The 138315-nt window shown below is 40.6% G+C and overlaps 22 protein-coding genes and 1 long non-coding RNA gene across 55 annotated transcripts in view; 12 read left to right on the forward strand and 11 right to left on the reverse strand.

The window, feature by feature from the left end:
- Positions 1-7641: 7641 nt before the first annotated feature.
- Sirt2 (NAD-dependent protein deacylase sirtuin-2) lies at positions 7642-9313 on the reverse strand. Its single transcript, XM_020958108.2, has 4 exons — positions 9066-9313; positions 8898-8995; positions 8741-8837; positions 7642-8678 (listed from the first exon to the last, which is right to left on the reverse strand). Exons 1-4 carry the CDS (start codon positions 9151-9153, stop codon positions 7792-7794), a joined length of 1170 nt encoding a protein of 389 aa, XP_020813767.2. The 5' UTR covers positions 9154-9313; the 3' UTR covers positions 7642-7791.
- A 265-nt stretch (positions 9314-9578) lies between these two features.
- Positions 9579-13655, forward strand: LOC110188564 (uncharacterized). Of its 2 annotated transcripts, none has more exons than XM_020958322.2 (3): positions 9579-10785; positions 10863-11363; positions 11537-13655. In XM_020958322.2, exons 1-3 carry the CDS (start codon positions 10107-10109, stop codon positions 12082-12084), a joined length of 1728 nt encoding a protein of 575 aa, XP_020813981.2. In that variant the 5' UTR covers positions 9579-10106; the 3' UTR covers positions 12085-13655. The 2 variants fall into 2 exon arrangements, with proteins under 2 accessions (XP_020813981.2, XP_020813982.2); XM_020958323.2 differs by having other exon boundaries at positions 9587-10785; positions 11451-13655.
- Positions 13656-13978: 323 nt separating this feature from the next.
- Orp8 (Oxysterol-binding protein-related protein 8) lies at positions 13979-32141 on the reverse strand. Of its 13 annotated transcripts, none has more exons than XM_086829198.1 (11): positions 31803-32137; positions 30729-31490; positions 22937-23038; positions 19050-19099; positions 18410-18556; positions 18113-18344; positions 17814-18050; positions 16798-16958; positions 16503-16681; positions 15254-16438; positions 13979-15011 (listed from the first exon to the last, which is right to left on the reverse strand). In XM_086829198.1, exons 2-11 carry the CDS (start codon positions 31162-31164, stop codon positions 14777-14779), a joined length of 2964 nt encoding a protein of 987 aa, XP_086685324.1. In that variant the 5' UTR covers positions 31165-31490; positions 31803-32137; the 3' UTR covers positions 13979-14776. The 13 variants fall into 13 exon arrangements, with proteins under 13 accessions (XP_086685324.1, XP_086685316.1, XP_086685317.1 ...); XM_086829190.1 differs by having other exon boundaries at positions 17388-18050; XM_086829191.1 differs by having other exon boundaries at positions 17388-18050; positions 31765-32111.
- Positions 32142-32354: 213 nt separating this feature from the next.
- Positions 32355-33656, reverse strand: LOC110188459 (uncharacterized). Its single transcript, XM_020958189.2, has one exon. It carries the CDS (start codon positions 33384-33386, stop codon positions 32574-32576), a length of 813 nt encoding a protein of 270 aa, XP_020813848.2. The 5' UTR covers positions 33387-33656; the 3' UTR covers positions 32355-32573.
- A 500-nt stretch (positions 33657-34156) lies between these two features.
- On the reverse strand, positions 34157-36149 carry LOC110188333 (phosducin-like protein 3). Its single transcript, XM_020958041.2, has 3 exons — positions 35845-36149; positions 35378-35640; positions 34157-35299 (listed from the first exon to the last, which is right to left on the reverse strand). The coding sequence occupies exons 2-3, from the start codon at positions 35552-35554 to the stop codon at positions 34826-34828; spliced, it is 651 nt and encodes a 216-aa protein (XP_020813700.1). The 5' UTR covers positions 35555-35640; positions 35845-36149; the 3' UTR covers positions 34157-34825.
- Positions 36150-36360: 211 nt separating this feature from the next.
- On the forward strand, positions 36361-41267 carry kuk (kugelkern). Its single transcript, XM_020957851.2, has 2 exons — positions 36361-36503; positions 39019-41267. Exon 2 carries the CDS (start codon positions 39057-39059, stop codon positions 40701-40703), a length of 1647 nt encoding a protein of 548 aa, XP_020813510.2. The 5' UTR covers positions 36361-36503; positions 39019-39056; the 3' UTR covers positions 40704-41267.
- A 1130-nt stretch (positions 41268-42397) lies between these two features.
- On the forward strand, positions 42398-45173 carry GckIII (Germinal centre kinase III). Its single transcript, XM_020957850.2, has one exon. It carries the CDS (start codon positions 42867-42869, stop codon positions 44889-44891), a length of 2025 nt encoding a protein of 674 aa, XP_020813509.2. The 5' UTR covers positions 42398-42866; the 3' UTR covers positions 44892-45173.
- A 171-nt stretch (positions 45174-45344) lies between these two features.
- cal1 (chromosome alignment defect 1) lies at positions 45345-49064 on the forward strand. Its single transcript, XM_020957849.2, has 2 exons — positions 45345-45585; positions 45648-49064. The coding sequence occupies exons 1-2, from the start codon at positions 45430-45432 to the stop codon at positions 48669-48671; spliced, it is 3180 nt and encodes a 1059-aa protein (XP_020813508.2). The 5' UTR covers positions 45345-45429; the 3' UTR covers positions 48672-49064.
- Positions 48767-92646, reverse strand: cher (filamin A protein cher). Of its 12 annotated transcripts, none has more exons than XM_086829202.1 (18): positions 92112-92646; positions 82012-82623; positions 79819-80176; positions 72639-72783; positions 72235-72570; positions 71589-71603; positions 70117-70208; positions 68763-70055; positions 68302-68688; positions 67617-68183; positions 66333-67137; positions 65474-65926; positions 65222-65357; positions 61611-61691; positions 60898-60988; positions 51890-52030; positions 49627-51828; positions 48767-49559 (listed from the first exon to the last, which is right to left on the reverse strand). In XM_086829202.1, exons 2-18 carry the CDS (start codon positions 82426-82428, stop codon positions 49375-49377), a joined length of 7704 nt encoding a protein of 2567 aa, XP_086685328.1. In that variant the 5' UTR covers positions 82429-82623; positions 92112-92646; the 3' UTR covers positions 48767-49374. The 12 variants fall into 12 exon arrangements, with proteins under 12 accessions (XP_086685328.1, XP_086685327.1, XP_020813499.2 ...); XM_086829201.1 differs by having other exon boundaries at positions 92327-92549; XM_020957840.2 differs by lacking the exon at positions 71589-71603 and having other exon boundaries at positions 92327-92549.
- On the forward strand, positions 66242-67268 carry LOC147644308 (uncharacterized). The gene is made up of 2 exons (XR_015270808.1): positions 66242-66371; positions 66446-67268. It is a non-coding gene; the product is annotated as an uncharacterized LOC147644308 (long non-coding RNA).
- Positions 92647-93315: 669 nt separating the features above from the next.
- Positions 93316-94184, reverse strand: LOC110188493 (chymotrypsin-2). Its single transcript, XM_020958223.2, has one exon. The coding sequence runs from the start codon at positions 94171-94173 to the stop codon at positions 93376-93378; it is 798 nt and encodes a 265-aa protein (XP_020813882.2). The 5' UTR covers positions 94174-94184; the 3' UTR covers positions 93316-93375.
- A 183-nt stretch (positions 94185-94367) lies between these two features.
- On the forward strand, positions 94368-95672 carry LOC110188568 (chymotrypsin-2). Of its 2 annotated transcripts, none has more exons than XM_086829188.1 (2): positions 94368-95114; positions 95428-95672. In XM_086829188.1, the coding sequence occupies exons 1-2, from the start codon at positions 94383-94385 to the stop codon at positions 95545-95547; spliced, it is 852 nt and encodes a 283-aa protein (XP_086685314.1). In that variant the 5' UTR covers positions 94368-94382; the 3' UTR covers positions 95548-95672. The 2 variants fall into 2 exon arrangements, with proteins under 2 accessions (XP_086685314.1, XP_020813987.2); XM_020958328.2 differs by having other exon boundaries at positions 95452-95672.
- Positions 95637-96618, forward strand: LOC110188331 (chymotrypsin-2). The gene has a single exon (XM_020958039.2). The coding sequence runs from the start codon at positions 95637-95639 to the stop codon at positions 96510-96512; it is 876 nt and encodes a 291-aa protein (XP_020813698.2). The 3' UTR covers positions 96513-96618.
- A 595-nt stretch (positions 96619-97213) lies between these two features.
- LOC110188330 (chymotrypsin-2) lies at positions 97214-98280 on the reverse strand. Its single transcript, XM_020958038.2, has one exon. The coding sequence runs from the start codon at positions 98226-98228 to the stop codon at positions 97362-97364; it is 867 nt and encodes a 288-aa protein (XP_020813697.2). The 5' UTR covers positions 98229-98280; the 3' UTR covers positions 97214-97361.
- A 768-nt stretch (positions 98281-99048) lies between these two features.
- On the reverse strand, positions 99049-100586 carry LOC110188535 (chymotrypsin-2). The gene is made up of 2 exons (XM_020958282.2): positions 99389-100586; positions 99049-99328 (listed from the first exon to the last, which is right to left on the reverse strand). The coding sequence occupies exons 1-2, from the start codon at positions 100162-100164 to the stop codon at positions 99256-99258; spliced, it is 849 nt and encodes a 282-aa protein (XP_020813941.2). The 5' UTR covers positions 100165-100586; the 3' UTR covers positions 99049-99255.
- A 99-nt stretch (positions 100587-100685) lies between these two features.
- Positions 100686-101749, forward strand: LOC110188536 (chymotrypsin-2). Its single transcript, XM_020958283.2, has 2 exons — positions 100686-101474; positions 101546-101749. The coding sequence occupies exons 1-2, from the start codon at positions 100686-100688 to the stop codon at positions 101615-101617; spliced, it is 861 nt and encodes a 286-aa protein (XP_020813942.2). The 3' UTR covers positions 101618-101749.
- A 964-nt stretch (positions 101750-102713) lies between these two features.
- On the forward strand, positions 102714-103724 carry LOC110188538 (chymotrypsin-2). Its single transcript, XM_020958285.2, has 2 exons — positions 102714-102948; positions 103074-103724. The coding sequence occupies exons 1-2, from the start codon at positions 102734-102736 to the stop codon at positions 103699-103701; spliced, it is 843 nt and encodes a 280-aa protein (XP_020813944.1). The 5' UTR covers positions 102714-102733; the 3' UTR covers positions 103702-103724.
- Positions 103725-104551: 827 nt separating this feature from the next.
- Positions 104552-105664, forward strand: LOC110188465 (chymotrypsin-1). Its single transcript, XM_020958194.2, has one exon. It carries the CDS (start codon positions 104662-104664, stop codon positions 105481-105483), a length of 822 nt encoding a protein of 273 aa, XP_020813853.1. The 5' UTR covers positions 104552-104661; the 3' UTR covers positions 105484-105664.
- Positions 105665-106902: 1238 nt separating this feature from the next.
- Positions 106903-107787, forward strand: LOC110188656 (chymotrypsin-2). Its single transcript, XM_020958434.2, has 2 exons — positions 106903-107611; positions 107675-107787. The coding sequence occupies exons 1-2, from the start codon at positions 106903-106905 to the stop codon at positions 107785-107787; spliced, it is 822 nt and encodes a 273-aa protein (XP_020814093.2).
- A 293-nt stretch (positions 107788-108080) lies between these two features.
- Positions 108081-109212, reverse strand: TwdlW (TweedleW). The gene is made up of 2 exons (XM_020958511.2): positions 109198-109212; positions 108081-109010 (listed from the first exon to the last, which is right to left on the reverse strand). The coding sequence occupies exons 1-2, from the start codon at positions 109210-109212 to the stop codon at positions 108081-108083; spliced, it is 945 nt and encodes a 314-aa protein (XP_020814170.2).
- A 5963-nt stretch (positions 109213-115175) lies between these two features.
- Positions 115176-116817, reverse strand: LOC110188452 (uncharacterized). Its single transcript, XM_020958181.2, has 4 exons — positions 116658-116817; positions 116205-116252; positions 115989-116147; positions 115176-115934 (listed from the first exon to the last, which is right to left on the reverse strand). The coding sequence occupies exons 1-4, from the start codon at positions 116680-116682 to the stop codon at positions 115291-115293; spliced, it is 876 nt and encodes a 291-aa protein (XP_020813840.2). The 5' UTR covers positions 116683-116817; the 3' UTR covers positions 115176-115290.
- Positions 116818-118167: 1350 nt separating this feature from the next.
- LOC110188355 (Carbonic anhydrase 7) lies at positions 118168-125959 on the reverse strand. The gene is made up of 4 exons (XM_020958063.2): positions 125162-125959; positions 120027-120098; positions 119137-119295; positions 118168-119071 (listed from the first exon to the last, which is right to left on the reverse strand). The coding sequence occupies exons 1-4, from the start codon at positions 125187-125189 to the stop codon at positions 118416-118418; spliced, it is 915 nt and encodes a 304-aa protein (XP_020813722.2). The 5' UTR covers positions 125190-125959; the 3' UTR covers positions 118168-118415.
- A 3109-nt stretch (positions 125960-129068) lies between these two features.
- Fmr1 (synaptic functional regulator FMR1) overlaps positions 129069-138315 on the forward strand; it is a 10465-nt gene continuing 1218 nt past the window's right edge. Inside the window, exons 1-12 of one of the 8 annotated variants that reach the window (XM_086829207.1) lie at positions 129069-129259; positions 130055-130192; positions 130248-130472; positions 132301-132350; positions 134625-134948; positions 135019-135184; positions 135246-135313; positions 135380-135689; positions 135739-135870; positions 135940-136465; positions 137086-137160; positions 137228-138315. The exon at positions 137228-138315 is cut by the window's right edge and continues 1218 nt beyond it. In XM_086829207.1, coding sequence (XP_086685333.1) covers positions 130422-130472; positions 132301-132350; positions 134625-134948; positions 135019-135184; positions 135246-135313; positions 135380-135689; positions 135739-135870; positions 135940-136465; positions 137086-137160; positions 137228-137685 — 2160 coding nt within the window. In that variant the 5' untranslated portion in view covers positions 129069-129259; positions 130055-130192; positions 130248-130421 and the 3' untranslated portion in view covers positions 137686-138315. Of the gene's footprint in view, positions 129260-129354; positions 129489-129595; positions 129938-130054; positions 130193-130247; positions 130473-132300; positions 132351-134624; positions 134949-135018; positions 135185-135245; positions 135314-135379; positions 135690-135738; positions 135871-135939; positions 136466-136535; positions 136704-137085; positions 137161-137227 lie in introns of those variants that run through there. The other 7 variants (XM_086829209.1, XM_086829208.1, XM_086829211.1 and 4 more) reach the window with 7 other exon arrangements.

Consider the following 138315-nt stretch of genomic DNA (forward strand, 5'->3'; position numbering starts at 1 on the left):
TTTCACTTGTTTCATTTTCTGCGAGAAATGCACAACAATGTAATGGCTATAGCCCTTATTGTTGTAATTGTTGTGATCAATATTTACTATTGAACCAAAAGCAATTCAAGAGAAATTTAAAGGCCACAGCTAAGCTAAAACTTAAATATGTCTAAAAATTAATAAAGTGGCAATAGTTTGGAATAGTTTGGTTAGACAAATAAAAGTGTAAATATTTTTTAGAGATTACGATTTATGCATTTATTTTCACTTTTCATTTAATCTAAAGACAATGCTGCGTATACTTAATATTGATTGATCAATTTGCAATTTATAAACAAAACATAATGTATAATTTAAATTCAGTGTTTATTGATAAATTCCTAAGGTTTTCATTTAATAGATTGAGAATAAGTTTCTTTTAAAAATAAATATATATACATTTTTTTTTTTTCTTAAAAGTAAAAGATATACAAGGAAACATTTATTATTTTTGTATAAACGAATATAATTAGTTTATAACTCAGGAAAGAAAAATATAAAATAAAGACTTAGATTTAAGCATTTGTACACATAATTTTCTCACTACTCATTTAATTTTAATCCTACGCTGCGCATACTTAATATTAGTTACCTTAAGTAAATAGGATAGAAAACTAAGTTGTTTGCAAAATAACAAATATTTTTATGTTTATTTTTATTAAAAGAAAAGTTTATTCAACGGCAAACATATTTATTTTGTGTAAATAAGGTGTTACAACATAAATTCTGCACTACACTTTACCATGTATAATATAATATTGCTAACTTTAAGAGAAATTAATTATTAAATAAATTAATAATTAAATATCGTACCCCAACTTGTATAATTATATCATTATATACATAAACAATCACCACCAAGAAACACTTCCCTGTTAAATGTAACCAGTAAATTTATTTAATTAGATTCCTACCAGTTTTGATTAACCCCAAATTATTCCCTTGGAAAATGATACAAACACAATCCAGAATCTGTCACCTGGCGAGAAGGAGTTGGAGGAGTAGGAGAAGTAGGATTGTCTGTCATTGGAAGAGTCAGAAACAATTATGCACAGCTCATCAACTGCCCGGCACACATTGCGTATGCTTGATAACACTTTGTGACATCTGACGGTATCTGACAAGCACCCGAGAAGCTCAGCAGGATTCCACTGTCAATGCATGGCAATGTGTGTAAATATTTGCATGGTAATTAGCAAAAGGACAGCCCCTAACAGCAACTTTATTAGTCATTGTCCTTGAAATTCTTGCTCATGTTGTTGTTTGCAAAATAACAAATATTTTTATGTTTATTTTTATTAAAAGAAAAGTTTATTCAACGGCAAACATATTTATTTTGTGTAAATAAGGTGTTACAACATAAATTCTGCACTACACTTTACCATGTATAATATAATATTGCTAACTTTAAGAGAAATTAATTATTAAATAAATTAATAATTAAATATCGTACCCCAACTTGTATAATTATATCATTATATACATAAACAATCACCACCAAGAAACACTTCCCTGTTAAATGTAACCAGTAAATTTATTTAATTAGATTCCTACCAGTTTTGATTAACCCCAAATTATTCCCTTGGAAAATGATACAAACACAATCCAGAATCTGTCACCTGGCGAGAAGGAGTTGGAGGAGTAGGAGAAGTAGGATTGTCTGTCATTGGAAGAGTCAGAAACAATTATGCACAGCTCATCAACTGCCCGGCACACATTGCGTATGCTTGATAACACTTTGTGACATCTGACGGTATCTGACAAGCACCCGAGAAGCTCAGCAGGATTCCACTGTCAATGCATGGCAATGTGTGTAAATATTTGCATGGTAATTAGCAAAAGGACAGCCCCTAACAGCAACTTTATTAGTCATTGTCCTTGAAATTCTTGCTCATTTGAGTGCCCAAACTGGTGGTGGTGGTAGGTGGAAACAACATTTGGTTGACTGCCACAATTATGCAGATTGCCACTGCAACGTTGAGTGGCGTGGCGACTCTTGAAAGTTTGTGCAAATATTTACCATTTTGTGGACCTTATTTCACTCCTGTTTGCTTCTCTCATATTTGTGTTTTCCCATTTTTTTGCGGACACATTGAAAATTGCAATTTTTCCATGATTTGTAAATAAACTGAAGAGATGGCCTGCCTGTACGATTCCTGGAAGTTTTCCGGCAAACACTTGAGCGTGTACCACACACACACATATACGGGCGGGGAGGAAAAAAATCAAGTTTGAGAAACTAAAATAGAAACACATTTCATTTCCGTAAGATCTGGCAGAGTGGAAAAGGAAACTGGAGAGTAGGAAGCAGGATGTTTTGGGGGGTGGGGCAAACAACAAGCAAGTGGAAATAAACTTGGCGATAAACCAACGAAATCGATTGGAAATATTTTAACGAAATTGCAGCTTAAAGTGTCAAGGCAGCATGTCGGTTTGCTGCCAGAAAAGTAAGCAGCAAGAAGGGAGTGGAAATGGTGGCATTTCCTATTGTTGCAATCATTTCCACTGACGTTAAGATGAGTGCTCGTTGCCGATGATTCGGCTGTCGATGATTATGAGGCTGCAGCTGCAAAATGTAGCTCTTGGGTATTTAGATAATACCGCCCATCCACTTGCCACTTCCCAATGGCAAACTACAGTGGAACATCTATACAGAAGACCCCCCAAAAATGATACTTAAATATGGGAATAATTGAAAAAGTTAATATATCTATACTTTGTACAAGAAATATGCTGGTTTTTCGTAACTTTTCCTATTCCAGTTACACATAATCCATCTTTAAGGAAGCTCTCCTGTATCCGTATCTCTCGAGTGTGCAGTTCAAGTGAAGCGCAGCGGCAAAGAAACAGTTTAAATGCTAACAATGCAACGGTTTCGGGTCAAGTATTTCCATTTTTCCTCCTCGTCCTCTCTGTTTTCCATCTCCTCCCCCACCCCCCTCGTTTTCCCGGCAAACGGAAACGAAGTGTAATGAAAGCGTGTAAAGTGCAAATCGAAAAGGCAATACAAGTAACGAGTACAAAATACTTGTACCCTCTGTTCCGCCTTCCCATTCTTGGCACCCAGAATTTTCTCTAAATTACCAATGTCGGAGCCGGGGGTGCCAGGACGATAAGGCTAAGGTGGCCAGGAGGCACATCCTGCCAGGTGAAACAAGGTGAAACGAAAGGAAATGCAAGTTTCTTCCACGTTCTAAATGGGTTTCCCTTTTTTTTTATTTTGCTGTTTGCGTTATTTGTGCCCACTTTGTTGTGTGAAAATTATAACTTTAATTAAACGTATTTAATTTGGCAGCCGGCAGATAGGCATCCCTCTAATGCCTTGGACTTGGCCCAGAACGAGAATGGTTTTTATTTACTTTAAGCCTAAACAGATTTCCATATTTCATTAGCATTTGGTGACCACAAAAACCGCCAACGAATTAAATATTGATAATTGTTTTTCCAAATCGATTCCGCGCCCAGTTTTATCTTCTATATAAATTTAAATATATGCGAGAGTATATGTATATATAGCAATTACATAATCCAGTGACAGAAAAAGAGTTTAGTTATTGTGTTTTTTTTTTCGAAATTTATTGCATATTTGGTTTGGCACAGGCTGTGAACTCGCCCGGGAATTGCCCGGGGGCTTAGAACTAACAATTCAAAATGCATTTAAAGCCGTCGAGGCGGCGCGCCAAAAACGAGACAAATGAAAAATTTCAATTAACCACAAAAACCGATGGCCAAACCAAATCGAAACTGGCCGAGAACAGCACAACGAGATGCAAAAATTGGTAAAAAAAAAGAGAAAAGAGCAGGCTTTGAACACAAAAACTGCCAACCATTTTGGCTAAATCATTTTCCTCTCTCGCTGTCACGGTTTCCCCCCTCTCTCTCTCTCTTTCTCCCTCTTTGAGAAGTTTTTCCGGCTTGCATTCTGTCCGTAGGAAAATCCTTTTGTCGTAACTATGCGTACCCTGGGCTAGAGCCACAATTAAATGCATTCGACAATGCATTCACCTGACCGACGAACCACCATCAGGTCGACATCCGTTCATTTATTCATCGAAGATTGGCTTTGGCCAATCAATTGGCCATGGAGGTGCCCGGTTCATTTCGGTGAGGTTTTTCTGGCCATGGCCAAATCAATGCAACCTGCGGTACCCAAATACAACAAAAAAAAACCATCGAAAGCAATGCGAATTATTTGGTTTTCCAATTCGTTACACTTTGTTAATGACAATCCCTAAACACTTTTTGTTTTTTTGGTAAGATTTTTTGAAAATTAAATAATTTTATTTTGGCAACCACCCACACTCTCACCGTCTGCCTTTTATTGTTCATCATATCGACATCAATCCCGGGCATGCCGGAGACCGCAGCGGAAATTTATTTTATAACATACAGGCGAGCAACACCGCAGCTCATTTGGTGCCACGAAAACCGCCAATTTGGCTCCGTGTGGCAAGCAGCATTTCAAATCGCACTTTAATTTTGCATATAGAGTGGGTGTGTGTGTGTGGGTGTGTAGGAGTGTGGCAGTTGGGGGCGTGGCATGGCCCACTCAATCGTTTTCGGAGCATTGTGTGTTGACAAAGACGTGAATAAAAATTTATGCGCACAGAAGTATGCTATACAACATGCACATAAAATGATTATGACGATTATGCTTCGGGAGCAAGGATGCTGGGATCCTATATTTGAACAAGAACATGAACAGCCATCATTTACAGATGCGGTCATATTACATAATAATTTCTTAAATTTTTTCTATTTGTTTAATTTTCCTTTTCTATAGAAATTTACTGGAAAAACAATTTTAGTTTTTTGAAATGTAATCTTAGGAATTGTGGTTCATCGTTATTAGAAGTATGTTTTAGTAATTTAAATTAAATAAAATTTGTTTAATAATATAAAATATTACTTAATAATTAATAATACTTAATTAATTACTTAATAATTACTCAAAAAGGTTAAATTGTATATTTTTAGGAATTCTGTTTCCTACAATAAAATCTACTAAGTTCTAGTACCACAAAGTAAATAAATATTTTAAACTATTCATTTAAAGTTACTAAATAAGGTATAATCTTATTAACTGATTTGAATGATTTTAATAACTGATTTTCACAAATATTGTTTCAAGGTTTTATTAAATGAAGGTTAATTAATTTTATTCGTTGTTCATTTATGGTTGCTTTTAATATTAATTAATTTTGATGACTTAAAGAATTATGGTTTCTGTATTTATCATAACTAAATTAACTACTTAAATTAAAATTAAATTAAATAAATTATATTATGTTAGAAAAAGAGGCCAATCTTTAGCCTGAAACGATTAATTTATTATTTTTATAAATGTTAAGATAGTATATTTCATTCACTTATGTCAATGTATATATTTCTCTAATTTACAATGTTCTTCAAGAGTACTATTTCTCTGACCTTTGCTGTATGTAATCTCCACACTCACTGCCTCACACGGTCCCCACATTTATTGACACAAATTGCGTTTTGAGAACGGCATTTGGCCGCCGTTGTTCCGTTGAGGTCCCTCTGCTTCTCTGCTTTTTATTAAGGCAATAATAAAATATTCATAAAGATTCAGTTTATGCTGCGATAACAACGAATATATTTTAGAATAAACGTCCATTAAATAGGTTTCTTGTGGCTGCAGCCTACACAATCGATGGCTAAGTGGATGGTCACGAAGAGATCCATGCTTTATTAGCCCCCCGCCTGAGTTATTTTGTGGTCGGGACTAATACTTGCCTTAAAACTGTGTTTGTGTTTTTTGGGGGCTCAATCAATTCCAGGACAAGCTGTGCGCCACACAATCATGTCAAGAATTCAATATCAAAGCGCGAGAGCAGCTGTCACTGATGACATCGGGGGAATGTCCACGATTTCATCAGTACCCCACTCATTCGCCTCATCCGCCATGGCCTTTCTTTCAATGCCATTGATGAACAGGCTTAGAGTGCTTGGCGGTTGCTGTTGATGAATGGTGGGTGGTGGGGAAGCATCGCATTTTGATTACAAATATGAAACATGTTCACACAAATATGACGACCTGCCGCCCCTTGGAACCCCGAGCCATCGGTTTCCACAGCTTCCTCAATGGCGTGTGTATGGAGTGCACTTAATGGCGTTCCATATCGGTCGGAGGAGGAGGACGAGGAGGGACGAAGGATGCGAAAGTCAAGTTAATATTGAGTCAACTTGAGTCAATTTTGAGTGAGTGGCGCCCAAAGACACTGACACAAAGTGGGGATAATCAGTTAAGAGTTAACTTAAATCAACAGGAGGAACATTTCGAACCTCAACATTAAGATTATTAGTTTTTATTAATTATATTTCTTTTATTTTTATAATAAAGTGATTGAGCAATATCATAGCATCATAAAATCTTGAATAATCCAATCCTGAGCACTAAGTCAACAGCCTCCAACAGCTTAATAATAATTCCATCCAACATTATTTAATATCTTAAATTCATTGTTTTAAATAAAGCTATTATGTAGGTTATATAAGTATCCTTTTTTTTACTTTGTCGCATGTTTCCAACCTTTTCTTTGACATTTTATAAGACAAATAAGAGTAGACCCTTGTTTCTTTTACTTTCTATAAGAATAAAAAACAGTTATTTAGCAATGCTAAGAAACTAATAAAAACTCATCACATTTCGCAGAAATATCATTTAATTAAACCTGATTTTTTAACAGTGCAGGCAACCTCCTCGCTGAGATGGCAACACCCGGGGAAAATTGCAAATAGACAAGATCTTAGGCCATTAGGTTTAATTGCCAAAGTTCTGGTGCAACAGCCAGTGAAATTGCAACTGCAACTGCAACAAATAGCGTGGCTATCAATATTTCCGTGGCTGCATTTGATTTCCTAATGCATCCGCACCGAAGGATGGAGTTAAGTTGACAGGCAGAGAGGGAGTAACGGCCTTCATCCGCCACCCATCCGACCCAACCCTCAACATCATCCTTGTCAACGATTAACAATATCCGCTTCTCTGCTCCGGCAGTAGGTCGTCCTGGTCGCTGCTGGCCTGGTTCGGGGCTTGGTTTTAATTAGTGCAGCCCCGAACGTATTTTCTATTGGCCAATTCACCGCAGAAGCTTCATTACCGACTCTGCCGTGTGTGTATCATTCGCTCTGGGGTCGTGTGTTTGTGTGCCGGACAGATTGTGAGTCATTAAGTTGATGCAGCAGCAACTACAACAGGCAGCAACATCTGCGGAAGCCACACAAACAGGCAGTTAGGATTGCCACATGCCACGCCCACAACGGCGGTTGATGATTTCCTGGAGGGAGCTCGGGTTCAACTGTAACAGAATCGGTATCCGAGAGCCGGTATCATCACCCAGTATCATCAGAGCCCGGATCAGAGCGTACACAGAAACCGAACTGGAAACAGAAACATGTCGAGAGAGTTAACCTTTGTTGGCGGTTACTGCTTTTTGTACGCCGGAAACGGCAGAGCAACTCAATCAGTTTTTGCGGTTTACGGTGGTTGGTGGCCTCGGCCAAAGAGGAAACGCTAATGGCTCACAAATGGCACTTGAATAATTGAAAGCCGGAAGCGGAGCAGAGCAAAAACGGAGGCGAAATGAAGCGAACGGATTTAGCCAGCATTGCAGCCTGCACATGTCATTGTCCATTGTCCATTGTCAGGTTTTTTTTATATACACGTTATAGCCATGTACACAAATTGCACTCTTCAACTACAAATTAACTACGAATTGTACTAACTAATCCCAGGAGGGGGGAGGTCTAGAGCGAGGCATCCTTCTTGCTTGCCTGACTGCCGGAAGCCGCATGATCTGGGTCCGAATGCGGTTTCTCTTTGTCCTGCGGCTGCTCCTTCTTCGCGTTCAGTTTTTTCTTCTCATTCGTAATTAGCTCCTCCAGCTCATCCTCCCAACCGAGAGCTTTGGCCAGAGCTAGGACCCCTGCATCGCAGTCGCCCAGAAAGGCCACATCCCTCGTGTTGTTGGGCTTGTTGTAGAGCAGCGATTGCTCATGCGGATCCATCCAGGGCACAAAGCTGGCCCGACCCACGGCATCGCGATTGATCAGAAGCCGCACGCATCGTGGTCCCGGCCGTTGGACAAGCGAAGCAAATGGATGCACCTCTAGGGAAGTGCCCATGATAATCAGAAGATCACAATCCTTGAAATCCTCATCCGGACACGTGTAAAACCTGGGCGGTAGATTCTCGCCAAAGAAGACAATATCCGGCTTGACCACGCCCTTGCAATTCTTTTCTCTGCAAGTGGGCAAGCGATCTGCAAAGATCTCCGCCTTCATCCAGGCCATGTCGTACTCTTTTTGGCACTTGAGGCAATGGTTAGTGTGGAAGCTGCCATGCGCCTCTATGATCTTCTCATCGGGCAGACCCGTCAGCCTGTCCAAAGTGTCGATGTTCTGTGTATAGTGACGTTTTAGCAGACCCTTGTCGTGCAGCAAACGGACAAAGTAGTGAGCCGGCGTGGGTATAAACGAACCTGGGTACAGTTCCTTGGCCAAGGCAAAAAACGGTGTGGGGTTCTCCTCAAAATAGTCTAGATCGAAGATGGCCGTGGGATGTGGCAACTTGTACTTCTTCAGGTTGCTGTATAGCCCAGAGCCTGGTGACCGAAAGTCCGGAATGCCAGCGGCTAAAAAGAAAGAGACGAGTCATTCTGGGATAGTCTAAGGATAACTATTTAGTCGAACCCACAGGTGGAAATGCCAGCTCCCACCATAGTCACTATATTCCGGAAACCATGTTCTCGCCAATGGCTAGCTAAGCCCTCAAACGACAGGTCGGGTATTACCTAGAAACCATCAAAGTTCTCTAATTAGTATAATTTATATTAAATACGATGAACGCTCACCTTCTCCAGTTTGGGACCTGCTTTTGTGTCTGTTGTGGAGCCTCCAAGATTTAGGGTGTGAGAGAAAAAGCGACGAATCATATCCATGGTGGCGCCGTCTGGAAAACGAGGTAAAATAATGGTTAGTTAGTGACAGTAAACGCTGTGTTTTTTGTTTTTGTAACGCACCTTGCCCGTCCTCTTCTTCGTCACTGGACGAGGCATTCGCTGCCGCTGGTTTCTCCTTCTCCTCCTTCGTTTTTCCACTATCACTCATGATTGGAATAATCCCTGCCCTCGGATAATACAGATATTTGAAGCTGCGTATTATTTTAATAGCTCCCCCCGTTGTTTTGGTTATTTGTTTTCGTTCCACGAAAAAACGATAGTTTTGAGAATCAGTGCTATCGATAACAGCCAATTGGACTTCAGCCTTTAGCTATAAAATAGCTGGATTTTGATTTATTTTTTTGTATGAATTTGTATGTGAGAAAAATAAAATATATTATTATTTTGCTTATTTTAATACGATATATTTTTATACTATATTTTATTAAGACAAGCAAATTCACAAGAACATGCATTCCATTCCACAATGCAACTTGTAGCCAGCTTCTGACCACCACTGAGTGCAACGATTATTCGATAGCTATTATCGGCGCACCCTCCGATATGCACTGCGAGAGGCAGCCCTGGCCTGCCACTCTTGCCCCGATTACTCGATTTTCGAAAGGTTTTGCAGCTCTGCCGTTCGCCCAGCCCTGGAAAACCACGCCAGTCATTTTTGTTTTGATAAGGATACGGATACAAAAAGAGCGTGGCCTGGAAAAAGTGCAGATATAGGCAAGAAATCACTGCAATTTACGGATAAATCGGTGAAAACAGTGCGGTGGAAGGTGCGCGAAATAGTGGGCGCGTATTCGAGCATTCCCGGGGCTACATACGTGGAAGGCAGCGTGTGGTGGCGGAGCAGAGGCGCAGAAGAAGAAGAAGAAGAGGCGGAGGCAGCAGCAGTGGTACACAGAAGAAGAAGGCGAAGCACGGCGCAGACAGCTAAAATAACAAACCAGGGAAGAGCCCGCGGAGAGAGTGAAGAGTGGTGCGGTGCGGTGCGGAGCGGAGTGGAGTGGCGGGGAATGGCTGTGGGCCTGGCGTGGCTGCCATTGTATAACGCTGATGGGCAGACAATAGTGCCGCGCTAAGACTTAATCTCGAATACCTCGCAGCACCATGCATCTGAACCATGCGACTGCCGCCACAGCAGCCATGGCCAACTACCAGCACTACCAGCTGCCCGCCTCCCACGGTGGTGGCGGTGGCGGCGGTGCAGGAGGAGGCGGTGGCGGAGGAGGGGGCGGCGGCGGTGGTGGTGGTGGTGGCGGTGGAGCTGGTCTGCAACAGCCCACGACACTGGCCAGCCTGCAGCAGAGCCCGTTTGCCCTACATCAACTGACCGCTGTGCAGGCCATTCAACATCCCACCCACCAGGCAATGCTCCATCCACAGCACCCGCTGGTCCATTTGCTGGACATCTCCACGACCACGGCGAATAGTGGGGGCGGAGGCAACGGAGGTGCCGGCAATCATACGCCCATTTCACCCATGAAACAGGAAGTGCAGAGCGTGATCAGCGAGGAAGAGGTGGTGGTGGACGATCCGCGCAAGAAGAAGCAGTGCCACGTGTGCAAGAACAAGTTCCGGCAACTGACCACGTTACGCAACCACATGAAGATCCACACGGACGAGCGGCCCTACAAGTGCAAGCACTGTGACAAGGCCTTCCGCCAGATCTCGACGCTGACCAACCACGTGAAGATCCACACCGGCGAGAAGCCGTTCACCTGCAACATTTGCGCCAAGGACTTTCGCCAGCAGAGTACGCTGATTAACCACATCAAGACGCACAAGGGTGAGTGTGTGGCATCTCGCTAAAGATGTTGTGATTCCCAACTTGACTCCCTCTCGTTTCTTTTTTTTCTTGAGCAGCGGCAGAGTCCAGCACGCCCACGTCCCTGCTGAACTATCAGCCGCAGCCGGGCAGCGGCAAGCATCGAAAGTCGCAGATGCAGGTCTACCAGCAGCAGCATCAGCGTGTCCAAATCTCAAAGACCCTGTACTCCGGCAGCTATAGCTCACCGGCGGCCGAGGAGCTGGTAAAGCCGTATCAGTGCAGCGTCTGCAAGCGCCGCTTCCCGCAGCTGACCACGCTGCACAACCATGAGCGGACCCACATCGATCCCAAGCCCTACAAGTGCGAGACGTGCGACAAGTCCTTCAGCCAGCTGGCGACACTGGCCAACCACAAGAAGATCCACACGGGCGACAAGCCGTACACGTGTTCCTACTGCCACATGCAGTTCCGCCAGCAGAGCACCCTCACCAACCACCTCAAGACGCATTCGCATCAGATAGCCGGCGGTGGAGCAGGAGCTGGAGGACCCGGAGGATCATCAGGAGGTGGCGGAGGAGGCGCCGTAACAGCCACAGGTGAGCCGCTTGTGTGTTCGCCCTACCAATGAGCCGCTTTCTGTTATCACTGTGTGCATTGATTATTAACGCTCTTCCCTAACGAAGCTTTTATTTAAATCTTGTGTACGCATGCTAATTCCATCAAATCATCCAATCCAACACGAACCAACCAACCAACCAACCACCTGCAGTGGATCACTCAATGCCCACAACTCTGGCGGCCGGGACGCAGCAGCTGACGACTGGACTGTTGCCGAACAACCTGCACGGCAATACACCGAACATCATCCAGCTGGACCATCATCCGCTACTGCATTTCCTCGATGGCAGCACCACGGTCAGTTCGGTGGTGGCAACGGCGGCGGCCGTTACAAAAGTTGAGCACTTCCAGCCCGGGGGAAGCGGAGCAGGAGGTGGCGGAGGATCACCGCCGGGACGCATGACTATTGTGGGTAACATCAATATGCTGAAGGGTGACAATCCGGATAGGCCATTCGGCTGCAGCGTTTGCCAGCGGTTCTTCTCGCAGCAGAGCACCCTGGTAAATCACATCAAGACGCACACGGGCGAAAAGCCGTACAAGTGCAAGATCTGCGAGGTGAACTTCCGGCAGGTGGCCACGCTGAACAACCACATGAAGATCCATACTGGCGAAAAGCCCTACAACTGTTCCTACTGCCCCAAGCAGTTCCGGCAGAAGAGTACGCTGCAGAATCACCTCAGGGTGCACACCTGCTAGACCTGCCAGACTCCAGATCGCCAGGCAGCCAGCTAGCCAGCCAGTTAAGCAGCCATTGAGGAGGAATAGTGCAATATGCATGCCACATAGCACATACACAGTTATAGATCGCATATACGGCATACGAATACGATGATTACATGAATACTATATTTAAATATATATACTCGAAAGTGTTATTTACCTGCTGTGCAGAGCGCAATTGTATGTAACTATATATCGCGTAGAGAGCCGATCCACATGCGTGTCCAATTGTAAATTAAGGCTAAAACCATATTCGCATAAGCCACGAATGATTACGATAACGATGATGATGATGATGATACAGGGTGTGTGTGTTTAAGCCTAAACTCTACAGCTATCCTAGTGTAGGATCGATGCTCGAGGAGCGTAACCTTTAGACCATTCTAAGCCATTTTAATCTAAGGTTAATTTTTATCTTACCATCAGCTCGGATTTCTAATGAAACTCGTTAACAAATTATACACATTTTCCTTGTAAATTATACAAGTTATTTAGGCTCTTATTTTCTAGTTCTGATAAATAAAAATCGTTTACACTTTACACATGACTTAGGTCACCTTAAAAGAGTTGAACTTCTTTAGAGAAATACTTTTTAATTATTATTATGATTACTATATTTTATTTTTACTTTTCACTACTATTTTCACTGTATATTCCCTTTATAAAAATACACTGAGGTGTTTTAACTAGGAATATGTATTCCAAGCTCATTGGAAACTGATTCTGGACAGACTTTGATATTTGTTCTTAATGAAAAACAAAGCACTCGTTATTCTCATATAATTTAGTAATTGTTAAAATTTCTAAAAAAAAAAAAAAAAAACAACAACAAAATGGTTTGGAATTGCCTAAAGTTTACTCCCCGTCTCCGATCGATTTCGATCCGATCCCTTAAGCTATATCCCCCCATCTGCCACTGTTGTCGATCCCCAAAAGCCCCAGTCCCAGCCTATTAGTTCCGAGTATCGGCTTCTATTCAGCTTTTCTCGTCGTGTTAAATGTTAAGCCCGCCAGCAAAGTAAAGTAAATTAATTAAAAAGTAAAACTAGTTATTGCTATACTACAACAACAACTGTGTGTAATCCCCGCCCCGCCCCCCGCTCTAAACTTACGAAGGAAATCGAAAAACAAGCAACTATTTATATAAGTGTACTCTTAGCGCATATTTAGCAGCATCTTCTACTCACATGACTACAAGCGGAGCAAAGGCGCGATCGCACATAAATAATAATCAATAATACATTTAATGAACGAAGGAATACGAGAAAAAAAAAGAAAAAAATAAAACCGGGTTGCTTATAGAACAAAAAATAATACTTAGAAAACGGAGAGACAAGAGGTAGTCCCTATATTAAGTGAGGCGATGATCAAGGAGAGAAAATAAAAACGAGTAAAACCAGCTACTATAATTGAATTGACCGAGATCGTAAATGTTGTAGAGAATATATAGTATATATACAAAAAAATATATATATAAACTACTTGTAAATGTAAGCGAAGCGAAGAGCTAAAACAACAATAAAACATGCAAAAACAAAACAATTAAATACGAATAATATTATGATTTAAAAATGGAATAGTTTTCTTTTAAGAATATGTTTAATTTGTTAAGAACCACACTTTTTTTGAATCAATTTAAAAGTAAACAAATCAGAATTTATAGAAGCTCAGGGGAAATTTTCCTAATAGAGTTAATAGGGTCTTATCAGCATTACAACAATTACAATAGTACAACATTACATCAATGAACAACCCATATATTAATTTATTTGTATTGTGTATAGTTAATAATTTATTTTCATATTCAGTATATAGTTTTCTACTTCATTTTATAAAGCAGAACCCCCAGCACTATGAAAACGCACTTAAATTTGATTTGAAAAAGGGGAATTTATTAAAAGTTCTTTTTAAGGACAGCGTGGCATATCAAGTTTGCAGGTTTTGAAAGGGAAAAGGGACAAAAAGGGGGGACTGTGTGTGGCTGTGTGTGTCTATAAGAGATACTAAAAGTAAATTACTATAAGCACTTTATTGCATTTAATCTCTAGGGGTATGTTGCACTGCGTGTTTATTTTTTTTGTTTTTCGTTTTGTTTTGGGGATGGCAGAGAGCCTCTCGAGCATTGTTCATTTATTTATTAACTATAAATCGTGTCAGTTAATGGTAGTTACATGCCTAAAGTAGGAAACGGAAAGGTGAACTAGCTAAAAAAGTCATAGCATCTTGGTTAAATTGGAATTTTTTACGAAATCTGGTGCTGCAGCATCTAGGCGAACGTGTGTGTGTATTTGTATATTTATATATATATTAATTCAATCGTCATCCTAACCTACCCAGGGTGAGGATTATACATGGAAAAGATACTTGCACTTGGACGTTGTCTGCCTGGGAGAGACTTGGATTGTTCGGGATCTTACGCACGACAAACACTTATATTCCTATGTACATGGAGTTCGTTATTTTATAGATGGATCTTCTGGCCACGCTTCTCGCTCAAGATCAAGATCTCTCACTTTATGTGGCAGAAAATTTACAATACAGCAAAAAGACAAAAAACATTCTCTTTACTCTAGGTCGTGTATATATGTATGTCTTCTATAGGTTGACCAAATAGTATAGCTTAAGCCTAATACCAACTGACTCCATCACTCCACACTCCACCACAGCTCTATTTCAGTAGCCAGCGCAGCAACAGACTAACTAGCAGTCCAATCAAGGCATAAATCACCGACTTCACCACCGCCGACTGCGAGACACCGCCGCCGAGCATGTTATGCGAATGAACACTTGGGTGACCATGCGGCGGTGCAAACTGCATGCGTTCCAGACGCTGGCTTATGTCGTTCAATTGCCGCGAATGGATCTCCAGTACTCGATTCACCTGGTCCACGGCCAAGGTGAGTCTGAAAAGTAGATACAAGAATCAATTAATAATTGTCCATAAATCGATTTAAATTAACAATTTATATCAAGAATATATAGTATATAGCAAAAAGAATAATGATTTATCCCATAACGTCGATATATCACAATGTTAAAAACATCGACTTATGCATAATATCAGACATCGTTTTAAATATCGACACAGTACAGATAAATCGTTATTTTCTTATATCCCCATTGTGATTAACAACTTTCTACTCACTGTTTTATGGCACTGGATGAGCTGCGCTTTACTACTCCCTGTGGCGACTGACTGGAATCCGAATTGGTGTCACGAGGTGCCAGTACTAAGCTCTTGTTCTTAGCCTTGGGCGCTATAGAGCCTCCTGCCTGTACATTAACAGATTGTCTTTGACTTCGCGATAACTTTTCGACTGGGCCACGAGGGGGATGGATCCCATCGGTACCATGGACAATGGGCACCGATTTATGCTTCGTCTGTGTGAGCACCTTAAATTGGCACTCATATTGACGCACATCGTTGCGCGGATCCCAGGGCCGAAGATCGGCGTATTTGTACATCCACTGGCCGTAGTTGTCCAATTCAAATAAATCGGGCATATGTGTGGACTCGGTACTGGCTCGCTCCTTGGCACTGGCTCGCTGGTGTTCCTCCAATTTGGTCTTCTCCTCGGTGGCGGCCACCTGATCCTCACGTGCAATCGCATCGGAGACGTGCTGCCACAGAAACTGCGACTCGTTGGGCTCCTGTGAATCGATCGGCACCATGTGCCGTGTTAAGCGCTTGGAACGCATCTCGGCATCTGCTCTAAACAGCAACGTTTCCTCTCCCGTCTTGGTGTCCTTTATCCGACACTCCTTATCCCAGTGACCATTGATGGTGGCCAAGGTCTCTTTGCCCATCTTAATCTTGCCGACAACAACATTGGTTGCATCGGCACCGCCAAGGAATGGCTTCAGCTTGAACTCCAGCTCCGTCCTGTAACCGGTGTTCTCGCACTCGATGTTTATCTTTCCGCCTAGCTCCATAGAAAGCGTGCCCATCAGAATGCCCTTGCAGTGGGCATACGGCGTGGTCGCCGTATAGCACTCACCGCGCGGCAGCAACGTCATCGTGGCAGCGCCCTCAAGCACTGCCGAGGTGCTGTTGCCGTAGAACTTCGATTTCGCCAGGATGGAGCAGGTGATGCTGAAGCCGTCCTCACGATTCGTCACATAGAAAGCAGATACGGGCGGATGGTGGGAGACCTGTTCCGCAATGTAAAAGGTGCGGCTGCCACTGGGATGCTGCCAGTAGCATCGGAATCGTTCGCCCAAAATTGGATTATAGGGCTTCTTTAAGCCCTTGGGCTTCTTGTAGAAACTGGACAGGTACCATTGCACGACTAGCTTCATGCGCGTAAACGCATCGTCCTCCTGCACGGCTCTGCGATTGGAAGAAGATTGGAATTACTAATATATTCCAAGCGATAGATGAAGAGAAAACCCACTTGGAGAGCAAGTCCGCATGATAGTACGAATCTGATAGCTTATCCAGAAACGAGCGCGGCTCCAGGATGAATGTGGGTAAGACCACCTTGCTCAGATCCATACCCGGTCGCACCTGCTTGACAATGCACCAAATTAGGCTCTTGTTCTCCTCAGCCAACTCCTCTACCTGCTCCCCTTGCTGGAAATACAGAAGAAGTGAAGAACGATAAGTCCAATATGTTTAGGCAATTCTTGATACAGGATCAAAAGAACAATCTGCCATCCCTTGTAAAGGATTAACTCCGATTTACGTACCTCGCCAAACTCCTCTTCGGCAAAGGGCACATAGGTTGTCTCCTCACAATCGTGGTCCATGTTGTCTTCCTGCACCGGATCTGCCGGATCTGATTCTGATTCTGACTCCAGGCCAGACAAAACCGCATTTGGCGCCTCATTCTGGCTATCAGCGTCTAGATCTGCAAAGGGAAACACACCTATGAGATAAGAAAGTTCAAAACAGCGTCAAAAGCAGTTCACGGACGTTTTTTTTTTTTTTCTGGCAGCCTGACTACGCCATTAGGGGATCAAGATCCACCTCACGGTTGTCATAGGGCGACTACTGCAGCACAAAAAGTTAACCATACGTAAGGAGCGAATTGTGAAAGAGAAGCTTAGGGAGCCCCCTATTGCTAAAACGATATTATTACTAGAATTTTGAACAATAAGTTCCAAAGCTACTCAGATGTCTGATGAAGATATTGATGATGATATCTAGCTTCAACTTAAAAGTGGAGAAACCAACAGAGATATATCAATGATACTCAATGTGGATTTCCCATTACTGATGATTGCATCGACAAACTAAAACGACAACCAAAACAAAAGGGGAGGGGCGTCATTTTCACCCTTGACATTGAGACGAAATCGCGGCATCACCAGACAATCGGGCGGAGCGCTAACGGGCCGCAAATTTCTCTGGCTCTGACCGTAGTCGCCGTCATCGTCGTCGTCATCCTCTTCACTGGAGCTGCTGTGGCACAGAGCGGCGCCCAGGGAGATCGACTTGCTCATGGGGCTGAGATGACGACGCTTTCGCTGGCGCCTTACCAGACCGTGCTCCGCACTGGAGGCATCGCTGTACGAGGTCTTTCGCTGCTGAGATAGCTGCCCAAAACGCGGTAGTCGCTTGGTCCGCTCCCAGTTGCTAACGGCGCTGCTGTAGAGCTGCTGCAGCAGAGGAGTTGGTGCCCGCTGGCCGGTGGACAGACAGGTGTCGGAGCGTGAGAGCTCCACATCGGCCGACGGCAGGGTCAGGAACTGTGCCCACTTACCCTGATCGTTGAAGTGCTTCTCGTAGTCCGCCTCCGACCATTGCGTCTCATGCGACACCGGCAACGGTTCACCCACATAGCTGGCCGAGGGAGCTGTCCCTGTGCTGCTGTTGGAACGCAGCAGGAGAGCCGAACATCTTAGGGATAGCTCTAGGGCATCCATCCAGCATTTGCCAGCTGCCTGACTGGGAGCCCGGAAGATCAGGTAAGCGGTTGGCAAAGGCTGTACAACGGCACCTTGGAATATAAAATATTTTTATTAACTTAGTTATATTGTTTTTGTCAAATATAATGTATACCGATGGTTTCCTTATCGGGTCCTCGTGGTGCCCAAATCGATTGCTCCAGGGGATGGAAGAGCTTAAAGCAGAAGCCATCCTTTTTGCTGGGACGTTCGATCACCTGGCAGGAGGTGAGCATTACCGTGCCCACCCAGTGATTGCTCTTGGTCTTTTGACTTTTGTAAATGAGCAGCAGGCCAGGCTTTAGCACACACCAGAGTTTTGTCCAGGACTTGAGAGTACCTCGAACCTAAAGTTGGAGTAATTCAATTAAATAAAAGATATATTTGGGTGAATCTAGCAGTTCTTTCTTACCTTTAGCCAATCGGCTAGGACTATAACCGCTGGATCCTGCAGGGAATTCATCAGCTCACTGGCCACACGCTTCTTCTCACGCCTGTAGTTCTTCCTTTGGGCCTTGTATGACTCCTTTCTATTAAGCTTGGCGGCATCGGCAGCAGACTATTTGGATGTATAGGAAAATATATATAGAATAAGTTAAAGTAGTTTTAAAGAACCTAAAAACTAGGACCTTTCTCCCATTGCAGCATTTGAAAATATTTATATACTTGAAATACATTTGCTGTAAGTATTTCGTAATAAGTTCTAGTTTTTCGTTATTGGCCCAGCGATTGCGCCAAATGTTCAGCGACAATTGTGCCCATTTTGGAGTAAGCTTTTTTAAAGGCGAAATCCGAGACGCATTGTTAATCTAATTAGCATTTATAATTTGCTTAGTGAAATATTTGTCACTTCCTATGGCCTGAATATCATATCATATCATATCATTGCACGTGGCACCGAGAGGTCTATATATGTATGTATATTTACTATTATTTATCACAGAAAGTCGGCACATCGATTATAACTAAATTAGACAACGGACCGGAGCTCTGTTCTTATCGCACAACCAGAATTTATTTCCACAAATTTTAAGTATTATATTTTCACTTGCCTTATCTGCCAGATTGCCATCCCGACTATCCGAGGCCCAATTTGCGATTCCTGCAATATGGAAAATCATAGTTTATGTATGGTGTTTCAGGGCTATAATGAATATTGAGTGAGATGATGTTGTGTTTATATATAGTAGACATGATGATTTTAATTCCACGAAGTAGTATCTAATCGATCTCTAGACGTTTTTACGATCCAGAAACGAGACCAAACAACGGGAAAAGCGCGAAAAATCCAAAATACATAAAAAGAAGAAGACTAAAAACAAGAGATATGTAAATAAAATAAAAAGCACACGCCAACAAGGTGCGAGGTTACTCTTGAGGGTAGGCAAGGGGGGCAGCATCGAGGGCAGCGATTTATTTATTTTACGAATATGTTTTATTTTATTTCACAACGATATACACAGAGAGAGGGAGAGAAGATTCTCTCTTGGGTCTTTTTGGGGTCTCAAAGATCTTCGACTTTTTCTCGCATTGTCAAGTGCCTCGCACTTGCACTTTAAGCATCGCCGCTGCCCTCGTGTGTCTTTTCACATTCTTATTAATTATTTTTTATTGCTCAGCTAAAAATAAAGGCCGACCAAAAACCGCCACAAGCAATATTTGAATATGCACAGCACACAACCACACACACATGAAACAACACAAAATGTGGTGAATTAATTAATTCCCTTGGGATATAATGGTTTAATAATTGTCACTTGCTTTGTAGGAGATTCATGACCACTAAACTGCGACTCTCCAAAATATTTATTATTATTTATTTTTGCATATTTTGTTGTGTTTTGCTCATTCACGTTTTTTTCTCTTTTGTTTCATTTGTTTTCTTGCAGGGCGGTACTACATGGCGTATGCGTGATGCGAGAACCGATTTCGAGACGAAGCCGACGTAGGTTTATTTAATTTTTTGCAGTTTCCTTTTCTTTTCTAATTTTTTGTTGTTTTCGAGTGTGTGTTTTTTTGTATTCTTTTTAATTTTCTGCCTGCCGCTCGTCCGCTGGCCGCTCGCCGACTGATTGAGATATATTATTGAGTCTGCCTGAAACGCGCGCACGAAGCGCAAAAACACAACAAAAAGCACCAAGCAGCCGCGGCAAATGACAAAAGCACTAAAGCAGCGACGCTAGCAGCTCTGTCGCTGCGCAGTTGCAGCGCAGTAGCTGAGGAATACTCTAAAAAAAACTATTATCTCTCTCGTCATATATTTTTGAAAGATAAAAACTAAGCAAAAAATACTAGCCAAGCCAAAATATATTACAAATGAGAGGAGGATCATCTCTGTAGCGGTCACTATGTCTCTGTCTCAGTTGCTGCCAGTAAGTACGAAAGTACAGTGGAAACTCCTTATAACGAACTATATACATCAAATACTACTTGTAAAATTTTAACTTGAAAAACTAAAAAAATAGGAAAGATCTTTGCCTTATTAAGACTGTCTTCTATGGATACATATTTCCCTATATAATAAATGGTTTGTCTAGAAATTATGCTTTATTGACTTTAGGATTGAGTAACCACCATAAATAGTATTATTATTATATATATTTTAAAGAGAAATACTAAAAAATTAATAAAAATCTTCATGGGTCTCTTTCACGAAGCTATATCTCTGTTATAAAAAGTTAATGGAAGAATTAATCAAAGCCTTAGAAACGTTTGTTTTGGAGTTACCTAGTGCTTTGTCTTAGTTAAAAGTTCACCTGAAACTTAACAAATATATAGGTTTTTATCTGCTTAAAAAAAATAAATATTAATATAATGCCCTCCGTACCTTGTCCTATTTCTCAACACTTAATCACTTACACCATAATCAATTAATTAAAAGTACATTGCAATGCAATCTACCTTGCTTTCTTTATAATTTCACTATATCGATTGTGCCCAGTACTAGGTTGTACATACATGGACACTTTGTGTACTTTTTTTTCCACCCAGATAATGATATCAGTGCTGTCTTTTCTCTCCAACACAAACCCAGCCAAGAGAGAGAGAGAGAGAGAGAAACTCTCGCAACGATATCTACATGGGGTTATTAGCAAGTCCCACTGATATATGACCTCATCCTCCTAATGTTTGGTAGCAAGCAAAAAAAAAAAGCTTAAAATTGTTTCCTCAGGCGATAAAGATCATCTTAACCTATCCCAAGATGAAAAAAATGCAAATAGTATTTAGAAAGTCTCTAAAAATAAAGGAAAGAAATGATTCTTTAGAAAGTTATTTACTTTATAATTAATAGAATGATACATTGCAGGTCTATTAACTAATAGTTGTGTCATACAAATATGTGAGTCAAAGTCCATGATATCGCAGTAAGTCCCTCCCCCTAGCAACTTCCATAAATAGATAAAATGTATCTCACACCTGTTGATGTTATGTAGGCCATGCATGATATGAGGAGGATCCACCAGAAACTAACAGGTGTGCAGCAGAATTGATATCTAGATTTTGAGCATTACTCATCGCTGAAATCAGAACGAACCCTATCAGCAGATAAAAGAAAATGTTTTGCCGGCTGATGATTTGTCACAAAACATGACTTCCCATAAATCCAACACAACCTGAATGAGTCAATCGTTGGGCTACTCAATAGCCCCTCTTGGGGAATCCTTGACTCGTTTACACTATCAACGAAACCGATTAGTATTGTGTGGCCAAATTAGCTCTTATCGAGGTGCAAAACTTTCTGGCTGTAAAACTCTAATGAATGTCATAACTAGTCGCTGATAAGATATGATTAGCATGGCAGGCATTTTATCCAGGGTCCTCGGCCACAGCACAAGTTGAGTGGCAGGGCACTTTAAGTATTATTAATAATACTCTCGCACCGAACAATCGCAAAAATCGTTTTGATAATAATGCGGACAAAAACAATACCACTGCGCCCACAAAAACCAAAAAAACTGAAAAAAAGCGCAGCAACAAAAGCTTTCTAAACAAAAAATAATAATAAAAGGCCAAATGCGTCACACCGAAATTGGAACGCATGGCTGGTCTGGGTCTGGTCTGAATCTAGGGAGGAGCGGGTGATGCCTCTATGGGAAATGCATACAAATAGCTCCGTTTCAGCCAGGTTATATATTTTATTTTTTGGTTTGCGGATCAGGTGATAATCATGAACATTACGAACGTGCTGATCATGTAAATGAAAGCCAAAAAAAATATATACTCTAACCTTATGATGGGTAAATGATGATTATTTTTAGGATCGTGCCGATCGCTCAAGTTTAAATAGTGTACTTTATATGAGATGATGGATGGAGAAGTGCCACGGATGTTGTATAACCGATAATTGATGGAATGTGAGGATATATATTATTCTATAAGGCAATGAAGTAATGTATATCAAAAAGGCTTTTAATGGGATGTACTTATGGAAGCATTAATTATTCTAAACAAGTGATCATGGAAAATGTTAAGGAAAGATCTATAATCTATGATCTATGATCTATGATCTATGATCTATGATCTATGATCTATGATCTATGATCTATGATACATGATCTATGATCTATGATCTATGATCTATGATCTATGATCTATGATCTATGATCTATGATCTATGATCTATGATCTATGATCTATGATCTTTGATCTATTATCTATGATCTATGATCTATGATCTATGATCTATGATCTATGATCTATGATCTATGATCTATGATCTATGATCTGTAAATAAAAGCAATGATCTATTTAAAATACTTTCTAATAATACATTTTCATAGATACTTTCTCAATGATAAGTTATAACTAGATGATTATGAATATGAAATAAAAATGATAAAGTGATCAAATGCAATGGGATCTACACTTGTTCTAACTGTGCTTAAATTTTCATTTGATTTTTACTTTTCATAAATTTTCTTTTTGTTTGGAACTTCACCTGGCGATGATGGCGCTGGACTGTTGCTCAAACTATCCGTGGACGGAAGTTTGGTCATGAGAACTTTTAGCGAAGGTCGCCGTTTGAATTTGAAATCGAATACTGAGGAGCAGAGTTAGCAGCACACACACATATATACGGGGAGGGAGAAAGAGAAAGCGAGCAATATGTATATAGATATATATATATTATATATAGGATTATAGGCTTATAGATCTTAGGTCACTGGTACAGACAGCTTTACGAATATTACGTATACGACACTTAGACACTGACACATTGTACACGGGAATCTTAAGGATAGTCACACGCAGACACACAAGTTAATATAAGGACATACATCTACTACTAAGTTGGAGACAGTTATCTACACTGAGGACAATCAGGGTATGTATTGATAACATAAAAATTACATTTTAAAGAGGAAAGCAACTAACACCAATATATACATGGTTTAAAATCTGATATCAGTTTTGATATGTGTTTATATAATTTACAAATAATTTGGAGTTCAGCAAACAAAAACTTGTTGAATTTAATGAAAATTAAAATCCCAAACTAAAATAAATATACATAACTTAACTTTAATTTTATCAATGAAATTCGAGTCCCCTTCTCCCTATTTTATATTTTTTAAATAAAGCTCAACAAAGCTGATATAATTTACTCTTCCAAGTTTCAACTTATCACAGTTTATACTGAGTAAATCCTTGACAAGGCTAAGCTCTAATACACTTGATCCAATCGGGTGGCGTGAGGAGGACATGGCTCGAGACAACGCCTTCGACGGGCGCACATCCATTACCATTACGGCCTTAATTATGGCCGCTCATCAATTGTCTGGCTATCGGACATGGGAGCTCAGCACGCAGCTTTCGTTCGCTGTGCCAAGGAGCGTTGAGGAGCGCCATGGAGGCGCCCGCCCGGCTGGCGGTAATTAAGATTGCTATGGCCGATGGCGATGCAGATGCCTCATGTTGATAGGATGCCCGGATTGCCCTGATTGATTTTAAATAAAGCGCCATCGCCTAGCAGGCAATCAATTTACGCAATTAGAGCACGCCTCCGTTCTTTCGGATAGTTCAAAGTTCAGCCTCAATTTCCGCTGCCCACAACATTTGCCATGTATCGAAAGAAATGTTATCAGACATTTGGGAAATTGTGTAAAGATGAGCTTTAAGGGATGAGGGATGCTTGACATTTATTATTGTTGTTGATATCACTGCACAAAGAATACAAGAAAAATCTACAGTCTTTAATTTTATTTTTTATAACCTTAAAGCGATGTTTTAACCCCACTGTTTAAGTGCCTGTTAGCTAGCTAACCGGATTATAAAATCCCTAGATAAAGTTATCGTAAAGAAAATCGATTACCAATACTCTGTTAAATTAAAATCTGAATTATTTGTCTTTGTCAACTTTTCTCTTGCTTAATCGAAAAAGATTTGACAGGAAGTCTGGCTTTCTAACAGGGACTTTATCTGATCATAAAATCAACTCTTTTTAACTTAAAAATTCTTATTTAATAGTACGATTTACATTTTATTTGTAACCATAAGCTTTTTCTACATTCCTTTAAATAATTATATAAAATTGGTAAATGAAAAGTGTTGTTTCATATATACTAATATTACTATCTATTTTTCTCTCAATGTCTTAACATTCCAGCACAAAATAGTGGCCAGGCTCCAGCGAAGGATAGCTGGAGGACATTCCTTTGCGTGTGGCAGTTCAGTAAATTCGCGGCCAAAGGATGCCAGCTGATGCAAGGCATTGCAACACAGCGCCATGCGAGTGCAATTTCAGTTTGCCTGCCGCTGGGCTTGGCCAAGACTGACGTCACATTTTGGGTCGCTGACATGGCGCCACTCTAAATGACCCCCCTTAACAGCACAAACCCCTTTTGACCCCGCCTCAAAAACTATATTTTGTTGCTTTTTTTACGTAATCCAATTACAATTTAGTTGCCTCGCATCGTGTGTGTGTGTTTGTGTGTGTGTGACCTTATGGTGTCGACGGTTAGGCTATTGGTCACTATATTTTATGGACTCCCCACATAACGACCTCAACTGGAAACTTCACTCAACTAAACTCAATAGGTGGGCATGATATCAATTCCAGGGGAGTTACACAAAATCCCACTCAACTTCCACTCCTTTTATTACTAGCTAGTTTAACCACTTTTCCCCCTAATGTTTTATTTATTGGGCGGTAATTTGCCCAAAAGCATGCTATAAAATATTCATCGAATCACACACACACACACCTGCATAGGGGGTGGTGGGGATGAAAGACCACACACAATCATGAGATTCGTTCAGTATGCAAATGCAGATGTAAATCGCATTAGCCAGGCTGATTCTCTTCTTTACAGAGAGAGAAAATTAAATATATATATAGGAAAGAACTATAAACTATAAACTATGATTTATGCAATTATAAAACTGTTTCTATCCTTCATTTCTAATGTCTAAATTCAAGAATACTTTCTAAATCTAAGTAAACAGATTTTCCTGCTATTTAAAGGTATAATTTCTAGTCTATATTAATCGTAAAAATAATATTCTACCAAAGAAATACTAAGTTGGTGGGAAAATTTATGCTCTATTCTATTTATTATTAATTTTTTTCCTACATTGCAACAATATTTTCAAAGTTCAATTAAGATTATCTTGATTGTTCAGCTATATGAGGCTCAAAAAAAGTTGTGGTGATTTTATGTCGTTTAAAACCGACAACATAAACACAATTTTTCCAGCATAACTTATCCAACATAAACAAAATGAATTTCATTGCAAAATTATGACATTTATAAAATTTCCAAGTTTGTGTCTTCAAACAAAAGTCATCACCCCTTTTTAAACTGTACAAAAAAGACCCCCAAAAAAGCTCACTGCACTTCTCTGTTTCAATCTCCATCTCACTTTTGACCTTTTTGGAGAAGGGAAAGAATTTTCAGCGAAAACAAAAATAGAATTCAGCATGCTGGAAGGGGTGGATGAGAACAAAGAATGGGTCCAACAACTGACCCCCTTCGCAGCCAGTTTGCCTTCACCTCTTTCATGAGGGCTCACTTAAGGGCCGAAGTGCTGCGAAATGAATGAAAGTGCAGTGCAGAGATTTGCTGAAAGCTTTTTTCACTTTCTTTATTTATAAATAAATAAATAAATAATAAATTCTTTTCTGTGCTAAGAACTTATAAAGCGATTTATAGGAAATTTCTGTCAACAAGCTTATAGATTTCCTGGATATATTTAAACTCTCTTAACTAAATAAATTCATTTTTGTACTAAAAGAATTTAACTAGAATTGAATAGAATTGAAAACCGTGAAAATCATTCGTTCAAAGCCAGAGTTAGCCCAGAATTGGAGGAGGCATCACACAAAATGCAGTCAAGCATCGATTTTTGCGGTATTTATTTTATACGCAATTTCCCTTTCACCGCAGAGAGAGAAGCAATGGAAAAGCTTCTATATATATATATATATATATATATGTGTGTGTGTATGTTTACACCTTTGTATTGGTTGCAGGTGCAGCATTTTCGAATATTTATGCCAATGCAGTTTTTCGCACAGTTCTCCATGCGGGTGCTATTTGTTCGCACCCACTGTGCCACCCATACCACCCACCTTCCAGGGGCCATAAAAATAAACAGCAAAAGAAGTAGGGGGCTACAATGGCAATTATAAAGTCGCATACAGTTGAAAAAGTGAGTGCTTGTGCAGCTAATTGCGTATATATAAGATATACATAGATGCCAGTGGTCCCTGTATCAAGTTATTAGGTAGGATAATAAGATATTTTGTTAAAAAAATAAAGTAAGAAAACTTTAAAGCTAAAAAATTACAAGGTTACAATTTAATAACCAACATAACCCTATTAAATAGGAACTTTTCTTTCCTGATCATCAAAATCATAGAGATATTTTAAATCGGATTAAGGTTAGGAGAGCAAGCCGGCCAATCCAAAACATTTATTTTATTGTCATTAAGGAACCGTTGCGTCTCTTTGCATTCGCATTATCCTGCATAAAAACATAATTTTGGTCCTTATTTTGATCCGAAAATGACAGAGGACGATCTTGTAACACATTTTTGTAGTCTGGACTTTTCATTTCTGAGCTTGTAAAGCACTGTTCAAGCGTACCAGACGCATGAAAGGCTCCCCAAGCCATAACTGATCCACCTCCAAAATTGCATGTTAGGAACATAAGGGGATCCTTACCCAAATCAAGCCAATTAGGACGAAACCCATCTGGGCCATCAAGATTACATTTTTTCTCATCAGAAAAAATTATCTAAAATGTGAAATATTGACAAAACCCTTTATAACCAAAATTGAGTTAAAATTCCATATCGAGGTAAAGTTTGTTTCGAAATTGTTTTCGGCAAACTGAAGTCGTGCTCTTTTGGGCTGCGGTTTTAATATCGGAATTTTTTTAAAAACTACTCTTACAATATTTTCGGAGCTTAGCAATGTTCGTCAGATAGTCCTACGGGACACAGGACGACTGCAACACGCAGAAAGTGAGGCACAGGATGAAAAAGAATTGCTTGCATTGTTAAATACTCGACGTTTGTCGCGATCAGATAGCTCCGGCTTTCTTCCAGAGCTACGCCTGACACCGTACCCATCCACATTTTTCAAAAATTTGGTAATAATACAGCGTTTTCGACCCATCAGCCGGCATATTTGGCTAACATTAAAGTCAGACTCGTTATACGCCTTAATTTTTCCCTTCTCTCCTTCGCTTAAAAAGCTACCATGCGGCATTTTATTAAAAAATGAATAAAATATTTAACAAAATTATAAAAAAAACAATAAACACTAAACCTTCTTCTTTAGCCGCAATAATTGAAATGTGTCGTATCATTATGAAACAAATTCAGGGTAGCCTAAATCAAGGCGTGTGTGCTCTTTTTACCGCTAATTATAAACCCCATTAAAGGCCCACCCTAATTTACACCTTCCTATATATATGTAGATAGGGTTTATGCCAGCCGTTATGGATATATATATCTATCTGAGCTATAAAGTAATACAGCATGCGAGTATAAATTTAATGACAGTTGCAAACCATAAAGCAAACAATAAACAACAGCTACAAAAACCACGAATGACATCGAAACAAATGGTGCGTGTGCAAAAGTCCCGTAAACACACAACGAGGGTTCCCTGGAAACCACCTGGAAACCCCTATCCACCGCACACCACCCCCCTTCTCATATGCATATATTCCCAGGTCAACAAAAAGCAAAAGTTATCTGCAAATCGATAAAGCGCTTAAAATATGAAAAAGTTGGGGAAAACAAAACAACAAAATGAATGTTAACTGTCTTATTGTTGTTAATATGTAAAGACAGTTCAATGAATTTTTACTTATATTCAGATAGGCTTAAATCACTCGTCTGTAATGTATTTTTCCCATTGATTTTGCATATGAATATTGTATTCAAATAGTAATTGAAGTTGAATTTTATGTGACAGCTATCAGACGGTCAGAAAATTGCATCTCGACAACAATAATTGATGCCAAATCGGCTTTAAATATTCGTTTCATAGGGGAAAACTTTGCTACATGTAGGAAAATCTATTATCAAATATAAAACCTTGAATTCAATATAATAGAAAATCAAAATATACAACCAACTATGTTACTATATATGAATGTACAAATAGAACTGCAGTTAAATTCATCAGATACTCTATGTTAGCTAGCGAAATGTGATCTCATCTTTTCTGTGTGTGACTTAATTCAATTAAACCAAATCGGCTTTAAATATTCGTTGCATAGGGGAAAACTTAGCTACATGTAGGAAAATTTATTATCAAATATAAAACCATGAATTCAATATAATAGAAAATCAAAATATACAACCATGTTTCTATATATGAATGTACAAATAGAACTGCAGTTTAATTCATCAGATACTCTATGTTAGCTAGCGAAATGTGATATCATCTTTTCTGTGTGTGACTTAATTCAATTTAAATGAGTAAAAAAAGCCTTTTGTATAGACAACTAGACGAACGTCACATATGGCGTTCTTCTGATTTATTAAAATGTATACCAAATGTATGTAATATGTACACAAAAATAAAAATAAAACGTCGAAGAAAAATGTTTTGATTGAAACTCAATTTTCAGATAAATATAGGCCAAGGAAATATGATCTCATCACTCTACAAAGATTAGATAATACAAATGTAAGAAACATAAGTTAATTTGATAAATGAAACTAGAAAGCAAATAAAATAAACCGTTTTCCCTATAGGATATGGTACTTCTTGGATTACCATTTGAATGCAAATGAATGCGGGTTAACTCAATTACTGAAATAATCTGCATAAGTAACTTAATTACTCCATTAAACTGATGAGAATGGGCCGGGAAATGGCCTGCCTGCGGGAATCGGTTGCCTAGGAAACAGCTGTAAACACAAAAGCAAATCGAATACGCACAGGTGTAAAATGGCAAACGAGCCAGTTAACCCCACGAAACACCCAAAAATTTGTCGACTACCGAGTAGCCTAGCAACCGGACCTGCCTGACAGACAGCCAGACAGACAGCCAGACAGACAGACTGACAGCGACGACTACTGGTATGTATGTAAATCAATTAACACCAACACATCTCGCATGGATGAATGAGCCCGCAGAGCGGAAGCGCGCTAAATGCCAAACAAAAGCCCAGTGTTAAGCGATAACGTGGCCCCCGGGATGGGAGGTTTTGGGTGGATCGGATTAAAGAGACGAGGGGTGGGGGTGTGGCGGAACTAGCCGGCTAAAGCGGGCAGATGATGAGTGAGCTGGAAATGTGAGGAGCAGAGCCAACACGCTCAACGCTCAATCAAAACAAACAAACCCCGGGAGCACCATTCGGAAATGAAAATCAAAACTGATAACTATACGGTAAAGCAAATCTAGAATGTACAAATACGGTCAAAGCAAGAGCTCAGATAACTATCTGGATTACAGAACTATTTTCAATTAGTTAATTCATTAATTACTATAATGTATCTCATTCAAGAGTTTAAAGTGGTAAATTTGTTCTTGATTTATGACCGGAAATTGAGTTGTTATCAAATGATCCATTTTATTAGTTTTGAATTTCCAATTTGCTAATTATAAGCACGTTCGGTGCATTAAAATACCTTTAAGCCTTTACTATAGTCGGAGAAAATGTATATTTTTAATAAAAAAGCAATAATATATCAACTTTAAATAAAATAAATTAAAGAAGAGGGTAACTAACTTCGGTAACTTCATAACTAACCCAAAAATCTAGTAGTTTCAATTCGGAAATCTTGTACTTATTTTAGTTAGGTTAAAATTTTAAATAGATTTAAAAAAATACAAAGAACAAAAGATTAAATTTAAATGGTCATATTGAAAAAGAAACCCGGTTCCGAAAACTAATCTTCAACAAAATCTAAAAATAAACTCCATTAAAAGTTTAAACGTTTGACTGGTGTCAGTTTTCAACACATTCCATTATGTTCGTTTGGTTCTGTTCTGGGTGCTAGCAGCTTGACCGCTATTGTGTTGGCAACTTTGTGTGATTGTGATAATCGTTTGCATTAGATTCGAGTGCGAGTGTTCGAATCAAAAACAGTGAGGAGGGGGAGCGGGACAGAGTGATAGAACGTGTGTGTATGTGTGAGTGACATTGGCTGAAAGAGAGGGAGAACACGAAATGGAACGCAAACGACATCGAAACAAAAGGGGTGGGGGGAGGGGGGTAAAATGGGGGATACTTTTCTAGGCAGAATGAACGGACGACTCACCTGTCGACTGACGCAGTCCGGCACTGTTGGGCGGCGTAATGCTGATCCCGCTGACACTGCTGGCGGCGCCAACACTGACGCCCAGCGATTGATTCGATGCGCCCATGGACACTGCAGTGGGGGTAACAGCACCGCCACCGCCCGCTGTGGGAATGGGCGCCTGGAGCTGAAGGTGACTGCCCGTGGGAACGCTGCTCGATTGTTGCTGTTGTTGCGGCGTCCCAGGCATTGAATGCGAATGCGAGTGCGTGGCAGAGGTGGAGCTACTGGGGGCCAATGAGTCACCACCGGCCGCCTGCTGCTGTTTGGCACTGTTTATCCGGATGGGGGTGCTGCTGCCGGTACCCGCCACTGGCGAGGCATTAGCGGGGTTAGCAGGCAAATTAACCGTTGCCGGGATACTGTTGACGGGGGTACTGGACATTGCCGACTGCATGGCTGGGGAATTCTCTTGTTTATTGCACAAAATTTGATCTCTTTGCTAGTTTTGTGTTGCTGCTCCTTTTGCTGCTTCTGCTTCTTCTCGTTTATTCGCCTTCCCTTTTTGCCCTTTCTATCAATGAGGCATTGCTCCAGTTGTCGTTTTCACAAATACACATACATTCATACTCCCCACACACTCACACACACACACTGCACGGCCGGACGCAGGCCAATTATTGATTTTGTTTTACCCGCTCAAGAGTTTTTCCCTCCTTTGCCTTAATTTTTTTTTGTTTTGCACTGCAATTTTGTATGTTCTTTATCCCGTGGCTACGTTGACTTTTTATGTTATGGCCATAAGAGAACGAGAATTGGAAAAATAAGAATTAAATCGAAGCCGTGGGAGCGCGTGTGTGTGAGTGTGTGATTAGAAGCGTTTTCTTCGGCTCAGCTGGTCAGCATGTGAAATGGATCGAAACAAACGGCGGCCACGTAACACCGTTTATTCTCATTTCTTTTTTGTATTTTATGTATTTTTTTTTTTGGTACCAATTAGTGGCAGAGTTAAAGAAAAGTGCTGCTGCTAGCACCAGTACGATTCTCTCACACTCACACACAAACACGTTCACTAGCGCACGTTTTGTCACACACTTTTTCGTTTTTCGTTTTTGGTCGCGGTTTTCGGCTATCGCTCTCCCTCTCCCACTCGTGCACGCTTTCACGGTCCGGCGTCGTTGGCGTTTCGCGTCCAACTGAAGCTGCAGTCGTCGTCCGTATTCCAAAAAGCTAAACTTGTTTCTTTTCGCTTTCGTATGAGCTCATCCACCACCACAGCGAACCCCCACAACCGCAAGCACCGCGCCCCTCACACCACCCAGTGACCGGACGAACAGGCGGCGGGCCAAGACGCTGGAAGTGCAAAAGCGAAACAAGCTTTTCATGTTTTTTTTTTGTTTTGTTGTTTTTGGGGAGGATTACAAGGGCCGCGTCAGCTGTCCCAAGTGTGCAGCCCTGGTTGGCCAGGGCGGCAGGCCAGCTCAGTGCTAGTAACAGAATCTGTTAACTGCGATGTTAAAAAAAATTAACATTACAGTCGGTTCCCGAAAATGGAACCCTGTGAGATCTAGTTGTAGCAAAACAAAAATACATATAATAAATTTAAGGTTTTATGACCTTTGAAATAATGTAAAAGGTACAATTGGCAATGGGTTGTGTTTTTAAACTTTATTTATATATTTGCTACACTTTACTGAAGGTTCATAACCGAAGAATTTCATATTTTTAGGAAAATTGAAAGCAACATAATTATGTTATTGCTGTTGTCATGGAATGCACAATGTACAATTTATCTACAACAACAATTGAAAATGATGGATTAAATCTAAACATTTTGAAGAAAACAGTCTCGGCACCACTCATCTATCAGATCTCCGTCAGATCCCCGCCGCTGTGGATGACGGACATCACACGCCATGTCATGGACTCGTAGAGCAGCTCGATCTTGTCCACCATCTCCTGATCGCTGTGCCACACGTCGTACAGCACGGAATGAAACTCCTGGACGTTGTTGGGAGCCTGTTTCTGGATCCTTGGCTGGATGATGGCCATAAGCTGCTCCAGGAGATTAAGGTCACTGCAATCGGTGCCTCCGGGTCCCATCAACGTGTCCAGAAAGATCTCTTTCGGTGGTGATCCATCCACGAACTTTAGGTCGTCCATGTTAAAGATGTTGCGCCAATCGCGCACTGTCCAATCCTGATGGGCAGTTGCCCAGGCTACCCTTTTGTTTCTTGTTTCTACGCTGAGACTAGGAGGTGATCCTTGAGCCTTGGTGGGCAACCGACTCTCCTGAAACTGCTTGGCGCGAATCTCACTGATCCGGCGCTGCAGTGTGCGGCGGCTCACTTCGATGCCATGGCGTGCCAGCAGCTCCCGCTGCACATCGATAGAGGTGTAGTAGGGGTGATCGATGAGCATCTTTTCCACAATCTGTCTGTTCTCCAGGATCTTAGGTCTGCCCACCTCACGTTTCTTCTCCTCCTCCTGAGTGGGCTGCGGCGTCTTTGGTTTTTGCGGTAGCCTCAGCGTGGCTGTCTTGCCCTCCAGGAGCTCGCACTCCCGAATGCAGCTGACCACACTCTCCACATCACACTCCAGGATCTGGGCAATCTCCTGGCAGCTATTGGAGTTCTTCAGAGCCTTCACAAGAGTACGCACCTCAGCACCTAGGACCATTTTTACAGCTTGAACGTCACAAATCGAATGTTGGCTTTGGCAATCCCACGGAGGGTTTATATGCACAAATATGAGTGTGTGCCGATCAGGTAGGACAGGGTAAAGTTTCGGTCCCGATTTTGTCGTTGTCTGCCTGTGGATTGGCAGGATTTTATGGCGAGCAAGCTGCAGCTGAATTTCCCGGGATTACGGCGTCAGGTAAATATCGCTTCTAATGGCGCCGTCCCTTTCTGTTGCGTCCCTCTGTTATTCGCAATCGGCAGGGCTGCCAACCCCTACTGAAGATCCTGTAGTGAATGTCATTAAATTAACCCTTAAATTATTTAACAAAAAAAGTACCGTGATTGCAAAATCTCCAAGGGAATTTAGGTGTAAGTCCTCTAATGCTTTCTTATATATTCTAACATTAGACTCTTTAATTTAAATGATATGATAATTATGATAAAAGAAAATAAAATTCAATGTTTTTTAAATAATAATATAAAAAAATATTATTTTCTGAAAAATATTTATTGCTTAAAAGCAGCTGCACTTCATGAATTTAGTGGCGTATGAAAAATAAAGATAACGTCACCCGTCACCCATGACATCTTATATTTCTGCTAATGCTATATCTAATTTAATTATTAATCATATTTCCAATTATATTAGCAAAAATCCTGTGCAATTTTTATTTTATCAAAAGCTCAACCAAGAACTGCAATCTGAAAATATAAAGAATGCTGCGGGAAACCAAATACCAAGTCATTTGAAATTAAGTCCAAGTTGCCTTGTTTTAAACATGCAATTTAATAGTTGATTTCATTTTTGATGCTTTTGTAGAATTACAAAAATAAATATAAAAAACTTGTACATATGTGTGTTAGTTATCTCTCTCTACAGTAGGAAAATGCAGTACACCGTTGTTATACTGTTAAAAATATATATGCCAGATGCTTTTGTTTGTCTTTTATGCTGTGTTAGTTTGATCCTTTTCACTTGTTTCACCTTCAACATTGCGAAACCATCAACTGAACATGTATATTTTCATAGTGCACAATGATTTGGAATTACAGAATACCATAAAGATCAAATTTTGAGTAATATTAGCTTAAGCTCGCTAGGGTGGCTCAGCCGTCGAGGCAGCTGATTGAACTGATAGACAGATATTAAAGCACATAATCGGGGGGCAGGGGGGTAAAAGGCAACCGAATAAGCCACTTATTCTATGTGGGGATGTGGGGATGCGGGAGCCGCCGTAGCATACCGATCAGAATCGTATAATTAAATAAATAACGCTAAAGTACGCCTAATTGGTTTAGATCCATGTGCTAGGTTTTGATTTGTGTATCTGTTTTGTTTTGCCCATCGCTTTTGAGTGTTTCTTTGTGTGGGTGGAGTGTGGGGCTGGAGCTGGGGGAGCTGGTATCGACGAAAGTGTGGGATCAGGCTGCCCGTAGTTAGTCATCCAGATCGATATCGGAGTCATCCGAGTCGTAGCCGCCGCGTATTGTCTTCTGTGGGCGGTTCATGAACGGCTTTCGCTTCACATCTGGCGGCTGCATCAGATCCCCCTTGTAATCAATAGCCCCCGAGTGAGCGATGCGCCACTCCAGCATCTCTGTTGCAAAGTCATCGCAGTTCCCGAGGTCGGTGAAGCCGACAATGAAGTCCTTGGTCTTGCTATCCTTCACCAGGGCAATGGTAGGTATCACCTTGATGCGCAGCCTCTGCGTAAGGAATGGTGTCTTCTCCGCATTCACCTTGCAGAACTTGGCCTCCACGTGCTTGGCGGCAAGGATCTTCAGGTGCATGTCCACGATCTTGCAGCGTTCGGTGCTATCGCGATAGAAGTGACACACAATGTTTGGTGATTTTTTCGACATCTCGAAGAACTCCTTTTCGTCGGCAAGTTCCGAGTAGGTGCCGTGACCCTAAATGAAAGATTTACCACATAAGTTCATGATAGTTATCGAGGAGATAATGTCACTTATTGGCAATGGACCACATACGTTTCTCAGCCACTCCTGCTTCTTGTTGTTGAGCTCTTTCATCTCGCGAAGCCGCTGCTCTCTCAAGGCCTTCAGGTCATCCGAGTCTAAGTTGTCCAATCGGTCCAACTGCTGGTCCAGCTGCTGCTCAATAGTCTTGGCCGCAGTGAACAGTTGATTCTCCAGAAGGTTCGCCATGTCTGAAATGTCCACTTGCTTCTGCTAAGCTCTGCTCCTCACTTGTTTTCTTTACTCTATTTTTCCGACTCTCGCCTGTTTGCACTCTGCGTGTGGTACCAAAAGAGTGTGTTGGAGCCAAGGTGCGTGTGTATGTGGGTTCCGGCACAAATGGAAAGGCGTAGCCATGGAGCCGAGCCGCAGATGCGTCATGTTTTGGGGAAAATTCAGTTAAGTAAGCATTGGAACCACGAGTTTGGGGCGCGGATTGGTCGAAGCGGTCATAAATCGATTATTTGAATAATACTCACGTTTGTGTTTCACTTATCTCATTGATTTTACTGAATTTAAGTTTATTTATACGTAGGGTTGTTGTTGACTAGGGTTGTAGAGCTGCACAAATTTATTTCACTTTCGATACTATCGACGTTCGAAAAGACAACTAGATTTATCGCCTTGTCTCCAGCTGAATGTACACAAATAAATCGAGCAAATGTTCTTTAATTAAACATATAATACTTTTGATTGTTTTTTATTTTAAAACTTGATAAATTCTTCAAATCCAGCGTGACCGGCTGCCGCAGAGACAGTGCTTCCGCTGGTGTTTTTTGATTACGTACTCATGGTCACACTGTAGAGCTTATTGTTTGAAAAAATTAACTATTCTCTAGAATTATTATACCTTAATTATTTATTTTTTATTAAATTAACTTAGTTCTGATAGAAATGTTTTTAAATGCAAGACAAGCGCAAGAATTCTAATTAGCAACACCTATATTGGATATCGATGTTTCGCCCCTTCAAAATACCGATAGTATCGATAGTGAAATCGATGTTCTATCATCGCTCTATCATCTCTAAGACTTTTGATTGTTTGTATCGGCGTCGGTTCGAAAATTTTTCTGCAATTAACTGTCGTGTGTGTGGAACAATTGTCAATTGCTGTTGTCTTTGTTGAACAAATTAAAAGGTTGGTGTGATTCCCTTAATAATACTAGTATTGCGATAACAAACAGTTTTGTAAACCGGCAAGGATGCGCGAGGGTCCTTTGTTGCGGTAGGATGTGAAAGCTGGTGTAGATAATTTTTTTTGCGCGTATGAAACGAAAACCGGGCGCCTTCGAAATGGCGAAAAGTGTACAAACTCAAAGCAGATAAGTGTGGCTGCTGGGTGCATTCTTAAAGGCCCCCTTGCAGGGTTTCTGTAGCTTACCCAAGTTCTATGAGTTTTATTGTTATCTCCAGCTGCATTACAGCTAATTGCTGCGACTGCAGCAGCCGTGCCGCCATTTTAAAAAACGAACGCGGTATCTGAGCCTCAGACAATTGCCTGGTACAGTGGTGGCAAAGCATAAAGGTCAGGGTCGGCAGCTACACTAACACAGGAAAAGATTTCTAGTTTACAATTATAATGGGAAGGTTTTAAATTCCAAAACAGAATAGGATTCATGCTTATTATTTTATGACATGTAAAATAATATCTAATGTGGCTTGTCTGTGATATGGCCATGTGCAATGTTTTGGCGCGCACTGTAAGCCGCCTTTTCATACCCACACTCACACAAGCAGCCAGACGCTCTTGTGCACATGTGTGAGTTGAGTATTCTGCTTTTTTATTTTCGAAAAAGGAAGGGCCGCGCTGTCTTGTGTTTATGTTATGGTTTATTTTTCTGCTGATTCGATCGCGACTCGTTGAAATTGATTAACTAGTGTTGGGGCATTAAGCACTCGAGCATATAAACGGGCATTTATGCTCGTGGGTTTAATCAACTCCGGGAAGCGAAGAATGCCAAAACAAACGACGAAAAAGAGAATTACAATCAAAGAGGGCTTGCCGCATAACTGCATTTTACTGCCTATAAATACATGAACGTGCATGAACGTTTGTGTCGCTGTTGTGTGTGTTCGTGCAATTGCATTTATTATTTTTTTGTTTTATTTTCCCAGCTGCATTTATTTTTTGATTTTTCTGTTGGTTTTGCAGCATCGTTCGTTGTCTGCGATTTTTCGCATTCGCATTTCCACTTTCTAAAAAGAAAACTCAAGACCTCTGGGTAGGCGCTGCTTGCGGCAATTTCTTTCTAAACGTCGACCTCTTCCCTTTGCCTCCCTCCCATCCCGCCACTTAAATAAATGCACCTGGGTGCAACTAGTTTTGATACCCTTACTGTGGGGTATGTCATTAATTTCTTCTAATCAACTAGTAATATGACATGTTAAAAAATTTAGTTTTTAGTAATGTCGTCATACTTTTTCTGACAATATAAAATTCATTAAAATAAACAAAATAATAATAAAAATAATTCTCAAAGAAATAATATTAATAAAAATAATACACAAACAAATAAAAATAATAAAAAGAATCTTGACCGACACCCAAGGTAGCCTTGTTTTCTAAAACAAAGTAAAGAAACCGGTTCTTAAACGGATGTGTCCTTAAATTTGTAACCATTGAAAAATGGAATAATGTTTTTTTGCAATGGTATTTAGGAACTCTTTAAAGCTGTATATACATATTTAACAATAATGAGGGTATTTAATGCCTCGCTGTTTCTCCTTTTCCATTTTCGCATTTATCTGGCATCGAGCTGTCTGTCTTGTTGTAGGTCGGCCTATGGCAAGAAATTTCTTCTTGATTTTTCTTGCATTTTCCTTAGCCTTCTTATGAGTAGCACCTTTTCGTTCGCTTCTGTCGTTGCAAGTTATTTCACTTGCAAACAAAACGAAAAAAAAAAGTAAAAACATTGCTATTCTGCAGCATTTTGCTTGCGTGTTTGCTAAGTTTGTTGTGTTTCACTTTGTTTTGAATGCATTTAATAGAACGGAAGCCAGTTAAAAAAATATTGGTAGGGGAGCGGGATCAGTCAGGCAGAACGAAAAACTATAATGAGGAGTACAAAACGGAAAATGCCACCCTAAAAAAAAGGAATACAAAGAAATGAAGACATTTTTAAAGTTTAAATTAGCATATGTCGCCGGGTGATTGGCCATTCCAGGTAATAAACGCATCCTAATCTGCGCACACATGTCCGCCATAAATGGCAGCTGTCTCGGCAGGTAGATATTCATATTTCCTTCGCTGATTACTGCTGCACAAGTACCTGCACTAATACTGATCCTCCCGAAAAAGTACTTAAACACAGCGCAGAGTGAAAATCCTGCCAAGTTAAGCCTCAGCTGTTAAACCGTCAAGACGTGATAAAACGCAAAGCGCCTCTCCCAGATTAACAACACTCTCAACGTAGTGAAGAAACCCAGAGACCTACTGTGATTATAAAAACTCTCATATTAAGCAGTGCAACTGTTCTAGGTGGGTTTTGGGGTTGGGGTTCCACTTAAGAGCCGGTCTCGACCGCATTCCTAATGTAAACAAACCGCAATGTTCTCGCTCGTATGCCGTGTTTACATTAATTTTCGTTTTCAGTGATGCAAGCAAAACTCAATCTCGACTAATACAGTTTTTTCCGATTTTATGTCCCTTGCAGAGATCTTAATTTAACGGCCCACGAGTATTGTAACACAAATGTTAAGCAAAATGGCTCAGCCGAACAATGTTGGAGGCGGAGCCGGTTCAGGCTCAGGACGTCGTCTTCCCCTCTCGCTGAGCGGTGGCAGCCAGGTGTCCCGACTGCAGCAATCGTCAACTGGAAGCAACGGCCGTTCAAACAGTCCCCAGAATGGCAACAACAAAAAGATTACAGAATCTCTTATTCCACTGAAAAAGACAACACAGCAGCGGAGCTCCTCCACAAGCTCCTCCGCCTCCTCGGCCAGCGCCAAAGAAGAGGACAAGAAGAGCCAGAATGGTGCCACAAAATCCACTAATGGCAAGGAGAAACCGCCACAGAATGGCAGCTCAGTCGCTAGCAAAGATCAAAAGGAGCAAAAATCAAAGGACAAGGCTTCCGAAAAGAAGGAGAAGGAGATTGTTGTAGCTGAAAAGCAACAGGAGGTGGTAGTGGTAAATAAGGAAAGCGTCGAACAGAAAGAAACCCTATCGGAAGCAAAGAAGGAAGCTACAACCGAAGCTGCCTCAGCCACTGCTCAACAAGCTCCTGAAGTTGTTTTGGATGATAATGTCGTTGTAGAGCCTACCACTCCCTCAAAGGATCGGAAGTCCACACGAAAGGCCGGTCAGCAGAAGTCGCCGGTTACCAAGGTGACCCCATCATCGTCACCGGCTAGCAAGGTGACCCCCTCATCGTCGCCGGCACAGGTGAAAAAAACTGAAGTTAAGGAAGTTTTGCCACCACCGGAACCACAGGAGGATGTGGAGATGGAGCCACTGACTGTAGATGCTTCACCCATACGCAGTGCCAGCGGTAATCTGAATGCCCTGCCGGCGGCCACTTCCACACCGGGACGCAGCCTCTTCGGTTTCCGCAGCACCAGCAAGCAAAGCACCGAGGTGGAGCTAGCCACCCAGACCTCCAGCTCGCCGGCCGGGACTCCGGCCCGCAGTTTTGCCCAGATTACCGGCAGGCGCAGCATACGACCAATCAACACGCTGACACCCTCCAAAGTGGGCAGCTACAGGTGTACCACCAGTGACCTGGATACTTCAAGCTGCACGAACGCCAGCATGAATGCCACCGTGGGCTCGGAGATACCCAACAGCTCATCGTTTTCATTCTCGTTCTTTGGACGTGGACGCAAGCGTGAACGCACTCCCCCGGCAGTTTCGGGATCTCAGTCGACCAATGATTTGGCCCAGGATGTGGAAATGTCGCCGCCGAAACGGGCCCGCTTCGAGATGTTCAGCCTTCGAAACCTGGCTTCGCCCTTCAGCTTGCTGAGCTCGAAATTCTCTAAGGCGACGATTGCCACTCCGACCCGCCTCCGCCTGGAGCAGACTCCGCCCGGCGATGATGATGGCGAGGTGCAGAACGTATCCCACATCGTGGTCGAGGAGGACAATCAGCTGAACTCATCGTCAGTTAGCGTGCCAGAGGCTCAGGACGCTGAGCAGGCCAACAAGGACTTGACTGTTGGCCAGGAGGCCGGTCTGGAGACGCCGAAGAAGGGCGGCTCACCCGTTAAAGAAATTCCCGCCGAGAAGGATGTCGCCGAGGGCGTAGATATCGCTGAGCAGTCCGCAGATGGCGAGAATATCCCACCACAGGAGGCGGTGGCCGAAGTCGAGGCCCGATCCCGCTGCTCAATAATGTAAAGCAAACAAATATGATAACCGGAACCCCCTTCCCCTATAGTTGATAAGCTTATGTCTTCTTTACGTACCCGTACGCTGTCCTTTTTTTGTAATTTGTGTTCAAACGTAAAATTACATGTTAAAAGAGATGTGCTGCCGCGAACAATTTTTAAAGTCAGACAGGCTAGATTACATTTTCTATTAAGAAAAAGAATTCTGCCACACCTGCGATTCACCTAATCAGAGCCTTGCATTCCTTGCTGGATGGCTGCCCCAAAGGGGTTTCCAATCCCGCGCTGCCATCCACCGACGAATCGGGAGCTCTGCAGGCCAGCAAGTACCCACTGAAATTGGGTACCAAAAACAAAGAAAATAACACACAAAAAAAAGAAAACACATTTATGTAGCCGTAATCTGTGTAAGAAGTAAAATGTTTTATTTACCATAACATATTTTTATGGAAGTCTCATCTTTTCGACAGGAGGATATACATTTAAGTTACAAGAGATACATATGCAATAGGCTATATATGATTTATAAAAATGTAACGCGTATTTTATAAATAAAGTGCATTTTTGAACAACATGTTTAATTGGTTACATTTAAATGTTCCAGAGACTTGCATTTAATTAAAAGCTATAACTATATTCTTACAATTTTGAGTATTAAATCCAAGAGGAGAAATGTGTATGTTATTAAAAATAACTATCTGTTTTTTTTTCGTTTTTATCGAATAAATAAACTGACAAGTGATCGTTAGTTTATTTTTATACCCTTGCAGGGTATTATATCAGTCAGAAGTTTGAAACGCAGTGTGACCTCCGACCATATAGAGTCCATATATTCTTGATCAGCATCAACAGCCGAGTCGATCTAGCCATGTCCGTCTGTCCGTTTATACGCAAACTAGTCCGTCAGTTTTAAAGCTATCTGAATGAAACATTGTAGTAAGTCTTCTATATACTCTCACTCGTATATATGCCGGATCGGACAACTATATCATATAGCTCCCATATGAATGATCGGAAAATTAAGAAATAAAAATTATAACATTTTCAACAGAATTTAATCAAACTTAAGATATAGCCATTTTATATTGCTCTACAATTTTTTTGTAAAATTTAAGGAAAATCGGACTACTATATAATATAGCTCCCATAGGAAAGATCGGGAAATAAATAAAATTTATTTATAACTTTTTTAGTTTTCAGCATACTTTAATCAAATTTAAGTTATAGCCATTTCATATTATTCTAAAATTTTGTGTACAATTTTATAAAAATTGGACTACTATATCATATAGCTCCCATAGGAACGATCGAGAAATTGATAAAATTAAAAATTATTACTTTTTTACTTTTCAACAGAATTTAATCAAATTTGAGATATATTCTGTTGAAAACTAAAAAAGTAATAATATTTATACTATTCCACAAATTTGTTTTAAATTTTATGAAAATCGGACGACTATATCATATAGCTGCCATAGGCACGATCGAGAAATTAATACAATTAAAATTATTACTGTTTCAGTTTTCAACAGATTTATACCAAATTTGAAATATAGCCCTTTTCTATTATTCTAGAATTATAATTTTATGAAAATCGGATGACTATATCATATAGATCCCGTACAAACGATCTTTAGATATAGAGGAAAATGCAAAACTGTGAATGTAAAACTGTAAATATGAAAACCATATAAGTTGGCTTTGACTTCAAAAACTGAAATACAAATTATTTACAGATTCGAAAAATCATTAAGAGAAGATAAATTTAAAAATAAAAAAAAAAACAAGAAAATGGGAAATTTTTCTTTCCTACAGTGTTCGAAAATGTTTTAAGGTTTGCAGTATTTTTTATAGTATTTTCCGTTTTTCCAGCGTTTGGTCACACAAGCCAAGTTGTTCGCAGCAAAAAAAAAGAGAGATTTGTCGGATTAGATGAGATACCAACGAAAAAATTATTAGTCAACTGTCCCAAGAAGCAACGCCACTCCGAGACCGCTCCACGCCAGGCCACTCCAATCCATTCCGGTCCAGTCCAGTCCAGTCCAATCCCAGTCCAGCAGCGAGTAGAAAAGAACTCCTCCTCCTCCTCCGACAGCAGAGCCCAAGAGCCACGACCGAAGAGGAGGGCAGAGCGAAAAGAGCGAACAACGAAGTGTGAAGAAGCAGCGCCAGCATGTCCTGGACGGAGAAAGTGGACCCGGAGCTGATCTTCACCAAGCAGGAGCGCATCGGCAAGGGCTCCTTCGGCGAGGTGTTCAAGGGCATCGACAACCGCACCCAGCAGGTGGTGGCCATCAAGATCATTGATTTGGAGGAGGCCGAGGATGAGATCGACGACATCCAGCAGGAGATTATGGTGCTGTCGCAGTGCGACTCGCCATATGTCACCAAGTACTATGGCAGCTTCCTCAAGGGCACCAAGCTCTGGATCATCATGGAGTACCTGGGCGGCGGCTCCGCATTGGACCTGATGAAGGCTGGCAGCTTTGAGGAGATGCACATCGGGATCATTTTGCGCGAGGTGCTCAAGGGTCTGGACTACCTGCACTCGGAGCGCAAGCTGCATCGCGACATCAAGGCGGCCAACGTGCTGCTCAGTGAGCAGGGCGACGTCAAGCTGGCGGACTTTGGAGTCGCCGGCCAGCTGACCAACACCACCTCCAAGAGGAACACGTTCGTGGGTACGCCCTTTTGGATGGCGCCGGAGGTGATTAAGCAGTCGCAGTACGACGCCAAGGCGGACATCTGGTCGCTGGGCATCACGGCCATTGAGCTGGCCAAGGGCGAGCCGCCCAATTCGGAGCTGCATCCGATGCGCGTCCTCTTCCTCATCCCCAAGAACAATCCGCCCCAGTTGACGGGCAACTACACCAAGTCGTTCAAGGACTTTGTGGAGGCCTGTCTGAACAAGGATCCGGAAAACAGGCCCACGGCCAAGGAGCTGCTCAAGTACCCGTTCATCAAGAAGGCCAAGAAGAACGCATACCTGATCGACCTAATCGACCGCTTCAAGAAATGGAAAGTGTCCAAGGGCGATGAGAGCGAGACGGAGTCGGAGAACTCGGACTCAGATTCCGATGCCAAGCAGGGAGGCAGCAGCCAGGACGAGCCCTGGATCATGACGGTCAAGGGACTGCATATTAATAGCGCTCCGCGGGCGGGCGTCAACAGCTTCCAGCTGCAGGAGCACGAGCTGACCATGCAGAAACTGATGCAGACCACACATTCGCCCGCAGGCAGTGGTCCGGCCGCCTCCGCCTCCGCGGCCGGCGCCGTAGCCTCTTCCCCTTCCGCCTCTGTGTCCGCCATAGCGGCATCCGCATCCTCCGTGTCCGTGATCACAGCTAACGAGGTTGTAGCATCCGCATCTTCGTCCGCCCTGCCCCCCCAAGCCAGCCACAACCACAACAACGTTAATAGCAGCAGCAGCAACAATAACAACAATAATAATAACAATAACAGCCACAACAGCAACATGAGCAACAAGCACGCCACCACCACCATGCTGAACGCAACTCCTCTGCCGAGCTCCGTGACCAGCTCCTCGTCGGCCAGCGAGCTGCAGCAGAAGCGCTCCAGTTCGAAGCCGGAGTTGCGTCAATCACGCTCAGCCGCACCGCTGGATCAGGTGGAGGATCGTCGAGCCTCCCTGGGGCTGCCCCTGCAGTCCACGGCTTCGAACCTGTCGCAGGCCGAGCAGCAGCAGCGTCGCAGCAGCCAACGTGAATCATTCCATTCGACTAACGCCGCCGTGGCCGCAGCCGGCAGCAGTGGTGGCCACAGGGAGAGCCACAGGGACCGGAACAGGGAGAACCACAGCCACAACAGTAACAACCACAGCCACGAGGAGCTTGAGGTCAGCAACCATGCGAACCACGCCAAGCAGGCGTCGGCGGGACAACGCGTCATGCAGACGAACAGTGCCTGTTTGAACAACTTCCTATTCCCCGTGCTGACCGACATTCAGCGCAAGTATTCCGGCGGCGGCGGTGGTGTCAGCGGAGCCGGTGGACCCGGACGTAACCTAGGCGTTGGCAGCGACATTGGCGACCTGAAGTCTGTGTTCGAGCTGGCCGAGCGCTCCAGTCCCGGTGTGAGCGACCTGTTCATGAAGGAGCTGATCCACATGCTGGTGCCGGGATACTCGGAGACGCGCATCAACACAATCATGGACCGCGCCATACGCAATCGCAAGTAGACCAGAAGTATCCTCTATTCCGATTCCAAGCAACAACCTACTATATACTATATACATATAAACACACCATTATTAACGAGACCGAGACGAGACCAGGAGAAGCCGAAAAAACATATTCCGACATTTAGTGGCCAACGGAGGAGCGGTAGCGGGAGCGAGATGTACATGTATTTTCAATTGAACAGTTATTTAAGCATACAATATGTATTCGTTTGTTTATCTGCAATATTAATCTAATGTAAAACATATATGACTTCAGAATAAAAAGCCCACAAAAATGAATCATTTGAATTTGGCGCACTCTGCGCAGCGATTTAATTCCTTTTCTAATTCAAGTTAACAACCTTTTCATTTTTGGTTTTTGGCACCTTTTTTATCCAAGTTAACAACTCTTTTTGGTTTTTGAATTGGGAAAATTGAAATCGTACTTTAAAGTGTAAATATTTCTGGCATTTTGTTTTGGTATTTTTTTGGCGCTTTGGCGACGGGCACACTGCACGATCAACCAAACAGCCATTTTGCATTTTAATTCAATTCGATGTCTTTTTTTTCGGCCCCCAACGCATTGGGCAGGATAATAAATCCAGGAGAAACGGATAATCCCTTAGACATGTCGCGGGAGCCACTAGTGAACGAGGAAAGGCTGGAGACGCTGGTCTACCACCGCTCCAAGCAGTGGTCCAGCCTGATGAAGGTGAGCTCGAGATTCCCTGTTAGCGTCGTTTGCTCAGCAATCTTTGTGTGTTGTTTTTCCAGAATTGGACGGATGGAGACGAAGGGCAGGAGCTGTGTGTCTCTGACCTGGAAGACATATTCAAGGACGAGCATGAGGATCCCGAAATGGATGACGAGGAGGCCATTGAGGATCCCGTTCCGGAGACGAAAGTGGACATGGCCAACATTAGTGCCAGCATGGGTGTGGCGGAACTGACACTGATTCTGTGCGCGAGCGAGGACAACGAGGCCAAGGCCGAGATGCAGGAGATCCTTAACCAGACAATGCCCATTGTCCAGGAGCACAAGCGAAAGTGGAAAGAGGCTGGGCTGGACCGCATTCTGGACACCTTTGACGAGAAGCAAATTGAGCAGCATGTGGGACAGTGGATGCGCCGCAACAACAGTGCTTTTGTGGAGGAGGCCCCTCCTGCCAAGTTCCTGTATGTGTTAGACCAAGCCTCCATTTCGGAGGTCAGCGATAACGAGTCGCTGCACTCTATCGACACGGCCCGCTACATTCGGCAGAGCCGGCGGCGCGTGCCCAAGAAGATCTCCAACACGGCCACCATTAAGATGTACCGCACGCACTCCCATAAGCGGGACGAGCTGCGGGCCAAGTATGCGTACGACGATGAGCAGGAGCATCGACACCACATGCAGACTCTGCTGCACCGACGGCGGGAGAAGGAGCGACAGGTGACTTACGTCAATGCATCACCACAGCACTGCATGCTCTCGAGCGGCCATCATCCGCGGCGCAAGTACAGGCGCAAGCGACACGCCAGCTCGCCAGTCTTTGACTTCTCATCCAGCGATGAAGATGGTCGGTCCTATGGCCGGTGCGCCTGCCGCTCCTGCATGTCACATCACTCGTTGTCCAGGAGTGCCTCCTATCAGTGCTATTCATATAAGGGACCACGCGATTGCCACCACCACCACCGCTCGGTGGCTTCACGAACTATGCATCACATGCGCCGCCAGCACAGCTACGACATCGACATGGACTTAAGGCCACGTATGCGGGAGAACGAGTGTAATTGCTGCACCAGCGACCGGCTTTGCTCCAATGTAGTGCACATCGCAAATAGCTCCACTGAGGAGTGGGTTGTTGAAAACTGCAGTCCCTTGGTTGTGGAGACACCGAAAAATTACCGGCGGCAGCAAAAGCAGAAGCATCAGTTGGTGGCCATAACAAAAAGCAACTCGAAATCAACTCTGTCCAAGTGTCATAAGCAGAGATTACCGAAAAGTTTGAAGACTGTCGCCGCTCCCAAGTTGCTCAAGGCACAAGTTAGTCTTCTCGGGGACACATCTGATGATGAAGTTGAGGACTCGCCAAGGATACGCAAGAAAAAGCCAGTGGCATCTGCTCCTGTTACTGCAAGGAAGATACTCAAAGCGGCTCCTTCAACTTTTAAGCAAAAGCTGATTACACCTAAACAGGACAAAGGTCTTATCAATTTGAAGAGAAATCCAGCTGACATTGTCCAATCGTCTGACGAAAGCGAAGATGAAGTTGGGAGCTTGGTGGAAAAAAATTCAAAGAAGGAATCGGGGCCAATGAGTTCCATTGAAAAGAAGACGCCTTCTTCGAACAAACCTATTTACCGGACCACCAATCGATTATCCAAAATCCCCGAAGAGGTGACCAGGCCCAAGGATCCAGAAGATGAAAATCTAGCTTCTTCTACCAAAATCTGTGAAGAGAAAGAAACCTGCTTAGTTGAGAAGACTTCCTCCAAAGCATTAGAAACCAACTCCAAGCAGATCCTGGAGGAGCAAAAAACGCATAAGAAATCAAAGACATCGAACCTCGTCCCCGTCGAATCTTCCGAACGTAATGAATTTGGCACTTCCGCCAAATCTCGAGGAAGACCAAAGAAGATTGCTACTCTGAACGAAGGAACAATTGACCCTAACACAAACATTGTCAAATCGTCCGACGAAAGCGAAGATGAAGTTAAGGGAAGAAGCCGATTGGTAAGTTTTTCGACATCAAAACAATTAAAGGCAACACCTGGGACCGTCAAAGTTGCCGTGGAATCTTCTCCTCCTAAGAAAGGTGCGACTTCCAGCAAGTCTCGAGGAAGACCAGCAAAATGTCCTGCTGCTCCGACAAGGAAAAAAAGGACGCCGATGAAAACCAGCTCTAACGCTGGTGCAAAGGACAATGCTGCGATTCCATCTCCAGACTCCCAGGAAATCGTAGCCGAGAAGATCAAGGCTTCAAAAGCTAAAACTTCTAATCGAAAGTCAAAGAAAGTGAAATCAAGCGACTCTGCAAGTCTGGATAAAGCAACAGACTCGGACGAATCGGACTTCCAGAGAGCCCTGGCCTTGTCCGCGGAAACGTACAAGGATGAGCAATTGAAGCGGGCTGGGGATTCAGCCACGCCACCAGAATATCAGCCTCAGTCGCAGTCACAGTCGCAATCTCAGCTTATGTTCAACAATAACAGCGTGGCCTGCAATTCCACAGCTTTGGCCAATGACACGGCCTGTTCACGAGTGCTTTCCCCGTTGAAGTGTGGCTCTAAAAGGGCAGCAGCTGTTAGCAGCACGGAGGCCCAGCGGGCGGAGGTCATTAACATGAATTCATCGGAAGAATGTTTGGTGAAAAAGGGCGCCGCCCCAGGTGCCGATGCGGACTGCACCGTGGTGACATCCACCACGATCTGTGAACCCCCTGCTGCCGTTACTGCTCGCAAGCCACCGCCTCTTAAGATCAGCAAGCGGGGCATTCTGCTGCACAACTCGTCCTCGGCTGGTGAAGGCAGCAACTTTACACTGACCGAGCAGAGTCTCGGCGAGGTGATTGGCGAGCGTTTTGCCCGCAGATATCTCAAGTATCACGTGGGCAGTCGCACCTTCGACAGCAGCCATTCGGTTTACTATCGACCCACGCCCAAGTTGGCCGAAGCCTTGAAGGCTGCTTCCATGGATACACAGTTGCTCGCTGATTTATCGACTTCCGGTTCCAGCGATGATGATGTGTTTGATCAGATTCACAAATACGGGGACGTGTACAGTGTGGCCGAGAACGCCGTTAAGCATAAGGACTAAGGACTAGGAACTTTGTTCGGTCCAATATCGATTGCAGGCTTCCAATTCGATCTTAGATATATCCTTGCAAAGGCTCTCATTAGGTTGAATTTGTATTTCTTTGAGTTTTGATTTTTATTTCACGTAAATTACATGTCGATAGTGATAATAGAAAACATAATATGTCATAATCATCATTAATGTTCGCTTAAGTATTAAATAATTGTTTAAGAGATTTATTCGCATTGCAATAGTAATATTTTGTGTGCCCAAGAAGAAGTGTTTTCTGTTTAAGTTCGTTTCCATTCGGTTTATCCAAAAATATATATGTATCGGCTATTATTGTTAAGTTTATGTATGTATTCACAAGAAGAAAAAAACAAATAAAACATAGGATCAAGATTTTTAAGAAAATGGCGCGTCGAGAAAAGAAACCAGAAGCTTCGTCCTTCCATGTATGTAGATATGTATGTACAAATAACAAAAAGGCTTACCTAAAATATGGTGATATTATGTATCAATCAAGAATAATTAAAATTAAACAAAGAGAGGCGTTAATATGCGATGATGAAAACAAGAATAAACACACGACTGACTGACGGATCTTTTTACCCCTGGAACATGCGCGCGCCCTGGAACACATACACATGCGAAGAATATATCTACACGTACACATATGCCTGGCCGGCCTAGCTTCATATACATATAGCGCTCTCCTCCCTCCCTACACATCGATCTGGAATGGGGAGCCGGGCACATGCTCCTCGCCCCACTTGATTAACAGCACATACTGTCCGCGATCACGCACCACATAGTGCACATTGTAGTTGTTGTGGCCAGCATGCTTGACGTGGAGCTCCTCGCAAGGTCCCTTCGGTCCGTACATGCCAACGTACAGGATGTTGTTGCCTGCAAGGAGAAGATTATATTCAGTTAGTGTCTCATGACGTCGAGTCTAGTGGTTCCTCTAACTCACCCGCATCGGTGGCACAGATGGTGAACTGGTTCTGCTTGCCAATGTACGCCTTCTTCAGGCCCATACCCTTGGACTCCACTTTGTTGGCATCCGACTTGAATGTGGGCAGATGGACGCCCGTTTTCTGACCGCCCTTGGCCACCTTGTGAACCGTCTCAACGGTCACCGTCGACGTCTCCTGAGCGCCCTCATCGGCCAACTTATCGCCGATGGCGTTGATCTTGAATGGTGAGCCCACGATGTGCATGTTGTTGTACTTGACCGTGATGTAATGCTCGCCGGGCAGCAGAGGAGTGTAGCGCACCTTGTAGCCCTCCTCCACCTCTGTGCAGTCCATGGCCACCTTGGAGGGTCCGTCAATGGAGACGGCCAGAGTGCCAACGCCTGCATTGCAGGTGTTGATGATGAAGTCGGCCTTGTGGCCAGTCTTCACCTCATCCAGGCCATTGCCGCTGGCATGGACGGCGGCTGGATCGGCAACATCCTTGCCGACCTTGATTCTGAACGGAGAGTCGGGTATGTGGACGCCGTTGAACTTGACGTGGATGGCATGGATACCGTTCTCGCGCGGATAGAAGCGCACCGAAACCATCTCGCTGTCGATAGCCTGGATGAAGCAATCGTCGTCCGTGCCGGACGGAGCCACGATCTTTGCATCCAGTTCACCCTTGGCGCCGTTCTTGCGCACCATAAACTGGTAGGGGGCATCCGGAAGGATATTGCCCTGCGGGAACTGCTGCACCTCCAGCTTGTGGGCATCACCGGCGTCCGGTGAGATGTATACCTTGAATGGCGAGTCGGGTATGTGGCGGTCGTTGAACTTGAGACCGACGCGGTACTCTCCGGGCTCGGTCACCTTGTAGGACACATCGCAGCTGCCGTCCTTGCGATCCTTGAACTCAATGTCCGCCTTGCTGGGACCCTCCACGGAAATGGCCAGGGAACCGCCGCCCGCCTCGCGGGTCCACACATTGAACTCGGCCGCCTCACCGACGACGCCGCGCTCCAAGCCCGAGCCTCCGGCCTTGACCAGATGGCTGCCAGAGTCACGCAGAGGTCCCACAGTGAACTGGAAGGGAGAGCCGGGTATATGCATCTCGGAGTAGCGCACGGACACCGTGTGCACGCCTAGCTCCTTGGGCACAAAGTGCACTGAGTAGAGGCCATCCTCAACCTCCTGGATCTCTGCATCCTCGGTGACATTGCTGGGCGAGGTGACGCAGGCAGCCAAATCGAACGAGGTGATGCCGGGCATCTTGAACGTCAGCTTGCACTGGCTTCCGATCTCCGTGATTGGGACAGCGTCACGATCCCTCTGAATCTTCTCACGCTTGCGGTTGCTGCCCTCGCCGGCCACCTTGACGGTGAAGGGTGATCCCTCCACGTGGTGATCGGCGAACTTCAGGTTCACAATGTAGTAACCCGGCTCCGTGGGCTTGTACGAGATGTTCAGGGTGCCATCGTCCTTGTCCGTGCACTGGATCTCTGCCTTGCTGGGACCCTCGATGGAGACCGAGAGGCCACCGAATCCCGCGTTGCGCGTGTCCACGGAGAAGATGTTGTCGGCATGCGTTTGGCCATCCTTAAGGCCGGCTCCGCTGACCTTCACCTTCTTGGCATCACCCACTTCACGCTCGCACACGGTCACCTTGAAGGGGGAGTTGTTGATGTGCTTGCCCATGCGCTTCACCGACACCAGATGTTCGCCGGTCTCACGGGGCGTGAACGAGATGCCAATGTTGCCGGTGGGCATGCGCTTGAGGAAGCAAGGCTCCTCCAGGCCACTGGGAGCCTGGATGGAGGCATTCAAAGCACGCAGATCGTCGTCGGTAATGTCGCCGGGCATGGTGACCTCGGAGCAGGAGCCCACAGAGATCTGGTTACGCTTGCGACCCTCACCGGTGATCTTGGCAAAGTACGGTGATCCCTTGATGTGCCTGTCGCCGAAACGAACCGACACCTGGTACTCTCCAGGGGCAGTGGGCAGGTATTGCACGGAGACGGTGCCGTCTTTGTTGTCATGATAGTTAATGGTGGCCTTGCTGGGTCCCTCGACGGCCATGGTCAGGCCACCGGCACTGGCTCCCTTGGTGGAGATGGTAAAGTTGGCCGGCTCACCGGTGACACCGTGGGTCAGACCGGGACCATAGGCAGTCACGAAACCGGAGGTGATCGAATCCACATGGAATTTGAAGGGAGATCCTGTAAAGTACAGCAAATTAGCAAATCTATATGGTAAGGGGAATCTTTTGGTTCCACTAACCTTGGACAGGCTCTCCATTGTATTTGACCACCAGCTCATGGGATCCCTCCTCGCGGGGATCGTACTTGACAGAGACAGTACCATCACGGTTGTCCTGAATCACGGGTTTGTCTATTTTACCGCTCGGCATTTTGACTTCAGCTGGAAAGTAGAAATAGTTTTTGGTTAGTTTTTATATTATTTTTAAAAGTTGTATTTGAAAATACAATGAAGAGTATATTGTTCCTATATCTCCTTAGGAATTTTGAAGTAATTAAATATAAATTAAGGAAAAGCGATTAGAAATATGGTGTGTTTGTGGGTACAAAAACTACAGCTACCCGGTATCCAAAGCATGATTAAATAATTTTATTTTTTTGTATACTCTTATTTATTGTAAACTTTGTAGAAACACTTCAATTTAACATGGTAGCAAAGGGAGCAGAAAAATGATGCTATGCCAATGTTGCAGAAACATGTTGCGCATGTTTGTTGAAGTTTGTTTTGAGTTACATTTTTAAAACAATAATCGAAATATGTATAATATACTAATACATTTTTAATTGTATATATATGTATATTTATCTTTCTACAGAAATTCACACCTTGTGATTAAATAATTTTTTAATTATTTTTGTGTAAGCTGTAAACCTAAGGAACTTTTGATAACAAACTTGATAGTTTCAAACTAATTTATGGTTAGCAATAAGCTATAATTCCCATATACCAAACTATGTGTACCAAGTATACAAAAAATATATATTTTATACCGAGTCCATCGAAGAAAAACTCTATTTTGGAGACTCATTTTTAATGGATGTGTTTTGTATACAGGGGAATTATGTCACGAAAAAAGCATTTTTCAAATCATTTGCGTGGGCGATCTGGATCGCCCAGAAGTTTTAAAAGAATCATAATTTCATTTTTATGTTCGAATTTGCGTGCCATTTTTTTATGAATATATTCCACAACCAAAAATCTATTTCTGTGTTGCCTCTGCACACAGATCTAAAAGATCGAAGAAACAACCGACGCAGCAGCAAAAAGTAAATTAATTGGAACAAATGTTATATGCCAGCAACGAAAGAATTCCAAAGACTTGAACAGGATATCGTATAACTATGGCGCACACTGTCACTGCCAATAAACTGATAAATTCATTTCGATATAAATATATTTCCATCGAATATTTCACAATATTTTCACACTATTTCCACGTACTTTTCCTCTGCTATGGAGACACACCCACAAATGTGTATATGTATATATATTTAAAGAGTTTGCTTGAGTATCCTTGCGTTTGTTGCTGATCCTTGGCTACACTTGGGAGCCGGATTTGAAAATCACTTCTCTACTGTACGAATGCTGTGCATCGACTGAGTGGCCAGTAATCTTGGGGCTTTCCAAAGAAATTTCCACCAACGCCTACAATTGCTTTTATACATTTTTCCCACGCCATCAAGCGCGACAGAGAGATGAAAACAACAGCATCTCATTCCTGAATCTCGCTGAGGTCAAATATAGGACATGGTTTTTATGTTCCTCCCCTATGTATTTCCTCTACATAATCACATAGGCACACATCTTCCCATCCCACCAAAATCAAAAACAAAACTCACTAAAAGTATATGACAAATGCATAAAAAATCTATTTATAAATTAATATATCTCTAGCAATATGCTGGAGAGATCTCTTAATATTGCACGTGTCTGAATTTATATTTAAATCTCGATATATATTTATATTCGGGAAGAATCTTCTTATATACTGCAGTAAATATTCGGATATATACAGTACATTCCAATGACTTTTTTGCTGTCAAAACATATACCGATCTAGGGGGATCATTAGTTAAAAAACATCAAGAAATCCTGCTAATTTATTTCAAATAAGATGGGCGAAATTAATTAGAATGCTACTCGGTAGATCGGTGGATGATATAGATTCTAGTGAATCACATTATTGGCCTTATAGTTATAGGGTTCATAATCGAAATTTATGATTCCATCATCGTTTAGTTATTTATGGTTCGTATATATTCGCAGTTAATTATAGACAGACAAGAGTCATATGCTGACACTCGTCGTAAATTTCGATTTTATTAAAAAATCATTTAATTTTCCCAAAATAAATAAATATACAATTTCGAAGAGTCCATCATAAATATGTGTGTTCAAAGCAACCGCTAAGCTTTCCAACGCTTAGCCCCTCATCGAATTAATATTCCCGCTTAGCTTTTTGATCCATCGAAAGAATTATTTAATGGGCATTTTCTGGGGCGAGACAAGATGATGCTTTCACAAAACAAAAACAAACCCGGTAAACACAGATAAATCAGGGAAGCGTGTCGCGTGCCCCGGACTGATGTTTAGAACAAGTCACTATATACACAGATATAGAGTAAACTAAAAAAAACACACCGACAAGACAATGCCTGGCGACGTGTCTTTGAAGAATCTGCCAAGTGAAGAATTTGCAAAATTTATAGCAAACTTATGGGCGGACCCACCGGGAGGAATCAATGCCAAATTTAGGACAATTAATTAATGGAGAAAATGGGGACATCTGAGTAAGGGGTTTGTAATCAAAGCCCATATAATTCAAACGATTCTAAAGATACATTTCCATCTCATAGAACAAGTTGCATTCAGCTGTTCCCTTTCCGTGAATTAAATGACATGTGGAAATGGGTAAAAATTCAAAGAGCTAAGCGAAATACATACATGTTCTAATGGAATTCTCTTTGGCAAATTAACGATCAAATATTGTGTCGAGTGCACGGGCATTTGATGGAAGCATAAAAAATACCCAAGAAATTGAACGTATTAAAAAATGGGGCTGCCAAGAGACAACTATATCCCACTAAGCATGAATATCTATCCCAGTGTCGTCCCCTTCGAAGAAAATATGATTATTTATGTTTGAACATTTGCTGCTGTCCGTCGATGTCCGTCCACCCCTCCTCTCTGTCCGCCGGACGATCCCCTTTGCTCTCGATCACCTGCCAACGCCGCCCATTGAAGCATGAGATACGGCAGCAGCAGCCGATGGGGATGGGAATGAAGATGGGTATGGGAATGGATGTGGGAATGGGTGTGGGAATGGACATGAGGGACGAGGACGACAACGACGAAGGCATCTTTGGCATCTAATGGACGCTGGCAATACAAATGAAAGATTTAATGACTCTCAGGCCCGGCCAGCGGATAGATGTAGTATGCTTTCGATATATCAGCGAAAGTTTTTTGCCATTCGCGCGTAGCAAATACAATTTCTACACAGGGCAGCAGGGAAATTAAAATAAATAAATAAATATAAATTACAGATGATCCCTGGCAAGTAAGATTTAACCTTTGAAGCCGTTTTATTGTTTAAAGGAAATTTGAAACCTTGTAACCTTAGAAAACAACTTCAATTAATGGAAATTTGTATCACAAATTCTTAAAAAGATTTCCTTAATAGCACACAAAGATCTTATCCAGAGACAGACTTACGTATATAGTTGTTTTTGAACTTATCCAGAACCAATTTGCTGACCGAAAGGCTTTAATTAGTTTGACAGCTAAATTCCTAGTTTAAAATTTTAGGGTAATACCAGCAAAAACATGCTTTGGATTATCAATGGGCTTTGGATTAAATTAATCAATAAGAGTCAATTTCTGCAGCATCCCCCATCTCATTAGGTAATAAAGATTGAATATTATTTGCTTATTTAAGAATGTTTAGCTTTTTATGGAACTTTTTAAAATAGTTTTCTAATAATAAGTAAATCAAGTAACTGGCAAAGTTTAAAGCAAAATCCAAATTACATTTGAAAATAGATCTCTAAGATGTTATAATTTTATAAAATCTATGGATGTTTGAGTATTTTTGTCAGTTATTAGGCTTGCCTAAATTATTCTTTTACTTTTGGAACAGATATCAAAATATAGTTCTTCCAAGATGATTTAATTTAATTCCCTTTGAATTAATATTCACTATGTTAAAATTGAGTAAAATTTGTATCATAAAACAATGTTTTAAATTATTTGACATTTTTTTGAGAATACATTGATTTATTAAAATCTATAATAAGTTTTCATGTAAGTAGTCACTACACTAAAATCAACCACGATTCTAGTCTATTTAAGTTTTATGGCAGAATATTCCCAATTGGTATTTGTTAATTAAAACTCATTCGTCTGAAATTAACTTTTATTTCAAATATTTATATATTTATTTTTCCTTTCTAAACCTACAAAATAAAATAACGATCTGACGGATTATTAAACTTACAAGAGTCAAAGTACTTTAGCTTCTACAAGTTTGTGGTAAATCTTATTTAGAAACCTATTCAGCTGAAATCCTTTCTTATTAAGGTCTCTGGTCAACATTGTGTAGTCCCTGTTGATCAGTGTAAACTATCATCATGGTGCATAGCTAACATAGCACACGCAGCCATTGAGAAATCGCAAGGAGAATAAGCCAAACGAATTTTACGCTTTGTTGCATTTTGTGATAATAAATCATAGAATATAATTTGCAGACAAATGGCTGCGCCCGAGGGTCCCCCATTTCATGGGGACTTTTGGGTAATAATTCAAAAATGGTGAAACCATTCCGTGAGTGCTCTCTGTGTGCCTGGTGTGTGGCCTGGTCAGGCGTGCCTGGCGCTACACCATTTCAATGCGAATCTCTGTATCTCTAAGAATATATGAATTTGGTGTCAGATTTGTCATTAGCACAAATGCAACCACACATTCTTGGGGGCTTGAGTCAGGAGGACAATTCGAGGATGGACGTCAGCTCGCTTTTGGCAAGCTGTCAAGTAATCAATGGGGTCTGATGATGATGATGGAGGAGATGATGGGACGTCTTCCAGAATTTACCTTGATGTGTTACTATGGCAAACGATGATTTGAAATTCAATGGCATAAAATCTGAACCATTTAATCCTTGATTCTCTGGTATAATCGTCTCATTGAAGTACACGCTAGTCCTTTCCACGTGATCGCGCTCCGAGACGGTCACCTTATAGTATTGCGGCCGGAAGAAGTACGAGTGATCGGCCCAGGTGGCTAGCGGTGCGGGTGGCTTTTCCGTCAACCAACTGAAGTGCATTTTTCCGCGTTACGATTTGATTTCAAAGTTCGGTATCGAAAATGTAGTAGGTAGGTAGGTTTTGAGGCGAGCGCGAGGTTTTTTTGGTTTTTGTGAAATAAAGACACTTAAAATTTATAACAATTTAATTACAAAACAACGAAACAAAAACTTCTATATTCGATTTTTTTGGCTTAGTTCAGGCAGCAAGGATATATGCAGTACAGAATTTCGATTGATTCAAGCCAATTTATTACATTATATCCTTGCTGAACGAATGCTCCAAGCCAAAAAATACTGAGAGATATGTATTTCGGAAATGAAATCGAATTCTGAATTTGGAAAATTATTATTGGTTTGTGGACCACTCACACTTGGGCAATCGACTAAGAATGATTATATAATCGGGCGCTACAATGCGAATGTGTCCTGCCAGAGAGATACAGAGAGTCCTTTCGATCGATTGCAACTTGCACTTGGGTATTATTATTATTGTTATTATTATTTTGGAGCTTAATTAATGTGTGTCGTGCGACGGTTTCAATTGTTTGCTCTGTGTGTGTCGTTTTATTATATTATTTAATTGCCAGCGACGTTCTTGTAGGTCCACGCGTCTCCACGTCCCGATTTCAAGTGAACATCGACAGTTCCAAATCGAAATTAAGGCCAAAATATGAAAGCACATCGGTTCCTACCACCAAGATGCGTCTGCTGCCGTGGCCCAAAAGCAGCGCAGCAGCAGCACACACACACTTGCACAAAGTCTGTTGGGATTTTCGAAAATATGGCCGACTTGCTGCTATAAACGCAGGAGGAGATGCCAGAACGAATGGACCAATGAACGACATATAAAAGATAAAAAGATAGAAAATTGGAAATATTGCTCTTCTGCCGTCGAATCTATGAATTTTGATGTGTGCGTCTCCCATATAGTACATATATATTTTATATAGACTCGCTTTAACATAAATTTCATCAGTGTTGGTTCTTTAACAGTTGCCATTTCGAAAAAAAAGAAGAAAAGATTCATAGAATCGAAAATATGAATATTCGAAACTCGAAAGGTGCAAATTCACGACCAGGGAGGAAGGTGGGGTCAAAAGTATATAGATGATCGTCAGGGAAATAAAATTTATTACTTATTGCAGCTCAGACGACACAGAATTTATTAATATTTTACCATTAAAATCGGCGGGGAAGCGTTTAAAAATAAAAATTGGCCAAACATATAGACAATTCCTATAATTCTATATATTTATATATTTTTTTTTAATATTTTATTGGCGTGAAGAACGCAGCGATTTGGCGGCTATAAAACCCATAGAATACAAATATAGTCTTGTTGGTATGCCGAAAATGTGTTAATCATTTCATTTCTATATCCGTGTATAATGTCGTATTAATCGAAGAGTCGTTAAAGTGGAAAAACATTCCTCTGCACGCTTTTATCCCATACTTATGTAATGGATTTTCCCTCTTTTCAGTATCATCTTTTTTCTTTTTGTCTCTCTTTTGGCAATGCAAAATCAATTTAGTTGCAATTTTTGTCGCATTGGAAAATGGAAAATGGCCAGGCCATGCAGATGGGCAGGGACACTACTGTCAAGCAATTGGCGAAAATCAATCAAAAATATTTTGTTGATCTTTCAGATGCGTCTATTTGGCAGCGATTATTGACTAATCAAAATTTACATATTTATGTGTGATTTCAATGGGTGATTTTTGTCTGAAAACAACAAAAATCAAACAAAAATTACTCACTTAAATTAATTAATTTAACAGTTTTAAGTAAAACAATTTTTAAGGAAATTGATTATAAAAACCATTAAATGAAATATTTATTTAATCGTTATAGATGCAGCTTATGATAGCCATCTCTGACTCATCGGTATCGTATCTATTTGATAAACATATAAATCATATGTTTATTCTGGGAAAATACCAACATTAACATTAATTTATTTTGGAAAAATGTTAACAATTTTAGAATACTAAACCACTGAACAAGTTTTAAGTTCTTTGATGCTGTAGGGCTTCTTTTTGTGCTTTAAAATTTTAATCCTAAAATAAAACTATATTTAGAAGCTTCCTACCGTTTCTAAGCAACTTTACCATTAGGAGAAAATATAACAAATTTTGCCTCTATATCCTTTTTGGGCATTCTTAAGCAATTTAACCAATGCTAAAGTAGTCCTTTGGACTACCTTCTTTTCCTAAACCAAATTAAGAAACCAAAATCTATTTTAGCAACTTTATAATCAGTATCTGTTGCTAATCTTTATCACCAATGTGCCTCTCGAGAAGTGAACTTTGTTTCTTCTTATCCCGAATCTTTAATATTTAAAGTAACATTGGTTTCAGAAGGATGCCACCACTATCTTATCAGTATTGGATAATTATCCAAGACAGCCTTTATTGGTAAAATATAACCAATTTTGGGTAGAACCTTTTCGGAATGCAAAGCAGCACAAGGGAAAAAAAAACCAAAATCAGCTTGAATCAAAGTTCCGTTCTTAAGTTTTAGTTCAAAGCAGATACCTCTTTAAGTAAGATCCCACAATTTCCGTTTTGGCCAAGAATATTTAACCCAAAGATACACAAACATGATATTTTCCAGTCAATAAATATTGTTAGTTTGCCAATTATAAACATTTTTTGCCCCTTTCATTTGATGGGCAATGAATAATCAATGCAACAAATGCGCTACCAATCTATGTCATTTGGCCAAAACGAATCATTTACAATAAACCATCTTCAAAGCAAATGGAGCGCGACAAAGAAAACCCAAAACCAAAACCAAAACCGAATAGATCCAATCCTCCCACAACGAGGCGTGGTCTCCGAGACCAAAATCTCCAACCAAAAAAATCAATGGGAAAAAGAAACCACCAAATGAAACGTGGCGCGGCTTGTGATCTTAATGATGACTCTTTGGCCCGGCTTCCGACGTCTTCCTCCGTCGGTCTAGCGGTCAAGCGCGCGAAAATGTTTGAAAATTGCATGGAAGCGTGAAAAATCGAACAAAAATATTTGCACACAACACAGGAGAGAGTGCAATTGCTGTTCATTGAGAGTGGAAAGCTCATTAATCATGCCGAAAATGTTCATTAAATTGCGGTGCAATCTATGTAGCTATTTGCAAACTCGTAAATCGATCAGCAATCCCCAAAAACATGGGCAAATAAATTTAGGTAATTACCCGCTCCCACCACAGTCAGGCAACAAATAATTTAATACCCAAATTACTTGCCACGAGTGGCCACAAGTGGCCAAGTCAATGAACGTGTCGGAATGGAAAACAAAAGGAAAATATTCCCACGACAAGAAAAGTGAGAGATGAAAAATATTTGTGGGCGATGAACTGCAGAGGATCAGAACAATACTAGAGACCTCCCAGAATGAGAAAGGCAGTCTAATTAAGTTGTCGCCTGTCAGCGTTTAGCCTGATAAGCCGTCATGTGGCTGTCTGCTCCTCCTGAAGATCCCAAGACAAGGAGGAGGAGGAGGTGGAGATCTTGGGTGCGTTGCCCACTTGTCCATGGGTGTCGTTGTCGTCTCACCCAAAAATGCGCCGCATTGCAAAAGCAGCATATACATATAGTTGGGATGTATTTATACTTTTGTATAAATTTCACAGATTTACGACAAACGAACAATATTTTCGCCTGACAATAGCCCACCTTTATTTATATTTTTTTCCCCCCAGAGAGATCTGCTCTGCACTAGAAGATTCTTCTGTAGATTATGCCTCAGCTTAAATGGCGCATAAATACTTTCTAGATTAAATAAACCACTCTGCATTTTGGCTTAATTAAAAGGCATGCACGACTAGGTGTCTCTCTTTCGCAAGTGATTAACTTTTCGTTCCGAGACATGACGACGTCGGCAAATATTATTAGTATAATATTATTATGCATATTTTCTTATTTATATTTTACAATGTACGTACCTGTAACGTTGCCTCCTGTTGTGGGTAATGGCAGTTTCTCAAATGCTACACTCCTGTACGTAGTCTCTGACTTTCCGTTGACAAGTTCGCTCTGAAAAGGGAGTATTTTATTATAATAAAGTTTATATTAATTTATTGTATATATAATATTTCCCAGAGCTACAATTCATGGTATATATTTAAATAGTTTTCTATACAAATAATTGTGTTTCTGCCTTTTAGATTTATGCCAAATATTAAAGGTAATATAAAACAAATAATTGCGTTTCTGCTTTCATTTAAGGTCTATGAGAAATATTTAAAGTAAATTTTATTGAAAATATTATGTTTTTAGATTTATAGGATTTTTGCCATTATTTGTTTACATTTTTATTAAATTTTATATAATTGAAATTGTTGCTTTTTACAAGGTGGTAAAAAACGAATTCTTAATTTCATTTTCTGACTAATTAATGCCTATTTTTACAACAAATCTATTTAAAAAAAATTACGTTTAGCTTTGAAAATATATATATTGTTTCCCTACAAGAAAACCCTTTTAAGAGAATTTTTAATTTTTAAAAAACTATTTTTTGAGACTTTAGTTTACCCTTTTCAATGGTTTAACTTATATTTTTGTTTTAAACCACTGTAGATATTATTATTATTTTTAATTAAATACCCTTTTTACTGTCTAATTTAGAACATAAATCCAATTCTAAAGACCAACTCACCTGCGTTGTCTGCTGTACCACCTTGGTCGTGTGCTCCTCGATGTATTCACTGTGCGAGTATTGTTCGATGCTTTCGACGGCCTGCGAGTATTGAAATTGAAAATGAATAATTCCGAAACTAATTTCGATTACAAGTTCGAAACAAATAAAACACACCGAAAAGAAACACACACACACTTCAATAATAATCATCAACAGATCATTGAGTGGCACTCTGGAGAATGGGAACAATGGCCGAAGGAACTCATTTACTTTGCACTTGCCAAGTGAGTTGTGAGGAACTAACATACATATGTACAACATATATCTAAGAAGGAGATCTGCTTATTATTAAGTCCAAAAGGCATCGAGTGATATGTGAGGGGAACTGTGAACTGGAAAAGTGTGAAACCAGCTAAGAAATTCTAACAGAGGAAGTGAAATTGATTGACGCGGACACACGATTGTGCAAAAGAATTTCCACAATTGCAGCTGTTACATAATGAAGGCAAAAATCAAATGATTATAAATATATATAATTGTATTAATACATATGTATATATACAATGTATGTTTTGCATATACGTATTGAAGAAATATCGAAATCATTTCGTGCCATACACTCGCCGTATCCGTGGCCAAAATCGAAAAAGTCAAAGATACAAATCGCTATAAAATATTTGAGCTATTAATAAGAAAGTGCGCCAATGGCTATGGCCGGCCAATCAATGGACCAGCAAGGAAAATTGAAAATTGCCACGAAAAGCGACAACTCAGATCCCTATATGATACAGGGAGATCCATCATTCGGATACACACACTTCTTCACTTTGCAATTGCAATTGCAATTGCAATTGCCTTTTCCTCTTGCACTTGCACTTCCAGGCACTAGAACTCACGTCAGGATCAACTATGACTAAGAGGCGGCGGTTAGTGTGCGACTAGCTCGGATCCGGCTAGAGACTGCCACTATAACTATAGTGTCGTTGTCGTCGTCGTCGTCGTAGTCGTTGGATGCCTCCTCCGTCTCTCTTTATGGGCTTCCTTCTTCCACACTGGCGTTGGCAGCTGAAATCAGCACACCACACTTTGCGCCATATTTTCATTGGTACATATTCGCAATTTCGCTTTCCCTATTTTAATTACTTGCGAATTTTCGTGCGATGGTCTTAGCTGAAAATGCATTTTCATATGCATCGCATATATTTGATTTTGTTGCAACCTGCCGAAAGCATCAGCAGCAGCAGCAGCAGCAGCAAAACCGCAGCAACTATAACAAAAACAGCGAGTACAACATGCTGAATCAGCGTGGGTTGTCATCAGGGGTTCACCTCCTGCTCCCCGGCCTCATTTTCCTACTAGGGGAATCATTTAGAAGATGCTCTATAAATTACAGTGGCGTAGACGATGGGGTGCTTTTCCCCCCTACTAAAAAGTCTGAGACTTGTGATTTTGATGGAAAATTAGGAAATTGTTTTGAAAATTCTAAAATAGTTCTTAAATGTTAAAAGAAAATTAAAGAAAGCAAAGTAAAAATCTTGTAAAACATACAAATCTTCTAAAGGATAAGAATCAGACTTGGATTTTAAGGTTCTAGAGAAAGATTCTCCTACTTCTATAATTTTTTATAATGCAAATCAAGTACAACAGCTTAAATACCTAGGTTTAAGTTAGGAGTTTAAGGAAAAAACAACCAGGAAGTGAACTGCAGAGGTTCCTTGTTTAATTTAGACCAAGATTGGGATCAAGATTTCATATAATATATATAAGAAATAGCAGCCAGACATATTGTGCAAGCTAATAATCTTAATATGCGTCGCGTATTTTACTCATTTTGTTTTTAGAACATTATTGCCTAAATTTAATTGAATTGTTTTTTGTAAAAACATAACATAAAGAGTAGCGAAAGCTAGTTTAAAACTTGATTAATTTTAAAGGTTTCCTAAGGACTATTAACCTGATAATGTATAGAAAAATATTCCTTAGTAAAAGAAAATATCTTTTGTATCAAGAAGTGTACAAAGTGTAGGGATCTAACCCTTTCATATCGAAAAGTCTCTGACGCTGCTATATTTACATCTATGGGGTCGTATCACATTCTGCTGATTTAATTATAAAAATGTGAAGCAATGTTTTAATTCTTCCGAAATGTCAACCACAAATGTGTGAATTTGTATAAACATATTGTTTGCCTAACATTAAATGTTGTTATTATTGGGCAAAGTTGAAACCACAAGCACACTGAAATAGAAAATGGATGAAATATCTCGCTTTTACGTGTGCAACAGATCACGTAGACAGCCATGGACAGGCCCCATAATAATGAAGTTGCTCATGTCCGGAAATATGAAATATATAGATAGAGAGATGCATACAACAAAGTTTTCTCTTCCCTTTTCCTTTTTTCGAAAATTGAAAAATGCGGATAGAAATTCATTTTTCAGCCGGCTAATTGTGCAAATCTGTTAAACATAAATTTCGTGCGAAAACAACAGACAACTCAATTAATCTTTGGGTTCACGACGATTCTTGGGCGAGCAGCACTCAGATTCGCAGCTGCAAGAGGCCAAAAAATATCTGTTTCAATATTTTTTTGGGCACTATGCCCGATACCGCTGACTCTCACTGCTTGAGATGGCAGTGAGGCGGGCATTGTTGGTGAGTTGCCTGATTCCGGCCCACTATTTATGACCCTCCATTACTCTGGGCTGTCAACATGAACATGGTTGCGTCATTCTACTTACAGGACGCAGAACCACAGCTGAAAGAGATGGTTTTTTAGGGCTAGTGCAAGGTAAAGGCTCTTCTACGTGGGGTTAGGAACAAATTGTTGTTAAATTAGCAATTATTCAGTGATTAATCAATTGTTTTTTCCCTCATGTCTCGAAGGTGTTAAGTGCGTTCGAATATCGGTGTTCAAATTACAATTAAATTACAGAAACACACACAGACATATGGGAACAACTTACACAGACATTGGGCTAAGAGCTTACAACAAAAGAAAGAAGCATTAAGAATAATTTGTTCATTAAATGCATAATGTAAAACAAAGCGCAATTTGCAATGTAGCATAGCAGAAATAATTTTTGAGAACGAAACAATTTGCATGCAATTAAAATTTGAACATTTCTCGTTTTAAAATTCTCTTTTGTTTGAGATTTCTTTGGTTTGTTTTTCTTAATTTTTTTGTTTGTTTGTTTATTCTTTTGTCATGTTTTACAATGTTTGCACTTAAATCGTATTCTTTCTTGTTTGCTTCCTTCTTGCTGAGCACTCTTAGTCCATGTTGTGAAAATTGTTTGCGTGTTTCTCCAATCAAGAAATTTACACAATGACTTATAAACAATTCGAGAAAGGGGACAGAACACAAACATCGAACAATGACAATGGACTTGACTAGAGAATATATAATGATAGATGTGGCTGAGCTCTCAACATGGCTTCATCCGTTCTTAAGTGACTAGAAAAACGTTTAACGTATGTATGTATATATAGATAAACATTAAAAATAATTGCTAATTTTCAACAATTGTTTCTAGACTAGATTTTTGGCTGTGTCTGTTTTTCATTTCTTTGGTTTTGTTCGAGGATTGAGGATGATTTCGAAAGTAAAAGGATGTAGTTCAGGCTACCTTGATGGAGAAGCTGCCATTGGGTATGTCCTTGCCACCGAACTTTACGTTGATGTCATAGTCTCCGGGATCATTCAGGGCGTACATGATATCGAAGAAGCCATCCTTCTCGATCACATCAATGTCCACAATTTCGCTATGAAGTCAAGAATATAATATATTATATTATAGGTAAGTTCATATGAGTACATAAATCGATTGAATAAATCAATATTTCTTGTCGTAATCTAGTTTCTACTTTGTTATTCTTACCTGCCCTCCTTGTTGGTGATCTTGCAGGTAACAGCTCCATCGCCTGCCTCGCGGGCATCCACCTTGAGGTGCGACTGACTGCCCGACGACTGGATCTTGGGCGCCTGCTCCACCAGCTTGCACTTCTTGGCCTCGCCGGTGGGGAATGCTTCGAGTTTGAAGGGTGAGCCCTCGATCTCCTTGTCGCCATACTTGATGCTGCACTGGTACGTTCCGCACTCGTCCGGCACAAAGGACACCACATATGTGCCCGTGGCCACTTCCTCCAAGCGTGGCTGCATTGGCTTACCCTTGGGATTCTTAATGGCCACATTGATGTCCGCCTGACCGGCTTGATTCGTATCAATCTCAAATTCGGCCGGTAGAGAGGCAGGTGTTTTCTTCTTCTCATTGACACCCTTAACCTTCACTTTGGTGGGTTCGGATTTGGGGAAAACGGTCATCACAAATGGACTGGAAAATGGGATTATTATAAATATGTAATGGGGATAAAATAATAATATAATAAATTTATTGGAAATATATTTAAATTTCTCTAACAATACCAATTTAACATCAATTAAAGTATTTTATTATTTCGAAATTGTAATTTGGAAGTCATTTGTGACTAAAATACGTCCACATGAGAGTCAATTTTTATGGCCAACAAAAGATTAATCTCTAAAAATATTTGTTTTCAAGTCTATAAATATTTAATGAAGTGAACAAAAATTCTTTAACCTTGGGATCGTTCCAAAAAAGTAGTTTATTAATAGAATTTGAAAAATGGGATGACGGTTCAATAAAACTTATCGAAAAAGCTCAGTATTATTATAGGGTTTCAATGTCTAAATCGAACTAAATGTAGAATTTTACTCACCTGCAAGGCACCTCGACCTCGGAGAACTTCACCTGACAGGTGAGCACGGAGCCCGCCTTGGGCGGCACATAGTGAACCGCATAAATGCTATTGCCCTTGTCCTCCACGCGCAGATTGTCCACGGGTATGCCCTCGGAATTGGTCAGCTTGACGGCGATGCGGCCAGGACCAGCCTCGCCCACATCCACATTGAAGTAGGTCGGCACGCTCTCACGCACCTGACCGTGCTCAATGCCCGGTCCGTAGACCTTCACCTTGCTGGGATCCACTGTCTCCTCGACGAGAACGCGGAACGGAGAGCCGGGTATGTGCTTGTCCGCAAACCGAATGGTAATGTCATACTCTCCCGGATCGGTGGCCAAGTAGTCCACATCGCAGCTACCATCGCGATTGTCCGTGCAGGTCATCTTAGCCTCCGAGGGTCCCTCAATGGCAAGCGAAAGGCCCCCATTGCCAGCTCCCTTGGTCTCCACGGTAAATTTGTTCTTCTGATTGGTCAGACCCTTCTCCAGACCCGGACCGTAGGCCTTGCAGCGTGCCGGATCGCAACCGCTCTTCACATTCACCACGAACGGAGAGCCCGGCACCGGGATGTTGTCGTACATCAGCTCGATGGTATGTCGGCCAGCTTCAAAGGGCGTGTACATGATGCGGAAGATATCATCCGTGGGTCCCTGGACAATCTTGCTGGGCAGGACATGGCCCATGGGATCGAAGATGGCGCAGGATAACTTCCCAGAGTCAATATTGCTGCCCACCTTGCTCATGTCCACCATAAAGTCCGTGGCGGCATTCATAATCACACCTGTAGAGGATTTCAAAGTTAGTAAGAGTCAACAAAAGATTTGGAAATAATGAACATCAAGGCAAAACATTAAACAAAATTTAAAATGCAATTAGAAATAAATGGTAAAGGCATATCATGTTACAAAAGTATTTAAGAAGTTATCGTTCAAGAGGTATTTTCCTGGGAGATCTTAAAGTTTGCAGAGTTTTCTTGCTTTTCTGTTGACTTTAATTTAAAGAGTAAGGGTATATTGTAGGATATACCCAACATCTCTGTCAATTAGTGATTCTTGGATTAATTAATATCAATAAACACAGGGCCAGGACAACAACAACGCAACAATAATGGACTAGCATGGCTATTGGCGGCGATTGCTGCAAGCAACCTTGGTCAGAGGTGGTGAGTAGAGCGCAGAAGAGGATTAGATTAGAGCTGGGCGGCAGCGGCAACACTCGGAACATGGTAATTGGCAAACTGGAACACTCCTCATAGCCTACCATGCGGCTGGATGCCGATGCCACTGACGCGGGTATTCTTCAGATTCGGTACGGGAACGATCAGCGGCTGGAATGGTGAACCGTTGATGTGACGCTCGTTGAATGTTATGTTAACACTATAGTCGCCCGCCTCTGTGGGCAGATAGGCCACGTTGCAGGTACCGTCTCCGTTGTCCCGGCAATTAATGGCCGCCTCACAGGGTCCCTCCACCGTCACACCGAGGCCACCTTGTCCTGCACCGCGGGTATCGATCATAAACTCCGCCGGCTGGCCAACTATGCCACGCTCCAGGCCAGGACCAAAGGCCTGAACCTTGTTCGAATCACTGCCCGTGAGGCACTGTAGCCGGAAGGGACGCGGTGTTATTGGGGTGCCACCGAAGCAGATGCTCAGCAGATACTCTCCCAGCTGGGTGGGCGTAAAGTTAACCAGAAATCCCTCTGCTGTGGGTATGATGTGAGCCTTCACTCGATTGCCCGACGGACTGGTGATGGTCACCGCCAGGTCCGCCTTGGGCAGACCGTGGGTGATGATCCGGAATTGCTGTAAACTGTTCAGGGGCGCGGCTTTTGTTTGGGTAAACGAAATGATGGTGACTTGGACTTAGACCATGACGCACTTAAGTTGGGCACTTCTATATATATATATCAGCTAAATCACATTGCCTAATCTAAGAATACTTACTTGGTTCCAGTCCATCCACCTTGATCTTGGACACATCCACCGTCTGCTCCACGACGACCTTCTGTCCCAGTGGAACCCTCTGGCCACCGTATGTCATCGTGGTGGTGTAGGCACCCTTGCTGGGTGGGATCACTTCCACCGAGTAGGTGTTGTCTTCGTTGTCAATGATCCGGCATGGCACCTCTACCTTGGTCTCCTCGTGAATGACCTTTACCTTCAGCTCTGCATCGCCAGCATCTCGGGCATCCACATTGAAGTGAGTGGGCACATTGGGTCGTACGCCGGGCTGCAGCCAGGGTCCAAATGCCTGCACCTTAGCCGCATCCACGGGAACGCCAACATAAACGCGATGCGGGGAATTTGGTGTGGAAACACCGCCATAGTTCACTAAAAAGTAGTCAGAAAAGGTTCGAAATTAATCATTAAGCTTAGTTATTTGTTATTTAGGGATCAAAACCCACCTTCAACGGTGTGTGGTACTCCCGAAGTGGGCGTATAGGTGACCTTCTTGGTGCCATCGGGATTGTTCTTGAGTTCCACAGGCAGCTTGGTGCCATAAACATCCTGAACGACCACATCCAACGGAGCATTGCCCGCCTTGCTGGTGTCCACACTGAAGCTAGTCGGCTGATTGATAGTCACGCCATTCTTTTCCAGTCCCGGGCCAGTGGCCTTGACCAGCTCCGGATGGAAATCGGTACGTGGCAGGATCTGGGCAATGAATGGAGACTTGGGGATATCCTCGTTGTCGCACAGAATGTGCACGGCATACTCTCCGACGGCAGTTGGATGATACTTGACAAGGGCAGAGCCATCGCCGTTGTCATGGCACTCAATCTCGGCCTGCGAAGGACCGGCCACGGTGAACCCGAGGGCGCCCGTCTCGCCATTGGTCTCCACCACAAAGGCAGCTGGGTATCCAATGACACCGCTGCTCAGTCCGGGTCCGTAGGCCACAATCGAGGACTCCTTCTTGGGGCCCACCTTCACCTCGAATGGCGACTTGGGCACTTCCTGACCGGCAAAGGTCACCATGATCACGTAGCGACCCTCCTTGGTGGGATAGTAGTGGCACTCGTACGTGTTTCCATCAACCTTCGATTGCATGACGTTCTGGTTCATGCCACCAGGACCAATGACGCGTACCTCGGGCACACCCTCGCCGGCTCCCTCGGTGTGGATCTTGAAGTCGGCATCGTCGCCGACGCGCACACCTGTGGCCTGGAGACCGCGACCGGAGGCGCGCACCTTTCGCGCATCCGACAGCGGAGCCACCTTTACTGGGAACGGACTGTTCGGAATGGGTGTGCCGGCATAGAAGACATTCACCGAATGCAGACCCTGCAGAGCTGTCACATACTCGCAGCGCCAAGTATCGTCCTCCAGCTGACGCACTTTGGCCGCCACCGAGGTCTTGTGGTTAGCAGGATCAATGATGATCACTTCGGGGACGCCGCGACCAGCATCCTTGGTGAGAATATCGAAAAAGGTTGGCTTCTTGATGGTCACGCCATTGGGCTGAATTCCAGGACCCGTCACCTTCACCTTGGAGGCATCGCCGGCATGTCCTTCGACTTTGACGGGGAACGGAGACTTGGGGATATCGCGGCCGGAGAACTTAACGGCCACCTTATGGGGTCCCTCGGCCTTGGGTATGTAGGAGACGGTGTAAGTCAAGTTTTTGTCATTGTTGAAACGAACATCGGCCTTCTCGATCTCTCCAGTGGGTCCTTGGATGTCCACATCCACATCACCTGGAGATTAGAATAGGTTTGGTTAGACTTTTATTTAAAGGGTAAGTATATAAATGCTCACCCTTGCCCGCCGAGAAGGTTTCCACGGTGAAGTTGGCTGGAGCTCCGACCACAGGACCAATGGGTTCAATGCCAGGACCATAGGCACGCACTCTGCGAAGGGAATAGCAAGGAAAATAAGTTAGGAAATATATTCAAAGGACTTTGAGAGAGTTGAGAGCTGTATAAAGCCAATATTCTTTTACAAAGAAACGACATTCGAAATTAATAAAACAGCATACCAGCCAGCAGCGGTTTTAATTTGGCTTCCAAAGGCTTTGCAGTAAAAGTATTGAATATTTACAAGATATTAAAGCATTCTAGAATGCTTTGTGGTTATTTACAAAATATAAAAGCATTTTAGGATGCTTTCTAGGTATTAACAAGATATGAAAGCATTCTTAAAATTCAATATTGTATCCAAAATGTTAAAATAAATTGAGTGGCGCCAAGCGGCAATTCGTAAAATTAATAAACAAAGCTCTTTTCTGCAGCATACTCTTTGGCGGTTTTTGATTATTTTCATCAATTAGTTTACTAGTTTGTTTATATATGGCAAAATAAGAGGCCTAACATATAGATTTTTTGAATATATTGATTTGAATGCTCTAAAAAATTAATTTGAAATATTATTACTTGTCTATAAATTAAGGAAAATGAATAAATAAGTGAAAAAAAAGTTTCTTTTATGAAAACAAGATCTTTTCAAAGTTAATTTTATACATTTTTAAATAGCAATAGTAATTTCAAATATTATATAAAATCTTCCCAATAAAACTATATATTCAAAACGTAGAATAAAACAATGAAACAAAAAATAATAATTGGTTGTAAATCAATGAATTGAATACAATGTTTTACTGACCAAAGAAATCTCTATTAATGTTAATCCTGGCTTTAATGGACTTATTTTTAATACCAATTATAGCCAAATATCAACTTTAACGGTCAGTTAAATTTCAAAATTAATTCTCAAACCGTAAAGTTGATTTTTTCAACTAAAGATCTGATCAGAGGAGAGAAGCATGTGATTCCAGCTCTTGGGGAGCGCGTTGCTGGCCAAGCAAAACAGCAAATTAAATACGGCGTTGTGTCGGCCAAGATGAATGCGTTTAGGGAGCGCTAATTGTGGCCAACAATAAAAGCCGCTAGCGGGCAGCGGAGCAATAGCAATACAAACAGGAAAGCGGCAAACAGCGGACAGCCTGTCAGGCGGCGTTGAAGTATCCATTAGATACGGATCGCTCTGGGGCTAGCCGGCAAACAGTAACCGAAACTCTGGTGGAACATTTAAATCATCCAATACCATAACATAAAGTAGCCGAAAAGCAAAAAACAAAAAATAACACAACACAGTCAGAGTCAGAGTCGATAAATTAAAAAAGCCGAGAAACAAGCGGCCAAGAACGTTGGCCAAAAACAAGAAAAGAAGTGGCCCTCACAAAAGACCAAAACAGAAACAAAACGGAAAAGAGGAGGCATGCCGAAACTTACCGCGGCGGAGGAATGCTGAGTTTTGCATTATTTTTTTTGTAAAATAAATATATATATTTATATATTGGGTTTATGTATACGGAGCGGATAGGGAAACAAGAACAATATCCAAAAAAATACATTAACAACGTAGGAAGAAATAATATATATTGAAAGATATATAAAGAAAGAGAGAGAGATTGGGAGAGAAGAAAGAGATATAGAGTCTGGATTAGAACCATTAAAAGTGCAGGACATACAAAGGACTAAAAAGAATTGAATTTGGAATATATACTTGAAAAGAAAGTACAACGCCTGGCTATAGATGGAAATAATGCAGACGAACTTCTTTAGCTCAAACTAAACCTGATTCTAGTCTGACTTCTAGTCTCTAAACAACTTTCAAAGTTATGGCAAAGATTTCCAAGAAATCAAGGAGTTTAGGTCTATCATAAAGCTCTATGACTTTCTTATACAAATCAGTAGAAAGGCTTAAGAATAACACAAAAGCCAAGAGTATTTTTAAGAATTTCATTCACTTGGGACTCTAATTAGTTAAGAATTAAGAAACCATTAGACAAATCAATTAATTCTATCAAAAAATTAAAGATTCTGATTCAGTTTCATTCTAAAAGAAGTTCGTCTGGAGATTCACAACATCACTCACCTGTTGGGATTCGTCTTGGGCCTCAGGGGAGCACCGGTCTTGAGCTTGGAGTTGGGATACTGCGACAGATAGGTCATCATGGACTGCTCATCCACATTGGGATTGACCAACTCCTCGGGTTTGATCAGCTGGCGCACATTGAGCCAGTCATCGGCCAGTCCCATGGCCTCGGAGGCATTCTGCACTGCATCCTTGGGATCCCACATCTCCCAATCGGGACAGAGACCAGGAGCACAGGCATCCACAAGGGCGCCCACTGCCTTGCCTGTGGTCCAGTCATTGGTGAAGTTATTGATGGGCAAATCGGGTATCTTGGCATGGATCCAGTTCAGTAGGCTGTCATAGAGGCAAGAGTGATTTATATTTTAGCACACAAACAGTAACTTTTGGTGGGTTCCTCTTACCGCTGCTTGGGCGTGTGTCCCGATCCGTTGAGCTGCTTCTCATCGTCGCCATCCCACATGGGCATCGATATCGAGTAGTGGAGAATCAGTGTCCATATCAGACCCAGTATCAGTTTCAGCTTGCAGTCCACAATGTCCGAGGAGTCTGCGGAGAAAGAAGATGGAGATGGATGATCGGTTTCGGATTACTTTGTTGGACTGTGGACAAAACCAGAACGTGGACCGTTACCGGTTCGTATACTTAATGTAGCTATTAATTGCCCTGACAGCAACTACAACTACTGCAGTGACTGCAATTGCAACTGTCACTGGCCACACTCCAAAGCTGCTGCTGCTGTTGCTGCTGCAAACTTGTTGCCATTCGACAAGCTGCCAATTATGGTCGGAGATGTCCGCTAACTGTTACAGCCACTTTGCCTGCTGGTCAAGTTCAGGGCTGACGCCGAGACTGAGGCTAAGATAATGCGCGCAATCAACTTGTCTTGCCGGTTTTCAGTCCGCCGCGCGACCTTAAACTTGGCCACAAAAGCCTGCGCTTCGAGCATCTTTTGTCATGCTAAAATGCCGCCGTTCCACGTCTTGGGTTTATTGAACCTCGCCAATCCAATCATTAATAGCGTAACACCGCAAGGTGAAAGGCGTGGACGTTGGTTCTACTGATTGACTATCGTCGGTTAGTCGCCACCTGGAAACCCTTGGCAAATGCATTTGGCATGCAGCACTCTCTGACTGAACCATGACGCGATTGGTATTCCACCTCCGCCAAGCGGGAAAGTTTGCCACAGGGAGACATATATGGCATACAAGCATTTGGCCCAGTTCTTAATACCACTTGAATTAAGTTTATTTGTGTTTTTTTATAAGCCATAAAGAGAATATTTTGGAACAATATGAATTTTACTTTAATGGGGGTTTAAGAGATTTGTGATAAGAAAATGTGTTAAAGTCTTTAATAATGATAATAATAATATATAAAAGAGGGTCTGAATGTTGATAGTTCTTTAAAAAAGATCATAGTGAGCCCTAAATCTGTCACTATTACTATTTTCACAAATGTAACTTTAATATGTCTTTGTGTGACTTTTCATAAATGATATCTTTTCAAGTGTTGTTTATTTAATTAATTTAACAAACAATTACAAGCCACAATTAAACCAAAGACCTATAATCTTAGTAAACTGCATATTTAGTACCTTTTAGAGTTCTCAAAAGTATACAAAATTGTGTTCCGTGTGGATCTTGGCCAAAGATTGTAACTGAATATGGCAAGTGACGACAGTCCCTGAACTGACGTACTACGTAAATGTTCTACATTTCTCTTTGTTTTTTAGCCCCAGAGGGCTTTCTTTCTAGTAGAACTGGGCTTTTTCTGTTGTTTCTCTTTCTTAACTCTTTTTACTTTTCAGTTTTCTTGGCCTGTTCAACGAGCCGTTAAACGATTGCTGATAGAGCCAGCTCTCTTACCCACTTACTACGCCCGCAACAGCAATAACCACTTTTTTATATATATAATTTTTTGTATTTTTTTTGCACAGAAATTTGCAAATGGCTTTGTTTTCTTGAGTTGTTGTCCACCGGTGGGAGACATAGTGAAACCGGCTGGGCGGGTTGGCCCCCTCCTAAAAGCCATCAAATTGCCGGTCATCCTCTGCTTTTGGCCATTTAAAATACTTTTACGGTCGACTGACGCCTTGACAAATGAATTAGCTGCCAATCTGTAAGCCCAGCCCGCTGACATATTTATGAAAAATGACTTCAAAGACAAACACTAGTTGCTGCCAAAGCTACACATAGCCAGCTCCATTGGCGCGTCGAAAGAAAGCCGCAATTAAAACGGCATTGAAGATGGCTAAATAAAATAAATAGCCAGAAATGATTTGGCTAATTAGGCAGCAGTCGGCATGCCAATCCACGAGCCTCTCTGCCAACAAACTGTCTTCTTGGCCAAAACTCCATTCCAACTGGATGTCTTTGAGTCTTTGTGGTGTGTAAACTGGTTGTCAACCTCGCCAAAAGTTTGTTTTTGGCACGGCAGCGCGAACAAGAAAATTTGCTGTAAATTATATAGAAATATGCTAATATCTGGAGGGGAGAGAAATCGGAGGAGAATGAAGAACGGAGCACGAGATGCCATAATACGAATATGTAATGCATATTAACCAGGGAGCTAGGCAAACTCCAACTTCAGCTCAAGCTCCAACTCCAACTCCGGTTCCAACTCCATCCATATGCATAAGTCTAAAGATCGTAGAGAACGAGTGGAAGAGTAGCTTCTCGGAAGTGGGAAATCTAATCCAAGTAGAACTCTTTGGTTACCATATGCATGATCAAACACAAATGTGATTGGGGTCAACGTAATTCAAGTATTCTTGGAATGCAGGAAAGGCAATTAATTATCCACTATAAAACACACAAATAGTACAATAATAAGTACCTATGAAACTTCAACTGTTGATAAATGATCAAATTAGGGACATTCCCTGTAACTAAATATTAATATAAATATTGCTAACCATATAAAAATGATCTCAATAAATAAACCAAGTTAAAAACCATCTTGGCATTTCGGAAACCAGCTAAAGATAACCCACAGAATTTGGGCAAGATAAGTTTATCTTTTGACAAAAAACATGAAATCACCTTTAAGACCTCTTATCTTCAAGTGATCTTGATATCTTTAACCAACAAGAAACCCAACAAAAAGCAGTTAATTACTAAAAATAATCATTGGAAAGTACTGGGAAAAGTATCTCTCGGATAAACAATCTATCACAATTTTGCTGTCATTGTCCACTGCAATCGGATATGTCCACCCAAAAAAAAAAAGAGGAAAACTAACTACTGAGTGAGCTCCAAGTGAGACCAACTACAGAAGCTCCAATCGGATCGTTTGGCCATGCCAAATGATGACTTGACATGATTTATGTGCAACGATTCTCGCCTCGTAGCGGCTTCAGAGTTATTATGATGTTAAGTGCAACGGCAGAAAAGTATTTAACATTCAGATAACAAGAATGCTGAGGCTGCTGCTGCTGCAGCTTCGATGCGGAGGCCACATAGACAGACATTAAAGCTGCCATCCGCTTCCAGTCAGAGTCACGGGTAACCGGCTTGGGTCTGGGTCACAGAGTCGCCAGACACGTTCTTGGAGCGCTCGGCACGCGCATACCACAGCCCCGGAGAGTTCGAGTTTGGAGTCGGAAAAGCAGCTGGTGCCAGCTTGTGTCTGGAAAGATTTTCCAAACGGAAAAACCAGTTTCCGTTCTCGGTCTGAGGCCAATCATCTATATAGAAGCGCCTAACTGTTGCGTGGCTAATTAAATTAGAGCCCGGGCAGGGCTAAGCTGCAAAAATCGTTGACACCGCTTGGCTTAGAAAGTTGGAGCCTGTCTCTGACACTTTAAGCCGCTTCAGACAGAGCTACATTTCTTTGGGCATATTTTCCAATGTGGGTTTTTTGTCTTCATTTGGTGTCCCACATTCCATGTGTGCTGGTGTCATTTTAGTTTTTTCACTTGTTTGGGGTTAATTGAGACCGGGTCTCTCCTAATGGCCGCCAACATTTGCTAATTTAAATAATTGACTGAAGAATCTCGACATTCCGGCATTGCAATTGCCAATGGAGAAGCTCTCATAGCAACTTAATCTTATCACAATTGCTTTTGAAGTGCGATGAGGAATGCTTTGGTTCCCATCACTTCTATTTCCAGCAGGTGGATCAGACCCTGAGAGGTTTAGCCACAGCTCAACGGTGACGTGTCCAAATCGATGGCGTCATTTTAAGGCATTGCAAATGATTTATTAAAAACACCGGTGAGTACGTGCCGGGTGATCAATGCAAGTTAAGAGTCGTGTCATTCGAGTTATTCAACTGAAATTCATCGGAAATTCAGCATATTTTCTGATTCACCCTTTTTTGTTGAGATGGGTTTCAACAAATAGGCAAATAATATTCAAGAAAAAAATGATAAACTTGCCAACGGAAGCTTGTTAACACGATCCTAAACAACACTCTGACTAATTTATAAAATATGTTATACGATTTTTTTTTGGAAGAGTTTGAAGAATTGCTGATTACGAGGAAATCATATTTTTTTTAAATACTTGTTTCCTGAAGAGATTATATTATATTTTGGTGGTGTCTTTTATCTTCAAAAAATATGTTCTAAGCAGTCAAGCACTTTAAAAAGATAATATTTAAAAGACAATCTCATATTTCAATTAATCTGTAAGACATCATAGGAAATATTCAATAAATTCAAATATATAAACAAACTATTAACAAGCCAACCAACTGCAATGAAATTGGGTCAAATGGATCATCAAGAAGAGGCTCTTATTAAGTGATATATTCGCTTGACTCATCGCCTGGAAAAATCTTTTCGTCGTTGCCCTTCATAGATTCATAGATGAAATTTAATGATGTTTGGGGTGCTGTTGATGATGATGATGGCGTCATCAATAACAATCAATTGCCTGTGACAAATTGAGCTAGACTTGAAAGGAGCTACAGCCATTAGGCAATGGAGTTTTTCCCTCCAAAACAAAAACTTCTGGCAAAAATTAAAGTAAACCCCTGAAAGCCCAAAAACCAGATGATGTCGATACGATGATGATGTCATAAGAGAGTCAACTGAGCGACTTTATCTCTACTCTGCCCGGCACGTATTAGGTTTTTGTTCTACCCTCTGCTTTGTACATTTAATTTTGTTATTTTTATTTGCTTATTTCTGTGGTTATTTTTCTTACTTTTTGCATTTTATTGCGAGCTTTGTTATTGTTTTTTTGTGTGGATTTTTTAGCGCAAACATTTGTAGATACGAGCTGGGGCGCTCCATGGAAATCTTGGAGCTTGGACAAGCTCTTGAGAGCCAGCACACCACATGTGTGTGTGTAGTAACTCTTCGAAATTTCGCGCTAATTCAATTGACAGCACAAAAGAGTAGAAAATAAACAACTTGGATAAATGGAGGAAATAACCAAACACAGAATGATCTGGATTTGAGATACAGTGGGAATCCAAAGTGCAGCTAAATGCTTTCCAAAACTCTGAGAACCAACAATTTCTCCAAATAGCTTTCACTGTACCAATTTAAATCGATTGAAACCACATAGAAATTGGACAACAGGAAGAGGTGCGGTGAAGCTCGTTAAATTAATTAACAATATTTTGGCTATTTGTGCAACGATAATCCCCCAAATTGGATGCGATATCTGTTTTGGGAAGATGAGTGTTTACCGAAAAAAAAGGAAAAACAAAACAAGTAATTAATGGGGAAAAACATGTTAGCATTCCTGAAGATACCGCCTTTTTAAGCAAAAAATTAAGCTAATGACTAAGGTTATTAAGTGAGTGAATCATCTCTGTGCAAATATTTTTCACTAAACCCAATTTTAAATCGCGAAATTCTGAGTTGCTAGTGGACTGAACAACATTTTCAGTCGTAGATACGAAGGCGCCTTATCGCTAAACCAAAAGTCCAGAATGGATGATATTTTTATCGCACCAAAGCGAAAGTGTTGATTGCTTTTTATATATATACAAAATACCTCCAAAACTGCGATTGTACTTTCAATAACAGAATGTCTGACAAAAAATTCGCTTTAAAAAATGCCTGAAAATTGCATTTACTTAGCTCTCATCCAGCTCACACCTTTGTTTAACTTTCATTTTTTCGTTTTTATCTTCATTTTGAACAGTAACTTTTTTGAGGAATCGCTCCCTTGTGCTGCTTGTAAACATTATTTACCTAGCTGTCAATTATTGACAAACGCGTTTTTTTTTCTGGAACACCAAGATACTGAATGTATTTATCTGTTCTTATATGGCCAAGTAAGCCCCTACTGAATGATCGTCGCCCGCTGATTGAGTTACTTCAAGCGTTTTGACACTGACAAACAAACAAACTCGAAGCAGAGGAACGTCTTATCAATTGCGTCACGGGGTCATTAAGAGGAACCTGATTACATTGTGAATGAAATGTAATACCCGGGAGAATCATCCGTCGGCTGAATGCTTCAATGACCGACTGATCGTTGGAGCTTGAGCTAGTCTAAGGCACCGATTTATGAGTCATGTATCACATGCTTCTATATATTTCTCAATTTAAATGAATTAGCAAGATGCAGTTAGTTTTGCCATTGAGATCGGGTTCTGTTACGCTCGTGATTTGGCAATGGTTTATATAGAGGTGGTGATGGCTCTTTGAAAGCGATAGCGCCCTAATGAAATTAACCTTCTCAATTGGAAACGCTTCGCTGGTGCTCTCTTGTTTGAAGGTATATCACATGAGATATATCGAATTTATAGCCGAAAGTGTGAAATATAAAATGGTGTTAAGAACCGAAGTAAAGTCAATAAATGACAAAAATAACCTATCAAATAAAAAAACAAAATTGTTTTGATATCTTTGTTTTTAAAGAAATCTTTAGAGTAATATAGATTGAATATAGCCTGAATAGGAGCTTAGACAGAACTCATTTTTAGATAAATCAGCTCACTGTTTCTGTTTCTTTTAATCTCCCAAAAATTCTATCCTCAAGGTAAGATGATTTTTTTAATATACTCTTAAAATAATCAAAATCTTCAGTCTCTAAACCTCAACTACCCTTTTAAAGAGTATCTTTGCTCAATCCGTTTGTCGCGTACTGTGCAGGTACTGCAAATTACTGAACACAATCTTGAATTATGCATATAGTAAATACAAATGAAAGTAAAACTCGCATTGAAGCTAGTGGCGCTTTGAATAAACGCGGCAATGACATCATTTTGTTTTGTAGTCTGGAAGTGAGCTTAGCGATCCATTGAAAGCAGAAATTTCAAATAAATAATACAACACACAGATCCACATGGGATCGTATGGAATGCAGAGGGCGATCCGACGGATGTGGTGTTAACTCGAGACTCTTGCGGCGTTGGCGTCGCATCTTTTAGTTTCGAGTTTTTGTATCTTTTCATTGAAAAGAGCAAATTATGCAATTTTCAATGGAATCATTTTCGATGGCCAACGAGGCGAGCGGTTCTAATTGATTCATAAGCTGATTTACAACCACAATTGTGCGGTTTCAAACTATTAGAGAGATACGAAGACCTCCCAATGATATCCAAGGGACCCAGCCCAGCCCAACCCAAACTAATCCGATAATTCTGGGAACTTCACATGGGGCTTCTACTACTTACCAATGTTAACGATTTTGATACCCTCATCCTGGAGGAATTTCAGGGCCACCGAGACGTTCTCCAGCTTCTGGCTGCGGAATGTTGGGCGTTTGTTGTATTTGGGCATCCGCTTCTGGGACAGCACCTCGATCAGTGCGATCAAACGGAGGCCATCGGACAGATCCGTCTCCAGGTTGTTGATCGAACGATCGATCGTCTTCAGGTGCTCGTTGGCCCACCGGGTGAAGGTGTTCTGTTGGATCTTCTTCCACTGCGCATCCTCGGCGAGATCGCGTTCGGCCTCCATGTCCTCGTCGAAGTTCTCCTCGTACTGATCCGCCTGCTGGCCCTCCTGGTGCTGTTGGTAGTAGTCGCTCGTCTGTGGGTAAAGATTGGTCAGAGCGCGGGTTAGCCGGGTCTACAACATGGGTGTGCCGGGAAATCAAAATGCTGTGTGAGTGTGGGATGTCGCTACTTCGAAAATCACTTAGCACTCATGCGAAAACGATCTCCATTAAAAACTACCAACTCCAGTCCTGGAGCCGAAAAGCAAATTGAATCGAATGGCGTCGACTCCAATCAGATCGGATCGGATCGGATCGCACAAGGTGTGGTGTCGGCCAAGTCTTGTTCCAGTTTCGTTTGGGCTCACCACCAGAACTTTAATGTCGGCGGAGTGGCATGGAGTGTGGAGTGGACTGTCCACTTTCCACACATGTCCCGCAGCCAAGTGGCAATCAAGAATCAAAGAAATGTCAAGCACAAACGACACTCGAATACACTTTTTAATGTGCGGGGGTCTTTGCAATCTTTATGAAACTTGTTATGGGGATTAAATTCAAGTGACATCTTTTTGCAATTTGTTTAGGTAGCTTAAGGAGCTTACTCGTATATTTTAGTAGACTAATAAATTAGTTAATTACCCATATTATCTTTGAAAGTACCCAACGAATATCTAGCCACAATGAAAATAGTTTATTGATAAGCATTATCTTTAAGAGGTTCGGTCTTTCATGATCATAAATCCATATCAATTCGTAAAAAGATTATAAAAGATATTTTTAAAAAGGGAATGAATAATTAATATACCTTGGTTTTATATATTTGCAGTTCTTTAAATAACTAAAATTCTTCTTGTATAATAAAAGTTCAAATATGTTCTCCTATAATTACAAGTAGAAATATTGTATTTTAAAATATACTCTCTATTATAATATATTTCCACTCATTTTAAAAAGATAACACTCTTGAATTATTTTCAGAATTTAAACCTTATTTACATAAACTTTAATAACTTGAAGAATCATTCATTTCCCCCTAAAATTTACAAATATAAATTTTATAATTTAAAATCCATTTTAAAACTCAAAACTTCAACAATATAAACAAAAAATAACTTGAAAAAGATTGATTTACATAATGACAGAATAATAGGTTATAGTTTAGGGGTTCAGAGCTTAAAAAGGGTTACCCATATTCTTCTAAACTGATATTTTTCAGCTTTGGAGTTTGTCTTATCTTCAGCCGGCGAAACTAGTTCCCAGGTAACTCCGCCTTAACCCATTGTCCACCAAAACTTGACCGAAAAGTTCCCTAAAAAAAAGGCTATACAGGCCGCGAAGAGCGAGCACAAAACGGAGGCGGAGAGAAGCGGGCAGAAGACGAAGAAGACGGACAAGGGCGGGCAAAAAGAGCGAGACCGAGTTCGCGTGCCACACACAAACGCGGTCGTTGTTGTTGTTGTCGTCCCCAAAAACCCACAGAAATAGAGAGACCCCCTCCCCCAAACCCCCTGGTCCGTCTGGGCCAGGCCAAGAGAACATGGCTAGAAAAAGAAATTGGAGTGTATTGCTCGAGTGCGCAGCGTGTGAAGTTCATTAACATTTTCATTAATTGCGAAATGCCGCGACAAAACGCAATGTGAACTGCAGCAATTAAAAAAAGGTTCTTGCAGTCGTACTTCGAAAACTGGAAACTATCTAGGCTTCAAGCTGAAGATCATTTTTATATTTATAAAATATTAAATGTATTATTTGAATCAGCATTTCTATAACTTTTTGGATTAACCCAAGTTGTTGGGACACAAGGGACTTAAGTTAATTTGGATAAAATCATTTAAAATTCCCTTTTCAAGGACGCTCCACTGTAACCAACACACTCTCACAAAGGGATTTCTCTTTCTCACGTGCACATATAACACAAACACACACACACCTGTTGATGGCAAACGTCGTAGTGTGCGGCTGGCTGTTGGGCGTAGAAATTTAAGTTGCTGAAATTTTGCTCTATATTGTTGTTGATATTTTTGCTGTTGGTCGTATAAACACACGCGTTGCTTTGATTTTGTTGCGAATTTGGCGGGTTCTTTCTGCCGTGACTGTGGTTACCGCTGTTGTTGCTGCTGTTGTTACTATTGTTGTTGCGGAGGAAAATGGTCGCCTGCGTTGTTTGACCGTTTGTATAATTCGCGTTTTGCACCAATTCACCGATTCCGATACCGCCGCCGTGCGTTAATGTTGTCGATCCGTCGTTACTCTTGCGCGTACCACCGTTAAATAAAATTTTTGACGCCAAAGTTTGTCGCACACCGGCATTCTCCATCGCCCTGTCTTGCTCCCTCTCGGCGTACATCTTGGCGGCCGGTTTGTTGTTGTTCTCTTTGCTGCTCTGCTGATCGCTCTCGCTCAGCGCTCTCTTTGCTGTTCGCTCTTCCTCTCTCCGCCTTGTTGTCGTTTATCTTTTCAGCTGTCAAGTTTGTTTACCGCTCTCTCGCTCAGGCAAAAATGTTTGCCGCTCTCGATCTGGCTCTCTCAAGTAGCAGGCGCACTGAGAGAAAATGTGTTCATGCGTAGAGGAAAACCAGTTTAACAAACGAAAAAAGTCAAAAAATTCAAGTTCAGCATGAGAACGTAAAGTGCAGTATTTTTTTTATTAATATTAAAATCATTTTTAGTAATTTTCTGTGTCTTTTAGCTGAGCCCCAAAGTATGCAACAGCCTAAGCCTTTGGAGGCGCTTATCCCATATTGTGTCTTAACGCTTTTTGGCCGAAATGGTCAATGATATTATTATTTATTTTGACGAATTTGCTTTTGTTTATAATTAATTGAGTCATATTACATATTTTTAGACATTTAAATACAAGAGTAAAGAAAATCCTACACTATTATAACGCTTTAATTAGAGTCATAGTAATAAACACGAATACTAAATCTAAAAAATAAAAGCAATTAAAAAAAATAATAAAATATTAAGAAAAATTAATAGTTATTTTTTACGTAGTATAATCAATTAAACTATTCCATTCTTTTAAAACTAAAAGCTGTTTTCCAATCTAAGATGAGAGGTGCCATAACTCCTCATGGGGCCTATGGTAATCTTTAATTTGTAATTCTTTTATTTTTTATTATTTATTAATTACTATTAAACTTAATCTTTGGCTCTTGTATACCCTTGAAAAATACGTTTTGCTCAGGCTTCGCCTTCAAGCTTAATTAATTTGATTGGGTTCTACCTAAAAAATAAAAATATAACCAGTTTACGCTTGAATAATATTTATATCTTACTCATAAAGTAATTTAATGCAATGACTAATTGTCAGCAAAATATATTAGTGATTCAAACCGCTGTATCCCGAATGAGGTAATAACATAAGCTTATGAATTTGATAAAATAATAAAAGAAATAAATATTAAAATTTTTCAACCGTTTTCTTTTTTTTAAATCTAAAAAATGACCAAGCCCTTAAATCTCCATTTCTTGACCCTTTTCAAAAACGGGAACCCAAACCAGAAATCACCATAAAATAAAATCAAATGAATCACTCATTTTTCGCACACCCATACCCATAATAAATACCCATAAAGAAGACCAAATAATTCTGGTAAATATTTGGCATATTTGCGGATTGCTTTTGGCAATGCCTTTTTAATTCCACATTCCCAGTACCCCTAGCCCCCCCCTGATTTTCACCTGGTCAAATGCAAAAACGAAAGGCAGACACAAATGCACGGCGACGGCCAGACAGACAAGTGAATGAGCCAAGCAAATGGGGCCGACAACCAGCGACCTTCTCGATATGGTTAGGAATCGTTAGAATTCGTTAATTTTAGCCAAATGAGTCAAAGTCAAAGCAAGTAGCTATGGCAATATGGCTATATGATCATCACACACGAATGATCGATCGATAGCGGATTAGATCGAAGCCTGGGGACTGCATAGAGCCCGTTTTTTGGCAGCGAGTCCTTCGGCAGGTTTCACTTGATTGATTCAATATCCAAAATAAGAAAAGGACTTGGAATCAGGGTCAATATGATCTCTACAGAAGTATATTTAACTCTACGTAGAATGATAAAAAACTCATTTCATCAAAGGTTTTAATCTTAGGATTACTGAGTTTAAGCTTTTCATTTTTATACCCTTGATGGGTATTTAAATTTCAGTCAGAAGCTTGAAAATCAGTGAAGAACTAATTTCTGACCCAATACAACATTCTCAAAATATAATAATAATAAAATATATGTCTGGAAAATAATATAAAATGTGGCAGTTGCTAAATTGCTCCCCTGGGCTTGTATTACTTTTATCGATCTATTAAATATTTGGCCAACTGTGTTGGAAAGCTTAGATTGATATTTGTATTAATGCAAATATTATTTATTAATTTTTCTTGGCTTATTGGCCCATATGTTGTGTTTATTGTGGATCCGAAGATGGAAGGTATAAAAGTTCAAAATTTCGACTCAAAGGTATTAATCTCAATCGAAAGTTAAGATGAAGTTCTCCACTATCCTGATCCTTTTCTGCGGAATTGTTAGCTTTGCCATTGTGGCTCCAGTTTCAGGATCTGGAACAGTATCAGGAACATTACCTCCCGGCACAGATTCAGGCACCTATACCACAGATACAAGTTTTGACACCACAACCAAAGTACCTTGTGGAATTGGGCTTTGCGATCTATTTAAACCATGTCGCGGATCCAGAGGATGCGGCCAAAAAGTTTATATCTTTAATAAATAAAGAGTCTACAGCGAATTTGGTGAAATAATAAATGTGACCAAAATATTTTGAACATAATAAATATTCTTTCAATGTAGCAGGAATTACTTTCTTTATAATGAAGTGGTTATATTCAAGAGGTCGTTAAAGAACTAATACAAAAGTTTATTTTTTATTGGAGCTTGTAGGTTTATGTCAATCTAGATCTGGTATCTAGGTATCTGGTACATTTGGTTTTATTTTCTTAACAGGCAAAACATAGTGAAAATATTAATTAGACATATTTCTTCTGGATTTTTGTCTGAAAGAAAGATTTAAAACATTAACTGCTTATATAGGGAACCCTACGTATCAATACTAAACGCAATGATCTGCTTTCTAAGTACAAAAACCTGTATCAAAATGTAGCTAAGTTAAGCAATAAAAAATGAATTTGACAGTTTTGTGTTTAACTAACTGTCTTATTGTTTTTTTTGTTAAGATTTAATTTGCAGAAGCCCATTTGTGTCAATATGGCGGATACTAAGATGAATGGTATAAAATGGGGAATTTGTATCACTAACTGTATCAGTCTCCACGAAAAGATATCAACATGAAGTTCTTTGCCACTCTGTTCCTTCTGTGTGCCATAGTGGGATCTGCCCTAGCTGCGTCTTCAACAACTGTAATAGATTACGGATCGGCTTCAACCACAGAAGCTTCAAGTGCAACCACGTTGGCTCCTGCCTCATCTCCATCGTCTCCTTGTGGACCTCAAGGACCCTGTGGACTGCTCAAGTGCTTAGGAGGTGGATGTGGGCAAAAAGTATACATTTTCAATTAGAAAATTTGTAAAACAGGGTTAATAATAAAAATATTTCTCCTTTTAAACAGTAAAATATTTCTATTTGTCTTATACAAAAATTATTTAATTTCTTAATAATTTGTACTTATAAATGAATGGCATGGAAAAGTACTCAGGTCTCCCATATTTCTATTATTCACTTTCAGTATTTGTAGAATTACTTTGAAGTAAGTATAATAGGAGTTGCTTTGCAAATATATTTAGCACAATTGTGTCAATATTTTGCTGATGAGTATATAAATTTGGACGTTTATACAGTTTCAGCGGTTTTGCACAAAAGAATTAGTTTTGAAAGAAAGTTAAAAGTTGAAAGAGTAAAGTATTTTTATTTATTTTGTGTCTCATTGTTGGTTTCCTTTCTGTTTCTTCTTTATTATATATCGATCAGGGTATTTCTGAAAACAAGGAAATGTTTCCAAGGACCTTCGGGCCAAAAACATATATCATATCATATAATAATCTATCTGTAAAAAAAATAAATTCTAATATATATTTAATATCTCATAGCTAAAAACATAAACTGTAAAATCCAGAAAACCTTTTATGGTAAGAACCTATTATAGTAAATTTTAAAACCTAAAGGTTTTGCACAGGTAAAGCGTTCTTTTATGCTTTTATCAATTATAAATATTGAACAATATATTAGTCTTTTTTTAATAGTCTAAGTCAAAGCTAATATAATCTAGGCCCAATTTTTGTTTGAAACGTTAAAAAGTATACTATATTTTTTACTCCTTGTTAATTTCTAAGAAATACCTAAACATAAGCAACCACCTTTAATATTTACGCAACTGTTTATTTGCATCTCGCAAATATATATTTATCTCAACATCTGGCTAACTGGGATGGTAGGTATAAAATGAACCAATTTGGTCTATAAACCCTCATTATGTGCAGAATCCTAAGAACATGAAGTTCCTTAGCATCCTATTCCTTCTGTGCTCTTTGGCTGGATTCGTGGCTGCCTCGTCATATTCAACTACAACAGAGTATTATGATTACTATAATCCTCCAAGCACAACTGTAGTGTGGGAGGATACTACAACAGCTAAGGCACCACCATGTGCAGGATCCTGCGGCGGCAAAAAACTGTATTTCTTTTATAAATAAATAATTGCATATTAAATAAATGATTATTAAAAAAAATAAAAGAGTTGATTGAAATGGACCGGTTTTATATATTGTATAATAATAAATTATTAAAATAATAATAAATATATTTAACTATTTCCTTTTAAACAGCTGAGACAATTTATATTAAATATTTTATAATTGAAATTTATTATTATGTTAAAGTTAAGAAATAAAATTTATATAAGCCCACGGAAGAATATGATTATTATTATTATTAATATGAATATTATTATAATAATATTGTTTTGATGGGAAACACAAACTCTTTAATTAACTTTAGAGTTGAAATGAAAGAACTGTGTATAGGAAAACTGTACAACTTAAAATGTTATATACAAAGATAACTTTATACCTATTTAGCGGTATTTTATAGTTGACAGAGGTTTTAAACAAATATAATTTAAACAATTTAATATGTTTTATTTTGTCTTTACTAAATACTTTTTTGCTTTGGATAGGATTTGCATGTGGTTATTGTTCATTTTCCCTACAATTGTTTTAGATTTGAATAATTATTGTTATTAATTTATTATAATTTATAAATTTGTCTTGGAAATCTGTAGATATTCATTTAAATTTATTGTCTTGCATCAGAATTAAAAACAACAGATTGTATTTTTAACTTTAAATGTAGTTCCTTTTAAATGTCGAAAAAGATATACAAAATCTGTGTAAATACTATCCACGCGTTCTCTTATTCCTCAAAAATGGAATAATTAATACGCTATAAAAGGTAGTTTCAATATTTGTTTAACTGTTCAATAGTAGTAGTTTTGATTCGCAATTAAAATTCCAACACATGTTTCAATAAATGTCACACTCTTTGGTTGGGTATAAAATCAACAATTTTTCTTTTCTAAATCATCAGTTTTCGTAGAAAGTTGCCAAGATGAAGTTCATTGCCACTCTCCTGCTTCTGTGTGCCCTGACTGGATTTGCTATAGCCTCTGGATCCGGATCTGGATCTGGATCTGATTGGTCTGGTGACTCAACAACAACAGAATATTGGTATTACGATCCTTCAAGTACAACACAAGCTTCCGCAACAACTGAAGCTCCTCGATCCCCTTGTGGAGGAAATATTCAAGGACCTTGCGGTGGCAAAAAGTTATACTTTTTCTATTAGTCAAAACTATAGGGTGATAATAAATAAATACTTGTTTTTTTTTATATATAATGAAATTGTGTCAGTTATTTTTATCAACAAGTATAAATAGCTTCTTTTAAATAAACTCGTTACTATCATCCAACTGTTAAGTGGTCGGATTTCTTTTTTTACTTTACAATTTTAAACTACACTACTACTATACTACTAATTACATGGATACTTAATGAATTTATTAGTTCCGATGAAAGGAAAATCTGACTTTAATGAAAAGACTTATATTGATTTATAAATAAAATTTATAAATAAAATACTATATTTGGAAGGCTTTGTGATATTTAACTTGGCCATCGTTTTAGTCAAAATAAGGCAAAATTGTTATCAAGACAAAGGCTAGCTTTGACCGTATTTCAAAAATATAAAAGACTTATAATGAACCGAAATAAGTTAGATTCACAATCTATTGATGCTTTGTTTTCGCCACACAATATTTGGTGTTGATTTTTTGTTTTTGGAATCAAGTCCTTCACTACATTCCCCAAGGGAGTCCGAGTGTGGCTTTGGCCTGCTGCCCATTTATGGCCACATTTGACTCTTCCCAATATGGAAATAAACCGCTTGAATCGGGCCAAAAACGGCGACAATGCGATAATGCGATGGCGACTACGTGAGGCGCCACTTGCATCGCCGGTTGAGATGGCATATGATTCAGCTTCGTTCAGCGCCAATGAAATGCTAAATAAATTTTCACTTCCATTTTAATTAATTTGAATTTATTTGAAACTAAAATTACACCCAACATTTACACACCGAAGGCGCAAGTGAGCAGAAATTTGTGGCTGTCGACTAAAAATAAATTGACAAAAATATTTTTTGTTTTTATGAAAGGGTAATGAAAACCACATGTCCTCCAAATACGCTTGTAAGAATATATATAAAACCCACAAATGGAAAATTGTGGGTGTAGGATAATTATGGGAGGGACCACCTAACACACACACACACTCACTCTTCTGGATGCCATTTTGATGGGTGTTGAATGATCTCGAATCGTAATACTTCGGTGAATGCTTAATACTGATCACTTGATTGGCCCGCTAATTAGTAATTGCACAATGCCTGGCACAAAGGCGAGCACGTTTTTCGGAAACTCAACACAACACAGCACAACAAACACACTGTGGTGGGGCTCTCTGCTATTTCGTAAACAAAACTCAAAATATTCAATTTGAAAATATATATAAACAAATATATTTTCCTGCGCGGTTCGGTTTGCACTCGTACTCGATTCGTACTGGCCGCGACAATTCCTCAACTCGACTGAGTTGTATGCGCCTCTTTGCTCTAAGTTTTTATGCAGCAGAACGTTGCGCGCAGCTTTATTTGTTCAATTTCTTTATTATTATTTGCTCAGAAGAATCCCACACAGCCAAGGATGACAGTCTAGAGATGCTCAGGGGTTGAGAAAGTGCCATACTGAGTCACTCAAAATAAATTGTTTAGTTAAAGTTTTAGTTAAATACGAACATAACAAAATATGGCAATAGATATAAAAAAAATCCTTAAATTTGGTTAAGCAAAATTTTGAAAATTAATAGACATAGTTTTTATTGTTAGAATTTCCAACCAATCAGGCGCATGCCACCAATCTGATATCTAGGGAAAAGTTTGAATTGTTATACGGAGAAAAATAATGCAGTCAAAGCTATAGAAAATAAGAAATATCTGTATAAATATAAATATATATATAAATTACATTTATTGTTAAAAAATGATTATTATAACAAATTTGTAAAAATGGCCAACCAAAAAAAAGGAGGCGCTAATTAATCCGTTTTATCAAGCTCAATCTATCCCAATATATCAATTTAGATATCGGTCTTTATGGCAAATATCTATAAAGTAACGATATAATTATACATTCTGCATTTTTCTTATAAGAGATGGCAGTCTAAACTCGAAAGAAAATTTCATTCTGTTCTTAAACGATGTGCTAAGATTATAAAATAAAGTGATCATTTCTCTCCGTAATATATAGACAACCTCGAGTGTGCTTACATCTTCAATACATAATTTGTTCAATATTTAGTTTGCTTCGTGTTTTTGTGTTGTGTTTTTTTTTTTTTTTTGGTATTGCATGTGACGCCGACTGCGACGTCAACTGCACTCTTGACTCTGTTTGGCAGGTTTTTGGCCAATTCCCGTCCTGCCCCAGTCTTGGCCCCCTCTTAAGTCATAGCAAATGTGATTTTGTGATTTTCGACGCGCAGCTGATTTTGTTGTTATTCTATTCATAGAACTGGTTGCGGTCTTTTATTTTATTTTTTGCTAGATTTTCAGTTTGCTGACTCCTGTTCGAATGCCTCATTTGACTTGTTTCAAGTACAATTCGCTTTCTGCTATATAATATCCACATTTTTGCATTCCGTGTTCCCCCGCCTGTTGACTCATTATTTGCGAATAAAATATGTGAAATCATATAAAAGTTTGAAATCAAAAGCATATACTATGCAGCTAGTAGATATGACTAATACGCTCCGCCGGCTAAATCAGCTGTCATAAATTGTTGGTTTTTATTTTTCTTGGGTCGAAAGACTCTCTCGGCCAATGTTTATGTATTTTCTTAGATAAAACGCAGCCAGAGCACGCTAAATATATCGTAAATTTAATTTTGATTACGTGATTTCAAAAGCTAAAAGATCGCCATCGCAAGAACTCATAAAACAAAAAGTACTTTTCTGGAAGATGAATGTTAAGGAAGTCAAGATACTTGTCTATAAAGGTTTTTTTTTCAAAGAAATGTAATTAAAATTGGCGTAAATTCAATAATATTAAAGTTACTGAGAATATGGTGCTTTGTCTATACAATACTTAAAGACTTTGAAAAGAGAATCTTTTATTACAACATTTTGAGTTCTGGTCTTAATACTACTTATGTTTTGATTGAAAGTGTTTTGTATAATATTTAAACAGCTTTCTTGGTGTAAAATATTATATAAATATTTATGTAAAGAAATTAAATGACTAACTTATTTGGCAATAAATTTTCTTTTAATATATATGTAAGGAAATAACAGAATAAAAAGAGTAAAAAATAACACAATAATGGAAAGATAAATATTTTGTCTCAATAAAATGTAACTAAAATAACCCAAAACTATTTTAAATCCAAAATATATTCAATTATCCAGTGTGAGTGTGACGCCTAGCGCGTGTAGTTTTAAACAAATTTTATTTATATTTGTTATCATTATTCATGCCATTTGAATATCTCTTTAACAGCTGTTCTGGCTGTTAATACTTTATGTTGCGCATACGCCCCGTTGCCGACAAGTAATTTCACGTGCCAACGCTTTATTTTCCTTCCTTGATTCTGCCCCTAGGTATATACGTACATACATACATATTTTTGAAAGAAAATTAATGGAATACAATTAACAATAGCTCAGCGGGATGCAATAACAAAAGCAAAGGAGTATACAAAGGTGGTTCCAAAAGTTCTTAAGTAAATGCTTTCACTACAACAGCTGCAAGGCACACAAATTAGGCCAATTCAAATATTTGTGATAGTACTTTGACTATAGATCATTTCAAGAAGAATTGAGACCAACTGTTTTGGATGAATAAATAAATCCAAAATGCGTAGATAAATCATTATATATAAGATAGATATTTTACGGAGACCTAATCAGTCGCTTTGGAAACTCATCGAAATGAAGTTCGTATCAATCCTTGTGGTGCTGTGTATCTTGGCAGGATGTGCTTTGTCCCAGGATACCACTGAGGCTCAGCCAGAGACCACTGGCTCCTATTACTGGGATACGGATACAACTACTCCGCAACAAGAGACCACAGCACGAACCCCTACAGAACAGCAACCCTGCGGCTTCCCAGGACCCTGTGCCGGCAAACTTTCCCAGGATGCCAAGAAAGTGTACTTCTTCTTCTAATTTTGATCTATCAAAAATAAAATTAAATCACTTGGAAAAGAAATAACTTAAGGCCCCCGGAGAGTTGCTCAATATCCCCCAAGGTATAGTTGAAATTTCTCAGGTGCGCCAGAGCGTGCGATCGATGCTAAATAAAGACCAAAACTAGCAGCATCTGGCGCCTCAAGACACATAAATGCACTTTACGTTCTCATAGCCAAAACAATTAATGGCTTCTTCGCTTCTTGGTCCAGCAAAAGGCCGAAAGGGGGAAATGTATCACAAAATGGCAACGCCTCTCGTACGCAATATTTCACACCAGAAATTCACATAGGCAACCGCAAGACAAGAAATATTCCAAATCTACTATATTTCACATATATATTTAATGGATATATAACATATGTATATATATTTCTGTTCGACTAAAACAGCACTTTTCCGCGAATTATTCATCACTCGTATGCACATATATATTTCAACGCGCAATTGCCTTTATTGGAGACATTATTTCACATACTTTGGCATTTTCACTGGGCTTTTCAACAATTTCTACACAAGTTGCGAAATTTCACTTGCTATATATTCGCGTATATATAGAAAAATTTGAACAAACACACACGCGTCTACATATATGTATGTAGATCAAATATTGCGTATACGCCGCGTATTCCAAACGAAAAACTCAAGATCCGCACACGTCCAAGTCAATGCAGCAACTGAAAATCTTTTCGAAAATGCCAAGACACAACCCACAACTGAGTGTTTTTCCCAGATTTTCTTTTTTTTTTGTTTATGTTTCTTTTTGGTGGCTGAATAGCGAGCGCGAAAAGAAAGAAATATTTTCAGAATTTCCATGCGCCGTGAGCGATTTCTGTCAGGCGCACTCAAAACATGACTAAGACCAGCCACCAGCGTGTCTCTGATGGTGTCTGGGATCTGCTCTACCTGATTCTAATTAGAGCAGGGCGACACGTGTGACCAGGGAGACACTTCCCTGTCTAGAAGACCTCACCCATAAATCAGAAAGTGGCGGGAGAATGAATCATTCGAACATTTTGTCTGCCCATTGGATCATATCTTTGGCCTAGAGCCAAGAGATTCAATTCCTCCAGGAATCTTTTTATCACTCAAAATAGGGGACAATTGGCTAAAGTTTCTTTTGTTAGTGAAAGCATGATTTTTATTGGGAATTAGGTAGCTCGTAAAAAATTCACAAATTCCTGTGGTATTTCAAAAATGTAGACGTCTTAATTATGTCAAATTCATCTTCTTCTAAAAAAGTTTCAACATATTGAAATTTTAAAAAACTATTCAAATCAAATGATACTTTTTCTTAACGTACATTTCAGGTAAGAAACTTTTAGTTTTGTTGTTTAGGAAAACTTTTATGGAATTCTTTATAAGATTTCTCATTGAAAAAAAAAGAAAAATAATGTTTTAGTTTAAGAAACTTCATTCATTCAAAAATTAAACTCTAATCTTTCCTCTTTGAAGACTTTTCTTCCTCTTAAACAAACAAGTTTTTCTTATGTCTTGAACAGCTTTTATTTAACCAATTATTGTCTGTTAATTGACCTGCGCACACTTGCCATTGCCACTCATCGTTTGTCGCATCCAATCCCTATAGTACATGACATCCATAAATAGATCCGGTACGCCCTGAGCACACGGCACAAAGAAGTTGAGGATGCCCACTAGGGTGCCATCATGGACCAGCGGACCACCAGAGTCGCCGTGACAGGCTCCTACGTTGGCCTGTCGATAGGCACAGAGGTGACCAGGAGCTAGTTCCAGATCCTCGTAAGCAGAGAGTAGGGATGCACAGACCTGTCTCCCAAGATGTTGCTGCTGGACGCGTTGCAGTTGGGAGGGCAGACTACCAGCCACCGATTGGGCACCCCATCCGGTAAACACCAGCTCTGAGGTTCCTTGTGGAAAGGGGGAAGTCGGGAGACGCACTGCCTGCGTTTTGGCATCAAAGATGATGGTCTCATTCAAGTGCAACAGTCCTATGTCGTTCTGGTACTTGGGAGTGTCGTAATTGCAGTGCAGATAGATAGCATCCGGATAGTACACAGCTCCAGGCTCCGCATACCGAAGAGTTCCAGTGGCCACTTGAAGCCGGCTGACTGGATAACCTCTGACACACTGGCCAGCGGTGAGTATCCAGCGATCCGCGATGATGGCACCACCACACAGGTGACTACCCACGGGGGTTTGCAGCGACACCTGATACGGAGCATCACCCTCGACGGCATTCTGACCTCCGACAATAAAGTGTTCTTGGGCCACAAGACCATCGCAGAGAAGAAGGAGGAGGAGGAGCGTACCCAACACCACAGAGAGCAGCAAATGGAACGCCATGACGGGAATGAAGGCAACCACTGACTGAGTTAGTCTAGTTTCACCCTCGGCAGTTTTGATTGAGCGATTTATTCATTGGCATCGTAAACACGAATGGCCAAAGGTTCCCTCGAATCGCGCTCCATAAACTGTTTTTTATATCTGATTCCGATAAATGGTCAAGAAAGCAATCGCAAGCAGTTCATTAGGTTCTCAGGCACAGAACCAAAATGTCACCAGTGGCCTTGCTACTTTTCCTGCTGACGCTTGGAGGAATCACCTCCTCCGGCTGGACCATTCGTGTCAAGGGAAACGCCACCGGAGTGGGTGTATACAAGGATCAGAGGGTCATTGGTGGTGAAGCGGCTCCGGAGGGTTTCGCTCCTTATCAGATCTCCCTGCAGGGCCTCTCCGGTGCCCACTCCTGCGGTGGAGCCATCATCGCCGAGCAATGGGTCCTCACCGCCGCCCATTGCGTGGTCAATGCCAATATCGCGTTTCTGGTGGTGGTCACTGGCACCAATCAGTACAATAAACCAGGTGGCAGGTACTTCCTCCAGGCTATCCACATCCACTGCAACTATGACAGGCCAGAGATGCACAATGATATCGCCCTCCTGCATCTGAAGGTACCGATTGTGTGGAACGAACGCACCCAGCCCATTCCCACGGCCAAGATGCCCATGAAGCCAGGTGATGAGGTTGTACTCACCGGCTGGGGCTCTACGGTTCTTTGGGGCATCGCTCCCATCGATCTCCAGGTGGTGTATCTACGCTATGTGCCACATCTAGAGTGCCTGGGACTTTTAAGCAACGATCCTGCCTGCGATGTGGGTCACATTTGCACCTTTTCGCGGCAGGGCGAGGGATCTTGCCATGGTGACTCTGGCGGACCGCTGGTCAGCAATGGCTACCTGGTGGGTTTGGTCAACTGGGGCTGGCCATGTGCCACTGGAGCGCCGGTAAGTTCGTTTTTAGTTCAGGTTTTTGTGGGGAAAATCTTTTTCTACAAAATCTTTACCTGTCTGCTAGTTCATTTGTCTGATAAATAGTAACTACAGTTCCTATTCCTTATTTAACTTATTTACATAACTTCCCTGAAATATAAGTAAGCAAATCTATTCTGGTATCATTTATAACTCCCAGTCTGATAACATAGAAAAACCAACTCATGGCCTTTAAAATATGTCTGATATTAATACCATATAATGGTATCCAAAAGTAGACCAAGTAATAACTAAACTAGCAAGCCTTTAGAACCTTACCATTTTCCAGTTTACATATTCCTATAAATTACAGGATGTCCATGCCAACATCTTGTTCTATGTGGATTGGATGCGCAACATCATGAGTGGCAATGTGAAATGCGGAGGCTTCAGCACCAGGCAGGTCTAGGAGTTCCGTATTCCACTTGAGGCTATCGTTGTCCATAAAATTGGACAGTTTATAAGGCAACGATAAACTGTGGCCCTCGATAAGACCCAATGAAACTCATTAATAAAGTTTTGATAGCGATGAAAGTGGCTTTTAGTGTTCAGTACGTGGCCAAAACCCTTAAGATGAAGCTGTTCCAAGTTGGCGTCTTGCTCCTCCTGCTGCTCCAGTCCCCGAATCCTGGCCAGGCCAAGCGTCTGGTTGGACCCCATCCAACGGGTCTGGCGGGCAGGATTAAGGGTGGTCAGGATGCCGAGATTGGATTTGCTCCCTACCAAGTCTCCCTGCAGCCCGTAGTGGGTGCCCACAACTGTGGCGGAGCCATCCTCAACGAACAATGGATCATAACTGCTGGACACTGCGTGGAGACCTTCACACCCGCCCTGGTCAACGTGGTCACCGGTACCAATAAGTGGGAAGAGCCGGGAGCGGTATACTACACCTCTGAGATCCACATGCATTGCATGTACGATAAACCCTATATGCACAACGACATCGCTTTGGTGAAGCTTACCCAGAACATCACCTTTAATGAGCTAACGCAACCCATTGATCTTCCCAATGGCCCACTGCGTCCTGGTGACGAGATTGTGCTCACAGGCTGGGGATCTGAGGAACCGTATGGCAGCTCCATGGAGAACCTGCAGAAGCTGACCATGGGCTTTGTGCCCTTCGATGAGTGTTACGATATCTTCAATCAGACCACCAGCATGGGAGTGGGACACATTTGCACCTTTTCGCAGGAGGGCGAGGGCACCTGCCATGGCGACTCCGGCGGTCCGTTGGTCAGCAATGGGCGGCTGGTGGGCGTGGTCAACTGGGGAAGACCCTGCGGAGTGGGATTTCCCGATGTCCAGGCGAATGTGTACTACTATCTGGATTGGATTCGTAGCAAGATTAGCGGCAACAACAAGTGCTACTATTGAGAAGGTTTTGTGTTGATTAATTAAATTACAAGCCTTAAATGTTGCTTATTAAATACATGGATTTGTAAAAAAATAAAAAAAAGATTTGATTAAATATGGATTTAAATTTGAATGGAATATTCTTAGTTATTAGTATTGGTCATTCGTTTTTAAATTACATGGAAGTGATAAAAAAGTTAAGGCCTTTTTCTGACTTAGCCTGTTTATTGTCTTTTTTAAACCTTTAATAAGTCTTTTTCTGTTCAAATATAATTTATAACGAAACTTAATTGCTTCTAGATTGGAAGGCAAATTAATATTTTATTTAATATTTACTTAATTGCTTCTAGATTGGAAGGCAAATTAATATTATATTTAATCTTTATTGCAAATGTTTTTCAAATATCAAATATTTATTCTGCATTCAATATTAATAAATAGTACAAAATTATATGGAAAATATTATATGTAAAAAAAAAGTTATCTAACCAAATTTCAAAGAGGATAAAATATAGTTTATATCTTTAAAACATATATATTTATAGATTGGTTTTCAAATTAAAGATAACTAATCTCAAATATAGTTTTGAAAAACATCGATGGAACGTAAGCGTAATATTTGTTCAAGGGAGAATATATTTACTTTTAAAAGAAATATTTTTTGAGTTTTAATCAAAACTCCAAACTAACTCCAAAATAGTTTTAAAAAGTATTATACGATATATCCTGTAAGCAAAACCTTTATTCTCTGTGAAATGATTAAGCATGTGACAAGGTATATTTAATTTTATCCTAGAAATTAATCAAAATCGTTATCATTTCCTAATCTTCCAAAGTAATCTGTAGTCATCACAGCTCCCAACTTACTCTTCACGGATAATTGCTGGCATAGCAATCGCAATTGCTGCTGCAGGTTTCGGAGATCATGCGCCTGATCCAGTCCAGATAGTAGTGTACAGAGGCATGGCTGTCCGGAACACCGGTGGCGCATGGATAACCCCAGTTGACCAGGCCATAGAGCACACCATTCTGGGTCAGAGGACCGCCGGAGTCTCCGTGACAGGAACCCTGGCCACCGGTCGTCAGGGTGCACACATGGCAGGGTCCATTGAAGGGATCATTGTTCAAGAGCTCCTGGCACTTCGGGTACTCCACATACGTGAGAGAGGCCTTCTGCAGGACATCGGGAGTGTCGCCCCAGAGCTCCGTGGAACCCCAGCCGGTGAGAATCAGTTCCGTGCCATTTTTCAGCGGTTCCGTTGGCAGCTTTGCCGCCTCCGTGTACTCATTAAACTTAATGGTGTCGTTTAGCTTGAGCAGGGCAATATCGTTGTGGTAATCCGGACTGTTGTAATTGCAGTGTACCCAGTACTCCTCCACAAAGTACAGAGCATCCGGCTTCCCCCATCGCACCGTACCGGTGGCCACTCTCAGATAGGGAGGATTATAGCCATAGACGCAGTGCGCCGCCGTCAGGGCAAAGCGTTCGTTGATGATGGCTCCACCGCACATGTGGTCACCGTACATGCCCTGCAGTGAGATCTGGTACTTGGCCTCACCCAGTGCCGCATCCTCGCCGTTGATCACGCGATTCTGATAGGTAACTCCACCCGCCTGCATGATCCTCGCCAGCTGCTCCTCGCTGAGCTGGGCCTGGCGAATGGCATTGCTGGAATGGCTGCACCAGGTCAGCAGGATCACAAGGATCACAGTCGCAGATAGACCGCGGCGCAACATTATTGGTCGAAAGTGCTTGAAGAACGTTTTTAGACCAATTAAACCTGCATGTGAGTCGTGATTTTCCTTTTATACTTGCCAAAAATCGTTTCAATATCGTAAGCGGTGTAGAGTTTTATCGTAAATCGGTTTCGATGTTCCCGCAAGTTGTATCTATGCCATAAAGTCTGGCCATGCCATAAAATGATATAGACGTACTCTGATTATAAATGATTTGTGAAGGGGGCAATCAGTATCCGAGCGGAGGGAAGGGATCGTCCACTGGACATTGACACGATATATTTTCACAAAATATACAAAAAACAGGGTACACCCACAAGGATTACCTGGATTATATTATTAAGAGAAGATAAAGGGTGTTAAACATTAAAAACATTAATATGTTTAAGATAAAAAATCATATACGAAGACATTAGCATAATTAAAATAAAGTAAACAATTATTGAATTTTATTCCAAAGTTCTAAAAATTCAAAACCGAGTTTTGTATAAAAATCTGGCATTAATTTTGTTTTAAAAAAATAATCATTTACAATATTAGTGAAATAAAAAGTACCATTCAAATCAGTTTATTTAATTTTTGTTTTTCCATTTTGCACTTTAGGATATACTTTTGTTAATTTTATATGAACAACCCGATGTAGAACCTAATTATCTCAGAACCCTTTCCTATTTTTAATCGCTTATATCTATATTTATCTCTTTTACTAAAATATTATTTATATTAATAATCTAAATTAATATTAAATAAAAATTCCCCAGAGTATGCACGCCTGTCTAAAGCATTACCATTCGACGGCCTCAGCAAACATAATATACAATTATCTGATATCATAAGCCTTTAATAAACAGATCCATAAAAGCCTAGATTGCCCACCTATTGACCACAGACCTGGGCCTTCGCCTTGTTCGTCGTCGAATGAGTAAGTGTACAATATTATCAACATGGTTTTTTCTTGGTTCAAGTAAAAATAAATATATATTTCGCAAATTCATGCCCCGGTCAGCAATATTCTTTACGATCTCCTTTACGTGACCCTGTTCTTGCAGCCCGATCGAGTCCTGCGGATCCAATCCTGATAGTACACAGTGTTGGCGAACCTGAAGGGAAAGGCAGTTATAATATTTATAAACTATTTACAGTAGCTTATATTAACTTACATGTCTGGCATGCCCACACCGCAGGGTCGTCCCCAGTTGACCAGACCCACCAGCTTGCCCTGCCACATAAGAGGTCCTCCCGAATCGCCAGAGCAGGAGCCCTCTCCTGCCTTTGTAAAGGTGCAGATGTGGCCAATGTCGATGCCGGTGTGATAATCCCAAGCCTTCCGACACTCCTCCTGATCGATGATGGTCAGGTTAAGGGTCTGCAGGAATTGCACCGTGGGCAGGCTATTCTCCGGAGCACCCCAACCCGTCAAAGTGGCCGTAGCTCCAACCGGAGGCTGCGCCGAGCTCAGCTCTACGATCTTCACGCGATCATTGAAGATAATGGATTCATTCAGATGAATCAAACCAATGTCATTGTTGTACAAATAAGGAACATCATACAGACAGTGGACCAAAGCCTCGTCGGGGAACAGAGTCTGGCCAGGACTCAGACGATCGTTGGTTCCAACTATAATCCGAAGATCGGCGAGGCCATAATCCAAGGCACAGTGTCCGGCGGTGAGTATCCATTCTTCATCGAGGATGACACCGCTGCAGATGTGCGTTCCCCAGGTGGTTTGGATGGACACCTGATAGGGTGCCACTCCATCCGGTGCCTCCTGGCCACCCACAATGCGATTGTCATACCTTTGGATTTTACGATCCCCTCGATTTAATGGCTGCTCCAGCCGCTTGCCGCAAGTGACGTCAATGGTGGTGGCCAGCAGAAGCAACCCACACACCACCAGAGACAGGGACAGAGGCCAGTGGAGACGGACAAGCACCATGACAGAGACTTCGACTTCAACTTGGACTTCAACTTGGACGTGGAGACGGTAATGGGGGACAGAGCTACGCGAATTAATGACCAGCAATGGAAAATTGTATGACCCAACTGGGCGTTTTTATATGGAATCACCATATAAACACAAATTTTATCGCTTTGCGGGGCTTTTGCCCACTCGGGTTTTTTCTACTGACCACCGAATCTTTATGGTCCTCGGGCCAGGTATCTTTATGGGTTTAAGGATAAAACCCAAACGGTATCAGCGGAATGTTCAATTGGAGCTGGTATACCGTCGTGGGCAAATCTCGGCGCTCTATAAATGCACCGAGCCGGCGGAGCAACTAGCTCATAATGCCGGAGACCCACTCGGCGAATGAATGCCACTTATCGCCTCCGTCCAGACCTCCATAAAAAGTCTGCTATCCAAAAGCTTGGCCAGGAAGCGATAAGATCTGAATGAATGAGGAGGTGTAATTTTAAGGTGGTCCGGTCGAGGGGTTTTAGTTTCGATTGCACAGAGCCATGAGAACTTGGTGGAAATTTCCGGGACAGCTACTGCTGATTCTTCTTCTGGTGGTGGCTTCCTCGGAGGCGATGAGGATGCGTGGTGAGCCCATGCCGGGTCTCGCCAATGTCAACAGGCATCGCAATGGCCAGGAGGCAACCAATAGCCAACCTCAGGGACGTATCACTGGCGGCAACACAGCCTCCGAGGGCAGCTGGCCCTGGATTGCATCCATCCAGAATGTGTACTCCTATCACCTGTGCGGTGGCAGCATTATCGACAATCGGTGGATTCTGACCGCCGCCAGTTGTGTGACGGCTTTAAGGGCTCGCAACCTGCTGGTGGTCACCGGAACCAATGATTGGTGGAGTCTCAGTGCCAGTTACTACCTGGTGGATCAGATCCATGTGCATTGCAACTTTGACAAGCCATTGTATCACAATGACATTGCTTTGTTGCACTTGGCCGAGGACATTGTGTACGATGAGGTGACCCAAAATATCACCCTGGCGGACATTGATGAACTGGATGTGGGTGAGACTCTGACTTTTGCCGGCTGGGGTAGTACCGAAGCCATGGGCACCTATGACCGGTATCTGAAGGAATCCTCTGGCACTTATGTGTCCGTTGAGGAATGCAGTAATCTGTTGGGCAACACAGAGGATGTGGATCTGGGCCATGTCTGTGTCCAGATGCCGGTGGGCAAGGGTGCTTGTCATGGAGACACTGGTGGACCGCTGATTGATAGCCAGCAGCGATTGGTCGGACTTGGTAATTGGGGCGTGCCCTGCGGTCTTGGTCATCCGGTGAGTAGTCTGCTTTAATGTACCCCAACCAATGGCTAAATAATCACAATTATGGCCATTTATTTATTTAGGATGTTTATGCGAGAACTGCCTTCTACCACGATTGGATCCGTACCACCATGAACGGCTGTACAATCGCCTAGACATTGGCCACCTCTTATCGGTGCACTGAGAGAAAAATGCGATTTAAAGAAAGTTCAGCAAGTCTTGATTTCTTGCACATAGAAATCTTGAAGCTTTATTAAACGTTGTAATAAAAATGAGTTGGATTTTTATTTCAAGATTATTTCCTTATTTAACAGAAATTTATTTATGGCGTAAGCATGTGTCATTATGTTGATAGCCGTTGACAGAGATTATTTAGTTTTCAAATGGATTGAGTATCGCAATTATTTATTGTTTAATCCTTAATAATAAAACTTATTTATTATTCAATATCACAGAGTATTCTGAAGACTTGTTTCAAGCTATGGAAATAGTTTAAATAATTTGTTTGCAATAGTTTCCTGTATCTTTTATTAAGTACATTTAAATGTCATAAAATATATAGAAAAACAAACAAATAGTGAAGTAATTGTATATTAAATTAAAAAACCAAAAGCAGAGGATTAGATTGATACATTAATGAAAGATTTTATTTTCGTCTACTGAAAAGGTATATTTAATTAAATTAAAGTAATACCTATTTCTTATTAGAAAAAATGTTAATAAAAAGTTAATCTTAGTGGTTAATGGTTTTTGGCATTAAAAATTAGTCATTAGTTCCATTTCTGAATAAGTCGAGCAGATTAAAAACCCTGAAGTTACTATTTTATACAGAATTTTACTATAAATCTATAATCTGTAATTCATATTATTTGTATTACAACAACAATTATTTTATGCTTAATTCTCCTAAAAGATAAAAGCTTCTTTAAGATAATTAAATGATTTATATTTCTAGTAGTTATATTTCTAGAGGTTAGTAACTGCAGCTCATTAAGGTTATTTCTGATTTAATAACTATTTTCCCTTAGTGTACTTATCACTCATGATTTCTATGGCCGATTTATTAAGAGTTGAACGATTTTTACGAGGGGAGAGTTCTAGGTTTTTTCGCTTGGACTGACCATGATTGAGATTGCACAATTTTTTTATGATCAGCTTATTAATATCACGCCAGATATCTAATATCGTATGCCGAATATCGTATATCGAAGGTTAGCTGATTTTTAGCTGCACTTCGTTGCCATTAGTTCAACTTTAACAGCTCGTCCAAGATGTCTTACCAAATTCGAGCGGTCTCTCTGCTCGTCCTTGCCCTCGTCCTGCTCACAGTGTCCTTTTCGGAGGCAGGTTTTCGGCGTCGCGCCTTACCTGCAGGAGTAAGGGAAGCCGCAGGCTCCGCAAATAAGTTTAACTCTCGGATCGTAGGAGGAGAATTATCTGATGTGTCAGCAGCACCCTACCAAATTTCCCTACAGAATGCCATAGGGTAGGTGATATTAGATCCTTAAGATTAGAAAATATGGCCAAGGATTTTCTGAGATATCAAGTTTAGAGATTTTCAAACATATCTAACTTCTCCAATAAGTAATTTCTTTCTATCGATTTCTGCAGTAACCATGTCTGCGGTGGTGCCATCATTGCTGATCAATGGGTGGTCACCGCCGCCAGCTGTGTGGCTGGTTTGAGGACGAACAACATAAAGGTGGTGACCACCACATACAATGACTGGGGTGACGCTGGCTGGGAATACTCCGTGGAGAAGGTGGTGTCTCATTGCAACTTCGACAAGCCACTGTTCCACAATGACATTGCCCTGATCAAGACCCATGCCCTGTTCGATTACGATGAGGTGACCCAGAACATAACCACTACACCGCTGGAGGATCTGGTCGAGGGTGAAACCCTAACCATGTACGGATGGGGTAGCACTGAGATTGGCTCGGACTATGCCTGGCAGCTGCGACAATTGGATTTGACCTATGTGCCGACGGATAAGTGCAATGCCACCTTTGGTGGGGTCGGGGAGCTGGACGTAGGTCATCTTTGCGCTGTGGGACGAGTGGGAGCCGGAGCCTGTCATGGCGATTCCGGCGGAGCTCTGGTGGATGCCAAGGGACGACTGGTGGGTGTTGGAAACTGGGGCGTACCCTGCGGCTATGGTTTCCCCGATGTCTTTGCCCGACTGAGCTTCTACGACAGTTGGATTAAATCTACGATTAATGGATGTACCATTTCCTAAGCAATAAAATCACGTGAAATTTTGTTGTCAGTCTTTGGATTGCAAAGGAAGTTTCTCCTTAGAAACTGGCCAAAAATTATGTCAAAGTCCAAAGGCCTTGATTTAGATAGTAAACGAATGAAGTAATTGAATTGATTAATTGGGAAATCTTGATAATCCCCGTGCCAGACGTCTAGCTTTTGTTGTAATTAGGAGTGATAAGTGAATTGTCAAAAATGGTTAATAATTGCCATCATAAAAAGCAGGTGGAAGTGGGTTTTTCTTATGGGTTTTTAAAATAATACCCTGCTTTAGAAAAAATCTTATTTATATATTTTTTTTTATAGCTGAGAAGCAGAAGCTCAAAACTATAAATGTTGTGCTTGCCTTATCTCTATATTTATATAAATATTTGCGGTAAACACATCCGTACTTTTTTTATCTAAAACATTTTGTTTACCATAGGTTTCCCACAAATAATAAATACGGAAATAGCTTTCCTCAAGGGTATGCCTTCTTCCATATCTTTATGTAGTAGAAACCTTAGCAATTATTCCAGTTAAATTTCAAGTAAAGTTCCATTCCGATTGCTGCCCTATCGAACGACGACGTCTAAAGATCTCCTGCTGCGACCAAAGTCCGCCCACATTGCGTATGAGTAATGTTTTGGTAGTCGTGTGCTAGCCAGTTGTCTGTCATCATTCTCAGTCCGAATGGCTCGTAGAATTCCCCTTTATCAGCAGTCAGGGCTATGGTAATTGTCATTATCATAGCTTCCCTCGACTCTTATCCGCTTATCGCCAGAACCGCATTCGTAAGAAATACGAAACTCTCGGCATGATAAGGGGAAATTCGCATAGAACCCGAACCTCGACTATAAAAGCGATTTCAGGCACAAAATGTGAACAAACCGCTTACGGAAGTTGGAGACATCACAGCATTGAGAGAAATTTCTGAGAGAGACTTTATTAATCAATCAAAATGAAGTGGCTTCTATTGACCTGTGTCCTGGTGATCCTGTCATCGCAATGTTCGGCCCGTCAAGTGCCCGTGAAGCGCATCCCACAGCTGAACCATCATCTGGGCTATGTGAAGCCGGAGACTCGGGTTATTGGTGGCAGTGATGCCGCCGCTGGATTTGCCCCCTACCAGGTGTCCATCATGAACACCTTTGGAGAGCATGTGTGCGGTGGCAGTATCATTGCTCCCCATTACGTCGTCACTGCCGCCCACTGCCTGGAGTGGCCCATACAGTACCTGAAGATTGTAACTGGAACTCTGGATTATACCAAGCCAGGAGCGGAATATCTAGTGGATGGAGCCAAGATCCACTGTGGTCACGACAAGCCGGCGTATCACAATGACATTGCTTTGATACACACCGCCAAGCCGATTGTCTACAATGCTCTGACGCAGCCCATTAGGTTGGCCCCCAAGGGTAGTCTGCCCAAGGTCGGGGACAAGCTCACCCTCACCGGCTGGGGCAGCACCAAGACCTGGGGGCGCTATGCCACCCAGCTGCAGAAGATCGATCTGAAGTTCATCGCCCACTCCAACTGTGAGTCCCGCGTCCGCAATGTCAACTGGCTGAGCGAGGGTCATGTGTGCACCTTCACCCAGGAGGGACAGGGATCCTGCCATGGAGACTCCGGTGGTCCGCTGGTGGACGAGAACCAGAACCTGGTCGGTGTCGTCAACTGGGGCGAGGCCTGTGCCATTGGTTATCCCGATGTCTTTGCATCGGTGGCCTACTATGGCGATTGGATCGCACAGATGATGACGGAGGCGGGAACTGCCTGCTAAATATCACCCGAGAGGGGCAAAAGCCACAACGAACAAAAGTAGCCACTAAAAATTGGCATATATTTATGGACTATGGCCAAATGATCAAATTAGCCAGTAAATTTTATCACTCACATATCATATACTCGTATTTATGAACAAATAAAAAAAGGTGCAATAGCGCTTCAGTTTTAGATAAAAATCGTTTTATGTCTTGTTGTTTTCGGACACCTGCAAAGGAGTCTAATTTTGGAGGAGAGCCTCCAATCTTTCCTAGACTCTTTTCGAGAAATCCCCCACTTCAGGCTCCTTAGATAACTTACTTACCTGTCAGTCATTGCTTCGATCCATCATGATCGAGTTCCCAGAAATGACTCAGGTGCAAACTAGTCCATAAACAAACAAATTCGGAAGAAGTGTGACATCAGGAAAGTATACTTAACCCTAATCGAATTACTTAATAGAAATTAGATTAGGGAAGGTACTACTACGAAAGGGTTTTTTTTTTTTTTGTTAAAAAAACATGCATAATACTTCTAGTTGGTTCTCAGGAATACATGATTATAAACATGATTGTAAAGTTTATATAAAAAACAACACACTTAAAAAAAGCAATGGAAAAATTTCTACGCAACTAAGATAATGCCTTGGTAGTTAAAGAATTATTAGTTTTCCAAGTGAAAGATATATTATTTACAAAATATATTGATATTTGACCAGTAATTTAATAATAATACAATACAAAACATCACTTACTTAATGCATTAATATAAAAAAATTAGTGTATTTTATAAACTAAACTTAATCATACGGATGACAGAAAATATTGATACTTTATCGTTACTTGAAGCATGGAGAATATATTAATCTATATTTAAAAGTTGTCATATTTTATGTGCTTTATATATTTATTTTTATAAATTTATCAATTATAAGAATCATTTTTGGAATCGCTTTTCGATAGTATTTTTATCAACATATCTTTTTGGATATTCTCCTTAATGGATTTTTCTATTTTATACTTTATGTATGTAAATATTTTCCATTCTTTTAAGATCTTGATATTGATTTTATAGAACCTTATACTAGCAATAAAAATTGTCTAGACATCGCAGCGTATTTACCCCTTATTAGCACAACTTTTAGCTTATTTAAGAACCCATTTAATCAATTGATTTAAAGCTACTATTATGTAAATAAAGATTTATTTCCCAAGTAAACAAAACAAACTTATCAGTGTCTAACCTTGTGCTCTCAATACCAAGTGCCTTCTATCTATAAAAGAGGGTAGAGGGTTCCCAGCAGCCCAGTTGGGTTCCTAAAAATAGAATCAAAGGCTTAAGTACGTGACGGAATAACTAATTGCGAGAACTATTCCACCTATAAGTAGTAGTTCCGGAGTAAACTATTCCTTAGTTGGCTAAGTAAAAAGGCGTCATTATGTTATCCGTCCTGCTGCCACTGATCCTGTATAGCTCCTATGCCTCCAGCCAGATCCTCTATCCGCCGCAGTATACAACCAATAGGATTGTAGGAGGAGAGGATGCTGCCGATGGCGTGGCTCCCTACCAGATATCGCTCCAAGGAGCAGGAAGTGGCCTCCATTCCTGCGGCGGAGCAATCATCGATGAGCGCTGGATCATCACAGCGGCACACTGCACGCGGGGTAGGCAGGCTTCAGGATTTCGAGTCCTTACGGGCACCCAGGATCTGCACCAGAATGCCTCGAAATACTACTATCCGGACCAGATTGTGGAGCATTCTGACTATGCACCGCGGAAGTATCGCAACGATATAGCTCTGCTGCATCTGAACGAGTCAATTGTGTTTAATAATGCCACCCAGCCGGTGGAGTTGGATCATGAGGCACTGGTGCCTGGCTCAAGGCTGCTCCTCACAGGCTGGGGTACCCTATCATTGGGTGGAGAGGTTCCAGCTAGGCTCCAGAGTCTGGAGGTAACCTATGTGCCCTTTGAGCAGTGTCGTGCTGCCCATGACAATAGCACCCGGGTTGATATCGGTCATGTGTGCACATTTAATGACAAGGGACGTGGAGCTTGTCATGGTGATTCCGGGGGTCCTCTCGTGCACAATGGCAAACTGGTGGCTCTGGTCAACTGGGGCATGCCCTGCGCCAAGGGTTATCCAGGTGAGCCTTAGATGGAAGGGATTTTAAGAACAATAATTAATATGTTTTATGATTTTCCTTTAGATGCCCATGCCTCCATAGCTTATTATCACGACTTTATAAGGACTCACCTCAGTTTATCCAAGACTGATAGTCTTGATGAAAATCTAGAGGAAATGATGAAAAGAAAGAATTAAGGTTGGAAATGAGTTGGGTTCTTGGGTCTATGGGTTTTACCAAAGACAGTATAATCTTTAACTTTCCCCTGCTAAATCCAGAAAGCTTACATTTTAAATGAAATTTCTTTTAAAATACAACCCCTATTTAGAAACCAAAAAAATTAATATAGTTTACTTTTTTAACATTTCTTTTTTAATACGCAATTTGGTAACAAATATACTTAAAACTTAGGTGACTTCTTCTATGGGTATCCTTGGATCGATGACAGCTAACTAACTAGATCCTGGATGTGGCGAGCAATGAAGAATACTTAGAACTGGTTCGCGGGCAGATAATGATTGCCGATGGGACCACCGTTGCCGTTGCCGGCACCATTCTCCACAAATTGTCCCTCGGATGGCTGCTGCTGCTGGGTCTGCTCCTCCTCGTCCTCCTCCTGAGGGTCCAGAGATCCCACCACTGAGGTGATGGGAGCCACACCCTCGTCGGTGATGGTGGAGCTTCCTCCCAAAGTATCGTACTGCGACTGAATCTGCCGCTGGGCATTGAGAGCCTCCTCGGGAGTGCGATACTTGATGAAGAACACCTCCGGCTTGTTGATATGCTGTGGTGCCTCAGCGATGGCATCCTGCAGATCGGCTGCCGAGGTCTTCTTGGCCAGCACATAGACCACGGTCTTCTCCTGCTTCAGGCTCTTGGCGAGATTCAGAGCCGCGGCACGGTTGGTCTGCGCCGGTGTCTTGACGAATAGCACATTGTAGTGGTTACGTGGCTGCTGGGCCAACTGGTTGAGCTCGTCCTGCACCTCATCCTCGGACTCCTCGGGCGCCGAGTGAATGAAGAAGTTCTTGGTCACAATCGGACGCTTGGGAATCCTAACCCGTGGACGGGCCCGCCTCTGCTGCTGGATGGGAGCAGTCTGGAAGTTGACGGGGAAACCAGTGGGCATGGGGAAAGATCCGGTTGTGGGACGGGCCACAGGCTGTGCTGCCGGCTGCTGGTGATGGTACTGACCACTGGGTGGGAGGTAGGGCAGGGGAAGAGGTGGCAAGACCGGATGCGAGGAGTGCAACTGCTGCTGCTGCTGCTGAGCCTGCTGGAGCTGTTGGTTCAACAGGTGAGCCACCACAGGTGGCTGCTGCTGCAGCTGTTGCTGCTGGATGCGATAGTTGTAGCCCGCCTGGGTCAGACTGATGTCTGCCCGGCTGAGGGAGACGCACGTGGCCGCCATTAGAACCGTCTGGAAATGGGAAAAGATGCATTATAATCCTCTGTAGATGCACCGGGAATGTATATAATCCTCATAGATTCTGTTCTCTGTAAAGCGCAGACTAAAAGTATGCTATAGGACAGGACTAAAGCCCATTCAGGACACTAAGATAGATCTTATATGTTCCGAAATAGTAGATAATCCTTTGGAAACGCACCACAAAGATCTTCATGCTGTCGCTTGGTGGGTTTCTCTGTCTCTGCTGGTTAGCTGTCTGCTCCGGATGCTCCCTCTCGGTCTGTGTGTCTTGGAGCTGTGATGATGGCTTCTTCAGAGCTCAGTGCTTTTATACCCAAACTCGTTTATAATCGGAAGCAAGAGCAGCCAAACAAAGTTGCAACAGTTTGTGGGCCATAAAACACAAACAGCATTTGTTATGCATGGCGAAGATGTCGGATCTACATCCACAGTCACATTTACATCAACATTCATATGGTTGGGTGGCAAGTGGGCCATTGTATGGGATTTACAAGAGAGCTCCAAGCTAAGCGAGAGGTGGTCACAACAATGGACATTGATACACATTCGGGAGTTAGTCTGTAATCATTGTAAACAAGTTAGCCGGTGTTACAGCAATTTTATTTCGAACATTCGCCCAATAAAAATGTTATCATAGGTCATTAGGCTGTAAAAACTTAGATTTTGGTTTATAGTTTTAGGTTTAGTTTGCTAAAGTGAAACTATTAAATACACATGTTCTCCATTTAACTACTATTACCATTCAAACTATTAAATAACAAATACAATTGATTTTAATTCTAAAAAAATGATAAATCTATGATTAAATAAACCTTGTTCCTTTACTAACTTACTTACTTATTTTTACAATAATACTCTTATAGTAAATGGCATTATTTCGGTAGTAATTATTATTTATTTAACTGATTTTTATGTACCTTAAAAACACATTAAATGTACCTAGATATTAAAATAATAAATACTCCATCTATATTTTAAAGGTTATTTTTTAGAAGGATTATTTCAATAGTAACTCCTATTTATTTAAAAGACTTTGTCTGTTATTTTATTTTTCTTGAGATCTCTTAAACATAAAAATCACGAACAAAGACTATCACAAAAGGTTCTCTCACATGTATCTGGCACTAATAATTAATTACCTTAAATAATTACTTTAATGGATTAATTTGGATTAATGACAGAGTATTGAGTAAATTTCACTATTAATCATGCTTCTATTGCCATTTCTCAGGCATTGCAAATTTCGATATAATTAAGTTGTTGAAACAGATTTGCCACGGATGCCATGAAAACAATGAACAACTCGTTTAAATTAAAACAAAAGTTGGTTTTTTCTTGGATTTTTGCAGTTGAGATGAATGACACTAAATAAACAGAGATATGTAAATATTGATGACGAAGATAGGCGACGAGGTTACAAATACAAAACCGACTCCAAATGCACTTTTGTCTCTTTGGCTTTGTGACTTGTTTTATTGTCCGAAACTTGAGCTATCAAATGGAAATTGAAAATTGTAAATTCGGGGACTGGAGTATTTCGCATCTGTCTTGGATTGGGCTCTGGCCCAAGGTCTAGGTCTTTGTGTCCATTCGATTGGGCGTAGATATATATTGGGCGATATATTGTCAGCTCTAAATGTGCCAAAATGATGCGCGTTGCTCGTATTTTGGATTTGGAGTCGATCTGAGTTTGGATCTGGTCAGCAAAGTGAAGGTAAATCACCTGTTAAAATCGAAAGTGTGGGACAATTGGACATGCCCAGCTTCCAGCGGAAATTAGTTGTCATAACATAGAGCATAAAATGGATGCATTCGAAATGAGATCAGATAGGGCCTTATATGGCTAATTGGAGGCCCTATTATTGCGGAGTGAATGTAACCGGGATTACATCAAAAACGAAGGCTCTTGATTTCCTCTTTAATTTGTCAGGCCTTTCGAATTGAGGAAGTTTGATTTATGTGTTCCACCCACTCGCTTTTACACTCTTATTCGTTTGTTAATATCTAGAAAGCGAAACTTAATAGAATTACGTTGAAAATAGGTTAAGATTCAAATTAATTTTAAGGTAGATTAGACATTTAAAGCCTAACAATAAACCCTTATAATTAAATTTTATAATTAATTGTAAACTATAATAAAATATTTATATTGAAACCTTTGACAAACTGCATTGCAAGGGTAGGCATGCCAAAGTTAGCTTCCATTCTTGTAATTATTTAATATTTTAATGGTAGTGAATAATTTTCTCTGCCCCTCTCTCTCTCTCTAAATCTCTATATGTAGATTATTATTCTCTCCTTGTCTCTCTATTACTCTGCCTCTCCCTCACTCTCACTGCTAAACTCAATATTTCCCGGTGTGCCATCTCTCTCTTTGTCTCTGTAGAAATATCCCTCTCTCACTCTCTCTGAATATCTCAAGAGATAGCTCTTTCCCTCTCGCCTACACTTTCTCTGTTATTCTCTTCTCGGGGACTATAAATACAGGAGCTGCCATCGCTCTGACCTCATTCTGTTCCCGGCCTCCCCACTGTGTGCATCAAAAGTGATAGTGCTTGCTCTTCGACCCCAAAAATGTTATCGGACATCTGGATAACCAGGAAGAAGCTCATTTCGATGATAATAATGGATAACCGTATGTCCCCAAATGCGATAAGTCTTAAGCATGACTATTATATCATCATATATAGATGCTGTAGGAGGTACCAAGCCTGGACCCCATTACTTAATTTTAATTTAAATTGATGCAGTAAACTCTAAATTAACAGCCTTAAAACCAAAAAACTAGCATAGAAAAGTTATCGGACTTGAAATGAATCAATTTTTGGCTTAGTTGTGATATTTATAAAACTTTAATGTAGTCCAAAAATTAGCATGTTAAAATATCTATTTGTTACTTATATTATTACTTTCTTTGGAGGTAAACAGAGATCAAAACCCAATAATTCCTAAAGGTCATATATTTTCCTATATCTTAAATGAATAAAAAATGAAATAAACTAACAAATAAAACAAATTCAAAAATACTATTTATTTATTTATTTTTTTATTTTATTTTATTATTATTTATTTTTTTATTTATTCACAGACAAAATATAAGTATTTTGCAAGAGTTCGTTGCATTTGAGAGACTGCATCTCATTAAGTCGGGGGGAATTCTGTCCACAAATCAAAAAGCCAACAAGCCAAGGGCACAGGCCAAGATGATAAGTTAGCCCACATTTCTAACGGATTGTTGTTATCTCTTGGCAGCCAAAAATCATAAAGTTTTTTTGGGGGATCGCCGGCGGGCCAAGAAACTGGTTTCTCACTTTCTCACGCCAATTTCGTGGGCCGTGACGAGAAAGAAAGAAAAAAAGCACTAAGTATAAACAGTGAAATGAAACTGAAACTTTGTTTGAATAATTTGTTTATGTGAGGGCATTAAAGATGCAAAGATATGTCAGAGAAATATACGATAAATTTCCGCTTGAAATGCGAAACCGAAATTACTTTGTCATTAATTAATAGATCCCAAAATGCATTGGGATGAAAGTATCATCCAAGCCTACTAAGAAATCATAGTAATAATATTCAAATTGAAATGGAATCCGACCAAAAAGGGGGGCTACCTGGTGATTAATGTGCGTCAAGTATTGCCGCACTTTGCATATTTTATGCAAATCGATCGAGTTGCAAAAAGGCAAAGAGCACTCGCTGCACAGATTAGCCAAAAACATAAAAGTGAATGTTGACGCGGGACACAAATTATGATTTGCGTAACAAAAGTATTTCAATAATTTATTAATTCACACCATGAGAGATTTTGACATTGGCCCATTGTCTGCTTCTATGAACTGAATCTGAGTTCATCTGAGTTCCGAAACCGAATCCGTGTCCAAAATGATGGGGCGATAAATGCCGCTGCGAGACCTATCCAACCTATCCAACCTATCCAACCAGCCTAGTATTTCGAACATAATAAATGCATTTTTAATTATTGCCCCAAAAATGATTCAACAATTAATTGGGGGACACCTAGGACGACACACGTTTGTTTTAATAACCAGGTGGAACGATTTTGGTTTTAAGCTGACTGTTTTTACACAGATTCGTCCCACGAAATATTGACAAATGATTGAGGATCAGAGTTCAATACAAGTTAAGAGGTGGCTTTTAAACTTCGAGGGGAACGAACATGCCAAACATTTGATAAATGCTTCCGAAAACAAGAAAGGAACCCAACTTCGACAAGCCGAAGTTTGTATACACTTGCAGACTGAAATTCGAGCACTAGGAATTAATACAATATAAATTATATAAGTAATGCCTGCTTTCATTTCATTCACCATTTTGCACTTTTCTCTATTTTTAAGATATGGCAGCTATATGATATAGTAGTAAAGTTTTCATAAAATTGTATACAAAATTATAAATAATATATATTAGCTATAATATATACAAAAAAATAATGATAAAAATGGTAAATGTTGAAAACTAGAAAAGTTATACCTTTTCTTACAATTTTCCGATTGTTCCTATGGCAGCAATATATATGTATCTATAAATATAATCCACCGATTCGCCATGCTCCGACTTATGTACTAGTAAAATTATATAATTCTGACATCCCCGGAACGAAGTGACCGCTGCCGGCCAAGTCTCAGAAATGCGTTGTGGTACAAAAGTTGCAAGTCATTGTTTATTAGTGTTCAAAGTTAATAACTCATCATACATATTGGTCATAGATACTTACTGATCATAGTTACTTGCTGCTCAAAGTTACTTGCTGATTAAAGTTAAATTAAATATCAGCTCGCTGCTGCTCTCTGCCTCTCCCCCACTCTCGCTATGTTAATCGCTCTATGTTAATCTCTAGAGGCAACAGCTTCTCTCCCACGCACTCACATTCTCTTCTCTGCTCTGCTCTGCTCTGCTCTGCGCTGCTCTGCCTGCTCTTCTCTGCTCTGCTCTGCTCTGCTCTGCTCTTCTCTGCTCTGCTCTGCTCTGCTCTGCTCTGCTCGCGGACTATAAATAGAGGCGCTGAGGGCCCGCGCGCCTCAGTCTGTCCTAGGGGTACCTAGTGTTAACATCTCAAGTGATAGTGCAAGTGATCAGCCTTCGGGCTAAAAAATATGACGTGGCCAATGCAATACATCTGGATGACTAGGAAGAAGCTCCCTTTGGATGGAATCAGCAATCATGGTCACAACACTGGAAGGAAGTAAACAATGACGTGTCCTCTACTGCGGTAAGTCTTAACCATGACATTTATATTATATATAAATAAGGTATTGGTGGGATCATTTCCAACTTCCCAATTTAATTCCATATTGTCATGTTCCTCTTTACATTCTTACTGGTCATAGCTACTTACTGTTGAAAGTTACTTAATGGTCATAGATACTTACTGCTCATAATTACTTAATGGTCATAGATACTTACTGGTCATATATACTTACTGCTCATAATTACTTAATGGTCATAGATACTTTCTGTTCAGAGTTACTTACTGCTCATAGATACTTACTGTTCAGAGTTACTTACTGCTCATAGTTACTTAATGATCATTGTTAACTACTGATCATGGTTCTATAAATCGTCTGATAGCTCCTATGTCAGCTATATATATGTTTATATAGTCCACCGATTCGCCATGCTCCGACTTATACATATAGTAGTAAAATTATATAGAAGAATATCCACAAGTCATTGTTTATTATTGTTCAAAGTTAGTAACTGATTATAAGTACTTACTGGGCATAGATACTTGCTGATCATAGGTACTTACTGATCATAGATACTTACTGATCATAGTTACTTACTGAACATAATTACTTACTGATCATAGTTACTTACTGGTTATAGATACTTACTGTTCAGAGTTACTTACTACTCATAGTTACTTACTGCTTATAGTTATTATAGTTAACTACTGATCTAAGTTACTTGTGCTAATAAAATATTACTCTTTAGTTATTTACATGCTTTCATACTTTGAATATCACAAAATTAGACTAATATTGTGGTTGATAGCCACCACTGAAAAAATAAATTAGCTTAAAAGTAGGCACCAATAAACTACAACTCAACAAAGTAAATTATTCAATTAAATCTTATAGTAGGTTTTTTCTAGATAGAACTTGTATGTAAATTAAAGTTGTACTTGTGGCAAAATTATGTTTGTATTTAATTTATTATTTTTCATTAAGTAAGTACTACTATCAGCGGTCACTTTGCTATTACGTATACGCCCCGTGGAGTCATATCCATTTTTAAAATCTGCGACCAGTTACAGGAAGAACTTTTGGTTCGCAATTGTAAAAGTCAGGATCAATGACAGGGGCACCGAGAGTCTCGCTAATTCTGGTGCCTCTGAGACCAGGAATACTTTTCGGTCCCCCTTTGTTTGCAACTCCCTGTAATTGCTGCGCAATTGCATTCCCGGCCTATATTCGATCTCCTTGAACTTTGTCAACTGCTGCAGGCTCACAGGTAAGGTCTCCGTCAGCACGATCCAGGTGACGGCCTCGGAGCAGCTCGGTGTGGTCAGGGAGCCGGCGTAGCTGTAATAGCTTTTTAAACTAGGCACAAGATAATCCAAAACTAAGGGCTCCTCCATCTTAACGGGCTGGTCTATCATGTCGTAGCCCTTCACAGCCTTCAGGATTCTGGTGACGGCCCCAAGTAGTTCATTCTCTACGTGGGACTCGTGAAAAAGCACTCCAATCACGGCAACACCATCCTCAAACATGGTAGCCGTCTTTATATTTGGGTAGATGGGGTTCCTGTGAACGAAATGCATTTCCAGCGGATACCGAATGCCATTGATAGTGTGCTCCGATTCCCAGTGCATGTGGATTTGCTCCAATACATATTCGTTCTTCAGGATACCACCGCTAAGGGTTAAGTTCGATTTGAAGCCAGACACTTGAACTGGACGTAAAAATAAATTAATTTTAGCAGAGTTACAAACTTTAAGAGGCTAACTTGTGTGTCCATTGTTGACCATGGTAAGATTCTCTTGGGTCTTTTCGTAATTATGCAGTATGAGGCGATCTAAGTTTACCTTCTTGGACTCTTGGTCATTCAGATCAATGGGACTTTGCTGCTTACCCTCATCGCAAAGACCGCCCCATTTGGGAAAGCCTGAATATATATAAATATTTTAATTTTTAATAAATAAACATTACTTTTACTACTTACTGGGATAGCTCCAATCAGCTGCCCGGCCTAAAGCCCAAAAGCAGCTGACTACAAGGGAAAAGAAGGATATGGTAACAGATAATCATAGACAATGTTTTTCATGGCTCAGGCTCCTTGGCTCACTCTTTTAACTTTCCGGACAGATGAAGTCCTTATTAAGAATATTCGCTTATCTCTCGTTTCAGTGTAAAAACCAATATTTATTGCCAAGTCTTTATTGTCTTACACTTTCCAACACAAATCGGATTTCAATAGCATTTTGTAATTCTTTCTCATTAAAAGAAGTTACAAGTGCCGAGAAACCCGATTGTGTTTAATGACAGGACTATCTAGGAGTTACCATTTTAAGACGAGAAAATGTTATGAGTCCGGAAAGTCAGATAAGTAAGAAAAGGCCACCCAAAGAACCTTCCATTGATTTGGTTTTATGGAATATTATTGCTTAACATTTACCTATTAGGAAGAAGGTATTAATCATCGAAATGTATAAAATAAGTGTAACCGCTATAGCATTGCACTAAAAATTTTTCAATTAAATAAAATTTTAAATGTTTTTTGCCCTAACAATTTTGTCTGTCCAAAAGTAAAACTATAATAAATCAAATCAGACACATTCATTTCATGGCTTATTTGATCCGTTTTTCTTTATTATACATACTTTTACTAATTTAATTTATTACTTATACTTCAATAACAACAAATAAAAACACAAAATGTTCTTTTTTGTATTAAATTACTTTATGAACTCTCTTTAAGCTTTAATGTCGAGCTGGAACCTCTGTTTTTTAGAAAAGCCCACACTTGTTATTATATTTCAATTATTTAAAATATTTAAACTGCAATCTATCTTTTATATTATTTATATTTTCTCAAATATTTACATGTCAGCTGGGCTATAAAGTGTAATGTGGAAATCCAGTTTACTCTTATAATAAATAATGAAAATAACATATTTTCATGTTTTACAATGCAATCTTTCCCAAAAATAGACTTAAAATTAAGTTGATAGCAATCAATAGAAATTTAAATATGCCTAAAAGTAGGCATCGAAAGTTTAATAATTAACTTCTCAAATTTTTCATTTAATTATAGTTGGCTTTTTAGTTTGAATTTTGAAGATTTGTTTGTTACTTGCCATACAGAATTTTTCTAAATATATTTATATCTTTTATAAATTATGAATTTAGAGAAACTTGCAATGCAATATTGCAAATTTTATTAAGGTTAGAACAACTTGAAGTTAATTTATAGTATAATTAATATCATGATCAAAGTACCTTTGACCATTCAACATGTACATGTATATTCTTTCTAGGTACAAAATAGTACAAATTTAGATACATAGAACCCTAATTTTTATTCTCATTTTCCCTTGGCCTTGCCCTTCGATTAATTGCCAACTATTTGTCTCTCCTTCAGATAAGATAATTCTTCAATCCTCTACATATGTATATAGTTTCTATATAATTAGTTTGCTTTGCTGTCCCCATCAATAAAACTAGTGGACACGCGCTGCAATCGCCATTTGGGATTGAGTGTCATTTCACAATGAACAATGATGATTAAGTGTGTTCAGTGGTAATAAGCGAAATCAAATTGCACGGTCCGGTTGATTTATTTAGGGTCCATCCAATATCAATTAGCGTTGTTATCAGGCAGCGCAATTGGTCAGTTGACGCTGGCAGTTATCAGTGATTTCTGAATACTATTCGGTTATAAATTCTTTTTATTCGAGGAATCACACTGACCAACAAGAGTCGTAAAAGATATTTACTGGGGTCTTGTGATAAAATATGCAGAGGAACAGAATGGTTCATCGGCTATTTTTGGCATACCGATACCGATACGTACCTTTATTTAGTGTGAACTTTCAACGGAATTCAGGTGACCAACTGGAAGCGGTCACTTTCATGTTACGCATACGCCCCGTGGCGTATAATAATATTAATCAGATACGAGAGGCTTGTAAAATATTTCATTTATTATTCTGTGAACTTTGCACATGATGAACTTCACACAAAACTGACTAGCTGGATTCTTGTTCTGTTCTGAATTACAAAATAATGAGTATAAATTGTCTCCTGTAACGCTCCTTCTCCTGTTTTCATTTCCATCATTTGTTGTTAACAAATTCGTTGTATTTAACAATTCTTTGGTACGAGTATATGTCATTGGCTGCTGCTCTCTCTTGTTGTGCTCTCCTAACTGAATCTACAGCAGGAACTTCTGGCCGCCCATCAGCACGAGCGTAAGGATCAAGGATACGGAGGCCGTGAGTCCCGCTGCTCCTGATCGATCCACAGGCATTTCCACCAGCACCACCGCTCGGTTATTCTCGCTCTGCAACTCCCGGTAGTTGTTATGCAGCTGCTTTCCCTCATCGTACTCGATCTCCTTGAACTCATTCACCTGATCCAAGGTAACCGGGAATGTCTCCGTCAGCACAATCCAGGTGACAGCCTCGGCACAGGTGGGTGTGGTCAGGGAGCCGGCATAGGTGAAGTAACTCTCCACACTGGGCACCAGGTCATCCACCGCCAGAGAGTCCGCCACCAAAACGGGCTTGTTCATGCTGTCATACGCCTTCACTGCTCCCAGACTCTTGGTGATGCTTCCAATGGCCTCGTTCCTTGTGTTGGACACATGGTAGAGCACTCCCATCACCACAATGCCATCCTTGAAGTTGGCAGCCATCGTCATATTTGGATAGATCGTATTCCTGTGGACAATATGCACCTCCAGGGGATAGCGAATGTCATTGATGGTGTGCTCTGACCACCAGTGCATGTGGATCTGCTCCACCACATAGTCATGGAGCAGGGCACCGCCACTCAAGGTCAACTCGTGATCAAAACCAGACAATTGAACTGGATAGGAAAATAATTGAATTATTTTTGATTTTAAGTTGTCATGTGTGTGTGGGAAAACTCACTTGAGTGCCCGTTGTTGACCATTTTCAAATTCTTCTGGTGCTCGTCATAGTTCTCAAACTTCAGAGGATCGAATTCACCCTTCAGGGATCCCTTGACATGCAGATTAATGGGGCTTTGCTTCTTGCCACTATCGCAAAGACCGCCCCATTTAGGAAATGCTGAAAATATAGAAAAATCAATTATTAAATAAAGCCAGGAATGGAGAAATTTTAAATATATTTCTACACTTTATGGCTCAATTAATTTCCATATCCTAAATTATGATGTGAATGTGAATGCCCGCCCATCAATCATATTTAATTTTAGATTGATATTTTGACTGATTGATATTTTGACAGAATTTTAAACCAAACACAAGCTGTGGTTTTATCCAAAATGAAACTGAACATATTACATTTATAAAGATAATTAAATAATAATTTTAGTCAAAATTGCATCTCAAATGCTTACTTTCCCATATAAAATTCTTTCTAAAAATACAAATTTGATATCAATTCTTCCCCTTTTTGCTTTAACTAATTGTTAACAATTTCTAGTTTCTGCACAAGCAAAATTTTTATTTGAAATTAAACGATCATAAATCAAACTTTATATACAATTGAAAGCAATTTCCATGGTCAATTAAAAACTCTATACCGAAGTTCGCTCTCTTTTTTCGCGGAATTTTGCAAATGTCCAAATTTATCATTATTCATGTTCAATTTGCATACACAACAATTTGAAGCAATTTAGCTAAGCGCTGCCCAGTGTCCGACCCAAGTCCGGAGCGTGCCCACCGCTCTGAGAATGGATGGATATATCCGAACCCGACAGAGTGACCCACTCCCGGCGACAATGGAGGCGTTGATTAACTAATTTTAGTAAATAAACTCGAATTGGCTCTACTTACGCTCATCCTGGTTGTTGTCCAAGTCCGGGTAGCCCCACTCATTGGCCCAGCTCAGTGTCAGGGAGCAGCAGGCTGAAAGAGAATCACAGATAAGTATATCAAGTATACGCCGTGTGGGGCACAGTTTAATGTGATGCCTATTTATATATATAAATGTAAAACGTGTGTAAACTTCAACTTGACACAGAAAATTGCACACTCAGGGACAAACACACATTACACACTAAAAACTGCAGTTGATGGCGGGGCCATAAAATCAGAAAATGACAGAGGGTCAATCTATACAACAATTTTTTGGCAGCGTCAACAACAGTCGCCGAGCACCTTGCACTTGATTTGGCTAAAAATAAACCCCAAAAATTTATGATTTCCACTGAAATACATATACATATCAAGCGAATATAAGTGCGGCATACATAAATGTTTCATTAACCCGCAAAAGAAATTGGACTGATCTTATGTATATATAATGAACTTTCTCTTGCCCCACCTGCTGCTCCTACCTCAAAACAGACTTTTGGCTAAAAGCCTTTTGACATCTGCACATCAAAATATCAACTAAATTTGAATTTTATGAATGCGGCTGCTTTTTGCTCAGCACACTTTTACGATCCATTTTGGTATTTAAAAAACACTAGCCACTAGATCGGGTGTTTATTAAGCCATTTTGCAACATTAATGGGTTAATAAAAAAGTCCGCAAACAAGTGTGAATATTTATGCACGGTCCTTAATCTTTGGAATTTATTTATGCTTTCATTTTTGGCATATTTGCAAAAGAGACAAATGACGACAACAGCTGGTGTACTAAATATGTATAAGTAGAAATAATAATATATAGTTCATTTTGCCGGGGGAAAACGTGTGATCCTATTTATAATCTTCGACTGCCCTGTGACGTAACAGATTTAGGAGGGAACAGGCTTTGAGTTATGGCATTAGTTAATAAGACATAATGTTTCAATTTGTTCTGGATTTTAATGGATAATAATTCATATAGTACTGCGATCCTTTTCATTTCTTATTAAATCTTCGAGCACTTGTGCTGCCTTTTAATTAATAAACGATCGGAAGATCGTGAGTGCTTCTGCGATTTACTTAAAACTGATTAGATAATGAAATTTCCGTCAGAGACCAAATTAAAAGAAAATACTTGATCGCAATGAGATCTCTTTAATATATATTCTTCTCTGACTACGGAAACATGCAACAAATGTCGGGCAACAATTTAAAGTGCAATTAACTTGGCACATGCAAAGTTGGGACAATTAAATTTGAGTACCCAAAGCTTTGATAGCTGATAATGACGGAATGAATTCTGTAATTCGAGGGAACCCCTTCTGGGGGTGTAAAAGTTAACAAAACTGGTAATTGCCACTGGAGAGTTAATCATGTGAAAATATCACGTAAAATAAACAGATGCAAAAATGCACTTGACTACATTTTTGCATTTTATTCCCGCTCTTGAGAGTGCTAATGGAATTTTCTGCATTGTGTTTAGCAATGTTCCACTTGTCAAAGTGAATTTCTGTTATTTCAGTTTAAATTATTTTAACCATGTCAGCAGAATAGAATTGGAATGAATTTGCTGTCTCAGCACCGGCGATAAAGACCCGGCAACGACGACTGTTCGTTTGGCTTTTTCGCCAAATCACGACAGTATTGAGATCCCCCCAATCGTTCTTTCAGACTTTTAGAGCACTCAGTGATTTTCCAGTCTGCAAAAACTTTATTTACATTTTACTGAGCGCAATAATCAAAGATATCTTCCACCGATAAACCGATTTCGGGAGTGCGCACGATTTAATGTCCCCCGGCTTTTGTCTCAACTTATTTTTTGGGGGCTTGTTGGAGAGCCTCTGATAAGCTGCGATGCCCCATAAACACACCCCAGGTCATGTGAATGGCGACAATGAAAGTTCATTGGCATTATCAATCGCTTAAATAAATATGCAGTGATATATTTTTCAATTGAAAGCGTAAATGTTCATAAAATAAATAAGGGAAGTATTAATTACTTAACGATAGGGAATCATAAATATATTACAGGCAGAAATCTCTAGGGGGTTTTAAGAAAGTCCACAAAGGTGTCCAAAGATAGGGAATTTGGTACTTTTAGAATTACATTCATACATACTTCTAGACACATTTTTAAAGGGATTAAAAACCCATAACGATTAAGGATCTAAATTCTGTCAAGGCAAAGTTCAATTTAAATTGAGACAGAAAACATATCATGTTTAAAGAGAAATAAAATTTAGTTTGCTATAATTTGTAATATAATAAAATCTACAATAAATAAGAAAAAACCCTCCCAATTGAAAGTTCTTTGTAAGAAAAGCGTGCCTAGTTCAGATATCTCTATTCTCACAGAATTTATCTAATCTGTTGACTGGTGACTGTGGAACATAATTCACTTAGCTGGCATAATCAGACCGAAAGCTATCCAGACTTTGGTTTTTTCTTAATTGCCTCAACATTCTGACGTTTGTCTATTATGGTCATCATAAAAGTCTATGATGGGATTGCTTTAGGGTCTGGGATTGCATTGCAAATCGATTGATAGAGGGAGGAAGTGGGTTAAAAACTTTCCATCATCAAGCTAATCGACTTTATGGACTTTGGAGTAGCGATGCTAACTGAGGAGTGCAAATGGAGGTTGATAAACGCTTTGAAAGCAAACTGAAGAGGAAAAGGCAGAGATAATACGAGGCCGAGCAGATAGCACAGAAGGTCTCTTTGGTAAACAAAAGGCTGGTCGTTGTAATATATAAATAGGAAGTGCGATATGCAATTTCACTTTCCCTGAACAACAAGTGGAGCCAAACTGCAAATAAAGACCAGACGGGGAGCTCAACGCTTCAATGGATCGCCATGATGATGAATGGAGACTGCAAAAAGAGGTGTGTTTTGTCCACCAATTGCTTGTTCCAACAGCTATCTGTAAGAGTTTAATCAATTGGAACACCGTTTCAAGCAGAAGCCATTGCGGTATAAATGTTTACGACCCACCAAAAAAAATAAAACTGTTGTAAAATCGATTAGGTTGTACATTTTTACTATAATTTATATAGCTTCTGTTTAAATCTTTATCTCTCGCTGTTCTTCTTTACATTTTAAACTCAAAGAATCCCTAATGAATTAATCGCTTACTTTACCATTTTGCAGTTCATGTTTAAGCAATATATTTTAAACAAAAATAGCTGACAGCTGACAATAAAAAATAGTATATTAAGGACAGTTAATCTAATTTTGATAACTGAATCGAACAAGCCTGCCGTTTAACAAAAATAAAGAACATATAGACGTATGTCTTATCTTGAAATACAGATAATTATGTCTCTCCAAACCCATTTAAAAAAAGTAAAAATATAATACCATTCGTTAAAGAATTAAGGAGTTTAAGCTAAACCTATCTGCAAAATCCCACGTCAATCGGCTGTCATATATCTCGTGGGTAGAAATCGCAGCTAATCTGTGTTTTAGCTACCTGAAAAATAAGCGAAAAGTGATAAGAAATTGCCTGGCAATGGCGCCTCGCCAGTAAAACCGATTAGGCTTAATCGAATCTCGCACAGGATCCATAAAAGTTGCGTATTTAATAGGCAGTTAATCGTTTAATATGCCTTACTTGTTTGGACGTTCCCTAATCGTTTATGGGATCTAATCGGTGATTTGTCAAGCACCATCTGAGCCCCATAAATTACTTATGATTATAATCTTGATTAGGTCAGCAGTTTTTCCAGTTTCAACTCAAACCCAAACCCCAAATTCTATTCCCTCGGCATGACCAGATACTTAGCTTCTGCTGACCTTATCACTCTGTCTGCCCGCACTCTATGTACGATGAAGAGTCGGTCGATCGACTGTATCTGTATCTGTATCTTGGACGAATTAAGTGGGTATTTTCCAAATGCCCCACAAAGTCAACAAGACAAGACGACAAGGCAATAGGTTGTCTTTCACCACAGATATCTGTTCGAGGCGCGTGATCCATGTCCAAAGTTCTACTGAAAGTACTCAGGAGTACCCCAAAGTGACGGCACAGGTTTAGATTTTAGATATGTCCTCACCATATGCGCTCCGATTTCTTAATTAGAAATGGAAGAAACCTTTATTACCTGCAAAAATCCCCTGATTTTATGATGGTTACATGAGGTTTTATGACCACTCAGGCTGAATCAAAATGCATATCGTTAAAATATTGTATAAATCCTAAAGTATCTGTGTGTTTGGCTTACTTAATATATTAGGATTGAAGGTCTTAGTAGGTTATAAATCTACTGACTTAATGGGATTTTATGGTATCAAATTGCTTTGCCATTAAAATACATATTCTTTGCAAATATTCAATATTTTATGACAGGTTTAGCTGACTGAATTTTAAATCTATTTTTTATAATTTCAATGTCCCTAAATCTATAATATATTTAAGATCTTTTATTTACCATATTATAGAAAATTCCCAGTTTCTATGAACTTGAACTAGATTTTCTTTCTCTCTGAGAGAATCTCCAACAGGATGAGGCCAATTGACATGTAGAAAATAACGCTCGTGCCGCCTATGCAAATAGGAACCCTGATCCAAATTCATCTGGACATTACTCAAAGCCCAACTATCCGCACACTTCCGATGGCAATCATCGCAACCCCTGGGATCTGGGATGCCGAACCCATCCATCCTCCCATTGTGATTCATACATATCTATACCGGCCTTGTAGTTTCCGATCCCAGAGAGTTGTGCGGATTATCATTAGTACATTGTCTCTGGCATCTTATCAATTAAAGCAATTCCCCTTTGAATAATTACGACAAAACGTAAACAGAGGCGACAATTAGAATGTGGATGAATGTGTAACTATTTGGCGTGGGATTCGGGGCCCTAAACGTGACTTTCGAAATAAATACGGCTATGCGGATGAGTCCGATAAGTCCGATAAGTGGCGATAAGTACAAGAATCCAATTAATGGAACTACTGCCACCGATATTTGAGTCAGTTTGAGTTTGTTTGTTATATATTTTATGGAGTTAGTGATTCATGCCGAATACTTTGAATACTTTGATTGGTTTTTGGGGTCGAGTTGAATGAGTCAGAGACACAGGTGGATATGTAATATAATTGATAAACATTTACCTATCAAGGAAAGGGTAATAAAATGCATGTTAACGATGTCTATTTTGTTTTTAAATATTTTTTTTTAGAAAAACTTTTAGCAGTTTTAACACTCGGTTGCACTGTAAACTATTCACTATTTGCTAATATTTTATAGATATTTTAATAATTTTTTTCTTTTAGAAGCTGCTGCTGCTTGGCAGGACGCGGAACCGTTGCGGTCTCGGACTGAACTCCATCGGTTTGGAGCGCGGCACGCTTCTTTTATAACGGAACCTCGGGGAACCAAGAACGGAACGGAGAACCCGCGGCGGAGAACGTCAGGGCACAGAATGATTACTGAAAAGCGGTGCGAGCATCGGCCGAATGTACAGGCACACCGATACACACAACCGCATCGCACCGCACACACCCAAGCAACACACACACACACACACACACACTTTGGCACAATTGAACCGAATTATGGCAACACTACACTCAGGTTTATATGCTGCTGCTGCTGCTCGGTCTATCTTTCTTTTTGGGTATTCCGCTTTTCTGTTTTCCGCTCTCATCTACCAGAGATTTGCATCCCAAATGCAGCGCAGATTAAACCGCAAAAAAAGGAGAAAGAAAGTCATAAAGAAAGAGCTCTCGCCGACGGTGGAAAACTGCACTTGCCGAGGTGAGCAGCTCTGCCGGCGTTGCGGCTTAGAAGCTGATTAATTGATAAGCAGGCAGCGAGCAGAGAAATTGCTAAACGAACGGTAATTGGCAGCTGAGAGAGAGAGCGCGAGCCGGCACACGACTCTCACGCCCACACATGCATGTGTGCACTAAGAGAAATATTTAAATATTCCCGTGATATAATTAATAAAATAAACCTATATGTATTTCTTTGAAATATTTTCCACAAATCGTAGTTTAAAAAACCTCATAACTAAGCCAAAAAGCATTAATCATAATTCGGAAAACTTTCCTTAGTTTTTATTAAGGTAATTAAACTCCAAACTCTATTTAGAAATTCAGAAAATTTAAATTTGTATTAATTCTTTACAATTTTATCGTTGTAACCCCTATACAATTTTTAAAAAATTTGTAAAAATTTGATTCCTGTCTGAGGTGGCTAAATCGACTCTACTGTTGATGCCGATCAATAATATTTATGATTTATAGGGTCGGAAATGATTCCTTCACTGCGTTTCAATCGTCTGAATGAAACTATAATACCTTGCAAGGGTATAAAAAGTAGTACAACTAAAAGTATAGTACCCTTTAAAGTTGCAAAAATATATAGAATAATTTTTCTAAAACAATAAATACAGTTTTAAAGAATTTTTAAAATGAAACTCTTAAATTGATATATGATTAGACTAAAGGATAAATAAAGACCTTTTAAATAATTTGTATGAAAAATGCCTACATCTTGAATAAACCCTTTGCCATTTCAAATTAAAATACCTGAAATACTTTATTATAATTTAAAATCTTAACAGTCAGTAATGTTTTTTTACAGTACATGAAAAGAAAAAGGATAGAGAGAGAGGGTCACGCAGGAAGTGACGTTTTTATCACGATCGAGATTGTCACATTTTGGCAAATAAATTTCACTTGATCCGCTGCCGCCTGTCGGCCTGGCCTGCCATTTGGTTAAAATTAGATCGGAATTAATTTACTTACTTTTTACAGCCCCGAAAGTGACCAATTGTTGCACCCACGAACAGCAAAATGCAATTCGCCGAGAGACAAATAAATGCTAATTGAGCGGGACAAATTTGAGGGAGCGAGCGAGAGCAGGAGGCTGTCGTCGCAAATGCTTCGGCCTTTGTTTTCCATTGCGACGTCATTAAATTGCAGTTAATGTGGCAAAAGGCGCAACAAAAGTCAATGTCAAACGGCAGCTGCTCTCGTTTTTCCTCAGGTAACGAGGCCGAGGGGTGGACAGAGGGAAAGTGGAAAGTTACCAAGGTGCGTGCGTTGCGGTGCGCGGGAAAAATCAAAGCGCATTTCCGCAACAAATCGCCGCTTGACGGCAATTACCATCAACACGAGCGGTGATTTGTGACTATCGAATGAGAATCTTTCTCTCTATTTGATACCCTGTAGCCCAGCTGGCAGTTTACGACTGTTTAATAGAGTCGTTATCTATTTATCTAACGGAAAATGGCTGAGAAAACACCAGTTCGCGCTTTGTTGCAGTTACAGAAACATGTGGTTTTCCACCAGATAAAAAAAGACTTAATGGCCCCCTTTTAGCCATGACATTGTTGCAATTTGTTTCCATATTTTCGCTGAATAAATAACTAAATAGCGTGTTAGTCTTACACCTAGAATTTATATCAGTTTTAGTTTGTTTACTAGTTATTGAATAAAAATTATTGTTTAGAGAACTATGTAAAATTTTAAATTTATGTGTTTAAATTTTATTGGTAAGAGTTTTAAAGTACTTTTGTATTACCTTTTATTAGTATCTACTTTTCCTTATTAAATTAAGAAACTATTGAAAGAAATGGTAGATATATAACATAACAGTTTTTATATAGTTTTCCCAGGATTGTTTTATTGATATTTTAAATGTACAACAATTAACCTATACGTTTTTATAATTTCGAAACATTACAACTTCTTTAAAGTCCGAAAATTCTTAAGTTTTTCAAAGGATTGTATAAATAATCAACAGATTTGACAAAAATAAATATTGTATGACTTTTGCCGGAACCTAATCCATATCTAACACCTTAATCCTTCCTCGCTGTGTTCCAAATATCTTTAAAAACTAATGACATTAAATCAAAATAATGAGGTTAAAAATAGAATGCGCTTGCACCTTTTACCGCTTTATCAGCTAGCTGAAATCAACGTGGCCGCCGTGGGAATGTGTTGGCGAATGAATGCAGTTCATGAATGACAAAATAAAGAAAAGCAAATTCGACTAGCGTGTTGACAAAAGGCGCTCGGTAAACGTCACGCGATTTTCCCGATGGCGGTGGCAATCAAGCTGGAAGAAATGGCAAATAAAACACCGCACATGTGACAAATTGCGCGCACTGGTGACCCCAATAAAGGCGCTGTAATTACACGGAGACACAATTACATTAGTCGATGGGGTTAACGGGCATCGGTGTTGGGCCGCGGCGTGGCTGCAATTCTGCAAATTAAAATCCAATCGAATCAATTGAGAAAGCAAATAGCGCGAAGCATGTGATTGGAGGCAAGCAATTTAATTAATTTGTCAGTCGCTGGCAGCGTTATGAGCATTCAATCGGAAAAAGCCATTCAAATTCATCAACTCAAATGGTCTTATCAATTCGCGAGACATTCAAAAAGTAACAGACTTTGGCGCCCTCTAGGCTGTAACCCATCAATTACCATACTCTGGCAACGCCAGGGATCTTGAAAGTTGGCAGTGCTGCCAGACCATTTCCTGAAGTATTTCACTTTTTTCGGTCAAGTTTCTTTTTAGCAGTCTCTCGATATAAATCTCGATTTATCATAGAAATAAAGCTAATTTTTAAAAATAGATTTTATTCTCTTTATTCTCTGGTCAAAAGTCTACAGAAACTAGCAAAAAAATGAGCTACAATTGTATTCAATACACAGGCAATACTTCGTTGAAAATATCGATGCCTGGCCGAAAGCTGTTGCAAACAACAGGTGTTTCATAAATTGTATTCAATATTAAATATTATGTTATTATTTCTTTGATAAAATACCATTTGGAAATTTGTTTGGCCGATTTTGCTAAGTTTCTCGCCGTATTGACATTGCCAGACGGTCTCTCAAAATATTGACGGCCTTTGAAGTTTTCGCTTCTCATCTCATATTTACGATTCTTTTCTAAGAAAATGTTTTTCCAAGCCTCTCGTTATAAAGAAAATTGATAGAAAACTTAGTTTTTCACCTCTATTTTCCATTTCCTTTTGCCGATTTTCTTGAAAACCCGTGTGTTGGTATATTTCTGGATGCTTGGTGGTATTTTTACACTGCCAATGCTTGGCCACACTGAAAACGAAGAGAACGCAGCGCAGCCGAAAAAAAATTAAAGCAGCACGCGATATATTTTTTATTTTCAAAGGTTATAGCCACATTTAAAGGCATCCGCCGACCACAGACGAGGGGCAAAAGTGCCGGCAAGCCGTAAGTTTACAAATCTTTGCAGCCATTTGCGTATTACAGCCGCGCGGACCGAATTGAAAATTTTGCAAGAACCGAAAAAAACGAAAAAATTTTGCACATCGTCGGCGGCGGCGGCGGCGACGTTGGCGGCAGCGGCGCTGCTTCTTTGCCGCGACAGCGACCGTGGCGGCGCAGCAGCAAAAGGGAGCAGCTGAAAGATGAAAAATGAGAAATAATGTGAAAAAAATCGGTGGGTGCCCGTTTTAATGGATATTCGAAGAATAGTGGTGGAAAGTGTGGAAATTATGTGTAAATTCGATATGTAAATTCGGCATGTGCCGTGAACTGGTGTGCGTGCGTAAAATTCTTATTGGAAAAGCGTGCTCATCGGTGTGAACGAACGAGCGAAACATTTCGGCGGCGGCGGCGGCGGCGGCTGCTGTGTGTGCGTGTGTGAGAGAGAGCGAGAGAGCGCGCACACGCTTTTTTTAAGGTGGTGTGTGGAGGACACACACAAAAGAAAGACAAAGAAGAAGAGGAAGCACTAGGCCGCTGCGCTGCCGGCTAAAGCGCTGCTCTGTCGCTGCCGCCACCGCCGTCACCGTCAGCGCCGCAGTTGCTGCATTTTGTTTAGCCAGGAATTTCTTGCCCCAAAATAACTTCAAAATTTTTTGATTGCCATTGCGCCGCTGCTCCCCCGTATGTCAAAATATATTGTTCGGGGGGGAAAAGTAGTATTGGGAAAATACTTCCACCCCGTGCGAGGTGCGTGTGTGTGTGTTTTTGTTGTTTATCGCTTTGCATTTCGATTCGCAGGCGACATCTAGCAGAAAAGCAACACCAACAGCAGCAGCAGCTGAAGAGGAAGACGCAGCGGCAAGCAAAAGACTGATTACAACGTAGCAGCAGGGAATTTAGAGCAGGAACCTCAGGATTCTGCCACTGCACTGAATTGTGGGTAAATCGCAAGGATATCTCCAGCCATCCCCCTATAACTGTTGTCTTCCAGGCACCGAGCGAGAGAATACACCGCAAAAAAGGCAAACTGCATTCGACGGGGAAAAGTCGGGAGCTGAAGGGTTCGGAGGGACGGACGGCGAAGAACCACCACAACAATAAGGCGGAGAGAGCAGGGACAACAGCAGCATCAGCATCATTAACAATAACAACAACGGCAAACAACATGGAAGATCTTCTCGTGGAAGTTCGACTCGACAATGGCGCCTACTACAAGGTGAGCTGGAATATTATTAAATAGAAGAATTAGCTTTAGCCATAGCGGAAATCAAGCGAAGGGGAGTTGGGACGGCAGCTGCCTCAGTTTCTAATTTCGTGGATTTTAGCTTTATTTCTATAAATAACCGCAACATTTTGAGTGGAGTCTCGACATCATTCACCACCACCATCACTACCACTAATACCAACACCAGCACCAACACCGATACCAATGCACTACCACCAACGCAGGCAGGCACGCACACTGAGCGGCGCGGCGCGAAGCAACGCAGCGCGACGCGACGCAACGTCTCTGCCCGCGTTGTGGGGGTGTCGGCGTCGCTGCTGGCTGCGACAGAGCCTGACGTCGTCGGTCATTCGGATTTGTTGTTTTGGTGATTTCCCTTTTCAAATAAGAATTCAATCTGAAAAATAGATAAGATCATCCAAATTCGCGATAAAATTATGCGATTTAAGATAATTGTGGTCTAAAGGGAAAATTAGCTATTTAGTTAAATCGAATATGGTGTTAACTTATAGTTTTATCCAAGTTTTCACGATGCGAGTAGTAATACTTTCTGATAAAATGAGTTAGACACTTAGTCTTCTTAAATAATTGGGGTTGTAATTTATTTGTAATATTATTTCAAATATCTGCTATTTTGTTAGAATGTCCCACTATTTGGAATAAAGGAATGAGGATGAGAATTATGTAGATGATAAACCCCAAACCCTGCAATTATTTTATAAATAAGATGCGTTTTTCTTTTATCCTACGCTAGGTTTTATAAATGTATTTTTTGTTTCTTTAAATAATTGCTAAATCAATAAGTTTATGGTACCTAAAAAGGGCATTTCAAAGGTGTCATAAACAATAGGTATTTCATGTTTACGTGTTTATGATTTAATCAGAAGCAAAGGGCTAAAAAATAAACATATTTTACTTACAAGATAACGAGTTTACGATAGACAAACACATTGTTTTATTATATGATCTTAAACCTTTTTTAGATAGTAGTTCTCTAGTTCTCTCATAAAAGTTATTCTTTTTCATGTCATTAAATACCACAATGAGTCATGGATTTTTTTTATATTTAATAGTAGTTGAATATCACAATTGATTTTTATTTTATCAGTTTCTGTATAAGCTTTATAGAAATATTACAAACATTATTCCATTAATAATTTGATATAATATATTCACTTGGTATCATAAAATATTGGTTTTCCATTTCCAATATCTTATCAGAAAGCATTTATTTATTGATTTAGAATTCCTGTATATGAGCCAGTTTAAGTTGTCAATCCCCACTCCCCTCTTAATTATTCATTCGATTAGCTTATTGATTGATCTACGTGGTCTCTCATTCGTGGAAAACTCTGGAAAACTGATAAGTTAGTGCTGAATATTCAGCATAGCTTGGCCTTTGATTACAGCGGTCGTAAACAGAGCCCAGTGTAAACACTCACTCGCCAGAGAGACTTCCCTCATGAGAATGAATGATGATTCAGCAGCACACTCGTTCTCTGATGTTTGCATTTCGGATATGGTTTCGCACTCGCTTATCAGAGATATAGAAACGCTTTTCTGTCAGTTGGGCTTCGGAGAGCGATCGTAAAAATATAATTTAAAATAAATATATATACACTATATAATACCTAGGCAGATAAATGAGGAATATCAAAGACAGCAAAGCCACTTTAATGACACACATTTCTTTTCTGCTCTTTCTCCCTGCCTCGGTGTTCCTCTGGTTTGCCCTGTCAATGGACTCGTTCTACACCAACAACTACAACTATAACAACAACTACAACAACTCAAAAATGAAAAACTACTACAACAACAGGGCCAGGTGACATCTGTCGGCGATGATGGCATCTTTGTGGATGTAGACGGGTAAGTTTTTGTTTTATTTTCTTTTCTTTTTTCGGTTTAAACAAACAAATCTGCGAACAGGACAACAAACCAGCAGCAACAACAACAACAAAAAACTTGTAAAACGTATTTTCTAACTAATTTGCAACCATTAGTACAATCTGAGGAGCGACAGCCACAACCACCGAGAATAGCGTCTTCTTGGCATCGAAATTAGAAATTAGAGATGCTGGGCACGCATCATTTATGCCGTCTATCGTCCACCCATCCTTCCTCCGGTCTTCCCACCCTTCTCTATTTTAAATGTTTAATTTGGCGCAACTTGTTAAACGTTGCAGTTTGTAGCAGCAATAATGACACTTGACAACGCACAGTCTTATTCCTAATTGTATTCAATATAAAGAGAAGGATAAGGTACTTAATGGATTACTATTGTAAAGTTATATATTTTATGTAAAAAACTTAATTAGAATAATGGTGTATGTGTATACATCGTAGGAGTCACTATATCCAGTTTTGGTTCAATTCACTTATTAAACAATCATTCAAAGTCATAAACAAGATAATAAACATAAAAGTTTCTGCTGTCATCTAGTGTTACACTTCTCCTTCTTGGCGGCACAAACAAAACATAAGAAACTGCTGACTGTCGGACTGACTGACCATCAAGATCCAAGACTCTTGTCCGCCCCACTGACAAACAAACAAACACCCAACTTCCACAGAAGCCATCATTTTGCATTGCAGTTTGTAGAGGGAGCAGGAGGAGGAGGATGGAGGGTGGAGGAGGTGGTGGCTTCCATCTCTGCCAAAGCTGTCAAGTGCGAACGACAAATGCCACTAAGCACCGACGGCGGCGGCCATCGTCAAAGGCACGACTATTTTTAATCGCGGAAAGAAACCATTTATATTTATTTATTTATTTCAAACTCGGTTATGACGCTGCGATCAGGCAGCTTGTAACGCCAAAAGGGAAGAAACATCAGGGAAAGGCAATCAGATCTATTTTTGGATATTTTTTGGATGTTTTAATCATCATAAAAATGACTTGTTTGACTTTAGCTTGGAATACTTTTTAATTGCCTTGTTTAAGGATAGATATGCTATGGATTCGTTTAAATATTTTGTAAATATCTCGGTCAAGTTTCAGTTTTAATTTACATGAGTAAATAGTTTATAATATTTCCGCGTCAGATATATTGAACAAATTCTAGCGCTCAATAATATATTATAACTATTTATAAACTGATAAAAAATGCATAATATTAAATATTTCATAATTTTATATATATATTCTTTTGCGATTCTTAATCACACGTTTAAATATGGATTTGTTGGTCAACTTTTGCTATAATCCACCGATAACTGTGTCGATATTTGTTACCCTTCGTATAGGAATGTAAACTTGAACATTAATATATGAATAGGAAGAATAGGAAGCTTCTCTTCGATTAACAAATCTTAAAATATATATCTCTAAATTTCTGACACGGACATGCATATTTCTCCCCATATTCGCTTTCTACAAAAACTTTGATTTATTTTTATTGCCACCAAATTTCTTATGACTTATGGGCTACTTCAAGTTCGATTGTACTAGTCTATATTTAAAGAATGAATTTTTTATTTTTAGCAATGAGCTTTGTAGTTTAGGAATTCTCCTAAAAGAAAAATCAAATAAAACTTAAGGTTGCATAGATCTATTTTTGGGTGTATTTGAAAACTAATTTGAAGAGCATTAAAGAGTCGATCATTTGAAATTAATTGCTCCCGTTTTTATGCCTGTTGTTTTGTAGCTTTCTTATTTTTTATTTAATGCTTGCAGTTCTTGTGACATTTTTGGAACGAAAGTTGGCCGCCTTTTTTGATTTAATTTTTGTTGTTTTGTCTTCCATCTCTCACACGAGATCCACTTCGAGCTGAGAGCAGCTGGATCTAAATTTAGTTTGCGCCACTGTCCTGCCGGCACGGCTACCTCTGCTGCTCCTACTGCTGCTGCTGTGTGGCATTTCCGATTTGTGTCTCGTGGTCGGGACTCGGGATGGGAATGGGATTGGGATTGGGAATCGCTATTTGGTGGCACCCCCACAAAGGTTGTTGTTGCTGTGGCTTGTCTCTTGGCCCTCGGCCAGCAGAGCAGTTGCAGTCGCTGGCTATGTCTCTGCCTCTGCCACAGTCTCTGCTGGCGCTGGGAAACACCTGTCCGCTGACTATCTTAACATTTTGGCAAATGCACCTTAATTAATTAATTGAATCTGCTTTCTCCGCTCACTCTCACACACGCATTGTTTGCAGCGTCTCCGAGGTGATGAAATATCCATTTGGAAACGTCCGACTGCCGCCCGAGGAAGCCGTGGAGGTTACCGCACCGATCTTTGAGGAGGGCATGGAGGTGGAGGTCTTTACGCGCACAAATGAGCGCGAAACCTGCGGCTGGTGGGTGGCCATCATCAAAATGCTCAAAGCGGACATTTGTGCGGTGGCCTACATCGGTTTCGAGACGCCCTACACCGAAATCTGTGAACTGGGCCGACTGCGCGCCAAGAACTCTAATCCGCCAATTACAGCCAAGTCCTTCTATCAGTTCACGCTGCCAGTTCCCGAGGAGTTGCGAGAGGAGTAAGTGAAAGCCATATAAACCTAAGCTTTAAACTTTATTAACTTTGAATTCTGACAATTTATAATTTAGAGCCCAGAAGGATGGCATACACAAGGAGTTCCAGCGCAGAATCGATGCCGGCGTTTGCAACTACAGTCGCGACCTGGACGCCCTGATCGTCATCTCCAAGTGGGAGCACACTCAGAAGCGTGCCAGTATGCTCAAGGATATGCATTTTCGTAATCTCTCACAGAAGGTAGGAGTAACCTGAGTCCTTTTGTTAATTTTAACTAAATGAAATCCTGTTTATTTTGCAGGTTATGCTGTTGAAAAGGACTGAAGAAGCTGCCCGTCAGCTCGAAACGACTAAACTGATGAGCCGTGGGTAAGTTTAAAGTGTAGCTTTTGATTATAGAACAAAATGTTAAATACATTTTATTGTTTGTTCCAGAAACTACGTTGAGGAGTTCCGTGTGCGCGAGGATCTCATGGGCCTGGCCATTGGGTCGCATGGCTCGAATATACAGGCGGCACGCACGCTGGTCGGCGTCACCAACATCGAGCTTGAGGAAAAGTCCTGCACATTTAAGATCAGTGGCGAAACCGAGGAGTCCGTGCAGCGTGCCCGCGCCATGCTTGAATACGCCGAGGAGTTCTTCCAAGTACCCAGGGAATTGGTTGGCAAGGTGATCGGAAAGAATGGGCGCATCATTCAAGAGATTGTGGACAAGAGCGGCGTGTTTCGAATCAAGGTGAGTGCTGTGAGTATTGTGCTTTAAACTTGAGCCAGTCCTAATATTTTCCGGGCAGATCGCTGGCGACGACGAGCAGGATCAGAATATACCACGCGAGCTGGCGCATGTACCCTTTGTGTTCATTGGCACCGTGGAGAGCATTGCGAATGCCAAAGTGCTTTTGGAGTATCATTTGTCGCATCTAAAGGTTAGATAAATCCAATCGAAGCGTTTGATTCCGATGCTTACACTCCCAACGTATTCTAATCTGTTGCAGGAAGTGGAACAGCTGCGTCAGGAGAAAATGGAAATCGATCAGCAGCTGCGCGCCATCCAAGAATCTTCAATGGGCTCCACACAGAGCTTCCCCGTGACGCGGCGCTCTGAACGCGGCTACAGCAGCGACATCGAATCCGTGCGCTCCATGCGCGGCGGAGGCGGTGGACAGCGTGGCCGTGGTGGACGTGGTCGCGGTGGCGGCGGTCCTGGTGGCGGTAACGGTCTCAACCAGCGCTATCACAATAATCGGCGCGACGAGGACGATTACAACTCCAGGGGCGATCACCAGCGCGACCATCAGCAGCAGCGTGGCTACAACGACCGCGGCACCGGTGGCGGTGACCACAACACTGGAAACTACCGTGGAGGTGGTGGTGCTGGCGGACCCGGCAACAACAGGCGCGGCGGAGTGAACCGACGGCCGCCACGCAACGAACAGCAGAATGGCAGGGATTACCAGCACCAGCACCACAACCACACCGAGGAGACCCGAGAGGCGCGCGAAGTGAGCAGTGTGGAGCGAGGTGAGTCCCGTGAATAATGCTGCCAATTAACCAATTAGCTGAACCAATTTATTTTGCGCGCTCAAACAAGATACAAAGTGAATATTCTGAATTCCCTCCCCCGTAATTGGACTTGATGGGGACAAGAAACACTCAAGAATATAATATGTACAGCAAGTTTGTTAGCTCTAAAAACGTATCATTAATTCTCGAATATGTTTAGGTTTCTTCTATTTCAAATAAATTTAATAAAGTTGCACTAGTCTTTGGTTACTGAACTTTATCGAGTGCGTTATTATAGCATTACAGGATTTGGTCTCTTAAGGATGGGAAAATGAAGTTATTTGAGTCCTAGAAGTTTGTTTTTGAAAGGATAAAGATAAGAGTAGTTCTTTAATGTACTTTATTTCTTTAAAGTATCGGTTTCAGTTTATAGATCTTTTAATGATCGGTTGCTTTACTATTTTAAGTTGTTTTTATGTTTTAATATTTAATTTTATTATACAGTTTATTGCAGAAGTAGTTATTTATAATTACTCGTTTCCAGCTGTGAGTGGGGTTTGGATTGAAATCTAGGATATATTATTGCCGGTTTCCTTTGGATAATTATAGTAAATATTATATCCTCTTCATCTCTCCAGCGGACAGCAACTCATCGTACGAGGGCAGCTCGCGGAGGCGCAGAAGGCAGAAGAACAACAATGGACCCAGTAACAGTGAGTACATAACATCCAATGGCTTGTGGCTTACCTGATGTTTTATATCTTACCTGCGATTCGATAGCAAATGGAGCGGTGGCCAACAATAACAACAACAAACCCCAGTCGCAGCAGCAGCAGCAGCCACAACAGCAACAACAGCAGCCCCCGGCGCCTGCCAACAAAGCGGCGCTAAATGCCGGAGATGGCAGCAAACAGAATAGCGGAAATGCGAACGCCGCTGGCGGTGCGAGCAAGTCGAAGGATCCATCGCGCAACGGGGATAAGCAGCAGGCGGGCGCGGGAGCGGGCACGGGCGTTCAGCAGCAGCAGCAGGCGGCACAACAGCAACAGCAGCAGCAGCAACCACCGCAGGCACAGGCCCAGCAACAGCAGGCGCCACAGCAGCAGCAGCCGAAACCGCGACGCAACAACAAGAATCGCACCAATAACCATACGGACCAGCAGCAGCAGCAACAGGCTGGCCAGCAGCAGCTGACGGAGAACGTGAAGAAAGAAGGCCTGGTCAATGGCACGTCCTAAGCAACTAACATTAGTGGATCGGCAGAAGAAGAACAACCGAGTAACAATGTTGTGCGAGGCAGTGGATGGGCAGGTCAACAACTATTCATGTTAAATGTCGTTGAGTATCGCCACGCCACCATTATATAACAACAAAACCACACCCAACAGGAGACACACAGAACAACAACAAATGCGACAGCATCCAAATCATTATCAACAGCCACTAACAAATTGTTTGAGAAACTATTTAAGAGTAACTAAGGAGAAGAGAAGTGAAAAATTAATATACATGAAATATGTAACATTTGTAAAAGCATATACTAACCCACAGACACACACCACATACACCCAAAACACACCACACATACACACACCCACACCGTTCGAATTATACACAAAACAACAAGAAAGTAAAGAAATAAAAGAGAAAAATTATGCCTAGGCTTATATAATTTCAAATTGAAGCAAACCAAATGCTTCAATTACAATCAAAAACTGAATTATATATTTATGTATAAAACAAATTCAAAGGCAATTAATAATTAACAAAGCAAACGAACGAATCGAAGGGAAAATACTGAATATGTAAACTAAAGCGTTAACTCTATCCGGGCAACTAGCGTAGTTTTTCAAAAGGAAAATCTAAAA

Source organism: Drosophila serrata, unplaced genomic scaffold, assembly GCF_035046125.1.
Source record: "Drosophila serrata isolate PLE 108 unplaced genomic scaffold, ASM3504612v1 contig_189, whole genome shotgun sequence".
In the NCBI taxonomy this organism is placed as follows: Eukaryota; Metazoa; Arthropoda; class Insecta; order Diptera; family Drosophilidae; genus Drosophila; species Drosophila serrata.

Bases quoted from the DNA above. Each gene is read 5' to 3' on its own strand.
- cal1 (XM_020957849.2), top strand. From the start codon at position 45,430: ATGTCTTTTTTTTCGGCCCCCAACGCATTGGGCAGGATAATAAATCCA. The intron at 45,586-45,647 runs GTGAGCTCGAGA...TTGTTTTTCCAG, and splicing joins AGTGGTCCAGCCTGATGAAG to AATTGGACGGATGGAGACGA.
- LOC110188333 (XM_020958041.2), bottom strand. From the start codon at position 35,554: ATGGCGAACCTTCTGGAGAATCAACTGTTCACTGCGGCCAAGACTATT. The intron at 35,300-35,377 runs GTATGTGGTCCA...TCTTTCATTTAG, and splicing joins AGCAGGAGTGGCTGAGAAAC to GGTCACGGCACCTACTCGGA.
- LOC110188452 (XM_020958181.2), bottom strand. From the start codon at position 116,682: ATGATTAATACCTTCTTCCTAATAG. The intron at 116,253-116,657 runs GTAAATGTTAAG...TTTCCCTTGTAG, and splicing joins TAATACCTTCTTCCTAATAG to TCAGCTGCTTTTGGGCTTTA. The intron at 115,935-115,988 runs GTTAGCCTCTTA...TTTTACGTCCAG, and splicing joins GGTCAACAATGGACACACAA to TTCAAGTGTCTGGCTTCAAA.
- LOC110188331 (XM_020958039.2), top strand. From the start codon at position 95,637: ATGAAACTCATTAATAAAGTTTTGATAGCGATGAAAGTGGCTTTTAGT.
- LOC110188656 (XM_020958434.2), top strand. From the start codon at position 106,903: ATGTTATCCGTCCTGCTGCCACTGATCCTGTATAGCTCCTATGCCTCC. The intron at 107,612-107,674 runs GTGAGCCTTAGA...ATTTTCCTTTAG, and splicing joins CTGCGCCAAGGGTTATCCAG to ATGCCCATGCCTCCATAGCT.
- LOC110188538 (XM_020958285.2), top strand. From the start codon at position 102,734: ATGTCTTACCAAATTCGAGCGGTCTCTCTGCTCGTCCTTGCCCTCGTC. The intron at 102,949-103,073 runs GTAGGTGATATT...CGATTTCTGCAG, and splicing joins TCCCTACAGAATGCCATAGG to TAACCATGTCTGCGGTGGTG.
- LOC110188536 (XM_020958283.2), top strand. From the start codon at position 100,686: ATGAGAACTTGGTGGAAATTTCCGGGACAGCTACTGCTGATTCTTCTT. The intron at 101,475-101,545 runs GTGAGTAGTCTG...TTATTTATTTAG, and splicing joins CCTGCGGTCTTGGTCATCCG to GATGTTTATGCGAGAACTGC.
- LOC110188564 (XM_020958322.2), top strand. From the start codon at position 10,107: ATGCATCTGAACCATGCGACTGCCGCCACAGCAGCCATGGCCAACTAC. The intron at 10,786-10,862 runs GTGAGTGTGTGG...TTTCTTGAGCAG, and splicing joins CCACATCAAGACGCACAAGG to CGGCAGAGTCCAGCACGCCC. The intron at 11,364-11,536 runs GTGAGCCGCTTG...AACCACCTGCAG, and splicing joins AGGCGCCGTAACAGCCACAG to TGGATCACTCAATGCCCACA.
- LOC110188493 (XM_020958223.2), bottom strand. From the start codon at position 94,173: ATGGCGTTCCATTTGCTGCTCTCTGTGGTGTTGGGTACGCTCCTCCTC.
- kuk (XM_020957851.2), top strand. From the start codon at position 39,057: ATGTTAAGCAAAATGGCTCAGCCGAACAATGTTGGAGGCGGAGCCGGT.
- cher (XM_086829202.1), bottom strand. From the start codon at position 82,428: ATGTACGCCGAGAGGGAGCAAGACAGGGCGATGGAGAATGCCGGTGTG. The intron at 72,784-79,818 runs GTAAGTAGTAGA...CTTTCTCCGCAG, and splicing joins TATCAAAATCGTTAACATTG to ACTCCTCGGACATTGTGGAC. The intron at 70,056-70,116 runs GTGAGCATTTAT...TCTAATCTCCAG, and splicing joins AACCTTCTCGGCGGGCAAGG to GTGATGTGGATGTGGACATC.
- Sirt2 (XM_020958108.2), bottom strand. From the start codon at position 9,153: ATGAGTGATAGTGGAAAAACGAAGGAGGAGAAGGAGAAACCAGCGGCA. The intron at 8,838-8,897 runs GTGAGCGTTCAT...GATGGTTTCTAG, and splicing joins CAGGTCCCAAACTGGAGAAG to GTAATACCCGACCTGTCGTT. The intron at 8,679-8,740 runs GTGGGTTCGACT...CTTTCTTTTTAG, and splicing joins GGGAGCTGGCATTTCCACCT to CCGCTGGCATTCCGGACTTT.
- GckIII (XM_020957850.2), top strand. From the start codon at position 42,867: ATGTCCTGGACGGAGAAAGTGGACCCGGAGCTGATCTTCACCAAGCAG.
- LOC110188568 (XM_086829188.1), top strand. From the start codon at position 94,383: ATGTCACCAGTGGCCTTGCTACTTTTCCTGCTGACGCTTGGAGGAATC. The intron at 95,115-95,427 runs GTAAGTTCGTTT...ACCATTTTCCAG, and splicing joins CATGTGCCACTGGAGCGCCG to TTTACATATTCCTATAAATT.
- LOC110188535 (XM_020958282.2), bottom strand. From the start codon at position 100,164: ATGGTGCTTGTCCGTCTCCACTGGCCTCTGTCCCTGTCTCTGGTGGTG. The intron at 99,329-99,388 runs GTAAGTTAATAT...CTTTCCCTTCAG, and splicing joins GGTGTGGGCATGCCAGACAT to GTTCGCCAACACTGTGTACT.
- LOC110188355 (XM_020958063.2), bottom strand. From the start codon at position 125,189: ATGCATTTTATTACCCTTTCCTTGATAG. The intron at 119,296-120,026 runs GTAAGTAGAGCC...CTATATTTTCAG, and splicing joins GGACAACAACCAGGATGAGC to CATTTCCTAAATGGGGCGGT. The intron at 119,072-119,136 runs GTGAGTTTTCCC...TTTCCTATCCAG, and splicing joins GGTCAACAACGGGCACTCAA to TTCAATTGTCTGGTTTTGAT.
- LOC110188465 (XM_020958194.2), top strand. From the start codon at position 104,662: ATGAAGTGGCTTCTATTGACCTGTGTCCTGGTGATCCTGTCATCGCAA.
- LOC110188459 (XM_020958189.2), bottom strand. From the start codon at position 33,386: ATGGTCCTAGGTGCTGAGGTGCGTACTCTTGTGAAGGCTCTGAAGAAC.
- Orp8 (XM_086829190.1), bottom strand. From the start codon at position 31,164: ATGCAGTCGGCAATGTCCAGTACCCCCGTCAACAGTATCCCGGCAACG. The intron at 23,039-30,728 runs GTGAGTCGTCCG...TCTGCTCCTCAG, and splicing joins CGGACTGCGTCAGTCGACAG to TATTCGATTTCAAATTCAAA. The intron at 16,682-16,797 runs GTACGTAAATCG...CTGTATTTCCAG, and splicing joins CCGAAGAGGAGTTTGGCGAG to CAAGGGGAGCAGGTAGAGGA.
- LOC110188330 (XM_020958038.2), bottom strand. From the start codon at position 98,228: ATGTTGCGCCGCGGTCTATCTGCGACTGTGATCCTTGTGATCCTGCTG.